This window comes from Urocitellus parryii, chromosome 1, assembly GCF_045843805.1.
Source record: "Urocitellus parryii isolate mUroPar1 chromosome 1, mUroPar1.hap1, whole genome shotgun sequence".
NCBI classification, from domain to species: domain Eukaryota; kingdom Metazoa; phylum Chordata; class Mammalia; order Rodentia; family Sciuridae; genus Urocitellus; species Urocitellus parryii.
The window spans coordinates 107,270,075-107,414,253 of NC_135531.1; the positions used below are offsets into that span (position 1 = coordinate 107,270,075).

Sequence of the window (144,179 nt, forward strand, 5' to 3'; positions counted from 1 at the left end):
GGAGAGCCCTGATGGGAGGAGAATTAGGGTCAGGTGTGTCCGTCAGAGGAGACACAGAGGAGGCAGTCCAGCACAGCACGTGAGCTCATAGAAGCAGTGTCACGTATAGGTCCCAGTGAGGAGCACACCTTGCAGGCCCAAGAGGAAGGAGGAAGCATCCAGGCACATGTGCTCAACCAGGGGTAGGGAGGAGGAGAGAGGGGAGAGAGAGACTCTGTGGGACTAAAGCCTTTATTGGGGTCCAGGATGTGACCCAAGTCGTTTCCCAAGGGTCGTTCTCATGGATGGGTGCAGAGCAAGCAGGCATGACTTCCATGTGGTCCCGCGGTGCCTGAGAGGAGGTACTGAAGCCATCTGTGCAATATGTGTGGGGCATGGGGAAGAGGGTGGGGTGAGGCAGGTCAAGAAGATGATGGTACCCCCCCCCCCCAGGGAGGGGGTCAGCAAGAGGCCATTGTGTAAGGCAAATATCTGGACCAACTACATTGAGGAACTGAGAAGAGGCAGAGAACTGGAAACTGTCAGGTGACTGAGCCTTGATTCTGGTATGGAAATGTTTAATGTATTTTCAAAAAAGATGTGGAGACAACATAAAATTATGAATCTACTATATGGCAGAAGGTCAAAGGCAGACCAGCTAATGAGAATTGCCTGTTTAGCTGCCTGGAGGCAAAGAGCAGTGCTGGGCAGCAGCTGGGCAGGCTGGAGTCCAGAGTTCAAAGCAGGACAGGTAGTGACCTACAGACCAGTATGGGGGACCCAGAAGCTGCTGAAGGATTTGGAACACATCCAGGCAAAACAGAAATGGCTTTAAGCAGGAGAGTGATACAATAAAATCTGTGGTTTAAAAACTGTAGCCTGGCTTTAGTGTGGAGATGGGTCAAGCTGGTGTAATATGGGAGGCAGACATATATTAGAAACCTTTTGCAATAATGCAAGGAGAAAAGTACAATTGAAACTGGCCAATCAACAAAGTCCTAGTCTGAATTAGAGGACTACAGAGAATGATGAGAGACTTAATTGAGGTCTTTGCTTCAGTTTGCTGAAACACTAGCAAAGAAACAGTGCAAAAGAGGCACAGTAGATACAACCCTGAACTTCTCAGGAATCACCTGCCATGTTCTGGAGAGGTGGAAGGAGGCCTCTGAGGAAAGGGCAGGAAGAACCCAGAAACATGATTCAAATCAACTCTCACCACCCCACATAATGTGGGAAGCCTCCTGTGCCCTGGCTGTGTACTCCTGGAGACTGTTTACTGCCATCACATTACACGTGGAGCAGGCTGACCTGGCCAGTCTTAATGCCAGAAACCTGATTTGACAATGCAGGGAAGTAGAAAGATTGAAGACGTTTAGGAGAAAAACATCCATAGGAGAGGGTAAAGGATTGCACCTGGGCAATGAGTGAGGGGACCGAGTCCACAGGGAGCCTGGTTGTTTAAGGATTGTCTTCTGACTCCTTGTAATTCTGGAGAGATGGAGGAGGAGAGCTTGCAGCCATGAACACTGACGCATCGACACCCCACAATGGCTTCTGAAGAGGGGGCCATTGTCCTCACCCTAAAGTCGAGGAGCAAGTCTCACAAGGGCCATGGCCCATCCACGGGGAGCTGCAGAGCCAGCATGGAGGCCACACCAACTCAGCTCTCTGTCACAGGTTGGGCTTTAGAGTAGTTTAATGCTTAATGTCTTGTCTTCTTGCAAGAGAAAATGGCCTCTAGTAGAGAGCACAAAGTAACACTGCTTACCAGTGGAGGCTGGCAACTCTTTCTACTCCACTCTTCAAATGTTCAGGAGCCAGCTGTTTATCAGATAGTCTAGTATGTCAAGTACATCCAATAGAACATGTCAGCTCTCTGCCAAGGAGCTGATTTTGTGCCATGATTTTAGAAATAGAGTCACTTTGATGTTTAAGAATAGTTAAGCCTGCTGGAGACTCAAGGATGACTTTTATCTACAAACTGATTTTCAGGATAGTGGGAACGTTGGTAAGCCAATGAATGTCCTCGTAGCTTTGTATCTAGTGTACTTTTCTGGAACCTAAAACTTAAAACAAAAACATGTTTCATGTGATTTATGTCAGATATAATAAGGTGGAAAACCCAAACAGGGCATTGCTTCCTTGCCTTGGGTTTTTTAACCATGACACCTAGGACATGGAGTGATCAATAAATCCAAAGTGTGTGTCTTTTAGGGGGCAAACAAATACAATCAAAAAAATGTCAAACGATAGTATATTAGGTATATAAAACCTGAAATTATAATATCACAGTCTAACTGATTGCTTGATTGGAAAATTATAGTTTGACACTGAAGTTGAGCATTGAGAACAGATCTCAGGCAAACACCTTATTTAACCTCATCTGCCCCTGGACTTCCACAATAACCACGAGTTCAGTGGTCAGCAGGAGAGCTTCAGGGCAGCTACCCCTCTCCAGCCAGTTATTGGGTAATGTCAGGAAATGCAGATGGGTGATTTAGTGATAAGAGTAACCCAACCCAGGTTTGTGTCATTTAACCATAAACCTCTACCCATCTAGTATTCGATGGCCCATCTTCTAAATAAACCATCCCTACGCCAACCTCACAGAAAGAAGGCTGTTTTGGGCTGAGACCTCAATTAATTGATTTCCTTCATCCTTCAGACAGAAGGAGCCATCGCATGGCCACAATGTGCTCTTGGCTTTTGTGGAGACTCAGCAATTTTTTTTTTTAATAAGAAAAGGCTAAACTTCCAGTCAGACTGGCTTTTTTAAAGTACAAAGAGATAATAGGTGGTCTTTCTCAGGCAGCTAGCAAACACACCTGGATAAGATTCAACTATCAGAGGCTTCTTGGTATTTCAAAATCCAAATTTTCAGTCCTGTTCCAAAGAAGTAAAGGGTGGATGCCAACACACAGACAGGACTGGGACCCCTGGCCATCTCCCGCTAAGCACCTCCCATTCTGCCTACCTTTTTGGCAAAGGCCACCTGGTGGAGTAGCAGCACACATGAACTGGAATGAATTGTACACATTCTGTTGGAAGGAGATAATGGTAACAAGATTGAGAAGAAAAATGACAATTAAAATCTTCCAGTGATTCCATTTGTCCTGAAGGAGAAAATGATAAGAGGGATCATCTGCTGTGCCTACCACTGGTATGGGGTCTCTTGTTGTGAAAACTTAGTGCTTTATTAATCATAAGCCAACTATTTCAGCTGGTACAAGAAGGATGGCTGGGAAAACTGTTGGTGTGAGATACAGAACTGTGTAGTTTGGGGATGACATAAGGGATTTTCAAATGCAGTGTTGACTTCCTGTGCTGCTGTAGAATGCCAGTGGAATTAGGAGCACCTTAAAGCACCAGGCTGCAATGCAGCCTCAGGCAAGGGAGAGAATCTCTGTCAGCTGTTTTCAGCCAATGCCTGGAGGGTTAGAGAATGGGCTGTGTTGTTGCTAAGAAAATATAAGATTGTTAAGTTAGATTTTGGGACTAGTTTTAGTTCAAAGAAGTCAAGTTTATGTGAACTCCTTCAGGTGTAAACTGGGTGGTTTAGGTGAGGCCACATTTTGATTAATCCAGGCACACTTTCTACTCCCTCTGATGATCTGTCTCCTCTTAAAAACTGTATAGACTGTGAATTTCAGTTTGAAAGATATTTGAGAGAGATTGACAGCGGGTGTGTGCATGCTTCATAGCTCTATTCAGCTAAGTTCTGTATTCTTAATTTACTTCTAAATCTTCCTTTGAGTTGGGTTCATGAGACATTGGGGGGAGTCTTCTAGCGGTAGAAAATATAGTCCACTTCTTTCCGTGTTGTGAGCTGCATCTTGACCTAACATTTTTATGTTCATGTTGTGCTTATTCTAATACCTTACTAGGGTTTGCTGAAGATGGCGACACCAAGGCCGAGTTGGCAAGAGATGGCGAGGTTCACTGGGGTTTACTGTTTATAAGACGGGCTCCTTTAGGGGGATATAAAGCAACTCCAAGTTCTTTGAGTTTAAAGCTCATAATAATCTGGTGAATGATTTTGTTCATAGTATTATGGGAATTGCAGGTTCTGCTCACCACTCAGTCTTAAAACTATTTGGTAAACATGTAAGTTGGTGGAAGAAAACAAGTTTATTTAAAGCAACACTAAGGAAGACAAATCTCCATATTGGGGGAGCTCAGGCATGAAGAGCTTTTATTCAAGGAAAGGGGATACAGTGCGACAGGCAGGAAACATACGTATATAGATTTAACCAGGCTGTGTTAGCCAAATTATATGTTACAATTCCAGTTTTTCAACCCCTGCTGGCCCCTGCCCAGACTTTAGGGCCAGTTCTTCAGTTTCCATTTTTGTTATGAGGGAAGCTCAGTTGCAGAAAACCAATTCATCAGGATTGGGACCTTTTCATTTTAAAGGAGTTTCTGTTATAATTATTTAAGTTTAGGCCGAAGCACAGTGGGTACCCATTTAGGGTCTTAGCTATTGTGTATTCAGACACATTAAATTTACTTTTCTGGCTGGGCACAGTGGCACACGCCTGTAATCCCAGCAGCTCAGGAGGTTGAGGCAGGAAGACCACAGGTTCAAAGCCAGCCTCAGCAACTTAATGAGGCACTAAGCTTTGCCACGCGACCAGCGCTGGCTTCATGAAAGAAGGTTCGGTTCATAAGAAATTGCAAGTGAATTTTAAATTAAAGAGACAGACTCTCATTATCTTTAATACCAGCTCTGAGACGGCTTCTCCTAGCTCCTGCCTCCAGCCACCTAATGCGGTGGCTAGGTTTACAGAAGAGACTAGCAAGAGAGGGAGAGCATGCCAGGGAGAGAGCTTTTATTGAGGAACAAAAAAATTCAAGGAAAAATCCCATCCAATGAAGATTAAGGGGGGCAGTATCCCAAGGTCAGGGGCAGCGACTGGGTCTTCAGGTGAGTGGCCAGACACGCCTCTGCACGGACAAGCCCTGGGACCTGGGAAAGGGTGGGGAAGGCTCTAACATAGCTGTGTCTAAGTGCCTCTCACCCAGCCAGGGAGGTGCCTCTCACCCAGCCAGGGAGGTAACTCAAATCACATGCGAGGATGGCAACTCAGAGTCTGTCTCTAAATCAAATACAAAAAAAGGCTAGGGTAGTGGCTCAATGGTTTAGTGCCCCTGAGTAAATGCCTGTTACTAAGTAAGTAAATAAATAAATAAATAAATTTACTTTTGTAGTCTTTTACTTTATCTGTAAGTTTTTTTTTTTTTTTTTACAGCTTAAACTTTTTTAAAAATTTATTTATTTATTGGTACTGGGGATTGAACTGAGGAGCATTTTACCACTGAGTTATTTCTCCAATCTTTTACTTTTTATTTTGAGATAGGGTCTCACTAAGTTGCTTAGGGCCTTGCTAAGTTGCCGAGACTGATCAGCACTTGGTACCCTCCTGCCTGATTTTCCCAAGTTGCTGAGATTACAGTCATGTGTCACCATGCCTGGATTTTGTTTGTTTGTTTATTTGTTGGCTTTCATTCTTAAAGAGACTTTTTATAATTTGGGTTAATAGTATGACCTTAGCAACTGGCATGACATTTACCAACCCTGATAGTAGTGTAACTTGGTTGAACTTTCATCATTGCTTAGTCTTTATCACTGCTGTTTATCACTGTTGCCAAAATTGCTGTTTCCTGTGAGGATGTGGTCAAACAAGGCATTGTGAACTACTAGGTCATGTGCTTAATGCCTGCTCCTTTTGATCTTTGTGATTGAGAGGACATTTCCACCGAAATATGGACACTTGCATGGGTACATTTACTAGACTTTAATAAAAGGCCAAGACCAAACCCACAGGATCATGAAGTTATAAAACCAATGGAGGTATTTTCAGAGCCTGCCTTTATGTATTAAACAACATTAACTATACAGAGAAAGTTAATGTTAATCTTTTCCTCCTGCTCTTCCTCCCTGCTCTGTTCTTAGTTGCTCTCATTATATCAAAGAAGACATTTGGCATTTGTTTTTTAGGGATAGGCTAGCTTCACTTAGCATAATCTGCTCTAATGCCATCCATTTCCCTGCAAATTCCATGATTTTGTCATTTTTTAGTGCAGAGTAATACTCCATTGTGTATAAATGCCACATTTTTTAATCCATTCATCTATTGAAGGGCATCTGGGTTGGTTCCACAGTCTAGCTATTGTGAATTGTGCTGCTATGAACATCGATGTGGCAGTATCCCTGTAGTACGCTCTTTTAAGGTCTTCAGGGAATAGTCCAAGAAGGGCAATAGCTGGGTCAAATAGTGGTTCCATTCCCAGCTTTCCCAGGAATCTCCATACTGCTTTCCAAATTGGCCACACCAATTTGCAGTCCCACCAGCAATGTACAAGAGTACCCCACATCCTTGCCAGCACTTGTTGTTTGACTTCATAATGGCTGCCAATCTTACTGGAGAAAGTTAAATATACTTTATAGGAATTGAGCTAGAACTTGACTCTAGTGGAAGTGGTAATTACATTAATTGAATCTAGAGATATCCCCCTTACAGAAAAAATGCTAAGTTTAAGTGCTATGTTAGTATTGGGGAAATTTTTAGTAACCTTATAAACAAAAAAAAAAAATTAACCTTGATAAGCCTGAAAGTTTGCAAAAATTGCCAAAATTGTTTTAATTAGGAGTCGCACTAAAATTTGCTTCTAGTTGAAGTTGTAATTTAGTGATTAATTTATCTTCAACCAGTGAATATTTCATACTTATATTAGAGGTTAAGAATAAAAACTTATATAGTATGTTAATAATGAGTATATTAGTATATAAATTTAGAGATTTGAGGAATCCAGTTTGGGGAGTTTGTGGAATTAATCACTTATGTAATGAAAAGTATGTTTCATGTGTATAAACATGGTATTCATGTTTAGGGGTGTATCATAAAATGGTCAACATAAATGAACTAACACCTTCTGGTTTATATTTGAATAAATAATATTCAGTTACAGTCAGCTACAAAGTTAATGACTGTGTCAAAGCTTCGATGGTTATGCTGGATCACAGCATCCCCAAATTTAAAAATCCCAAATGTATGACAGCGGTTACGGTGAATTTGAGCTAATTAGTCATCCATCCATCTAAGAGAAATGAGTGAGTGATCTTAGTTGTGATGGCCCTGAAGAAAGAACCAATGCCAGAAATAGTTTCGGTATAGAAAGCCCCAAATGTTATGGGCCTGGAGAGGAAAAGGGTGCTCTCTAAGAGGGTCATTGGTTTCATGGAGTATGACAGATTGAGAGACCCCCATTGGAGGTGATAAACATGTTGATAAGAATTGATTTGACTTAATTTGCAGGCATAATTAATAACATTGCCACATGTAATAATTAAAATGGACTATAATAATTATATAGAAAATGAGTATATGTGATTCAATAATGTGTTATGTACTTTTATATAAGCTTATGCATGGAGAGTATATCTTAATTTTCAATTAAGCATGCACAAAGTATGATTATACATATGTAGTAGCAGTACATTATTAGTGGGGTAAAGTATATAATGTTATAAAGCATGCTATACATAAAATTTAGAATTTATATTATAATTTATTAATACATAGTATTTTAAATGATTTATGTGCTTTATGTAGAAGAATGAAGAAATAGTTTTAGTAGAATTTCAGCTTTGGGTACTAATGGTGAGGCTGTAGGTTTGTTCCTTGATTGCCCTGGAGAGATTATGGCTCCATTTTTGGCTTACAAAACCAAAGTAAAAGACTCTTCCTCTTCATTTAAGGAACTTATTCTTGAATAGACTTGTGAATAGTATAAGAATGTTGCTATTAGTTGGGCACAGTGCTGCACACCTATGATCCCAGAGACTTGGGAGGCTGAGGCAGGAGAATTGCAAGTTCAAAGCCAGCCTAAGCAACTTAGTGAGACCCTGAGCAACTTAGCAAGAACTTATCTTAAAATAGAAACCTAAATATGGGACTGGAGACATGGCCATGATTAAGTGCCCCTGAGTTTCAATCCCAAGTTAAAAAAAAAAAGAATGAGGATAATAAGAAAATATAGATGTTATTTGTCTGATAATTGTAAAAGGATGTTCTATTGATTGACCTCTTATGCATTTAAGGGTTCATGTGGTAGTTCATTGGCTTAATGGATGGAATGTCATACTGATTGTCTGGATAGTTGGAGAATAATAACAATTGCTAAAATGAGGATTGACTACAAAGGATAATATACCTCTTAGTTTATTAGGGAATTAGAGACTGTTATGATTTGGATATGAGGTACCCCCTGAAAAGTTTATGTGGAAATTCAGGAATGTCAGAAGTACAATGATTAGATTTTTAAGAGCCATAACCTAATCAGTATATTAATCCATTTGGATCAATAATTTGAATGGATTAATGGGTTGTAAGTTAGGCAGGTAGGGTGTCTCTAGAGGAAATAGGTAATTAGGGGCTTGCCTTTGGGAATTGTCTTCTGTCTCTGGCTCTAGTTCTCTTCTTTACTTCCTGGCTGCCAGGAGCTGAGTAGCTTTCCTCTGCCACACCCTCTGCCACGCCCTTCCATCATAATGATCTACTTCACCTCAGGCCCAGAGCAATGGACTCAGCCAACCATGAACAGAATCTCTGAAACCATGAGCCAAAATAAACTTTTCCTCCTCTAAATTATTCTTGTCAGGTATTTTAGTCACAGTGACAAAAAGCTGACTAACACAGGAATGAATCATAAAATTGCATAAGCAAATAGGAAATATTATTCTGGTTTAATATGGTGAGGTGTGTTGAGGGGATTTGCAGGTGTATGTTATCTGGGTCTCCCAGAAGAGCAGGGGAAAATAAGACTCGTATTTCTACTATTAGGATTAGGAAAAGAAAGCCAAAAATATCTTTAATTGTACAGTAGGTGTAGAATAGAATTTTATCTGAGTCGGAAATTATTTCTGGTGGCTATTTTATCCTGTTTCATGTAGGAATAGAAGGTGAATTATCGCTAGACTTGAGATAATAAATGGAAAGAAGGATTGGAAAGCAAAGATCTTTGTTGAATGAAAGTCCTCTCAGATTCATTCTACCAGATTAGTATTAATGTAAGGAATAGCTGCAAGAAGATTAGTAATGACAGTTGCTCCTCAGAAAGATACTTGTTCTCATGGTAGTACATAACTTATAAATACTGTGGGTATAATTGCAAATTGTAGGATGATTCCAATATTTGAGGCTTCTAGAAAAGTATACGATCCATTATAGAGGCCTCTGCCTGTGTGTAAATATAAGCAGGCGAATAATATGAAGGCTCTGTTTGCATGAAGATATCCAGTACTTCCACTGTAATTTATGTTTCAACAGGTAAGAATGCAATTATTGTGTCTGATGCATAGTATGTAGCTAGGAATAACCCAGCAATGATTTGTAAAACTAGGCATGCTCCTAATAGCCCAAATCTCTCTGTACTGGATGGAATATTTGCTAGGTCTGGTAGGTCAATGATGAATGGTTAATAATTTTAATCATCGGATGGGTTTTTCAGATGTTGGTCACTAAAATTTCTGTAGTTGAAATACAATAGCGATTTTTCATGTGTTTAGTCATGGTTTAATTCCATGTAGAAATTTTATACTGTATTTTTATTAAGTATTATTTTTGCTCCAAGTTTGGTACGAATTTTTTTCAAAACCTTCACTTATGAATTGGGATTATTAGTAGTTGGATTGGTTATGAGATTGTATTCAATTTTGGTGGGTTGTTTTTAGTTTTGATGATGTTTATTTGATGATGTTTTTAGTTTTGATGATTTATTTAAGAGGAATAAATAGCTGTGGTGTTTGAATATACCATGGAAATAGTTACTGAAGAGTATCCTGAGACTTGGGGTCTAGTGCAGTAATTTGGGGTACATTAATTTTGGATTTTTCCAAGGAATTATTTATGATTATATGGATAATGAATTATGACGAAGTAGAAATTCTTGTTAATTCTAAGAATTTGGAGGATTGTTTTTGTGGGTGAAAAGGTAAATCATCTTTGTGAATTTTCCATAGATGTGGCTATGTTATACAGTTATGGAAGTTGATTAGTGGCTGTATGGATAGATTTTTGTTAGTAGTTTGTTATAATTAAAATCACTCATAGCTAGGAGGAGTGAGATTAAGACAGGGAAGAAATAAACTGGGCACAGTGGCACACTCCTGTGATTTCAGAGACTGAGGCAGGAGGATCGCAAGTTCAAAGCCAGCCTCAGCAACTTAGTTACACCCTGTCTCAAAATAAAAAATAAAAGAAGTGGCTGGTAATGTGACTCAGTGGTTTAGTACCCTTGGTATCAAAAAAAAAAAAAACACAAAGAAAAGAAAGAAAGAAAGAAAGAAAAAGAAATAGGTCAGTGGTGCTCACCTATAATCCTAGCTACCTGGAAGGTTGAGATAGGAGGATCTCAAGTTTGAGGCCAGCTTGGGCAATTTAGTGAGACCCTGTCTCAAAAGTATTACTACTACCACTGATGAAGTAAAGGGCTAAGGGAGTAAGTAGCTCAGTGTATGGTAGCACACCTATAGGTTGAATACCTTGTATGTCCCTCACTGCCTCCACCCAACACACACAAAGTAATGTAGTTTGACTAATCTCTTTAGGTCAGAAATAGTTGTCAAAACTGTTATTTGAAGATGGGGAATAATTTTCAAGGCTTTTTCTAATCAGATTAGATCTAAAAGAGGGTGGTGTATTTTGAGTTGCTGATAATTTTGTGAGTAGCAATAAGTGGTGAACATGGTTAGGAACAATTTTAAGAGCATTGAGAATTTACATTTATTTTTTATTTTTGGGGGGGGAGGGTACCAGGGATTGGACTCAGGGGCACTTGACCACCGAGCCACATCCCCAGCCCTATTTTGTATTTTATTTAGAGACAGGATTTCACTGAGTTGCTTAGCACCTCGCCATTGCTGAGGCTGGTTTTGAGCTTGTGATTCTCCTGCCTCAGCCACCAGCGCTGCTGGGATTATAGGTGTGCACCACCGTGCCCAGCTGAGACTTGAGAATTTAGAGGTGAGGAGTATAAACTTTAAAGTTAGGCATTGCTAGGTTGGTTCAATTGCTAAAGTGAAGCCTAAATTAGTTACAGCAAAGGCTGATATTTTTAGGTAAAATGGTACAGTTAATTGGGGCTTGTTTATAGGAATAAAATTATTAGAAATGAAAAATTCAGCAAAAGTGCTATCAATTACAAGATATTTGATTTAACTTACTGGGGCAGGAGCTCGTTCATGTTAACTAAATATAGAAATCAGGGTTGTCCTAAAAGTACAAGTAGAATGTTTGTGCCATAGACATATCTTAGGGAAATAGCAGTGAGGGTCATTAATAGGGATCAGGTGTTGCTTACAACATAGTTGAAGACTCAGTGATTAGATCTTTGGAATAAAAGCCTGTAAGGGTATACCTGTAAGTGCTAGGCTTTCAAAATTAATGAGGAAGTGAAAAATGGTATGTCTTTAAAGAGATCTATTTTTGGAATATCTTGTTTGTTGTTAAGGTTATGGATAATAGAACCTGAGCATACAAGTAGTATAGCTTTAAAAAATATTTGTGTGCAGTTATGGAGAAATGCTGTATGTGGTTGATTAATACCAATTATTAATCGTAGTTGACTTCAGGTAGAAAATGTGAGCTTTTTTATGTCATTCTGTTGAAGTGCAGGTGACTAGCATGGTAATAGTGCATATTTTATTAATGTTTGGATTGTTTTCTTATCTTTAATTAATGGGTAGAAGCAGGTTAAAAAAAATCCTGCTACTTCTGTAGTTCTGGAATGAAGTACAGCTGATAACCAGCATAGGCTCTTGCATTGCCAAGGGAAATAATAGGTGGAGGCAAAATTGGGCTGATTTACCAGTTGCTATAGTATTCATAGTCCAACTAGAAGAAGAAGATCAGGCTCATGGGTGAGTATATTTGTTGAAGTTCTAATGTATTTTTGAGTATATTTAAAATCTTGCTATGGACAGAATGAATCCAATATCTCCAATATAAAATACAAAATTGCTGAAAGAGCTGTTGTATTTGTATATATCTGTTTGGTCGTCTAATTTGGTGATGACCCAATTTGATTTCATGACTTGAATGAACAAACAAATTAAGAGTTGGAATTAGGCTAAAGATAAAAAGCATGAGACAAAGATTTTTATGTAAAGAGGGTAAGAATTATCTTTATAGTTATAATAGGTAATGTTAGAATAATAAATGACAGTATAATAGAATAAGTTTATTACTTCTATTTGGAGCTGCACTGATGTTTTGGTTCCTAAAGCCAACAAATTACTTCTATTCTTTAGGAAAGCCATATTATTTTACATGGAGACATGAGTTAACAGTTCTTGTATCTTTTCTCAGTAAATAAGGAGTTTTTTAGCTTCTATGGTTAGATTTACAATCTAATGTTATGTTTAAAGTATATTTATAGTATATGGCCCTAAAATAATTTTTGGATTAACTGATGGGGGGACACATAAAGATATTTTATTGTGAGGATGAAATATTGTTAATGTGATATGTAAAATTTCCATCTTGTGTTATAATTGTATATAGTGTGTATAATTCTGTAATAAACATGTTAAGTCCTGTTAGAATAATTTCGAGGTTAGAATGTAGATCAAGGATCAGGCTTCCAAAATTGTGGAGTTGCATATTAGTCCTAAAACATCCAAGCAAGCTGACAGCTGATTAGTTGAGCCTTTGTTTAGCAGACAAAACTCTAGCTTGGAGGGAACAAGATTCTGGGAATTCTTGAGTAGTCATGAGACCTCTGGACTATAGTAACAGCCAGAGTGAAGCTCAGGGACGGAATCCTTCCTACAACACACAGCTGTAGAAGACGATGATGAGGGCTGACCAGAGAGCCAACTCTGCATAGGCAGTGACTGACCATGAACTCACGTTAAGGTCAGGTCTCATCTTTCCTGCTGAGTGTTCTTATAATGACTCTCACTTGTTGTACTTCATAATTCTAGGTAAGCTGGGAGCAGTCTAGCTGAGTAGTTAAGAGCACAGGGCCTAGCTACACTCTCTGAATCTGGATACTAGAGCTTTGCACTATGATCTAGTTTCACAGAATCTACCTCATAGCTAAATTAAATGCCAAATATCTGGTACCCAGAGACATTTTATAATTATGTCATTGTAAGTTGTATTGAGGTGAAAATACTCAGCCATTCATAGGATTATGAAGAGCCATATTTGGGCTTGAACATCATGAATATTCTGGATTCAGACAAGAATCTGTAACTATATTTCCAAGGAGATAGACAACTGAAAGTTTCTCCTATATTCAGTTGAACATGGAGCAGATTATTTAGAGCAATCCCAGGAGTAACAAGTCACAGGTGTCTATTAAGTTTAATCTTCCCAGTCTCTTCCTTCTTTTCAGTAATTAAATCCTCATTTTTTAATATATATTTTTTAGTTGTAGGTGGACACAATACTTTATTATTTTTATGTGGTGCTGAGGATTGAACCCAGGGCCTAGCATATGTTAGGCAATCACTCTACTGCTGAGCCACAATCCCAGCCCCCAAATCCTCATTTTTATAGAGAATCCACTCTGTCAAGTGGGCACAAGATTCATGCCTAATCAATTACGTGACTGAATCAGAGGGATCATAATTCCTAAACTGAATCCGCTGGGGTCCTTCCCTAGTCTTATCCTGCCAAAGCTTATTGAGGCACATCAACTTTTTACTTCAGTTGTTGCTAAACTCCTGGGACTGAGTTTGGTTCAGAAACCATTAAGCAAGCGTGTGGTGACAGTTCATTTTGAGAATTAAGTCAAGCCTTGAGGGGCAAATTAGAGAAGGAAAGTAGACACAGAGCCCTAGTGATGTGGTGCTGGGTCCCTTCTCCTACTAGCTAAGTCCCTGGAGTCATTTGCCTCCCTGGACTTCATTGTTGTGTTAGCCTGCTTTGGGTTCTGTTCCTGCCATTAACTAAGACCTAACTAATAAAAAAATGAAAACAATGAGCATTAGAATTCACAGGTGCTGCTAAGAGAGATGGAAATAAGGTATACCACGGAAAAAAGGGCAAAAGCAACCCCAAAGAAGGGGTTATATTGAAAAAACAGCAAAGGTGATGACTTTCATTTAGCACAGAATTATGTGATAGAAAAAAAAAAAAAGTTTGCTTTTTGCAGTGCTGGGAGTTGAATCCAGTGTCTTGCACATGTAAAGCAGGCAATCTACCACCAAGACATACCACCAACAATAAAGTATGTTTGAACATGCTTTCCAGTTGATTCTGATATACACTAGTGTTTGAAAACCTTGTTCTAATCGATGTTTTAATACATAACACACCTGTGCTTCCTTACCATCACTTTAAAAAAAAAACACGATAAATTTATGTCAACAATGCTAACCTCACAGGTGCATAGAAAGTAAACAAGGGATTACCTTCACTGACAAAAAAAAAAAAACAGAAAAATAGACTATTTTTAAGATACAGGTTATAGTTCTGAGATTAGGACATGTAGCTAATAAAAGATACTGATTGGGCCAACAGTTTTTAAAAATTCAAGAGAAAACAGTGACTTCAATTCTTCAATTTGCTGTTCCCCAAAAGGAAATTTGCCTGAGACTTTTATTTAAAGACAAATGTTTTTTACAATCCACGAATCTCTTCTTGGAGCATACCTTTCCATCCCCTGCCACCAGCCTTCTCCCTCATTCCTAACATATTTTAGGAACTCAAAGCATTTTCATGGTTTAAGCAAAACTATCAGACTTAATCTGAAGCTTACTCTTTACTCAGAAAAACTCCTATGGATTGTTGCTTTCTAAGTTATGAGTACTTCTTTTAAAAATCCTTTACTTTTCATACACCTGTAAGTTTAGAAGTGTTGATGTAAATTTCACATGGTTTAATTGGAGCTTAATTTTAAAATTTAAGAACACAGGTAGTTAAAACTTACACTAGTTACATGCTATTATATGTACCTATGTAAATATGAATTGCCTGTGTAATTTAAGACTATCTTTTTTAGGTATTATTTGATATTAAAGATCTGAATATAAAGTTACTTTATAAATTGCTTTTCTTTAACTCTTCTAGGACAAAAATCTCAATTCTCCATCATTTCAGCAGTATTCTATAAAATTCTGATAAGTACTGAGTCAAGTTTTTATATCCAGTATCCATGGATCACTGACTCTATTTCTGGATTTAAAAATGTAAGTTTATTTTCACTTTGGCTCTGGGTAGAATATATTGGCAATTGTACTCATATATCAATTGTGTAAAAAACTATATGCTGACACAATATTTTTGGGGGGCTGGGGTTGTGGCTCAGAGGTAGAGAGCTTGCCTAGGATGCATGAAGCACTGGGTTCGATCATCAGCACCACATAAAATAAAAAAATAAATATATTATGTCCACCTATAACTAAAAAATAAATATTAAAAAAAGATTATCTTGAAGGAATGAATGGGTTATTGATCTGTAAGGAACACAGCTAGAGATAAGGCCACACATTCAGAGGCACTCACATTTTTCCTACAAGTTTCTAATCCTTTGTCTAACATAAAAATCAAGTTAGACATAAGGAGTGGGGAATAGGCTGAAGTTCTAAAGCTAGCATTTAATAGACTACCACACTTTTGAAATGGGTCTGTGACCACTGCTACCAAATCTATAGAAGGCAATCAGCTAGATATTTGAGTACTCTCCCCCGACCCCAATATTAAACTGGTTAACACAACAACATGTTTTATATATTTACAATCTGAACTAAACTAAATCAAACTTCCTACTGAGTGTATTCCAGGACTTGTACTATCTTTACCCAAAGAGCTAAATATTACTATCTATTTCTTTTGACTCTACAAATATACTGTTAGTACAAAAACAGGGGGGAAAATAATTTTTTCTTCATAGTGAATGAATAACAAAAGCCTGTTGGCTCCAAGATGTATTCCTGTTTTGAAAATTGTTGGATGATCTGAAATTAGTAAATGTAAAATTCACAGTGGCCTTTGAATTCTTTCAGGTTCCCATAAAAGGGAGTAAACTGGCCTGAATAGAAGCTTATTTATTAAGAACAAAGATCATACAGTGGACTTTACGTTTGGTTTCACATCTCTTAGGGCAGTCTGTAACCCATCTATATGTGCTGTTATTTGCACTACTTGAGCACCGACTTGCTGGGCAGATTGGGATAGATTACCCAATCATCTAACATAGATCAGGCAGCAGTGAAAGCATACTGGAAAAGCCCTGGAAATTAGGTCTGGGTTCTAGGCAAATATCCTTTGCTGATTTACCATGGCCTAGGGAAACTTCCTAAATTTCTCCAACCTGCTTTCTCCAGAGTAAAAGATGAATAACTATTCTGCATATGTAACATAATTATTGAAGGGTTCAAATGAAAAAGGGAAAATCAGCTTAGCAAAGAAATCTTAGGAAAAAAAGAATGAGATTAAATTCAAGGGCTCTGAATCCCTTTTAATCTTTTCGTTCCTCATTCATAAATGAGGGATTTGGCCCCAAAGCAGAATTAGAAAAGCTAAGTCATTTTTTTAAAAAAATCATAATATTACTGTACTGAAAACAATTCAGTCACAGTATCAATACTGATTATTCCACAGGTATAAGGAGAGAGAATGAACACAAAAAACTTTTCCAAGGCATGAATAATAAGGTAAAAATCATTTAAAAAAATTCAGATATTAATGAAATAAGATGAAATCAAAGCTGGCAGAGATTTATAAAACTGGTAAAAATACAAGAGTAGACTTTAAATAGTTTTAATGAATCCACTTCCTTTATTGCAGTAACCTCTTTACAAAGCAGCACTGCAATACTCAAGGTTAAAACATTAGAAAAGCATTTGTGTGACAGTTATAGTACAGTGTTATCAAAATATTACATTTTTAAACTTAGTAGATAATCATCCACCAGAGATCAAATCTTTAAATTATTTATTTCCATAGTCTTAAAAAACATGTAATGTCAGAAAGCAATATAAAAAGGATGTAAAAGGAAATCTAAAATACAAAGGAAACAATGTAACAAATAAATATTTGATTTTAATTAACTGTTAATAAATCAGCTTAACACCAACATTCTCTCTAAACCCATTGCATTCTTACCTATGGGAATAATTAATTCCAATGCCCCTGTGTAATTATCACCAATGATTAGACTAAAAAAAAATTTTGGCATTCAAATAATCAAAATCAGCATGAATAAAGTAAAACAGTGTCAACACTAGTGAGCATCTCAAGAATTGCAAAAAAATTTTTGAGCACTACAATAATTTTTGAAAGTTTTTGACCTGGTGTCTAGTGTTAAGTAAAAGTAATGATTTTTTTTTTTTAAGTGAAAAGCTTCTTACATTATTTCACAGACAATATTACCCTCCCCACATTATGCATATTTAGATATATTTTATGTACTTTATACACACATGTATGATGCATGACATTTGGTTCCTGTAGTACAGAGCACAATGTTGTTTTCCTGAATGGGAAAAACAAAAACAAAACAAAACAAAACAAAATAAGTGTACCTGTGCATATTTCAAATTAGCAGCACTCAGGCCATGCCCTATTATCCACTTAAAAAGTTCACACATGATATTATTTACTGAACAAAGTGACATTTCTACTGTTTCCCCCCAACACTGCAAAACCTGCAATAAATTAAACAATGCTGGGAGTTATAATGTAGGAAATAATTTTTAGAAAATTGATTACCTCCTTTTCTTAATATTCTGAATTTAAATTATCAGAGTTCCAATTTTTATTAATTCAGTTCATACTCATGCAGCAAAAATACTGCAGCACTGAAAATAATTTTATAGATTTCTAACAAGATTCACAAGAACCTGCATAAATTCCCCACCACTGAAACTCAACAATGAACCCACTGAAAAGTACTTTAGATGAAATGTTCACCATTTTCTAACTGGATGATAGTTGTGTGAAGTTACACTATGCCCTTCAAATGATCAGCTTTGTTCTCTATGAAACCTGTAATCTGTCAATTTGATTTTGAACATGTTTACTAAAACCAAAAAAGTTTAATACAATGAATCTTGATCACTTTAAAATGCAAAACACCAGCAATACAAATTTCATTACATATACACATATGTATCTGTGTATGCATATACATATACACACACACATACAGATATGTAGACATAAATCCCTTGAAATGTTTTTAGGAAATCCTTCCTTGAATAAAAAAACAAAAACAAAAATAAAAAACCTTCACATTAATAACTATTTATAAAGCTTTTAGTAACAGTACATATGCACTGTCAAATTGTACTAGTAGACTATGATGTCAAGAGACATTTCAAACGCACAAACTGGCAGTTTTTCTTAACACAAAAGTTTTAAAGTATTAAGAATGGATTAAATTTTAATGTTCAGAATAATCTGTTCAAACCTGAGTGTATTAAGACTAAGTGTACTTGACAATCAAATGAATTAAGCCTAAAAACATTTCACTAATAAACCAGTGGTCCATTTAACCATTTGGTGAAACATTATTTTAATGGATTTATAAAGGATGATACAGTATAGTAAAATTCCATAGTGTTTATTGAAATATTCTATTAAATGACATTGTTTTGTCTAAATTTCCTCCAGAAAAATCTGTAAGCATTTCTTAAAAGTCCCTCAAATTTGAGAGAAATTTTAAATTAGGACAGATCTCTCTTAAATACAAATGATCTTGAGGATTTTTATTTAAAGAATAACATGTGAATTTTCATCATGGTATATAGAAGTACTGGGTAAATCTTCAACCTTTTAAGGTTAAAAAAAAACACAAAACAGTCAATTGGGAATTAAAGAAGGTATTTTGAGCCTTTTCCCCTAGCTCTACATTTATATATATTCTCATAAATCTAACACTGAGGTTTACTTTTTGGTTATTGACCCCACTTTTTTCCCATTTTTCATTAGCCTGCCCTAATTCTCACATTTAATATCTAACAGATACTTTTACAAAAGTAATAGAAAACATACAGTACTCAACATTAATTGGTCAATGGAAGATGAAAAGCAGTGTCCATTTTGTTTTACTGTGAGACTAGAAATAAAATAATATCCAAAGGCAAAGTTTGACATTCTATAAATTTATAAAAGAGGATATATATGGATGAAATTTGGTTAATTTCAGAAGGCACCTCAAGGCTAAAGGCTTTTTGTAACTCCTTTCATCAATCAAAAAATAACACACTTTTATTGCTATTCAAGTAGCAAGGGAAAACTTTACTTTCATATGAACTTCAGTCCAACAAGAATCATCATTAAGATTGAGATACAGAATTGACTACAACTGAAGTCTCCATACACTTATCACTGGAGCAACTTTCCTGTGTGCTTTCAAATTAATGAAATAGTGAAAGAAAAGTCACAGTTTGCCATTGTGATGTTAATGTGTCATTGAAGATTTCAGTCACTTCACTAGGCACTGAAGTACCATTCTGGGAGCAGTCCATTGTGTAGAACACTTAAGAATAGAAGGTAAGGACACTCTGATGATTCCCACGAACTAGGAGGATTGGTGGGAGGTCCTTTGACAGAGCTTCTAACCATGCCATGTAGAGGGCGCTAGACACAGCACCTTTACGAGCAACTGGGAGACTCCTGGGATCAAAAAGAAAGAGGATGTTGAGTGATGCTTTTAAATTGAGGAGAAAATGTAACAAATGTTATAAATTAACAATACTACAGTAACTAGAGCTGGGTATGATGGTGCACACCTGTAATCTCAGTGACAATGAAGACTAGGCAAAAAGATGGCAAGTTCGAGGCCAGTCTTAGCAATTTAGGGAGTCCCTAAGCAACTTAGGAAGAACCTGTCTCAAAATAAAAACTAAAAAGGGCTGAGAGGTGTGGCTTAGGGATTAAGTCCCTCTGGATTCAATTCCCAGTACCAAATTGTAGAAATTACTACAATTACAGAATAATTCTGAGTACAGGGAAATTCTGTACAGGGAATATCAACTACAATGTTTTCATGTCACTATTCTCATGTTTTCAGGTTTCAACAAAAGATTTTAAAATATCTATTCATAAGGATAGGGAATAATGATTTGCAGAAACTACTACTATTACTACTACTGATACTACTACTACTACTACTACTACTACTACTATTACATATAAACTGACTCTGAATCTCAAATTTACCCCTTTTTTAAAATAAGGATAACATTATTTTAGGAGAAATAGATGTTTCTATCAGAATTTAGAAAATGGAAGTTACTTATAAATAAAATTTAAACATCATTAATGCTACATATTTTTAACACGAGTTTTAATTTCTATTTATAGACTATATAGTAATGACCAGTTGACTTGTTTTTCTCTAAATTTCTGTTTTAGCATCCTCCAGTATAGTATTTGATCATCATCATCAAAACCCAAACTTAATGGAATAATAAGTGTTACTTATTAATCAAACTAACATTCCTTTGGTACTACTTCATTTCATTTGGCATGATTTTTCCTTATGTCTACCCTCCCAGGTTCTAAGACTAAGAAAATTCGGGTTCATTGTGATATCTCACTAACCTATTGCAGCAGAGAAATCAAAGTAAGCATTAGCAGCTCTATTCAATGCAAAACAATGTGTCCATATGTAAAGTTTGTGTGTGAGATTTGTGGGTTTGGACAGGAACCACTATTCCAATTTAATCCTTAAAACAGTATGAAGTTATTTTCACAAGGAAGCTGTCTAGGTTCAAATTTTAGTGTGGGGCCATTCTATCCCAACATGTGTAATGGCTAGGCTATAGTGTTTTCAAAACTAAAGAATTTTGAAAGAAAAAATTCTAGTTCTTCATGGTGGCACACAGGTGTAATCCCAGTGACTCAGAGGCTGACACAGGGGGATCATAAATTTAAAGCCAGCCTCAGCAATGGTGAGGAGCTAAGTAACTCAGTGAGACCCTGTCTCTATATAAAATATAAAAACAGAGGTGGGGATATGGCTCAGTGGTTGAGTGCCCCCGAGTTCAATTCCTGGTATCCCCTGCCCCCCCCAAAAAAAAATCCAGACTAGCTTATTATGATAAAGAATTACTTAAGATTTACATAAACTGAAATAAGGTTTTTGTCTTTTCTCTGAATTTAAATGATTTCTCAATTAAAACAAAGAATATTTAAAAGTTTGTTTTTCCTTTGTATAACTAGTATGTCTTTACAGAGCACTAAAAGTGCTTTTAATAGAAATTAATCAAATACATTATCATAAAATGTACAGCTAAGGAAATCTTAATACAAATACTACTTACATGACAATAATGTTAGCTGTGCTTGAATGTTCCTTTAATAGTTCATTTAACCTGATCTGCCGGTATGTCTGAAATGAAACAGGACAATCTAGCATAGTTTATAAAGTAATAAGAAAACAAAAACAAACCAAAGTGAACCATGGAGTGATAAAAATATCTTTTCCCTGTTTAGAAACAAAATTGATGCCTCCCACTATTCACACATAAATCCACTTAGATTTAATTTACACAACTGGTTTATCTCATATCAAAATGTAGGCCTTTATATTTATGTTTTAAGCATTTTTTTAAATCACATGCAAAATTAATGAAGGAAAACAGAAGAGAAAGAATACCTTGGTCTTATAAAGCTCAAGCTCATTGTCTGTTATTCGCCATGGTTCATCTTCTTTCATTTTATCTGCAATATCTTGTTCTTTATCATCCTCATGAAGTCTGTATGGCTCAATCATTTCATCAAAAGCTACAATGCTTAAGAGAAAAGAATTTTAAATTACAGAAAAATCTTAAACAGTAAATTATAACTTGTGAAGTTGGTGTTTATTTTTATGCTTCCCTCCATACCCCAACTATATTGATAGATAATTTATTTAGAAAATAGTTTTTGTCTCTAAAACTACACTGACAATAATAAAACTGCAGCTAAAGCTAATCTTTTGTCCCTGTGCCCGTGCTGCAACCTAAAATTCTACCACAGTAGCTGAAATGATTGTTTTGACTTAGAAGACAAATTGTTTTACTACTCTGCTCAAAACACCAAGGCTTTCCCAAGTACCAATGAATACAAGTAGTGTTAGAAAACATAGTAGAACATTCTGAAGGGAGGAAAGGGTAGATAGTAAAAATTTAAGAATTTCTAGATCCAATGATACTTAGTACGGCAAAAGACAGTGAAAGACTATGAATGACATTTTAATAACTCATGAATATAAAAAATACTTTTCAGTATCAAATCTGGTGTATATTATTCTGTAAGAGGAAGCAATCTCTCCCTCATTAAAACCTATTTAAAATGAAATCTTTATACCAGCTTCATCATTTATTCAACATTTATCTAAGAATAATCTGGTGAAATAAACACAATCTTTATAACAACCTCTCTATATATCATTTCTAGGCAGAATATCCCAAGAATAGAAATTTTCTGTGCTAGAATTTTGAATCAACTATTATAAGCAAATCGTTAGATTCTCCTATTTAGCAAAAATACTAAACAGTGAAAACTAATAGGTATGAAGAGTGGGCACAAAATTGTTAAATGTGGGCAGGAAAAATGGAAATTTAAAGAACCACCTGGACTTTCTACGGCACTAACAATTTTCAGAAAGCATATAAAGCAGTAATTGAAATCCTCTCTGAAAACTGAAAATTCTAAGATGTTACTTCAACATCTACTCTTGGCATGCCAACTACCAGTTTGCTTTACATATAACTAACAGCAGGGAAAAATACTCAAATATATCAACTACATAAATAATTCAAGTTGAATTATTTGTGTAGTTGATACATAAAAAGACTGGATGTTTGTACAGATTAATTTATCCAATAACTTACTTTTCTTTCTTTGGTTTGGTATTGATATCACCTAGGACCATGATATCGGAGAAGTCTATTCGGAACTTGCTGAGCAAAGTAGCCATCCTAGAACAAAAATGAATAGCATTCAGATATGTTAAGGATGTATATGTACTTTTAGTCTACATAGGGCTGAATTTATATTTGAACAGTATGACTTATAGAAGTTTTTCCGGTGGGTTTTTTTTTTTTAAAAAAACAACAACGACAACAACACAACAACAAAAACTCATCTAGCTGGGTGCAATAGCACACACCTAATAATCCCAATGGCTTGGAAGGCTGAGGCAAGATGATCGCTAGTTTGAGAGCAGCCTCAGCAACTAAGCGAGATCTTGTCTCAAAAAATAAAAACAGCAGGGATGTGGCTCAGTGGTTAAGCACCCTTGGGTTCACTCTCTAGTATCACTCCCCAAATCTGAATTAATTCATATTATTCACCCCCCAAAAAAGATATCTAAATTGCCTGAGTAGAGCCTACTGTTGTTATTTTTTAAAAAACTTTCTCTTATTCTCTTTTTAGGACCTAAATATTAGGTGGACAGAGAAAAACATTAATAATGAAATCTGAATGGCAACTATTTTTTAAATGGTTAATTTTAGTTTAATTATATCAGTATATAGATTTAAGTAAAAAGTAGTGAACAGTTTAACAAGATCTTATGTCTAATAAAATAACAGTTTTAAAAATTAGGTTGAGATATTAGAAAACTGATGAGCTACAAGTTTAAGTAATAAATTCATTAACAGCATTTCTTGCATAATTCACCGTTTGAAATAAAGAAATACCTCACTGGATTTTGGTATTTCCTAAGTGCCTACTATTATACTATGTGCTAAATATTATAGGATCCACAAAACTCAAATTTAAGAAAATAAATATAAGCTGGAAAGTGATAAGCAGTATCAAGTGTACAGTGATTCAGGAAGAAAGCATAATAAGTTCCTACATTCTGAAGAACTGAACTGGGTTTTGAAGAATGGAGTAGTAAACAGAGAAAGGTAGTGGAAACAAGTGAAGAGCTATTTATAGTAGAGAAGTGACGGTAAGCAAAGCAGTAAAAGCTTAAAATCACAAATATGTCTGGCAAATGTGCAAGTGTACATCAAAGTACAGGGCCTATATGGAGGAATGGGAGGTAAGGACAAAAAAGAAACAATGGGCAGATCTCAAGGGCCTTGAATACCATGTTAAGATAATTATATATACTATGTTAGTTTATGGAAAAATTGTTAAAATATATTGGGTAGAGGAATCAGATGGTCAAAATTTTGCTTTCTACATAAACCTGGATGCTATGTGTGCTAAATATAGGAGAAAGGTTAACACAAAGGTACTAGAGTGCAGGAGAGAAGCAGTGAAACCAGAACCAGAACTATGGCAGTGCAGACAGAAGCAAATGAGTGATACTGGCAGTCTGCATTTATTGTCTAGAAGTCTACAAAATATATCCCATATAGGAATAAGTAAATTTTGTGTACTTGTAACCCTGATTAAAAGAAAAAATAAGCTATTTAACACCTTAATGTTGCAACTATTTAATAAAGACCTTCTAAAATGCTAATTTGTTTAAAAAATACCACATCTAAGTAAAATTAAGCGTTTATAACTTAAATATGAAGGTCAAATTAAAGAGAATGAAATTTTAAATACTAGATTTTTAGGGACTGGGGATGTGGCTCAAGGGGTAGCGTGCTGGCCTGGCATGCGTGCGGCCCGGCCCGGGTTCGATCTTCAGCACCACATACAAAAAACCAAAGATGTTGTGTCCGCCGAAAACTACTAGATTTTTAGCTTCAGTATAACAGCAATATTATGGATATGTTCTGGAATGTCTAATTTTTTATCCTATCAACTCTAACCTTATCAATTGTGGTAATGAGGTACTATTAGAATAATTTCTTTTAATTTAAAATAAACTTACGCTCTCCGGTCATGGTCTATTCTGTTTATTTTTCCACCAATGAATACTCTGATCTTACAGTCTTTCCACTTTTTCTTGGTTGTCAGAAGATAAGGTATCAATAAGGTCAAACCTGAATTATAAAAAATAACATCACTTACTAAATGCTAATTTCTCAAAAACTTGTTAATACAACTTATTTTCTAAAGGGATTTTTATTCTCTTTTGAGTTGTATTTACTACCACTCAATGTAAAACAAAATACTTCCTCTGTCCTTCTTTGATAATTCAATCAAAAAGCCATTAGGGAGGTCTCAGCAAGAAAGGAGGCCCAGCACTCATAGCTCTTTGAGTAAGGCAATCCAATGGGACAGTAGCTTGGCAGTCAGAAAAATGGTCACATTCAGAAGGACCGAGGAATGAATATATTCATTAACCCTAATGGGACCCAGGATTCATACAGAAATGAGAAATAAAGGATATGCTGGATTGGAGTTGGTTTTCAATCTCTACTTATACATACACAAATAAATTTTAAAAAAAACCTATATACTTCCAGCTCTTTCCACTGAGAGGGCCTGGGAGCAGTGACACCCTCACAGCCACAGGTATCTAATGCCCTTATTTTTTCTAAATACTATTTTCCACTCCAAGAAACCAGAGATCCTTGGAGGTCCCATCTGTGGCTAGTATAGGGAATGTACAAAACTATAAAATTGAACCTGGAACATCATCTTATATCAGAAAGTGACTCCATGAATGCTGGGGCAGAACAAATGGCACAGAAATTAGTCTAAGAGAGCTCCTGCTGGCTAAATATGAAAATAATAAATTTTATCCCGTTTAATAAAATAAGAAATCAATTAACCCACATTGATAGAAATTAAAAAAGCTCATCCTTCAAGTAAAATGCCAACTAATAAACAAGGAAGAAATATGTAATTGGAAAATCGTCATTTGGCAATCACAACAAAAATAACAAAAAAAAAATGAGAAAAATACGTGATAGCTAAAAATACTGGTAAAGGCGACACAGTCTCAGAGTAACCCTCTAATATCTGCCATTATAAAGCAGGGGGCAATTTTCCAGTGGATAAACCTGGTGGGAAACACTTTACTCAATGGTCAAAGTTCATTGCACCAGTGATGGGATAAATCAGTATCATATGAGATGTAGTCAGAAGAACAATGGAGCCAGAAGAACAGAGTATCAAATCTGTGATATTTCTGCCAACATATAACTTCATACTAATTTTGAGGAAATATCAAATAGCATTCTAAACTGAATGGCATTATACAAAATGGCCTAATATTAAAATAAATGTTAAGGTCATGAGGCTCAAGGAGGTACTGAGCACTTCTATAATGAAGAGACAAGACAACTAAGCCTGATTCTGAAATTAATCCTTTTGTTGTGTGAGAATGTTGGCAAAACTTGAGTGGGTGAAAAGTACATGCCATTTCTTGGTACTATCTTCTATCTTCAGTAAATTTTAAACGTTTAAAAAATATATTAATGATCTTACCTCCATCATCGAAAAGCCACCAGACATCAATAGTATTCTTTCCTTGTTTTTTCTGAAATTGTGTACTAGCTTCAAGCAGCTTTTGGTCAGCCACATTTAAAGGTGCAATAGGGCCTTTGGATTCTAAAGGATTAACGGTAAAAAAAAAAAAAGTGTAAGGAAAGTAAATAAAGTTTCTTTAGGTGAATTCCTATAATTTCCTTTTTTATAATCAAATAATGCAGATAGGGAATATATATGGTATTTATATCAGTTATTTATAATTTAAATATAATTAAAAATGGCTACGAATAAGTACTTTCTTTTAAAAATAACTCATCCAACTTTGCTTGTCTAATTTCTAATATTTTGAAGCATTCTGATGAATGTAAGAGAATCATAAGTATCAATCAAAATATACTTGAGTGATAGATTTTTTTTTGTGTGTGTTTTCTGGAAAACTATTTCAGGCTAACTGGACAAATCAAGTTTATACCTGTTCTGTGAAAATATTTCTTCTGTAATCAGGTAACTGAGTAATTTAAGGTCAAATTTTTTAAAAAAATAGAAATTATCTGTAACATAAATGACAGAGGGAGTTGAAGACATACCAATACAATCTTACAATTATCAGAATGAAACCTTAGTCTTAGGAAAATCCCTGATCTTTGATCTTTTGTCCTCTTTAATATATGAAGCCCAGTTCTAAGGAACATCATATCTTTCTCTGTACCACACAAAGGGGTAGGAATTCCTTGGAAGGGCACCCATCTGCAATAGGTTTATAGGACAAGAAACCAAAATAGTTCCCATTTTCTTTCCAGGAATTAAAAAAAAATAATAAATCAGTATTGGCTCAGTGAACAAGCAGATGACTATTATGAAACTCCTATACTAAATTTTTAAAAGCAGAAATCCAGAAGAGGAAATCTGATCACTTCTGAAAAATGTCTGTCACTCACTTTTCATGCTGCCATGATGTATGCAAACATGACAAATGATTCTGCATGATGAAATATGGCTACCAAACCACACTGCTCCATAACTCTCACCTCTATCTCCTCCTCATAAAATTCATGTATGTTGATATGACTGTATCTCCCAAACGCAGCACGACTGTGAGAAATATTGTAATTTTTAAAATGAAAAATATATTAGTATCAAAATTTAGGACCTGGTTGGGTACAACTGATGGTAAAGAATGCAAGCGATACCATTTCAGTGTCCCTACATACCATCTAAACCATGCAGTTTAAAGAAAAAAAATACTGACTTTTTAGGTTTCAGTATTTTAGAAATGCTGAAATTATTTAAATTCTTATAATGATAAAAACTTATCTGTAATATTTCACCTTGTCCCAAAAAGATTTAACTCTTTAGTTGGACCAATCATAACTTCTAATCTGTGTTTAATAGATATCTGTAACATCACCTCACTATGGAAATAAAAGATAATGTTAAAAAAAAAAACAGAAAATAATAAGGTTGGAGTTAAAGAGTTAACAGTATGAAAAAAAGGGATTAAAATAAAATGATGAAAAATGCCTGCCTTTTTTCAACAGTGGTTGAGTTGGAGTCTTGCCATCCTCTTCCTCATCTAGATTATGTTTAAAAAACACAAAATATTAAGTTAATTGCTTTTATATCAATAAAATATAAATAGAGCACATTTTAAACAAAACAGTATGAAGCAACAGTCCATGAAAAATGATCAAGACTGAAGATTAGTATTTTCTACACTAGTGTTCAGGTTTTTAATATGCCAACGTATCTTGGACCCTACAGGGCAAATGATTAACACTCACCCTGAAATTTTATTCCTGCAAGTTTATCCAAAAAACCTTCAGCAGAATTTTTAAGCTTTTACGTTTGCAATCAGTTGAGAAGGTATAAAACTATAGCTTGTAGAGTAGAAATAAGATATTACCAAATTGGTTTGCAGATAATACATTTTAAATATGTCACTGCACAACTGTGCAAATGACTAAAAAGCAATTTTAGAAATATCTGATATTTCGTATATGTAAAAGTTAATCACTATTTGAAATATTAAGAAATTTGAGCAGTGGCAGGGGTCTTTGCTTTATATAAATGCTAAGTTATATAAGAATGGCTTTCTTCAAATAAATGTACATATAAATGCATGTACATGTGCATGTATTCATCCATTTATATTTAAGTATTCACCAGATTTCCCCCACCCTGGGGTTAGTTTTGCTAACCCCACGTTTCTTCTAAATGTAAGCTTGTATTATTTGCTTGTTTAAGGCACATAAAATTTTGGACTTGGGCAGATAAGAGTATAGTGCACTGGGCTCTTGAGTTAGACTTCCAGGATTCCAGTATTACCTCTACTCCTTTCCTAGCTGTATGAGTTTGAGCTGATTACATAACTCTTTGCTTTCATCATTTGTAGAAAGAGTTAGCAGCACCTACCTCTTAAGTTGTTACATTGCAAGTACTGATGCAATGAGCTCAGGGTTTGATACAAAGTAAGCTTTAAAAGAGTATTCTTTTTGTCTCCTTGCACACTGTATGCCTCAATAATCAAAACAGACATCACCAAATGCTGTCACTACACAATAATTATACCAGAATGTTTCCAATTCTTAAGACTTTTTATACATAAACTTCTTAGTAGTTTGCTGATGCTGAGACTTCACCAAATAGAAAGCAAACACAAAATAAAGCTAATATTGTATTTTTATGCATGTTATAGAAAAAACCAACTATTATATTTAATTTTATGGTACTAAATATTACTGTTCTCATAAAGTATATATTTAATATATCTACCTTTAATAATTAAAAAAAACTAACTATGGACATTCTGTATTCACTTATAATAGCTCAGAAATGTCAAGTACATTATCGATATTTAAAAATGATTTAAACTAATTTAAAGGCATGTAGGTTTTAACAACAGAAAGATGGTTAGAGATGTTCTGACCCAGTTTCCTAGTCTACAAATATAATGTGAGTTACAGTCTTATAAAATCATTAAGAAATTAATGCATGAATAGCAGATTAAAATGTGGGAGCACAGAGTAGCTGCTTGATAAAATAAGGTTTTCCCCTTCCAACAACTCATACATTAATTCCTAATAAACTGTAGAGAAAGGATCTATTTTATGCAAGAGAAATTAACAACAACAACAAAAATAAAATTAGGAGGAAATTAAAGAATGTATACCATAAATTAAAATAAATGTAGGAGCAGAAGAATAGTTATCAGAATCAATTTATGGAGTTTTGAGGCAAAAAAGAAAACAATTATAATCAAGCCAGCAAAGAACTGAAAGGGAAAATAGGTTTTGACTGCACTTTCAACTGCTGTTCCTCTAAACAAACAAGGTACATAAGAAGGGATTAAAAAGCTACACTAATACTTCTAAGGTAACCTAGAAGAAATAAACTGCATAGACACATAGTTTGTTTCTAATGTTTCAAAATTTCACAAAAGGTGACCATTTTATAGATATAGAAATCAAAAGTATGCTGTGGTTAGATGGTTTACAGTGCATTTTTTTTTTCTTGTAGCATATTAGCTGGGAATAAACAGGACAGATGGAGATACTAGTCTGAAGAGAGGTAGGAGAATGAGGGTGGGAGAGTAAGATTTGGAAGTCATCCCTTGTCCCTTCTCATAAATGTGACATACAGATTTGTGAATGAAATTTTCTGAAAGTCTTCTGTTATTATAAAATTACCATGTTCCTTCAAAGTTCAGATTTAAACTATGCTTTAAATTAAAATGTTTTATTTAAAGCAAATATAAATAAAAACATACAAGACCATGTTCATTGGCATAGTTTTTGTTCTATGATCCTCTTTAATACTTTAAAACAGCTTGTCATTCTGTAGCCATTTTCAAAGTCATAAATTTTATCTAACTATAAATGAATGGTGACAAGTTTGAGAATAGGCTATTTTAAAATATATATAACAAAAATCATTTCCTCCCCACGTTGAAACATTAACATTAATAAATTTTCTTGTTCGATTGCAAATTACCTTTATGTGTAACAGATTTTTCACCAGATGTTTTGGAAGTATCTAAATCCGATTTTTTACTGTACTCCACATTTAGTACCACATCCTTGGTGCCAGGAGATTTCTCTTGGGATGACAATAATTCTTCTGTAAACATGAAAGCATTTAAAATAGTATCTAAAATCATATTTTAACAGTTCAAGAAGGCATCAGGGTTTAATAATTAAATGATATTTTACAGCAAGGTTAATTATGGAATAGAAAATTAATTATAAATGATTCCTTATGTAAATGTGATGTTTTATGTGAGAGTCTGTTTGATTATTTAGTTAAATATATTTTGAATATTCACTTAAATATAGAAGCCACAACCACATGGCTAAGATATCTGAATTAGGTACTAGACAACAAGTAATGAGTGAAATTCACTTAATAGTACAACCTACATGGAAAAAACAATGATATATAGTATATGAAACAAACCCTAGTTCCAATGTTACAAATATAAAAATGTAAAATGTAACCAACATTTATATGCAAGTAAGCAGAGAACACTGAAAAAATTATATCCAAACTATGAAGCTCAGACCACAGAATTTTTTCCTAACAAGCTCATGGTGAAAGTACCAATTCTTCACTTTTAAATCTTTTTTTTTTTTTTTAAATGACTTTATTTATTTACTTGTATGTGGTGCTGAGGATTGAACCTCACATGCTGGGTGAGCGCTCTACTGCTGAGCCGCAACCCCAGCCCCTTAAATAGTTTTTTTTTTCTTTTTTTGGCAAGGAGTTAGTGAATATTTAATTCCTATAATACATTTATCATTCAGACAAATATGAGATTGATAATCTGCCCATAATCATCATAACTTATTTTTATAAATGAAGAAAAGTAACAGAACTATGGAGTCCACTGACCAGCATTATGACAGGAACTTATAGGCCTTATCTATTCTTTAATCTTTATGACAGCCCTATGGGATAACTCTGCTCTAACAGACAAGGAAACAGAGTCCTGGAAGTCAATTATGGGAAAAGGCTGGAATTAAGAAATCTATTTGGTTCCAACACCTGTGCTCTTAATTCCTACACCAAATCATATTCCTATAAATTCTCAAAAAAATGTAAAAAGTATAAATCCATGAACAAATACTTTGAAAAAAAGTTTCTATAACATTCAAACCTCAGCAAATTATAGAACTATGCGAGCTAATTATTAGCCAAATTGTGATATTTCTCAGTGAAATGGAACAACACTACAGATAATTCTTCGAAGTTAACAGATGTAAATCAGGTATCCTCAAGTTCAATCATTGTTAGAATAAGAGAAAATTGAGGCAGTTATCTTTGCCAGGCCTTCCATAGAATAAGATATACTTTGTTACAAAGATAAAGACTTCAAAGTGTTTCTTTCAAAACTGTAGAATACTCTTAAAGGGAAAAAAGGGAGGAAGATTAAAATAAATAATACATCTCTAATTTCAATATATAACAGATGACAACATTTCATTATATGCCTCTTGACTATTTAAAGTTAACTAATTCTGATTTAGTTACTTAATTTACAAAGGGGATATACACGTTATCTTAAGCTTATAATATCTTTAAACTATGAAAAATTGAGGATATAGACATTTCCATAGTTTTAATAAAGTTGACAAAAGCAGCAATTACACCTTCGGTTTTAACCTTCACTTTAAAAATGCTATGAAAGTGACATTGTATTATATAGAGAGCATTTTAGACATGACCAAATTACTAGTAATGAGGGTCAGGGAAGAAGTGTGGTGAGAGCTGTAAATAAGGAACGTGAAGGGGAATCTTTGTAGTGACAGAATAGTTTGTATCCCAACTATGGTGGTAGTTGTACAAATAATGTGATAAATAAAACAGAATGACAGAGAATAGGATAGACAGCAGAATACATCAGACACTAGAATGGCAATATGTAAATCAATGGAAGTGTAAATGATGTGATACAGCAATCTGTATACCGGGTAAAAATGGGAGTTCATAACCCACTTGAATCAAACTGTGAAATATGATATATTAAGAACTGTGTAATGTTTTGAACTACCAACAATAAAAATTAAAAAAAAAACAGAATGACATACATACACATGCATCCAAGTGAATGTAAAACTGGTAAAACTGGAATAAAATCTGTAGACTGTTTCCTAGTTTGAGATAGTACTCTAGATATGCAAGATGTTACTAAAGGGGATGGAGTTAGATTAAGAATATAGAAGACATCTATGCACTACTTTCTATGCATCTTAAATATTTTTAAATGACAAGTTTCTTTTTATAAAATGGGTCTTTTCTGAAGACAAAAAATTGTGACAACATTTAATCTTTATTACTGTGACTATGATTACTTTTATAAGCATGAAAACAATGATTTAGTAATCATTTAAAAGTTTTCTCACACACTATTATTTTACTTATGTACTTTTATAATTTTGGTCCTAGACAATTATAGCTAATATCTGCTTCTCTTAACATTATTTGAATCAAATTTAATCTCTTCATTAATAATCACTAAATATCATCCAAGCTGACACAAAGAAAAAACACACTTTGGTGGATTCCAAATAGATATGATCTTAAAATGCCATATAACAGTCTATGACAAAATAGATGGTAATCATGAAAGTTAATGAAGAATGTAAGAATCATATACAATTTTCTAACAAAGTAATTTATATATTTTAAATAAAAACTTATTTCAAATGATGTTTACCTTGTCCTTGAAGATGAGATATATCCAAACCTTCTTTTAGGCGGATAACCACTACTCCGTACTGTATGTCAAAGGCATCACTATAAAATTTGGAGATCACAACAATTTACGTTCTCCATAAAATGAACATAATCACATATCTCTAAAATCAATTTCAGCCTTAAATATATGTTTTCTTTCATATGCTTAAAAAATTAGTTGGTAAGATATAAATGTTGCTTTCGAATCCTATACTTTCCCTTTCCCTTCTTCCACAGTACTATCATGTGCCACACAACTACATATACACCCACATATGTTAAGTAGTCTAAATGTGTAGTAAGCTATGCTATCTGGGTTTGTGTACATACATTCTATGGTGTCCACACAACAAAATCAGCTAACAATACATTCTTCAGAATGTATCCCTGTCGTTGTGACACATATACTGAAATTCTACCTAAAGTAGCTGTTAAAAGCAGTAATAGTATTTTTATCCTACAAAGTAAAATTATGGAATTTCAGTAATCTTCCTCTACTTATATTCAGGTTCATACCCTTAACGTCAAGAGAAATATATGAAGACAAAATATAGTCTACTGAGAATGACAGCAGATTGTAGAGTATGAAGAAATTTCTGAAAGAAGGGTATTTTAAAATAATTTCAAAAATTTTTACAAAATTGGTTTAAAAAGTAGTTCAAAGATTTTACACATACTAAAAACCTTGAAGGTGATTCTAAAAGCAGACAAAGTCTAGAAACTTGTTAAGACCATAAATCTTCTGTTCTGGCTCAAGTTTTCCCTTACATTTTCTGAAAAGATAAATTTCAAAACTTAAGTTTTTCTAAATGAGTGGTAATGGGATTAACTTTTATCTTTAATTGAGCCTTGAGAGAAAAAACCCAGCCCATAACTCATGGGATTTAAGATTTATGGCCTACATAATTTATTCTTTGTTTCCACTGTATTTTCCTCTGTCCCCCTAAATACAGAGTACAGAATTATGAAGTTAGAATGAGATTTTACTTTTTAAAAAAGTAATAAACCCCAAGTCAAACAGCAGTCACAGCACAACAAAATTAGCAGAGCTTTAATCTTAACTAAAAACACTTAACAATTAGTTGAGAAATTTTGTTCATCATAAAATCAGTATAGAGATTTAAAAAAAATAGAGCGAAATCTGGATATTTCCTTAAAGACTCTTTAAATGCAGCTATAAAAAGAAAACTATATTCTATGTGAGAGAGGCAAATAACCATGTTGTATCTATAGAAATAACAGGAGTTACAGTAAGGGAGATAATGCCAGTGAATTAAGGATAATCAGATCAAATTCATAGAAAAAACAGGACTTGACTTTGATCTGGAGTTACTTGGCTAAATACAAGGGTTTTTATTTATTTTTTTTAATTTAAGGACAACTGTTTGTATATAAAGACACACTTAACAAGAAGGAGAGGATAGCTCTAGGTCATCCGTAACTATGACATGAAAAAGACTATATTCTTCAACTCTGGCATATAGAGGGGATGCTTATCCTTAGGGTGAACAAGATAAATAGATTTGCTTAGCAAATCCTAGAGTACTAGAGAAAGGAAGGAAGTACTTTTCAAGATTTAAGAAGTAAATTTGGCAAAGTTTTTTGATGCAATGACTTAGTTCCATAATCATAGGTAGCAGATTCCATAAAAAGGTATATACACAAAAACTCATGAACCCCAAGTAAAAACAAAGACAAAGAAACAAAAGAATTTAAACAAACAAAAAAACCCTATCAGACAATTCATCAGAAGAAAGTTACAGTGATGGAAAATAAAACTAAGCTATATGATAAAGATCATTGAAAATATCACTGAAAAAGGAATAGTAAACTCAGAACTTAATGCTTCAAGGGGGTAGAAAAAGGAAACATGTAAATAGGTTTAATAAAAAAATGTTTTAAATAACATCATGGATGAACCAAATGACTAACTGCAAAATTAGTTTGAAAGGAGAACACAACTAAACCCATGAGGCTGAGATAATGCTAGAATTCCCTTCCTCAGCATAGGACATTATAATGACATAATTTAGAAGGTGATTGTACTGAGAACATTTGAGAACTCTGCTCAGTAAGAGCTGAAGGGATAAAAAGTGGGAAGCCAGAATGACACACACACTCACTCTTGAGTATGTGTGCTTCCATACCCACATGTACATACATGTTTATGTATACATGTGTGTTAAAAAGGCAAAGATAAAATTGAAATATTTCACTAATAGATCACCAATTTAAAACCCAGACCCTTTGTGTGATTCCTTTCACTCTTTTAGAAGACATTATTTTTTAAAAAGTATTCAAAATTTTCAAAATTAGTATTTTTCTGAACTAAATTACTGAAATAAAAAAATACTTACTGAAATAAGTTTATATACATATCCACATCCCTCATATCTGCTTGCAACCAATCTTTCTTAAATCCAAGAACAAGTGTGTTTGGTTTCATACGACCAAGACCAGCAGCCTAAAATATACAATAAATACAACTTCAAATATATACTACTCAACAAAACAGTTTTTTAAGAGATCAAAATCCTCCAAATTAACAGTCTCTAAATATTATATGGACTTATCAACAAAAACTCTTCAGCAGGCCATACATGGGTGCTGACTTATAAATTACATATAGTACATTGATCACATATTACACATATATATACTTCTCATAATTTCAAAATTTCTGTGTATATTTATTGGCAAATATTAAATACACTTAATTTTTTAAAATCCTAATAATATAGGTGTATTCTCAGTTACTTTTTAAAAGTCCAAAGGGCTACAGTTTTAAATTACAATATTAAAATTTGAATTCCATCAATCATGCAAGTTTCTGCTGAAATTTGACTAATTTCTTTCCTCAACTTTTCAATTAATCACATTTTTTTGCAATTTCATCAGGAATTGCAATACAATATGTTAAACAAATTTGCCCAAAAGCCCAACAAAATCTCTTGATTGTAAAGCATACTGGAAAACTGTGAGATTGTGATTAAAACGTTTTTAAAATATGCCATTTTAACCCTTTTGTTTTATTTCCTACCAGGGATTAAACCAAGGGGTGTTTAACCTCTGAGCCAAATCCCTAGCCCATTTTTTATTTTTAGGCAGAATATTGCCAAATTACTCAGGACCTCCATAAGTAACTGAGGCTGACTCTGAACTTTAAATTTGCCTGCCTCAGCCTCCCAAGCCGTTGAGATTAACCTACAGCATCTGGCTTAAAGCATTTTCAACAGGTATTAATTACATTCAAAATCCTTTACATCTAATACCACTAATTACTTCCAAAATGTCTTCATCACCCCAGTAGGAATTCTGTAACCATTAAGTAATAACTACCTATTCACTCTTCTCCCCAGCCCCTGGCAACATTTAATCTACTTTTATCCCTGTTAACTTGCCTATTCTAGATATTTTCTGAATTGAATCACAGAATTTGATCTTTTGTGCCTAGTTTTTTTTTAATTTAACAGAATGTCTTCCAGTTTAATCCATACTATATCAAAATATCATTCCTTTTTATAACTGAATGAATTTTATCTTATATATACATATTTTATTTATGCATTATCACATGATTGGTACTAGTTTCTAATTTTGGCTATTGTGATTAATGCTGCAAAAAACACTGGTATACAGATCTGACTCCTTTTTAAAATGTTTTTAGGTAAAGATCAAGATCATGGTAATTTTGGGTTTAGCTTTTTGAGAAACCATTCCTATGATGTATATATCATTTTATACTTACACCAACAATTCACAGATTCTCATTTTTCCACATTCTCAACAAAACATTTTCTAGTTTTTTTCAACTTTAACTACACTCACTGTGATTTTGATTTGCATTTTCCTAATAACTAAAGATGTTGAATATCATTTACTTACTGGCTATTTTTATATCTTTTGACAATTTTAAAATTCCATTCTTTTTTGTTACTGTTTTAGACATTCTTTATATATTCTGTATATTAAGCCTTTATCAGAATGTTTGTGAATGAATATTCTCCCATTCTACAGGCTGGTTTTGACATCAACTTTTGTTGTTGTTATTCATACATTTGGTGCTGAATTACAGAGTCCATTGCCAAATCCAAGGTCATGAAGATTTATCTCTGCTTTCTTCTAAAGTTTTATGGTTTTAACTCTCATATTTATGTTGCTGATCCATATAAGATATTTTTGTATATGATTCTAAAGGATATAATAATCAACATTTTGCATTCTTAAAACAATCCGATTATTTATCAAAGGCTAAGTATGTGACACTGTCCCAAGTACTTGGAATAATTAAAGATCAGAAGAAAAACCTCTAATCCTATAAAGCTTCCAAATATACAATCCATGTACAAATTTCTTCAAAGAGCTTTTTTCTTCCTTCTCAATGCTAAAAACAACATCTTTGCCTTGAAGAAACAGCTAAAAATTTTTAAAAACTAATAACTGGCAATCACTACAAAATAGCACATTTTAAATTTGAAGTGAGGTGGAGGGCAAATGGAATATAAAAGAAAACCAAAAATTACTTTTAGATTTTATAGGTCTTTAAAGAACTAAGTCACAAGATAACCATTAACTCATTAGTTGTTCTTTTTAGTTATGCATGACAGTAGTGTATTCTGACATATTTATATAAACATGGGATTTATCTTATTAATTCTAATTAAGATCTCACTCTTGTGGATGGATGTACAAGATGTTAAGACTTACTGTGGTGTATTCACAGGAAAGTTATGTTAGATTCATTCCATTGTCTTTCCTAACCCTTCTCCCTTCCCTTCATTCCCTTTTGTCTAATCCACGGAACTTATATTCCCCCTTGGTTGTAGGTTTATATTCAAATATCAGAGACCATTTGACTTTTGGGGGTGGGATGGGTATTGGCTTATTTCATTTACCATAAATAATAGTCTCTAGATCCATTTACTAGCAAATGTCATAAAGTCATTCTTCTTTTTGGCTAAGTAATATTCCATTGTGTATATACCACATTTTCTTTATCCATTCAACTTCTGCAGGGTACCTAGGTTGGTTCTATAGTTTAGCAACTGTGAACTGAGCTGCTATTGAGCATGCTGATTTTTAACTCTTTGGATATATAGCTAGGAGTGACAATGGGGTCAAATGGTGGTTCCATTCCAGGTTTTCTGAAAAATCTCCACATTGTTTTCCAGAAAGGTTGCACCAATTTGCAGTCCCACCAGTAATGCATAAGGTACTTTTCTCCCCACATCCCCATGAACATTTATTGTGACTCATATGACTGATAATTGCCATTCTGACTGGAGATGGAATCTCAGTGGTGTTTCAATTTGCGGTTCTCTAATTGCTACAGATGTTGACCATTTTTTCCCATATATTTGTTGACCACTGTATTTCTTCTTTTGAGAAGTGTTTGTTCAGTTCCTTTGCCCTTTTATTAATTGGACTGGTTTATTTATTTATTTATTAGTGTTAAGATTTTGAGTTCTTTATATATCCTGGAGATTAATGCTCTGAAGTGCGGGTGGCAACGTTTTTCTCCCATTCTGTAGGCGTTCTCTTCATGTTCTCGATTGAAAGTTTCCTTTTCTCTGGAGAAGTTTTTTAGTTTGATATCATCCCATTTATTGATTTATTTTAGGTCTTGAACTTTAGGAGTTTGTTGAGTAAGTCAATTTCTAAGCCAACATGGTAGAAAGTTGGGCCTACATTTTCTTCTGGTAGTCACAGGGTCTCATAGGTCTAAATCCTAGGTCTTTGATCCACTTTAAGTATTGTGTAGGATGAGAGATAGGAATTAAATTTCATTTTGCTATATTTGGATTTCCAATTCTCCCAGCACCATTTGTTGAAGGAGGCTCTTTTCTCTTTTTTTCTCTCTTTATGGCACCTTGGTCTAGCCTAAGTAGGGGGTTTGTCTCGGCATCTCCTATTCTGTTCCATTTGATGCCAATACCATGCTGTTTTTGTTACTCTGTAGTATAATTTAAGGTCTGGAATTATGATACCTCTTGTTTTACTTTTCTCACTAATGATTGCTTTGGCTATTCTAGGCCTCTTATTTTTCCCAATGAATTTCATGATTGCTTTTTCCACTTCTATGAAGAATGTCATTTGAATTTTAATAGGAATGGCATTAAATATGTATAGTGCTTTTGGTAATATGGCCCTTTGACAATAGTAATCTGCCTGTCCAAGAACATTAGAAATCCTTATCTTCAAAGGTCTTCTTCAATTTCTTTAGTGTTCTGTAGTTTTCACCTTTTTGTTAGATTGATTCCTAAATATTTTATTTTCTTTGAGGCTACTGTGAATAGGACAGCTTTCCTAATTTCTCTTTCAGTCATCACTGATGCATAGGAACACAAATGATTTATAGATGTTAATTTTATATCCTACTACTTTGCTGAATTCATTTGAGTTCTAGAAGTTTTCTGGGTCTTCTAAATACAGAACCATGCTGTCGGTAAATAGAGACAATATGAGTTCTTCTTTTCCTATTATATCCCTTTAATTTCTTTCATCTGTCTACTTGCTCTAGCTGGAGTTTCCAAGACTGTTGAATAGAAGTGGTGAAAGAGGAAATCCCTGGCTTGTTCCAGTTTTTAGGGGTAATGCTTTCAATTTTTTCCCATTTAGAATGATGTTGGCCTTTCAGCATTAACTTCTTGGTGGGACAAAATATTGCCAGGGTAAACTCCTCCTCCTCACAAATTTGCCATAATTCCATTATAATCAAAAGGTTTATTTGTGTTTTTTTTTTTTTTTTTTTTGGGGGGGGTTCCTGGGATTGAGCCCAGGGCCATGTACATGCTAGCCATACTCCAGTGTGTAGCTCATACTCCACCATTGAGTAACACACTGCTGGCCCCCTAAAGATCTTTTTTTTTTAAAGTGTTTAGTTGAAACCTATATTTGTAGTTCCTAAAATGCTGATCCATAGACCACTGTCTTCTTACACACATATACCAGTGAGAACAAAAGGTGGAGAGAGTCACTGCCATCCCTGTGAAGGGAACGGTGCCTTCTCCAACATTCCTTGAAAAAACACATTTGAGGGCTGGGGATGTGGCTTAAGCGCTCGCCTGGCATGCGTGCGGGCCCGGGTTCGATCCTCAGCACCACATACCAACAAAGATGTTGTGTCCGCCGAAAACTAAAAAATAAATATTAAAAAATTCTCTCTCTCTTAAAAAAAAAAAAAAAAGAAAAAACACATTTGACAATCCTCACACCTCAGCACAGGTGGCAATGTAATAAATACACTAGCTGGTTCTGTTTTCCCCACTACTAGTGAATGTCCACAAACTACCTGTTATAGGCTCTCTCTTTTTTGGACTTCTCCAATGCTTTGTCCATTGTTTTCTCATTTTCCCCCCGACACTTGGGACAGTACCACTTGCCCTTTGGTTTATGATTGAGTCCCACGCATGAGAAGTGGAACCATTCGATGGGGCACTCGTCATTGTCGCAACCTATCATTTCTCCATAGGAGACCTGATTGCACAGACAGTACGTGGGCTCATTTGGGTCGATGGGAAGGTCTGCAGGGGATGCTTCCCTCTCTGCTTTGGCCTTTTTTCTTCTTCGAGGTCTTTGCTTTCTTCTCCTTGGGTGTTCCTGAGGTGATGTCATCATGGTCATGATTATTAGATGCATTTTCTCGATTCTCATTGTTGCGCTGTCTGTTATTCGGCTTTTCTGCCTGCGTGATTGTCTCATTCTTTGACTTATCTTGGCCAGCTTTGCCACTGTTGCCAGTGGTGTCATTGATTTCCTGATGTGTTTCAAAGAGTTCCACATGTCTGGTCCGGTTCTCCACCAGCTCCACCATCTGACTCACAATCTGAAGCTTCTCATCGCCCAGTTCCTGGCTCCGAATCAGGGCTCTCTGGATGCAGTGTAACACTCGGCGTTTCTGGGCACCATCTGTCTCTCGTTTAAATTTCTAGTAATATTCGTCCAATTCCTTCAGGATTTCTTGGTATTTCGCGTCGATCTCCCGCATCAGCGAGACGTTCCTCTGCAGGTCGAAAGGCAGAGACTCAATAGAGTCCAGGTAATCCTCCACATAGTTCACCAGGTGGATCTGCTCCCCGTTAGCAGGACTCAACATGGTTCACCCCGGGAGGTCCCCCGGCGACTCAGCGCGGGTTTCCGCTTCCTCCAACCCCCCCCCCCCCCCCCCCGCCTCAAAACAGCACTGCAAAATGCAAAGCTCCCCCCCCCCCCCCCCCCCGCCGCTCCGGCCCGGCCCGGCCCAGCCAGCGGCTACATCTGCCGGGGCCGCGGGGAGCCCGGCGCCTGCGGGCGCGGGCCGCGGTGGCGGAGGCTCCGGGGCTCACGCCCCACCGGCCGCGCAGGCCCCCTCCCAAGCCCCCCTAAAGATCTTAACTTTATAAAATTAACAACAACAACAAAAAAAAATAACAACACAAAAAAAATTTAACAATAACATCCTGTTATATACTCTGTGCACTTCTGCTTCCAACTTCATTACTGAGATAACTTTCCCCAGAATGACTGAATGAAGAAATCTCTAAATTCTTAAATCTCTAAATCCCTAAATTCTTCGTAAATTCTAATCAAAGTACTTATTTTGTTAGAGGGTCATGTTTTCACAGTTTCCAACACAGTACATGATGTGCATTAGGGAAATAGTTTATTTCAGAAAACTTATCTACTCCAGAACATATTTCTCTAATGGTTGATAGAAAATCATTCTTCATGGATTCCATAATTGAAAATGACTTGGCAAAATGCAATCTTTTGAACCTTATTACAAACATTACTATCTTCAACTCACTAGCAATGTTTGTTTTCTGTGTGTCTCAGACTACAATTTGTAGTAAGAAATGCATTTGTTGTTATAATTTTCTTTGTATCATTAACAAGAATTTTTACTACAGCCAAAAGAACAACTGTTTTCCCAACTGTAGTTTTTCATTTTGTCTTTCACTACTAAGTAAAAACATTTTCCAATATCATAGTTGCCTATTTAAAATTTACTTGAGTTCTGATATGAGATTTGTATTACTTTAAAAATCACTGAAAAAAACACCAAGTTTTTGCTACATGATCTGGATAGTTAGTTTTGAAAAGTTCAGTCAAAAACGATGGCTTCAAGTTATAATTAGGTAATAACATCATGGCATCATTTATACCTAGATCCAGGCTATATGGATATAAATGTATACTTCAAATATTTTTATTGCCCATTTAGAATTTTTGATCCACTAATTTGAGAACATCTTTTTTCTTTAAAACATTGTTTATTTCAACATATGATAAAGAAATATCAGGAATACACAACACATACCACACAAGATAATTCTAGACCATTTTTCCTCCAGGAAAAAATAGTTTTGTCTACACTGAAATCCTACATGAGATTCATTTGCTTTAAAGGGCTATCATTATACAATCTGGAATTTTCTTTAAGAACAATGTCATTTTGCTATTTAAAATAAAGGTTTTAAATTGGGTTGATAATCAAGTGGCTGCTGTCTCGAAAAAAAGAAAATGAAAAACCCAAATATACAAATGAAAAAATTAACATTGTTATGTCTCACTGCCTAAGGGGTTTTTATACAAACTACTGATAAGATTCTTTCTGAAAGTGAATCTTACTTTGTTGTGTAGGATGTATGTTCAAATGCTTGTTGAATGGTATTCTTATGATGGTATGCAGGGACAGAGAAACTACAGATACAAAGTTTAGTAAAACAAATAACAGAACCCATCTAAAAGACACCTCGAGGACTGCAGAATACTGCCCAGAGTGGTGGTGATTCACACCTGTAATCCCAGGGGCTTGGGAGGCTGAGGCAGGAGGATTGCAAGTTCAAAGCCAGCCTCAGCAAAAGCAAGATGCTAATAAGCAACTCTGTGAGACCCTGTCTCTGAATAAAATACAAAATAGGGCTGGGGATGTGGCTCAGTGGTTGAGTGCCCCAAGTTCAATCCCCGGTACCTGGCCCCCACCCCCTCCAAAAACACCCTGTAGACTACTGTTAACACACTAGAGACAAATTAATGTACATAAATATTTTCTGACAAAGATTACAAGGCAGGAAATTATTATGTGGGCATTTGTCACTTCACCTACTAGGGCTCCAGAAGGTACAAGGGAAAAGTAAATACTTTCAGTGAAAATTTATATTACAATATCTATTAGTCCTCTAGGGGCAAACTGGCACCTACTAGTAAGGACATTTCATACTATTTCTCAGACAGCTTAGGGATCTTTGTAAAGGGCTTGAATTTGTCAGGTTTATAGGCAATCTGAAGATGATACTGTTCTATTTATCCTACTTTGCCCATATTGATAAAATTTTCAGGATGCATGGGAGTACGTTAGGTTGATGAGAATGGATTGTCTCTTGCCAAATTCACAATATTTTCATATATACCACAGAAAACCTCTAGGTGAGTGTTGCAAATTAGCACAATGTTCTGACAGGTGAGTAGTTCTCTAAGTATGATCTCTGAACTGGACAACCACCAGGGGTGGTATCAGGAAATTTATTAGAGATTTAAATTCTTGAGACTTAGTGCAAACCACTTGACTCACTTGACCACTGCTTTAAGGAAGAATTTTCCTTCATAAAATGTATTACATACATAGTAATCACAATTTTTTAAACTTTTTAAAATTTTATTTTAAAATTTGTCCAAATTAGTAATAAATTGTATAAAACTAAGCAAGATTTATCCACTGTAAACAACCTTATGACCAGGGGTAGCATTATACCTGAAATATTTAACTATATCATGTACAAAAAGGGATTAGTATATAAAATCATGTATTCACCACTCAGCTAAGAAAAAAAAATTAATAACACATGAAGTACTCATATGTATCTTCATGCCCACTTTTTAGTAGTGGAGATTGAACCCAGGATTGTTCTCCCATTGAGCTATATCCCCAGCTCTTTCTATTTATTTATATTTGATTTTGAGACAATGTCTTGCTAAATTGTCCAGACTGGCACCTCAACACTGAATCCTCCTGTCTCAGCTTCCCAAGTTGCTGTGACACAGGTATGTGCCACTACGACTGGCTTCATGCCTGCTTTGTATTTTTACTACATAATCTATTATTTAGGGACACATACATATAAAAATATAAGTTATATATTTAAAAATATATATCTTCATAATCTTCATATATTTAAGTTACTGTTTTTCCTTATTTTCTTTTTGAGGTTTATCTATGTTGATATGCATTTTCTATTCTCCATTGTATAGAATCCCACTGAGAGATACACTATAATTTTCAACTTTCTGATTGATGGCTGTTAAAATTATCTCCAATTCTTTTTCACTATTACAAATGATGTTGCTGAAGTTTCATATAGTCTTCACATGTGAAAAGAATATTCATTGCTGGGTTGCTATCCAAAAGTGGTGGTTAAAAAAAAAAAAAGTGGTTGTTCAATCTAAATTAGCAGAGCAGTACTAAGATTTCTAATTGCTTTATATAATTTCTAATCTTATGTATTGGAAAATATAATTTTTGGCCAATCTGATAGATATGGAATTAAATTGTATTGTGGTTTTAATTCTTTTCTTTTTCTGTCACTTATCTTTCCTATTCTATTCATATCTTTCACTTCTGCTCTTTCTTTAACTCATTTACTAGTTTTTTTTTTTTATATATATATATACTTTGGACCACTGGTGTGCTACTTACATGGTAGGATTATTATCTTTCCTTGGTTTGTAGCCTCCTTTATGATTTTTTTCACATATTCTCTAAAAAATTGACCTATTCTTCCCAGTTCACTTCTGTTTCATTAAAAAAAACATCCCTAGATCATAAAATTATTTATATATTAAATGTTTTAAAAATTTGTTTTATATTTAGGTCATTTTGTTTGTCTGGAAATTATTTTTGTGTGGTCTTTGTAAGGATTTATTTTTTAATTTTTTCCATGAGAATAATCAATTGTTCCAGCTCATCCTTTCAATTCCACCTCTGTCATTTGTTAAATTTCCTAGATGAGTAGCTCTATTTTTCTGTTTCATTCCATTCATCTAATTGTCTATTACTGCTTTAATATCATAATGTTTTAATTACTTAGCACTCCCTAAATGCTATTTTTTCCTGAAGATTTGTTTGACTAAAACGAGCTCAGAGGAGCCTCTGAGCCTCCCACCTCTACTTTAACAGAGAAGCTCCAAAATTAGAGTGAACAGGGGAAGCTTATGGTTGAGCATTTTTTTTTTTTAGTAAAAGAATGGGATCCCTGTGAAAATAAGTTAGAAAACACTATTTAAACCCATTTATTTCTCCTACAATCTTTCGGATGCAAGGGACTGATGTTCAGAGAAGTTTAAAAATTTGTTCAATCCAAAATCATCATAAGGAAAGGATTTTCCTAGCATTTAAACTTATGATGGGTTCCATTCCTCTATTTTGGCTATTCTACTATATACAAAACTAAAACAAAAATAAAAATTTAGTACTAACAAATAAACAGTGAGAAATATAAGGAACTGGGGTTTTTAAAAAATTAGATAAGGACTATATTAGTTACCATTTTTATTAAAAAAAAAACAGTAAAATGCAGGAGGAATAGATGGAAATATTTTATGTGAATAATAAGCTAAGATAACTTTCTAATAGGTTCTTGGCTGCCAGCCAAGAATTTCTATAGTCCTTTTAGTTCAGAATTATAAAATGTAGTCTGCCATAATTAAGATATTTAAAAAGAGTTACCAATTGTATGACTACGAAGAAAGAAATCCAGAATGAAAAAGTTCTAAGAAACTTATATAAAACCAGAATTGAGACACCTGAGAGGCCGACACATTTACCTGCATCAAATACTGTGCACCCTCTCTCAAGTCATCTGCATGCACTGGAGCATAAAAAGCCTTCATTTTGTTTTTAATAAGCCATCGTTGATATTTGGCTTGATCAATGGACATCTCTTTCATGGCTTGTCTTCGAGGGCCCTTTAAATTAAAAAAAAAAAATCTTAACAATATATTTAATTAAAAGGTAATCCATTTTACATTTATAAAAACCATCCTATTATACAAGGTTGAAACAAGGTCTCTAAATATTGGTGTGGGAGAAGTCTAATAAAAGTATTTTATTTTCATGTAACTAAATTCTTCCTAATACTTAAGATTACAAAAAAAGCATACTCAATGGCACAAGAGTATGCTAGCAGATGGCAGGAAGAGAAGAGGAAGGAACAGACTTTAAAATAAACATATCAATCCATCATCTGAGAAGCTAGAAAATTATTTAAAATGAGGAAGAGATTATACAAAACAAAATAATAGCTTTCCACTTTTCTATAGAAAGTTTCCTAGTTTATTGTTTGTTTGGCCTAAATGTTATTAATTCTCAATGACTGAAGAATATTACTGAAAATCACAGTGAATTATGTATTAATACATTTTTCTTCACACTTCTGTTAATGAAATAAAAGAATTTGTGACCTTAAAGTTCGATTTTGATCCTTGTAAGCAACCCTAAAAACATGTTATATACAAATACACAAAGCAAATAGTTTAATTGTATATACCTCAATGAAGATTAAGGAAAAATATTTTCTGTTAGAGAAATTGCTTCATTTGTAATGTTTTGTGCTCAAGTCCCTGGCTTGAACTGACAATTTCAGACAAACTGGAAAACTGCACATGTTCCAAGTGAGATCACTGTTTCAATGTATCCTTCTACCAATCCTCACTAGAGCTCATGGGCAGCTGTGCCACCCACCACCCCCCCTTGACTTTGCCACAAGTAAAAGAGCAACTCTGGCAGAAGCTGGGACATGGGGCATACAACACATATTTTCAGCACCAAAATAAGATTAACAACATAGCTTGGGAGAAAAGTGAATCTGACAAATATTCCAATTTCTTGTGCTGAACAAGTAAACCATCACCCAGTGATTGTTCTCAACATCCAAGATGCCAACAACAAAAAACTATTTTGGGCATGAACATTTACCACTATTTTAAATTATATTCTTACTTCTGGTTAGTATAACAGTGAAGATTCAAAATGTCAAAATCTTTCTAAAAATGTTATATTGATACTGTTTATAGGCAAAAATATTTTAAAGAAAACTACCTTAAAAAAAGTGACAATTTGTCAAGTTGCTTCCAACCCAGAAAGTGTTACAAATAACAAGTTACATAGAGTTAAAAATGCTTTAATCCAGAAAACAAAAATTGGTTCTTACCATATGAACATGGCCACAAATCATCAATCCAACATTTTTCGTGAAATCATGAACAAGGTGAAGTAAAGCTGGGCGTGAATTGGGAGAACCTGTCATAACAAGGCACTGTGGCCTAATTTAAGATTAAAAAGATAAAATTAGAGAAATTTGTGTTTTGGGGTATAAGAACATGATATTCAAGCTGTTTCTCTAAGAACAAAATATTACACTAGAACATTTGAACATTTATGTAATTGTCCTTAAGACACAGTCCATAGGAGTCTCTTAAAATGTAACTTTTATCTAGGCCTTTTTGGTACATGAAAAATGCAAAAACCAACACTTCTGAACAAACATTATGCCAAATGTTCTTCTAAAACAATAGGTAATATTATATATGAAGTTTCTGGTAGTACTATAGGAAGAAATTACATGGCTACTTAAAACTCTTCATGTTCTAAAGGTAATAAATATCCTAGTTTCTTCATAGAACTTGGAAAACTTAAGAGCATGGCCTTGCCTTCAAATATAAAACATGTTTCCTTCTTAGCTTGATCTCATCATAATTACTTCTATTTTATGCTATCAGCTCTCTCTAATCTAGCTTAATTTTAATGACTAGCCATGTAAAATCACCCATGGCAATTTGAAATAAAAGTTGTTAATTCTAATTAATGATGTTGTGAAGGCCAAAACTGAATTGAACTGCTTTTATAAACCTGAGATGGTGATATGACTTTCACATATTAACTATTAAATTTTCATTGACTAGAAGAGGGAATCAATCTCAGTTAACAACAACAAAAACAACAAAATTTTAGTTAACCATTTTATAAGTCAAAAGAAATTAAGCAAAAAATTCTCAAAATCCCTATGTTATATATTTTTTTAAAAGCACAAAACCACAAAGATAAAGAACAAAAGAAAAAACAGCATTGAAATATTGAAAGCTAAACACAAATGGAAGAACAGTGAGGATAGATGGGTAAACCCCACATAAGCATGAGAAAATGTGAAAATCCCTGATTTTATATCTAAATATGATCAAAATGCGTAGGAATTGTAGTACTAGATACCTCTAGAAGTGGCAGGGACAGTCAGTGTGATAAAGAAAAGTAAGGGGAACTGGTTTCAACTCTGTATAAGAAGCAACTAGAAAAACCCAAACATTTCCATCTGTATGATGGGCAATTGTCCTGTACCTCCTCAGTCCTAATTGGCATATTTGTTAGAACTTCTGGTCTGGAGACACCAGAAACAACCAAGAGCAGAAGCAGTCTGTTTGAAATAGAGGAGCTAGAATATTTATTTACTGAGCTGGGTGCAGTGGCCATGCTTTATGCATGGGAAGCTGAGGCAGGATAATCACAAATTCAAAGCCAGCCTCAGCAATTTAGTGAGGCCCTAAGCAACTTAGTGAGATGCTGTCACAAAATAAAAAATAAAAAAGGGCTAGAAATGTGGTTCAGTTGTTAAGCAACCCTGGGTTCAATATCTAGTACCAAAAAACCAAAACAAGCCACATTTACAAATTGAACCATGAGACACCCAAACCTCCTTCCCTATCTGGCCCTCAACAATTTTGGTGGTAAGAACTTTATGTACAAGCAAAAGATTAAAAGATTCATTTCTGGGAAAACTAATCAAATAAAAAAGAAAGCCTTTAAGATGACTTAAATTCCTCAAAGAACAAGCAAAGCCACCTTAATCTACATTAAAGACTTTAACTGACAAGACCCACTCACCGATAGCAATAGAGCCTCCTTGCCAAGAATTACAAATACTTTACTTTAGACAAGGCTTAATTTAAAAATCCAACTTAAAGAAACAGAAAACAGTAAGAAAAAAACTTCAAGGAAATAGTAATTACAAGGTGAAGAAAACAAAATCATTAGGCAAGTTTGGTGAAGGCTGAGATAGATAAATACAGTTTAACAAGAAAAAAATATTAGCTTCAGGAAAAACAGAAAACCTGTGCAGCCAAGAAAAAGGTATCATAATACACTACATGGTTCAGCTGTGTCTCGTGTTTAGAGCCCTTTCCCCCAAATATCTAAATGTGATCTAATCAAAATAATAACATAAAAATATACTGAAAGATGAGGTAAAGAGAAGCGAGCATGCATGTATTGGGCTCAGGTAGATTAAAAAAAAGACATTGATAAAGTCTAAAATTAAAAACATGGGATTTATGAAATAAATACTAAAACCCAAAATCTGCTTAAGTTGAAACTGGTTGTCAGTGATGTAAGAGAAACAGGGATACTAGGGGTGAAGCAAGCACTAATTCTGAAGACAAATCTTATATCCCATTTCTTCTTTTAGTGTTCATATCAATTCTAATAAAAATTAAGTAAAAATGTTCCCATTACTATAATTAGGCAAAGCAACAGGTATTTCTGATGGTAAATTAACTCTTGTTCATACCCTCAGTTATGAGATACAGCATTTTACATAAAAGAATAGTTTCTATTTTTCTGTCACAGTTGGCATCAACTATTCAAAATATGCTAACTAAACTTTTCTTCCCAGGTTCTCATTCCTGGTATTTTTCCATTGGTTTACTGACATACATGGAATAGATTTCTGTATTTATTATACAGAAGTCATTAAGAAGTGATTATTTATGACTGAAGAAAGTCACTTGTTCACAGCCAGACTTAATTTGAACTATTTAAATATTACTGTCTAGTGTTCTACTTTTGAAAACCACAAACTTAGTTTTAGCCAAGTATACATATTAACCTGTAATTTCTAAGAATCCATTATAATAAACAATATTTCTAAATTTAAAGAAGTATATATCAATGGTTCTTTAGTAACTGAATCTGTCATCAATTACAAGAAATGTATTAAAGGATAGTTTTTATATTGATGACTGATACATGATTATAAAGATAAAAGTCTTAAGAAAAATAAGAGTTCTCTTTATTGTAAAGAATTGATTCTTTATTACAACTGGTTTTCAGTTAGTCACGGATGAGAAAGTGAATAACAAATATATTTAGTGTTTCAGTGAAATTACAAAATAATGTCAAAAATCTTTATGAATTTTTATGTATAAAGTGATTTATAATATTAAAATGGCCACTGAGAGAAATATTTTTACTTTATGAAAACTATCACTTAGAAGTTTTCAAATAAGGAACTTCCAAAACTTTCATAACACTAAGGTAAATAACTTTTTTTTTATACAATTTGGTTTTAAATAATTAAGTTGCCCAAGTCCAAAAATGATTCTTTTGGAGAAATTTTATGGAATAACAGAACATCTTGCTGAATTAAGATCGGGCTGGGTAGCCAACACAAAATGTTTCCATGTTAACGTGTCACCTACCTAAAGTTTTTCACATGGTCTTCCACTCCAGAAAGACGAATTGAATGCTGAAGTGCATTCAGATAAGTCAGGGCCTGTGTGGATGATCCCCAGTTTACATCTATAGGAAGACAATATTCATGTAACATAACGCCAATGATTACGTCTCAACAACCAATTTGAGACTCACACTGAAACATACTTTCATATTTTAAAAGGGCAATTGCTAAAATAAATTACTATACTTGACTTTAATATAGCATGACACTACTACTATAAGCATCTTAACTAGAACTGCATTTAAAGTATAATTTAGAAAAGACAGATGATAGTACTGTAGATATATTGTATACACAACTCAAACAGCCTTTTAAGAATAAAGAAATCAATTTAGAGTCAGGGACAGTGATGCTCGCTCAATGGCTTGGGAGGGGAGGCTGAGGCAGGAGGATCGTGAGTTCAAAGCCAACCTCAGTAACAGCAAGGGGTAAGCAACTCAGTGAGACCCTGTCTCTAAATAAAATACAAAATAGGACTGGGGATGTGGCTCAGTAGTCAAATGCCTAGTACCAAACCAAACCAAACCAAAAAACAATTTAGAATAACTGTTTATATAGCTAAAGGTCTAAACTTTCCAAATTTTTCTTGCTAGATTTTTCGTCTATATTCTGGAGTAATTCCAATATATCCTAGACATCATCATCTTGTGCGTATATACATAACCATTACCAATATGGAAAACATGATCATTAAAGTATTTCCCCGTTAAAACATGTTTGTCCATTTTTCCTTGCCACATAGTAACCTACTGGGAAAGACAGCATGTCATCCAGTGTTTTGTGAATTCTGTCCTACTTCCTATAGCTGTAAGATCAATACAGGAAATACATGTGCTTAATAGGCCAGAAGCTACCCAAACCTGATTCTTTCAAAGAGTAATTTTAGCATATATAGAGTGCCACAGAATGTTAATGATATTAATTTATTATTTTTCTATAAATAGGATTAAATTTGTAAGAATAAAACTGCACAGAAATAGTCTAAGGTAATTATTCATTAAAACTCCATATGTATGTGCCTTCCTATATCCCAGATACTTTGGAGTCAGAGTTCAAGGACTACATGAGCAACTTAGACCCTGTCTCAAAAAACAAAAAGGGCTAGGGGGGTAGCTTGGTAGAGCAGCCTTGATTTCAATTCCTGGTTCAAACAAAAACCTATACTAAAACAAAAACAAAAATCTCAAAACAGAACAAAAATTCCATGTATTTTAAAAATTACAACAAAAAACTATGTGTACTTAGAAATAAAGTATTTTAGTTTTTACTTGAAATACTTTCCAAATAAACAAATACTAAATAGAAAAGGTTACTAACCTGGTTTTTTGTAGGTAACATAAATATATAGTCCAAGGACTATCACATACGTTAACAATGCAGCCCACCAGTTAATGACAAACATCACTATACAACAAAGAATTGCTCCAAGAAGTGATATCCACATATTGTAGTATTTGAATGCAGGACGCCATCCTAACGATAAATAGATAAATAAGTCATTTGAATTCCTCATCTACTTATATAAATGGCACATATGTATGTATACACAAAACGACTATAGCTGCCGCACTGAGAGCACTTTAAAGTGCCAGGAATTCAGGAGATATCTAATGAGAAATAGTATCTGTAGTATTTTATATATTCATTTTATTAGAAGGAAACTAATAGTATACCAAGCAAAGTAACATTTTGCTAATAATTTAATAATTCAATATTTAGAACTAATACTACAAATAGGCCAAGCTCTAAGTTAACACATTTTTATTAAGGAGACTTAGATCCTCAGAAGGAACAACATTTTTGTTCTATCAGTTCTACCCCTGATTTCATGTCACAGTTTATAAAAGTTCCATATACTTTTTCAGTTAATAAGGCCACCTTATGTTAGAATTCCACCAGACTCGAAAACATCTAGAGGGATGAGGATTAAGCTCAGTGGTAGAGTGCATGCTTGACATGTGTGAGGACTTAGGTTCAATCCCCAGTATTAAGAAAACCATTTTTTTTTTTTTTTTGGTAAAAGGTTAACTACATCATAACAATGTTCTTAGAACTGAAACAGAATCAACTAAACAGTACAAAAAGACTTGAAAAAATAGATAATTCACAATATATTTTAAATGCTTTAAAAATAATAAATAGAATATTATTAAGGGCTGGGGTTGTAGCCCAGTGGTAGAGTACTTATCTAGCATGTGTGAGGCACTGGGTTCAATCCTCAGCGCCATATTAAAATAAATAAATAAAGTAAAGGTATTGTGTCCAAATACAACCCCCCAAATTTTTTTTAAAAAGGAATATTACCAGTAAACTTCATGATAAAAGAGATCTTTGAAGCCTTAACTTGATTTAACTATAAATCACAACTGATTATTAATAAGCACATTCCACACATGCCAACTTTATAACTATGTTTAACTTTTGATTTCTCTGAAATCAAAGACATTAATATATTTATAAAACATTTTTCAAAAACATAATTATCACCTGGAGATTTGGCAAGTGATGCATGGAATACTGAAAAATTGATCAATGCATATGATGCAAGGAAGAAGTTAGAGATAATTGGAGCAATAACATTCAATTCAGCTGTAAAAGAAACAGAATAACAGACATTTTTTAAATTCTTTAATAACATGAAATATTTCAACATTTAGATAATAGCATAATGAACACCTCTATAGTCACTATCTAGATTTAACAGTATTTTTGCCATAAATGTAAAATAAACTTTACTTTCAGGAATTATATGTACACAGTTGAAACCCTCTTTATATCTCACTATTTCAAACTTGGCATATTCCTTCCAATCATATACATATGATAAAACCAATTCCACACATGCCAACTTTAAAACTATTTTTAAGTTTTGATTTCTCTGAAATCAAAGACAAATATATTTATAAACATTTTTCAAAAACGTAATTATCACTTGGAGATTTTGCAAGTAATGTGTGGAATAATAAAAAATTGATTAATACATTGATCAGACATTTATAATATAGTTTTACTTCACATATATAGTCTTGCATTATAAAGTACTTTTGGGGTATTTTTAAAAGAATTTTACATAAATTATAAGCTGTATCTATCATTCTTCAATCTGATCTTTTAGGAACCACATCCTCAGTCATATATTTTATTGCTTCTGGGAAAATCTAGGAGCTCCTTGTAGCCCCAGTGAGGACTTTTTACAGAAGGTAATAAATTCAGGAGTAATCTACTGAACAATAATATCTGTAGTACTTTATACATTATTTCATTTGATTAGAAAGAAATTAATAGTATGTACCAAGCAAAGTGATACTTTATTAATAATTTAATAATTCAATGTTAAGAGCTAATTCTACATACAAATGGGCCAAGCTCTATATTAACACATCATTTATATAACTAACCAATTAAAATGAATCCAAGTGCAATTAAAAATGTTAAGATGTAACCACGAAGAGGTTCATTATTTTTTCCATAACCTTTAGCAAACATCTGGAAAGCTGGGTAGATGTTGTCCTTACAAAGAGCCTGATTAAAAAGAAGCAAACATTAGAATATATCAAAATTATTTTCTTACAGTTTCAATAGGTTAATCAGGAAAGGAACCCAAGTTTCTAATCCCAATCCTCTTTCTCTACTTTCTCATGATGCTTTACCTACAAATTTTGAAAGAGATTAAGACATTTCAAATATTGGAATGGTAACTAGTTTAGACTACCTCTTAAGTTTTCTCTGTTTTACCCCCATTCCCATGTTGAAATTCTTCTATTTATGAATAAAGAATCAGACAAGCAGGTGTAAAAATAAAAATATAATAAAACAGAAGTTTTCCAACTTGATAAGGATGGCATAGGTTTAACAACTTTAAGAAAACCAAGACTAAATTCTAAAAAAATAAAAATCCTCATAAAACTTAAAATATCATTTTAATAAAATATCACTTTTCTTAAAATATCATTGAACTCTGTTTTAAGAAATATATTCTATATCTTTACTGTACCTACTGGTTATATTATAATATTAAGAACAAGGCTGTAAAATCAACAGTTAATTTTCATACATTCATAATAAAAAGTATTTATTTCCTATTCCATGTTTAATGTCCATCAAAGGAAAATAGTATTCATCATATTTATCATTATAACCTTAGCAGTTAACTATGTGTGGCACATATTAAGCATTCAAATATTTGTAAAATAAATAATTTACATTGGTGTTGTCAACTTGGACATGACATTTCTCTATTATGTTTTTTTCCCCAATATATTTGTAGTCTCAGGGATTGAACAGGCCTTGTATGTGGTAGGCAAGTGCTCTACCATTGAGCCACTCCCCAAAGCCCTTTCCTTATACCACTGATTTATGGTTTAGATTACACTCCTAATTCTTGGTAAAGATTGTGAAAATTTATGTTAGGTTTGTCAAAAAGCAAATCCATCATCATTTCTAAAAGAACAATTCAAAGACAACTATATCTTGATAGTGAATAAATGCAAAAAATGTATAAACATGTGCATCTTATACATTAAATGTACACCATGATATGTACACATGTATGTATCATATACTTCAGGTTGACAGATGCAAATAATTTAAAAATATTAACAATCCCAAACTAAAAATTTTATCTTAGCTCCCTCCTCAATAAAGTTTGCAATATGAAAATACTTACCTGAAATATTTTGGGAGCACTTACAAGAGATGCTAATGCTGAAGAAAGAGTGGCAGAAAAGATACCTGCAGAAATTAATGGTGCAAATCCTGACACCATGCTCATTACCTTAAATAAAAGAAAAAAAAAGAAAAATAAGTCTTAAAAATAATATGAAAAATGAAAATTATATTATAAACATGACTATAATACTTTAAGATATGTAAAAATATGTAGTCACAATTTTATTACTCTAGTAAATGAGACAATTCTGGGTATAATTTGATGATAGTAAACAGTAACAATGTGCAATAATAATCTGCATTACAAATTTCTGAATTGGATTTACCACTAATCCTAAAATGTTTTCCTAAATTTTGTAAAATTTCAAATACACATAATGACACAAAGAAGTTTATAATGAATCACCAATTATCCAGCACCAGGTTACAATCAATATTCAATAAAGTCAGTCTTTGAATTATTTACAAAAAAATCCCAGATATTTAGTGCATAAATGTTTCAGTGTTCATCTCTAACAGGTAAAAATTTTTGAAAATTGCAATGACAATGTCACTATCCTGGCTTAAAAAATTAATCTCTTAACAATACCATATCTGGTCAGCATTCACATTTCCTCGATCATCCCTTTTTTCTTGACCTTTTAAAAGTTTACTCAAATCAGGATCCAAAAAGGATTACATTTATTTGATTGATGTATCTCAGGTCTTTTTCAATCTACAGGTTCACACTCCATTTTCATTTTATTTATTTGTTTTTATGCCATATCTCCTCTAGAAAGCCTACACCCTGGAGTTTGCTGCCTACATTTCCATTAAGTTTAACCTGTATTTGTCATCTCTATATTTTCAGTAAACTGGTTGTTAGATGTAGACAGTTATACTGAGGTATAAGAACTTCCATCAGAAAGATAATTTCTTTTTGTGATGTTAAGATAGTATTGTGGTTATTATTTAAAAAAAATAATAAGTCCTTAAGAGTTAAACATGGAAATATTCCAGCTGAACAGATATAAAGTCTTCAGTTTGCTACCAAATAAACTGACTGGGATGTGGATTTAAAAATAAACAAAAACTAGGCATGCATTAATAACTTTTGGAGCTGGGCAATGTGTACATTAGGTTCATTATATTGCTCTCTGTGTTCAAATATTTCCTAGTGAATACCTTTTTAAATTTCTTAAACAATGACAAAAAGGATTAATCCTTTAGATCAAGAGAAGACAACCAGATAAATCCAAAATGAGGAATACAATGCAAAGCATCTTTGCCAGACTGTTCAAAATGTAATGTCATAAAGATTAAGACAGGCTAAGAACTACCATAGACTAAGTAACACAACCAAATGTTGGAAAAAAATAAATGATATTACTGGGACAAGTGAAATAAGAGTATATCATCAATGTTAAATTTCTTAAGTGGGAAAAATGTACTGTGCTTGCACAGAATGCCTTAATTTCAAGATTATTATGTTGTGATGTCTATAATTTATTCTCATAATTGAGAAGAAAAAATATACAGACAGATAAAACATTTAGCAAAATATAAACATCTAGTAAATATAACTGAAAGACTGCTGTTTAAGTATTCAAGGTAGATTCCAGCATTGTTAGCCTGATCCATTCATTATAAAAATTTCTCAGCAGTGAATGGTGATCATCACTTGGATACATTACTTCATTAGTGGAGATCTACCTCTTGTTTACATGGACTAAGAATATGACAACTGAGGCCAAGGACATTAAGGAAAGCAGGTAATCAAGTTAAAGTTGTTTATGACTACCACAAACTTGACTATAATACTTTAAGAGATGTAAATTTGGCTATGAGCGGTTTCTGATCATGAGGCATAACCCTGATTTCAGGTGTACATGAACCATCTTGTTTTACTTAAAATGTATTTCCCTATATCTTCTAATAGACTTAAATATGAAGAATTCTTAACATATCAAGACACAATTAGTACTGACTTCTCTGAGAAGCCTGGTGAGGAAAAATCTTGAAAAGATGATTTTCTGTTTTGTCCTCTAATAACAATTTAGCAGTTTCATATATGCCATCTATTTTGCGTAAATACTACTTATCATAATAATTATTAAAGCTAGATTAGATAGCATTGTCAACTCTACCTTCAGGAGAGCCCTAACTTCAACTATATATACAAGATTCCACACATCTGTAAAGATCTCAAAGCTAAATTAAGTGCAAATAGAGGACATAAATAATGGAAAAAAAGAACAGAGAATATGACACATACAATGCGGCTGGACTAAAGCAAAACTGATACTACCAATATATCATAATAACCTTCCAGCTTTCAATGTGAAAGAAATTACATTTTCCCAGCTTTAAATTGAGGTAAATAATGTTATGCTATACAGCCAGCTAGGTTTCTGGTTTTCCAGTTAAATATTTACCCAATCCCCTCTGCATTGCCCAAAATATGAGTAGCAAGTATAATGATGTTGAAAGTAAATAATGTTATTATCAGTGTTGCCCACAATATATAATAGAATCAAAATGAAAAACAAGATTTTTTTTTGTCTCTAATAGGAGAAAAAAGACTAAAAGAATTTAAGGTGGAATGTAAAAAGAAAATGAATGACATAAATTGGGTGTGTGTATTGATGCACGGCAAGTCAACTGAGGTACTGAACAAAGGAACAGAGTGCGGTAAGCCCTTGTGCATGCACATGTATACACACTCATACCATAACTGGAATTGACTAAACAAAAGGAAGTGGGACTTAGAAGATAAAGGGCTTTAACTGACAGAACAAAGAAGCTTACATACTGTTACTAGGCAATGGTAAATAAAAGTTTTAGGACGTTAAAAAATGAAAATAGAATAAGAAACATAAGACTACGTATAAGATTAATAATTGAAGACAAACATTCCAATTTACTCCCTGGAGTATAAAAAGGCAATTACATGTAAAACAGTACTATAAAGTCTGGCCTGTATATATACTATGATGGAGACTCCAATTAACATACTCCTTTGTTATATTCTTCCACCACCTTCATTCTCTAAAAGACAAGTGATCTATATTTTCACAGGATTTTTTTCCCTACCATTTTGTATCATTTTGCAAGGTACTTAAAAAAAAAAATTATGGCGCTGGGTTTGTGGTTCAGTGGTAGAGCACTCAAGTGAGGTACTGGGTTCAATCCTCAGTACATAAAAATAAGATAAAGATATTGTGTTCTCAAACAACTAAAAAAATATATATTTTTTAAAAAATTACTTAAATTAAAAAGCTTGGGCTGGGGATGTAGTTTAGTGGCAGAGCACTTGAGCATGGGCAGGTCCCTGAGTTCAATCTCCACCACAACAAAAATAAAATAACATATTAAAGAAATTAAAAAGCTTTACTTACATCAAACTCCTCATTTCTTGAATGAGTCCATACTAGATTTGATAAAGACAACACACTTTTGTATTTTAAGGCAACAATGCACAAATCTGACTGGCATTCTCACTGGGCAAAGACTAGCATTTGTGCCTTTCATACACAAGATCAATGTCAGAACTGGCTTGAATCATTAGTTGGACATGAATACTTTCTTTCATTCCTACAATTTTGCCTAGTCTTATGACTAGAAAACACAAACTATTACATAATTGGGTCCAATATTTATGACTACTGAAAGAGCAGTTAATTGCTTGAAACCATACAGTAAAATTTGCATATTCTACATAATACAGAGTTCTACATATATTCAGATTCTCAATTATTCTATTATTATATTTACATAATACTGGAAAAAAAAACTACAGGACTGGATGGTACTGTTGGAAGGATAGACACAAAACTCAGTGGAACAGAATATGGAGAATCCAGAAACACCCAAATACGACTATATGTGAGATGCTTCAGATGCTTGCTTTCTTATAAACTACATATAGACACACACTATGAATTATACTCTATTATAAAAGTGTTATCCTCAAGCTCTTTTTCCTCACGAAGAGCCTAGATTTTTCACCTTTTCATATTTTTCTCTATGCCCAGTTAGTAATTTGGAGTATATAAGGTAACAACGTCCCCGCCTTGTAATTTATAGCTATATTATGAATAGTCAGATTTAACAGCAGTCTGTCTGCATAATATAACTTCAATACTTACCTGAAAGTTGTTCATTAGTCCATAGGAACAAGAATTGATTTCACAAGATGAAAAGTCAAAGTTTAATTTGCACGCTGCAGAAGTACAGTTTGTCAGTTCTGTTACAATGGTGTCATTAATGTTTCCAGTGGCATCCCGAACAACACAGGAACCTGAAGTACCAGTGACAAGAGAATAATATAGCTAAAATCCATATGATTTTGGAATTACATCTACTCATAAAGAAATCAAAGTACTGACAAGATATATAGTATACACTGAATTTACAGTTAAGATAGCTTTACTTTGAACAAATTTGGAAAGTATCATGGTCTTCAGTGTACAAGTAATGAAACTGAACCTTTTAAAAATAGTATTTACACACAAATACTTAAAAATTGTATAAATTGAGTTGTGAAAATGGTACATTAGTAAAATTATCTCATGGCCTATTTGGTTAAGAAGTCTTTAAGTAAATATAAACAGACCAAATAGAAAAAAATATTTTCCTAAATTCCAAATATTTCACTTTTGAAGCACGATCAAAGGTGAGACCAATAATATCAATCTTCTGTGAGAGAAAAAATTTTGAATATTATTGAATGAAAATTTTATTTAAACCTTTGTCTCAAATATGACTGCCCTGAGCTGGGTGTAGTGGCACACACCTATAATCCCAATGGCATAGGAAACTGAGGCAGGAAGATGCAAGTTCAAAGCCAGCCTCAGCCATGTAGTGAGACCCTAAGCAACTTAATGAGACCCTAACTCAAAATAAAATATAAAAAGGGCTGGGGATGTAGCTCAGTGGGTAAGTACTCCTTGGTTCAATCAATCCCTGGTACAAGAAAACAACAACAACAAATCAAATATGATTAATCTTACAATAAGAAAATATATGTCATCTGAAGTTTGCTTTAAAATAACACATGAGACAGAGTGATAAAACAAGATTAACCATGTCCTAATAAGTTTTGCTAACTTTCTTAAAGTTGGTTGGTAGTTATACTGGACTTATTAGAGAATGCTGTCTACTTTTTTGTAAAATTGAGAACTTCCATAATAAAATATTTTAAAAGTTACCTTGATACACTTATTTGAATAACACATAATATATAGTTAATGGTAATCATCATTCCTTAGACTAGTATTTATACTTTCTGAAGCATTTTATCAAGTATCATCATACATGAGATAAAAATTATAGGCATTTAGTAAGGACTAAACAGAAAACTAAGTTTGAGATGGAGAATATTTTAATGACTAAAAAGACTACATACTTCTTTATCCTTCAATTTCTTCTTCTACCTTTTGAACAAATTTGCAAACATGTTTCCCTAATGGTCCCTCTGAAACCACCAGGGGATGGGGAGAGTACAGAGCCCTGTGATATGTGTCAGCCCTATGGCAGCTATGTTTTCATGTGCTTCATGTTCCAAAGTTCTAAATCTGCAATTTGGGGGGTGAAAAATGTTCTTGTGCCTTAAACCAGTTATACAGTCAGTGATACAGAAGCTGTCTTTACTGGTCCAGCTACTGAACATCAGGGAAAAGGAACAACCCTTGTTCCAAGGGCTAATATACACAGTATGAAATAAATACAAGTGCTAGCAGTTTTAGGGGGTCAGATAAAAATAGAAAATATTCATCTGTAACAATAAAATTATTTAAAAAGTTGAAACATAATCAATTAAATCATTCTTTAAAGCTAAAATTTATTAAGCCAGCTTACATATTATGTATATAAGCATGCTGGGAACTTAAAGGAAAACACAAAGCTTGCTAAATCTCTGTGTGTGTACACACATGTCTTTCTATATATGAATATATGAATTCATTTTTTTCAAAATTAATGAGATTTATTTATGGATTGTTAATGATAAATGAAATCTAAAAATCCTTAAATGCCAATTTAGCTTATCATGATGACTATTAGCATTTCTAACTTTTGTTTAGAGAAATTTCAAAGTTACACTGATGTAAATCAAAGTTTATAAATATACTTCTGTTATTATGTCACAATAAATCAGTAATATGTGGCAAAGCTGAAATATGATGAAACCTTCATATCATAAAATCAGTGAGTTTAGAGTTTGTGTTGTTTTTATTCCCCATGATGCTGGGGATCGAACCCAAGACCTTATCCAAGCGAAGCATGTACTATACCACTGAGCCACACCAAGCCTGAGTATAAATGTCACCACTAGTTTTCTTAGAACTGCTTTAAAATTATAATAGGCAACTCTGTCTATTTATGGAAATACTTTTGAACTAGAAGTTAGAAAATATTATGAGAATATTTATACTGTGTATTATGAAACTTAAGACACATAAAAATTGGAAGGCTATTTACCTACAGACACTGCAATTCCTATGTAAACCACCGTAGTAATTAAAATGGCTAAGAGTGTTCCTTTGGGAATGGCTGACTGAGGATCCTGGAAGACAATAATAATTTTTTTAAAAAATCTATCTTTTAAAATACATATACCACTTTTTAAAACCGTATGATATTATATTTTAAAGTACTTACTGCAAGGTCACCTGAAATGTTTGCTCCAGCTAGAATACCAGTGGCAGCAGGAAAGAAGATGGCAAATACAGAAAAGAAAGTCTCTTCATCTCGGAAATCTGGTCCAAAGTTTTCATTAAATATTTCAGCTATAGAGAACATTTATTTGGAAAATAAATGATAGCAGATTAGTCCATAATAATTTTATGGTCAAAAGTAATTGGAGCATATGATCCCCAACTTTTCTTCAAGAAATTGGCAAATTTATATATATTTCCTAATTCAAGTATTAGTATTCCTTTGTTCTTGTATGAGGGCATGTATAGTCAAAATGGTAATCTGACTTGGGTCATGTCCTACTTTTTTGTATCCTTTACCAATAATTTAAGAGCCTCTGATTTGTTGTCACTAGTCAAAATATAAAAATCAAAGTGTGAACAACCCCTCCTTCATAGAGGTCAAAGAAACACAAAAGTAGGTAAGGAAACAAACTTCATACTAATCTGGAATCAGTCCCACTGCCCCTTACTTCTAACTTATGTTACCATCTGTGTGGGTTTGGGTCCATAGCTTTATCTGTTTTATAGTGGTGACCCATGCCAGATAATTTTAGCTAATGTACCCTAAGTAAAGATTCTTTTCTTTTCAATAATAATGATAGTTTCAACTAGTCCTACCTTTTCTATTCTGAAAGGCATGCACTAACACTAAAATAACCATTTACTTGTCATTTTCATTATTTGAGTATCATGTGCCAGATTCTCTAAAGTTATTTAACACCTCAAAATGTTTATAGATATTATGAATAAGCTATATGCAGTGTGTGCATTCATGTCTTGAAGAGGAGGGACTACAAAATAAGAAACAGGTCATTATAGATGGCAATAAATATACTGATGGAAACGGGGGTGCTATGATAAAGAATAAAACAGAGAACCTAATTCAGTTTAAATACAGAAGTCTAAAGAACATAACCAAGAAGATAATATTTAAACTGACAGTTTACTGAAGAAGAATCAGCAATGTGATCAATCATCAGGGAGAAGAGTACAGCTGAAATGAGAATCAACAAGTATAAACCCTAAGGGTTTTAGATATTCTGAGGAACTACAAGGTAAAGTTCTTATAGTAAAGGGAAAGATGAAATGAGATTGAAAACATCAGTAGGGATCAGATTATGCAAAATTTTATAAAAAAGTTTAAATTTTACCTTAAATAAAATGGAAAATCAGGGTAAGGCTAGAAGCACCCAAATGGCATAAGGTAGATTATGTTGTATAGATGCTGTGTGTCAACAATGGACTGAAGGGGTCAACTTCGGAAGCACAGAGACCAATTAGGAGGTTGCTTCAGTGGTTCAATCTACAGGTAGAATACTGCCTAATTAGAGGAATCAGAAATTAAGGGAGGCAGGTAGAAAACAGGAAGCACTGAGTTGTTAAGTTTCTTTCACTTGCTGACATAGGAAAGTGTGAGAAGGAATAAGTAGAAAATATACTGAATAAATATTTCAACATTACATGTGTGAATTTTACAGGAGAGAATCAGGAATAAGTTATTTTGAGTCGTGAAAATGAGTATCAGCAAAGGAAAGAGAGTGGTTGGAAGGCAAGGACCATACCCTGTGCAACTCTGCATTTAAAGGATAGGAAGAACTGGGTTCAGTGGTGCTTGCCTGTAATCCCAGTGACTAGGGAGGCTAAGACCGGAAGATTGCAAATTTGAGACCGGCCTCAGTAGGAGACCCCATCTCAAAATAAAATATAAAAAGGGCTGCTGGGGATGTGGCTCAATGGGTAAGAGTCCCTGGGTTCACTCCCTGGTACAAACAAACAAAAGGACAGGAAGAAGAGGGGTAGTAATAGGAGGAGTAATAGATACACTGCCCAATGAGTTTTTGACACAAAATAAAACAAGAAAATGTTTTAAAAACTTTATAGGGACTAGGCTAAGCACAGTCTCAAAATACCGCTATACAAACCACTTATTTGTTACAAAAATTTAAAAAAAGATGACTTCACAACACAAAAATCTCCCAGATATCAACTTGACAGAGTAATCAAATACCACCAAAAATAGGAAAAACTGAAAACATGCACCCCTCCTGATGTGATGCACTGAGGAGAATGCATCATTCATCAGATGCTCTATGAATGAATAAATAACCTGAATCCACTGAAATAAGCCAGACAAACCCAAATGAAATACAAATGTCCTGCTCTTGAAAATGTCAACACTACAAAAGACAAAGGCAGGCTAAGGAGACTGAACAGTATGTGAAGAACCATTGGGGTGGGGGTGGTGGAGAAAGTAAAAGGCACGCCCTCTGAATGTAACACAGAAACACATGATCCTGGAGGAAAAATAAAATTCTATAAAGATCTTTAGAGACATTTGGGAAAAAATCTGTATTAGCCCATTATTAGTATTGTGCCAAAGTTAAATTTCCTGAATCACTCTTTTCCTTACTATATATAAGCAGAAGTATTTAGAGGTAAGAAGCTATGATTACTGCAACTTCTCTCAAAAGAAGGCAATCATAATAATAATTTGATATATAATATACATAGTAAATTTGTTACTACATATATATATATATATATGATAAATGTGGGAAAAAAGATAAAAAATAAAAGGTTCATCATTGAATCCAGGTAAAAAGTATAAAGAATTTATTTTACTATTTTTGCAAGTTTTCTACAGGCTTGTCTTTTTTTTAAAATAACAAGGAATAAGTGGGAGGTGAAGATCTGAGAAATTTATATATGAATGGTAACTAGAAAAGTGAAGTCGTAACAAGGGGAATGAAAGACACCATTTTCAAAGATGAGAATTATTAGAGCAAGCTTATTATGCAGAGGCAGACATTTTGATTAAGGGAAATAAGTATGTTATGAAGAGAAGTGCCTTGGATAAAGTAAAAGAAACAGGATCCAGAAAAAGAAGAGGCACTATTCCTTGGCAAAAGGAGGACAGAAAGGAAAAGGGCAAGAGGATAACATGAATATCTCCACATCACCATTAGGAGGTCATGTGAACTCAAGAGTTCATTAGCATAAATTGTACACTGCCAAAATTATCATAGTATAATGAAGAGGAAAGCCAAAGCAGTATCAACTACCAAAAGGAAAACTCACATGCCAAAGCATTTAGATTTATTAACCTTGAACTAATGTAAGCCCAGATGCGCTACTTAAACACAATATACACTGTTAATATGCCATATAACTATATAACACCTTTATAAGATGTCAGAGATCTGAAGAAAAGGAAAAAAATATGGCTTAGAAGGTATCTACAGATATTTTAAAATCAACTGGAGTCAAAAAAAAAAAAAGAAAATGTATTTATTGGGGATATTTTTAGAAGTAACCATACACTGTAATTTTTTTTCTCCAGTTTTCGGTGGACACAACATCTTTATTTTATTTTTATGTGGTGCTGAGGATCAAACCCAGCGAACCGCACATGCCAGGCAAGCGCGCTACCGCTTGAGCCACATCCCCAGCCCACACTGTAATTTTTAATACTTTTTTAGAAGAAAAAATGGCAAACAATTGTTCCCCCAAAATACATAATATTAAAAAATGAAGTGGAAAAAAAACTCATTACTATGAAAAAATCTAATATATTTATAAGAGCACAAAATACAGAAAAGAAGGCAATCAAAGAAGGCTACTAACTTATTTCTGGCTTGCCTCTTCTCTAACTTAGGAAACAAATTTAAAGCCCAGTTTGAATCAGTCATATACTAGCAATCAGAATAGAAATCACAAATAGTCACAAATATTGGGTGTCCCTTGTTGAGGTAAAAGCCTTAAAACAATGTGTATCAGAAAACAGCTCAGCTAACTGAGTCAGTGTTAGGTACAAGCCACACCAGTGCTATGTTCCAGTCAGTAACAAGATTAAGGAGCTTACAATAGAACATAAACCAATGAGGTCTCTAGGCTCCAATTTAGTTCAGCTGATTTTATTTATTTATTTATTTATTTTTGGTTCCAGTAAGGCTTTCTGAAGGAAGAAGTGCATTGATCTACATTCTGTATCTTTTTTACAGATCTGGGGAAAACAACTCAGGGAAACTAAACAAGATTTTTGCTTCTAGGGCTTAAAAATGTGGGTTTTAGCTGACTAGAGATAAGCCTCTCAGCAACTAATCTTTCCTACTATCTTAAAGAAGGGTCCAGAGTTGCTTAATTAGGTCAATAGAGGATGGGGAGGACACTGATATAATGTTAGGAAATAATGAAGTCCTAGACAAGTAAATGTTACCAGCAGTTAAAAATAAAAGAATATAAAATATAAAAACTAAGGAAAATTCTCACATAATTAATATAAATTGCAGAGTAACTTAAGTGGCACTTACACCAAGAAACTAAAATATTTTAGTTGCACTCACAATCTCACCTTTAAACTGCTGTGTTTATAAATAGAGTCATGTGCCAAATAATGAGATTTTAGTCAACAATGGAACACATATAGGACAGCAGTTCCATAAGATTATATTAAGGTGCATACAGTGTTAATACTGTATGCACCTTAATTTGTGTTATATTTTGATATCTGCACAAAAATGAATTCAATGAATTCAATTCACAACAACTAATTGAATACATGCAGTTCATCCACTGAATTGCATGTCAATGAATGTTTCTCACAGTGTTTCCATAGTTAAGGGATACATAAGTACACATCTAAAATAATAAAAAATGGGGTGGTGATATGGCTCAGTGGTAGAACACCTGGGTTTGATCCCCAGCACCACAGAAAAGGTCATGTTAGTTACAAACTGCCCCAAGAAGTAGAGATCAAAAGCACCTTTTCTCAGTATCACTGATTTCTGTAAATTCTATCACCTTTTGTTGCTAAGGCTGAAAAATAAAAGATAAAAATGAAGGTGACTTTTATTGCAAGTGTACAGACTGTATAAAGGTGACAAAAACTGAAATAAGAATGAGTGTGGATCACCAGAACTAACTCAAGTTACATTACAAAATACCTAAAATGTATTAAATTTAGTTAGCAGTATAATGCTGTAATATACATTCTTTAAAAGGTATTTATTCGGGCTGGGAATGTAACTCAGTGGTATAGTACTTGCCTCGAATGCATGAGGCCCGGGGTTCAATCCTCAGTACTACATAAAAAATATAAATAAATTTTAAAAAGATATTTAATCTTCTTTACTTACATTTATAACCAAAGAAACCTTTGGGCTTCTTGCTCTCCAATGAGATAAATGTTCCTATGACGAAGTCAGCAATGGCAAGAAGTAGAATCACCAAAAGAACAATCTGAGCCTGTAGTTTTAAACATTAAAAATAAAATCAAGTGTACTGTGTCAATACTTTTATTTTATTTAATTTCACTAGAATGTAACTTTTGTTCTATTTTGTCTGCTTCCCCAAAGAGTGCCAAGCACAAAGCAGGTACTAGATAAGCTTTGGTTAACAAACAAAGAACTGTTTTAGAATATTCAATATAATGGGGGTTAGCGGGTAGCAAAAGTAGGATCATGACATATATATCAAACCCTAAAGCACTAAAAATTATATATACTGTAAGCTTTTCACCCTATGTAATTCAGTTTCCTTCAGCTTTCAGTGACATTCTTGACATTAAGAACAAATTTAACACATATGCAAGTTTTATACCAGATCCAAATATGTTAAATATGTGACTTCTATATGAAAAGAAGAAAAAGTAGACAAAGCAGAGAATATGGAGGAGGAGAACTCAAGAGGCAATGAGATGGAAAGGAAAGAATTTTTCTCCAATTTTAACTCCCAATAAAAGGGAACAAATACTTATGAAAAAGTATGTTATCAGCTGGGCATGGTGGTGCACACCTATAATCCCGGGGCTCGGGGGGCTGAGGCAGGAGGAACTCAAGTTTACAGCTAGCCTCTGCACCTTAGCAAGGTCCTAAGCAACTTATCGAGACTCTATCTCAAAATAAAATATAAAAAGGGTTAGGATGGCTGAGTGATGTGATGTACACCTATAATCCCAGTGGCTCAAGGAGGCTGAGGTAGGAAGATAGTGAGTTCTAAACCAGTTCTAAACCATTGGAGAGGGGCTTAGCAACTCAGTGAGACCCTGTCTTTAAATAAAATATAAAATAGGGATAGGAATGTGGCTCAGTGGTGAGTGCCCCAGAGCTCAATCCCCAGTACCAAAAGAAAAAAAGGGCGTGGGGGCTAGGGATGTGGCTCAGTGATGAAGTGCGAATAGGTTCAATTCCCTGTACTTAAAAAAAAAAAAAAAAAAAAAAATCAGTGAGAAAAAAAACTATTTATAATGCTAATCACATCCCTTCAACAAAGTAAATGTGTTAAAAGAACAAATAAATGAGGGGTTGGGAGTATAGCTCAGTGATAGAGCATGTGGTTAGCATGAACAAGGCCCTAGATTTGATTTCCAGCACTAAGATATGTAAATAATTAAATAGACAAGATTTAATTTTATTCTAATATGACTTTAAAAGCTTAGAAAAAGATTCTTTCTTCTAATTTTCAGTTCAGTAAATATTATCACTTATAGAACAAATGTGTGAGTTTTACAGAACCTACAAAATTAAACATGAAAAAACTTGGACCATCTGAGTTTCTGAACAGTATTTTTGTAGATATTCACTATTCAGGAAACTAGAATGGTGCTGTAACCTACTGTAATGCTCAAAGATCCAATAATATTTCTGCATGCTTTGCTGATCAGTGTGTGAATTCAGCAATTTTTTCAAGAAACACTAGCACTAATTGATTTCTGAAGATTTCAATATCAAAGGGTAAGAATAGCTTCTCTAACTTCAGGTGGACACTTTAAGTCATTGCCCCAGGTTCATTGTTAAACTGAATCTCTTTGAATAAATTATAAAACCATTTATTAAACTATGACTACCTAATATTGACCTGAATATTTCCATGTAAATACTGAAATATAGGGGAGGAAGTGAGAAGTTCAAAACTTAGGACAAAATGAAATAAAATATAAAAAGGGCTAAGGATGTAGCTCAGTGGTTGAGTGCATCACGCTTTGCATACAGGAAGCACTGAATTCAATTTCCACCACCACAAACAAAAACAAACTCGTTGAAAGTATTGTGTTTAACTGAATCCTAGACTGGTTTTCTTCAAATATGCCCCACCTACATAAAGGAAATTAACAAACAAACAAAAACAAAAAAAAGACAACCTCTAAAAGTTTGCATATTAAACATATATAGATACTCCTAACATGACTTACTTTTGCTTCCCACTCCATTCCAGCTACTGAGATTCCTAAAAGAATCACTACTGTAATGGCTCCAATAATTCGGATATCATTGATTTCATCTATCATAAGTATAGAATGTTCCTAGAAAAGAGAATTATAAATACAATGAGCAACAATGCCTTACATGTAGATGTTGAATAAATGCTTATTAAATGAACTGATGGGAAATCTAAGGAAAGGAATGAATTAATATTGAGATGTCATTCAAGTATCTGATGATTTAACATCAAATGTATGATTAAATTAATACTTGAATATCTGATAGATTCAATAATCAAAAAAAAAACAAAAAAATGACTTTAGTCTGCTAATTAGATTTTTTTAAATGACAGAGCAGAGATATATTTCATATTAACCTGGCTAGAGAACTCATGTTTTTGATGGTCTTTTATGATGTGTGAGGAAGACATGAACAATCTCCTTCATGCAGTTGTCAAACCACATATTATTTCCATTCTACAAACAAAAATTACTAGAATTTAAGATTCATATTATAAAAGTTCCCCTGTAGATCAAAACTAAAAGCTATGATACCTCAATCAACCTAAGTAAGTAGCTATGTATAAATTACCACTGCTCAAATAAATTTATAAAAAGCTCAAAAACCGGGCTGGGGATGTGGCTCAAGGGGTAGCGCGCTCGCCTGGCATGCGTGCGACCCAGGTTCGATCCTCAGCACCACATACCAACAAAGATGTTGTGTCCGCCGAGAACTAAAAAAAATAAATAAATATTAAAAATTCTCTCTCTCTCTCTCCTCTCACTTTCTCTAAAATAATAATAAAAAAAAAAAGATCCCCTGGGTTCAATCCTTGGTACCAAAAAAAAAAAAAAAAAAAGGCTCAAAAACCTAAAATATCTATTTATTTTGATAACTTAGAATGACTGCATGATTGAAAAATTATAAAAGATTACAATTTTCCTATGCAGTTGCTTCTTTTAAAAAAAAGCCTTCTTATTAAAGCTTTTTAAAAAACTCCTTCATAAAAGCAACAAGGGAAAAATCTTCTTTGAATTCCAATTAGATGAGCTTAATAAAAAAATTAAGGAGAAAAATATCCCAGGATCCAAAGACATTTTTGCCAACCAAAGGCATAGTAAGTGTCAAAAAAACAGGAACAAATTCAACTTTTTTAAAGGACCCCATTTGATTTAATAAAATTATATCTAAACTTTTAGCTATATATTATTTTTTAATTTTAGTTTTATATCATTTGATATTTCCTATAGCATTTGGATAATCACACCTGATGATTACCTATAGAAGAAAAAAATGATGAGAGTGCAAATATATATCTATTGGATCTGTTTTTAAATTGAGATTCACTGGATCATAAGTACAACAGAACACCAAAGTTGTAGCTCAATATATTTTTTGGGCTGGGGATGCGGCTCAAGCGGTAGTGCGCTTGCCTGGCATGCGTGCGGCCCAGGTTCAATCCTCAGCACCACATACAAAAAAAGATGTTGTGTCTGCTGAAAACTAAAAAATAAATATTAAAATTCTCCCTCTCTCTCTCTCATATATATTTTTTTATATTAAATCAAGTATTTTAAGTATTTGTTTCAATTTTGGCTGGATCTAACTTTCCACAAAACAAAAACATTTTAAAACTCTAAATATTCTGATGAGTTCACAAGCTTAATCTTAAACTGAGCAGAAAATAAGAACAAATACTAAAATAAAAATTAAAACTAAAACTAAACTAAAAGAATATGGACTTCAGTGACTATATCACTTGCTTACTTTATACATCTTCCTTTTCTTCATTTTGTTGGCCTACATAGGCAGAGGTCAAAGCAACATAGCGTCAGTCTTTTTCAGAGTTTATGCTTCCTAATTTGCCATAATCTACTATAGAAGAATGCCTACAACCTAACATGAACAACTTTCAGTTAATATGAAGGAATCTTACTCATTCTCACTTCTTTAATGGCACATATCTCCATAACTTTTCAAACAAATTCTCTTCTGAATCCAAGAGCAGTACTATTAAATGTCTTCTGAATAGTTCTTTCTGGATAGTTAGATACCAGCTCTATTTGGTTCTTCAAATTAGCACATCCAGAATTAGGCTGTTCTATATTCTCTGTCTCACAGTGAATGGCATTACCTTCCAACTAAATCCAATAGTCATAAATCTGTGTATAAACTTGAAATCCTCATTTATCTTTCTTTAATTTCCCACATTACATTAATCATGAAGTCCTCATTCAACTTTATTAAAATATCTGAAGATCATCTCCATTTCTCCAACTCCACTGGTCATTATTGTAATAAAAGCCATCATCTCCACTTCCAGGATAGTTACAATAAACTTTGAAATGGTCTCCATCCCAACTTGTGATCCTTCAAATCCATTTTCCAGACTATGGTCAGATATTTCTCTAGGCCCCAATTCCAATATTAAAGCCCACTTTACTACAAACAAGACCTTTCTTGAATTGATGCTTTAAGACTTAAGTCTTGCCACTCTGTGTTTCAATCACAGTGAAATATTTAGTTTGTTTAACATAACATACTCTACACTTTCCAGGCCTTTGTTTCCTTTTCTTTCCTGTTCCCTCATGCCTGACTATACCTTTCCTATTTGCCTGCAAATGTTAACTCCCTTACTTGAAGAACCTTCCTCAACATTCCTTCTACGCCGATTCCCAAAGAGGATCATGTAAACACCACCTCTCTGCCCCTAATTTGGGCTGCTAATGCCACCTACCGTATTCCACAGCTGGCATTCTAACATAATTTTCTTCTTTGTCTATCTCTCGAACTAAATTTCTTGAAGGGCAAGTTTCTAAGTTATCACATCACAACTTTACTAACTCCTAACATGATGAGGGCACAGAGCACTCAATAAACATGTGGCAAATGGATGACCAAAAGAAAGGTGAATTACCTTGAGCAACTCCACCACAGTTTCTGCAAATCCAACCACATACATAGCAACTGCAACAGCATTGGCAAAAGCGAATATCAGGCCAATTGCACCACCGAACTCTGGCCCTAGACTTCTTGATATTAAATAATACGCTCCTCCTAAAGAAAAGAAAGAAAAAAAGAAAGTTAGGATTTAATACCGATCAAGCCTTTTAAATACATAAAGAATTCACAAAGCAGATGCCTTCAGTAAGCACAGCAATTAAATTAAGAAAAGGTGAGTATATGTTCAGGAACATTAAAAAAAAATTCTTCACAGTCCAATGCACGCCATTAAAAATTCCCCCAAATTAGGGGAATTCTCCCACAAATATAAGCTCATTCTATTTTAAGTCCCCACTTTCTCTTTCAAGCTTAGATTAAAATGGGCAGCCTCCTCCCCATATTCATAAATATCACGATCATTTCCCAATGATTTTCCAAGTAATATGTTAATTTTAAAATTCACAGTTGACCTGATTTCAATTGCTTAACTATTATGACAATTTGCAGGTGGTATGAATACCAAGGCAAAAATAAAACAATTCTCATGACAAACTGCAAAGAAAAGCATATAATGGCATCCCACAGAAGTAATTTGTACTCTAGTAAATCCTGCCTAAAAGGCAGAATAAACAAGATACTACATGACATTATCACAAAGCAAGTATTTTTCTAACTTAAAAAATAAGTATGAAGATGTGAAAAAAAAATAAGCAATACTACTGGGTGCAGTGGCACACGACTGTGATCCCAGTGGCCTGGGAAACTAAGGCAGCAGGATCACGAGTTTAAAGCCAGCCTAAGCAACAGCGAGGTGCTAAGCAACTCAGTGAGACCCTATCTCTAAATAAAATACAAAATAGGGCCGGGAATGTGGCTCAGTGGTTGAGTCCCCCCACCCAGAGTTCAATCCCCGGTACTAAATAAATAAATTTAAAGCAGTATTATTTGATTTGAAGTCAATCTAATGTATTCCTGAAATCTAATACTTATAAAATTCTAGTTTAAATCTGGTTTCTATGTCATAACCAAATTATTAGTGTTAATAATATTGAAGCTACATAATATATATATATATATATATTTCTGTATACTAAAGAAATGCTTAATTTTTAAGGCCATTTAGTGAAATGCTATTAAAACAGATGAATATTTGTTTCTATTATTCACCCAGTATAAAGATGATAAATAGAAACAACACAAAATTCTACCATTTGATAAAACACTAAACATGCAAATTTCATTTTGGAAATACCTGTAACACCAATTATTTATCACAGAAATCATAAAGAAAAAAAATGCAATCTTACAATTTAACATAAGTCTCATAATTTGGGATGAAAACGACTTAAAAAAATTTCTCAGAAATATTTCTGAACACTAAAAAGTCCAATAAATTTTTATGTAATAATAATTTTGTAAGTCAAATAAAGATCTTAATAAAATCTCTAAAGACATTAAATCACATAAAGTTAATTACAAGAAAAATCCCTGGCATATACTATGTCATAGCCTATAAACATGTATGCTTTCCAAATTAATATTTTTTCACTTACTCTTAATACCAACAATGAATTGACAACTATTATTTATCCTGATTTTATAAACAATAAAATTAAGTCACAAAGAAAGGTTAATTGCAATCACAACCATTTATATGTTTTCATAGTTGAAAAAGTAAACTTTAGAATAAGAACTATCACCAATAAGAATCCATTTGTTATGTGCTCTAGCATATTGATTATATAAAATGTCAATTTTGACATTCCAAATGATTTAAAAAATCTTCCACAAACCTAAACTTAAAACCCAGTTTGTTACGAGAGAGAGAGAGAGAGAGAGAGAGAGAGAGAGAGAGAAGAGAAGAGAAGAGAAGAGAGAGAGAGAAATATAGATATTTATATTCTATTGTCAGGAAATTAATAAGTGACAGTGGATAATAAAGAAAATAAAAGCATCTATTTATCTTTAATTTTTACTCCTGATGATAAGCAAAAGTTCTATGCCCTATTCCTCCCCATTTCCATTCTTGCTTCCTAGAGGTAATGTGACTTAAAACCTGCTTCCTGTGGCTGGGGATGTGGCCCAAGTGGTAGTGCGCTCGCCTGGCATGCGTGCGGCCTGGATTCAATCCTCAGCACCACATACAAACAAAGATGTTGTGTCCGCCGAAAACTAAAAAATAAATATTAAAAAATTCTCTCTCTCTCTTTAAAAAAAAAAAAGTCAGTCCTAATATGGGCTGAGAAAAAAACTAAAAAAAACTAAAAAAAAAAAAAAAAAAACTGCTTCCTTCCTTCTACTAGAATTACCCATTCTAGCAACATACTATTTTAATCTTCATTTTATCTATGAGAAATAAGGCTTAGAAAATTAAATAATTTGGTCAAGGTCGTGCAAATCTACAAATGTACTTAAACTCAGATCTTTCTATCTTTGGGTGTTTACCCAATACAAAATGTATAATAAAATCTTGAAACTCAGTCTGTAATGGAAAATGCTCAAGAGTACAGTAAAAAACAAAAACAAAAAAAAAACTATGCTCAATTAAAAGGCATCAAAACAAAAATTAACTACTTTCTTTCAAAAAATAATCTATTGTTCAAGCAAACACAGAAGTCAATATCAGGGAAAAATCCTCATGGAGGCTCATAATCCAGCCATAAACTACCCCAATTACTGAGTACAGGGAATGTATTCTTTTGCCAGGCACTATGGCGCACGTCTGCAATCTATGCAACACAGGAGACTGAGGCACGAGAATCTTGAGTTCAAGACCAGCTTCAGCAATTTAGCAAGGCCCTACGCATCTTAGTGAGCCCCTGTCTCCTAGTGAAATATAAAAAGGAACTAGTGATGTGGTTCAATGGTTAAGTACAGAAAGAAAGGAAAGGAAGAAAGAAAAAAAAAAAGTAAGATGCCAGAAATGACATGTAGTGATAAAACCATACTGGGTTCTCTTATTATTCCATGTGGATTTGCAGATTTGTAGTCTTTCTAAATCTCAAATCAACCATAAATACAATTACATTTTGAAACCAAGTTAAAATATTATTAATTATTTAAGAAAATGCCCATGTCAAAAATTATTCACTTGCCAGGCATGGTGGTGCATGCCTCTAATCCCAGAGGCTCAGGCAGCTGAGGCAGGAGGATCATGAGTTCAAAGCCAGCCTCAGCAACTTAGTGAGGCCCTGAGTAACTCAGTGAGACCCTGTCTCTAAATAAAACACCAAAACACCAAAAAGTACAGTGGATGTGGCTCAGTGATTAAGTGCCCCTGGGTTTAAAATCTGCTACCAAAAAAAAAAAGAAAGAAAAGAAATAGAAAAAGCAATCATGAAATTCATTTGGAAAAATAAGAAGGAGAATTGCCAAAGCAATCTTTAATAAGAGTGAAGCAGGAGGCATCACAATGCCAGATCTTAACTATACTACAGAGCTATAGTAACAAAAACAGCATGGTATTGGCCCCAAAATGGCATGTAGACCAATGGTTCAGAACAGAGAACACAGAGACAAACCCCATAAATAGTTATCTCATACTAGATAAAGGTGCCAAAAACATACATTGGAAAAAAGATAGCCTCTTCAACAATGGTGCTGGGAAAATTGGAAATCCATATGCAACAAAATGAAGCTAAACCCCTATCTTTCACTTTGCCCAAAACTCAAAGTGGATCCAGGACCTATGAATTAGACCAGAAACATTGCACCTAATAGAAGAAAAAGCAGGCCAAAATCTTCATCATGTTGGCTTAGGACCTAACTTCTTTAAAAAGATTCTTAAAGCACAAGAAATAAAATCAAGAAGCAATAAATGGGATGAATTCAAACTAAAAAGCTTCTTCTCAGCTAAAGAAAAAAACCAATAACCTGAAGAGAGAGCCAAAAGAATGGGAGAAAATTTTTGCCACACGCACATCAGATAGAGCACTAATCTCCAGGATATTATATATATATATATATATATAAAGAACTCAAAAAACTTAACACCAAAAAACCAAATAACCCAATCAATAAATGGGCTAAGGAAATGAGCAGACACTTCACAGAAGATACACAATTGATCAACAGATATATAAAATATATTCAACATCTCTTGCTATTAGAGAAATGCAAATCAAAACTACTCTAAGATTTAATCTCACTCCAGTCAAAATGGCAGCTATTAAGAATACAAACAACAATAAGTGTTGGGAAGGATGTGAAGGAAAAAGCACACTCATACATTGTTGGTGAAACTAGAGATTGGTGCAGCCAATCCGGAAAGCACTATGGAGATTCCTTGGATAACTTGGAATGGAACCACCATTTGATCCAGCTATCACACTCATTGATCTATACCCACAGGACTTAAAATCAGCATACTACAGTGAGTGATGCAGCCACCTCAATGTTTATAGAAGCTCAATTCAAAATAGCTAAACTGTGGAACCAACCTCGATACCCTTCAATAGATGAATGGATAAAGAAATGGTGGAATATATACACAATGGAAGATTATTCAGCCTTGAAGAATAGAATTATGGCATTTAAAAGTAAATGGACACAGTTTGAGAATATCATGCTAAGCAGAGTAAGCCAATCCCCAAAAACCAGCGACTGAATGTTTTCTCTGATAAGTGGATGCTGACCAATAATGGGGGCTTGGGGGGAAAGGGAAGAATGGAGGAACTTTGGATTGAGCAGAGGGGAGGTGGGGTATATGTGAGAGGGGAAGTTGGCAGAATGAGATGAACATTATTACCCTATGTACAGGTATGATCGCATGAATGGTTGTACTCCATTCGTGTAAAAAATAAAATTAAAAAATATATTTATATATATAAAATTATTCACTCACCAGATTTATATGTGAGTTACTTGTAACATACAAGTAGTGTTTTACTGAATCAAAAACATACTATATTTAAACCTAAGAAAATCTCATAAAACAACTGTTGCAGAACTGCCTTTTGCAGCCTTTTCAAACATTTCATTTACCTGAAAAGTCAGTTTCAAATAAATTAGTTACAAAGGAAAAGAAGTTTAAAAAAAAAAAAAAAGAATAGAACTATGGAGTTGAATTATAACAGAGCTTCTTGCTTGGGAACGCTAGAAATGAGTTAATATTCAGTGATAACCTGTTTTTACCAATATAGTAAGCACTCTTTGTGAAAATGTGGAAAGTATTTTTCCTCTCTTCCAATATTTGGAACAAAAATTCAGAGGTCTTCAGTTAATTTTAAAGAAAGGAAAACGATGTAGACATTTAAGAAGGATTCACAAGCAGAATCTGCATAACATTTCATTTTACTGGGAAAAAAGGGATGTACCTAATTCATTTATGCTCTCATTATCCATATATGTGATAACATTTATCAATGCAACACTGCATTAGACAAGTTACTATATGTCAAAACCATGGTATGATCCTAGCAGCTAGGTCTGAAAAAATAACAGTACTATTATTATCAGAACATAAGCTCCAAGAAAACTGGATCTTATTTGACTTACACTGTTATAAACCCAGTGTCTATCACAAAATACTCAGTAAAATTCACCTTAATCATGGACTAGGCAGGTTCATATTTATTGTGAATTTTTAGAACTACATGACTGAAATTTGATGTAACTTGGGTTTTTAATTGAAATGGCAATGACCTATTGTTAAATAAGTTAGTTAAGTGTACCAAAATAAAGTGGTTGAGAAATCTTTTCCTTCTATTACTAATTCTTTCATTCATTAATATAGTATAACTCAAAAACCAGAATTTATACATCTTATACTTGTTCAGATCCCTGAGGCTAGCCTCTAAGTGAGTCTATATGTACATTAGTTGAAGATGAGAGAGTGTTGGTTTGTGATATGAGTAAAGCCAACACCATCTAATTATAGAACTGTAACAGGATTCATGCAAATTTTGTAAAACACAAGCTTTCAAGAACATTGATGTGATTTACAGAACAAGAGAAAGCTCTAGACACCCAGCAAACTGAAATAATTTTAAACGTAAGAATGTATCTTTCAGGCAGGAATTATGCCAGAGATGAAGGCAAACTTCATTAGTTAACTGGCACTATTCTTCTTTTCCTGGAGGAGGCAGAAAACCTAAGGGGTGATTTTCTAACCTACTGCCAGTGGCTTTAAATAGTACTCCAAATCTCCTTTATAATCTAATCAGCATAAAACTAAGTATTTTTTATTTCCTAAATTTTTGCTTTTCCAGAAACCATGTTTCCTTATTAATTGAACATCATTATATTTGTTTGCAAGTTGGCAGTAAATTCATACTAGAGAAACAAAACTACAACTTTTCTAGATGTCTGTTTAAACTCTAAAATGTAGTTTAAGCTAAAGTTAAAATACACCAAAAACATAAAATCTCTCCTAGGGCAAAAAGTATACAACTCTAGGAAAAGTAAAGACTTCACATACTTCCACAAAGTTAGAAACATTCCTTTTACAACAAGTACAAAACATTCACTATTAATAAAATACAAATAGATGTTGTAATTCAGTTAAGAATCAAGGTTGGGTATGTGGGAGACTCCCTGCTGAAGCTAAAGTTAAGTTTCCATCTGGCAAGAACATCACAGAATCTCTTATCCCTCCCCCTCCTCTGAGAAGGGCGCCAAGCCAAAGAGCGCTAAATTCAAAAGTTTTCTCGACCAATCCCCACTGGACATAGTGTCCGCTTGCCTGTCCACTAGCCGTTCCTGAGTCACCCTGCCAATCAGCATCCGGGACATACACGCAAAACTTCTTAAGCCAAAGCTTGCAAGCTTAAGCTCTGCCCTCTTCCTCTTCTTTCTCTACTATCTTTCTCTTTTTCTCTGCTCTCTTCCTCTCTCCTCTCTGCCTCTCCTTTTCTTCCCCAATACATCTCTTGGTTGAATCTCCGTCCTGGGTGAGTCACTCACCTTTTCAATCAAGATAAGTAAAACAAATTGTTAAGCACTGCCTCAAAATAGTTTCTTTATATAAATTTTTTTTAAAAAAGTAAGTTATCAAGTTTAAAGGGGGATTCTTCAAATTTAAGAGTAATAGTGTTCTCCAATCTTGGAATAATATTTTAGGTATAACATTTCCTTTTCAATCAACTTAAAATTTACAGAAAAGCTCAGATGGGTCCCCAGATATCTATTCCTATAGCATTCCTCCATTTTTTTCTTGACACTTTGATTTTTCTGGATAGTTCCAGCTCTACCATCCTCCTCTCTTAGTAGCCCTTACAAAGTAGGCAGTCAAATCATAGCTGTAGAAGATCAATTCTAGGTACTCTTGATAATACCCTAAAGCACTGTTTATGGTTAATGGCCAAGAGAACTTAGAGTCTCTTCAGTTTTACACCTTAACACCTTCAATTTTTTGGTTCCTTGAAATTCTGTTGAACAAAAAGCATTCCTTTTTCCACAGATTCCCAGTCTAGACCTGTTATCATCTTCCTGTACTGTCATTTAACTCTCCTAAGTATTGTACTAAATGCTCTTGGAGTTATCCTGTAATTCAGATTCAATTTGTTAGAAAATAATACTTAACAGGTACTCTTAACAAGTAAAGAGTTTACAGAGTTAAAATATTCTAATTCTCTTCCATTCTTCACTTGTTATTGTAGAATAATTATCTAATGAACAAATTTCTTATCAATTTCTTGGTTGGTTTATATTTTGGTAAGAAATCTTTCATCCAGTAAAGTTTGATCCAACACTAGATTGTTTAACTTTCTCAAATTTCAGGTTGGTTCCCTACCATTTCCCAAAGATTAGACATGAGTTTTTTTGTAATGTTTTACTGTGAACTTATGGATTTTTATCATATATTGTGCTTTTATCCAAATCGATTATTATCATTATTATTGTTCAAATTATCCAAACTTCAGCCAGTGTTAGGCTCTTAAGTTGGTTCCTTAAGTTGGTTCCTGGGTACTTTTGCTATAACTAGTAGCTTCTGTTATCTTCCTTACTTTTGGAAATGAAAAATGACTATGCACTATGTTTCCTGTCCAGATCTGAAATTAGTCATGCTTCATTCTTTTCAGTGGAAATTCACGACATGGGTACTTGCTGCTACCGGGTTAGTCATTTATTACAGGTCATTTTAATGGAGAGAGCTAAAAATTATGTACTTTGAGGATAAAACGTATGATACTACATACATAGTATTTCCAATCATGCATATGGGGTATAGATCACCTTGGTTTTATATCTGTGTCTACTGTCTCCCATGTGGAGAATATTTTTTTTCATGATACAAAGATACTTTATTGGAGATCTACAAGTCCCTGAGTCAGAAACAGAGGGTCTTAAATTCACAAGAATCTTGAGGAAATACTACAGAGGAAGCAGCTCATTTCTATTTTGTAAAAATCAGTCAGGTGTCCAAAGTCACTAACACAAAGTGAAAAATAAATGCCTTCTAATGTGTCATAGTATTTGGTCCTTTCTTCAATCAACAACTTTCTCTTTTATCTTCTTTAGGAATATTTCAGCAAATGTGCTAAATTCTTATTTATCTAAGTATCTGGTAACAGAAGAATCCCAAATTTTATGATATAATGGTCTTTCTCCCTAAAGGTTCTTCCTCTTTAACTTATCATTTTGAGGAGACATTAGCAAAATTACAAAACATGTGAATTTGTTGGAACAGAGCTTCATAGGTTCCAAGTTTTCACACTTTTCCCTGGCATCTAAGACAAGAGAATATTGGATACAGTCCCCAAGGTAGACAGATTTGTGACTAGATAGATAATCATATATATATATTACACACACATATATATATATATATGAAGTACTACTATATGAAGTACTACTACTAAAGAAAAATGAAATGGCTTTTTGGGCATAATCCAGGAAAATCTATACTTTCCAAGATTCAGATTCAAATGTAAAATGGTCTAGGGTTCATGCTGCCTGTGGTTTCATGCCCCATTCTCATAGAGACTCACAATCTAGATGTTGAGGTTAGAGGGTAAGGAGAAATTCTTTGATGACTTGCTGATCCCCTGCAAATACCCAACACCGTACCCTTGTCTCCTGTTAATTATTCCCAATGTCGGATAGAAATGAAGCATTTCAGTGTTGTCTGATTAACTTTGTCAGACATATCCATATTTTATACTCTAATAAAGTTCAAAGACTAATACAAATATAAAATTTCAGTAAACAATGATGCTTACTCAGTATACTGATAATCATATTGATACAAGCTACCAGTTTCCCAGGGCTTATTGATTTGAATCCTTTGGTGTCTAAGAAGGATAAAGATATTGGTGAAAATTAAAAGCTCAGTGTGGCTCTCTGTCTCCCTCACAGAAAACCTGACACAACTAAAGCAGAAATTTTATTCACATAATGTCAAATAGGTACATTCAAAATAAATAAGTTAGATGGAATAGGTGAATGCTATTCTAGGTCGATTTGCTATGGTGACTTCACAAGTGCTAGTTGACATTCTTTGCTCTTTCTCCAGGATTCTCCTCACTCCAACTGGATGAAAAGTTTTGATTTGGAAAATTGAATTATTTTATTTTCTCAGGGGTCTCAAGGTCATGCTCTTGTTTTCTTAAGTGCTTTCTCTGGGGAAGGCAAAAATCTCATAAGGCGCATCCTGTGGACTCCATGAAAGAGGCCTCAGGGTGTTCAGAGAAGACAGCTAGACTTGAAGGTATAAATTCAGAGTCCCAGGTACAACTCTCATAAGCTGTTAGAACATGGGGAAATTACTCTACTTCAGTTTCCTTTAATGAGTGGGAAAATGAAGTTATACTTGTACAATGTAGATCAAATGCCAGGATACATGTGACTGATACAAGGGATAAAGCTTACGAGGAAGTAACAAGGTACAGCCCAGTTTAAAAAAAAAAAAAGACTAGTTAGAACCTCTATTCTTGCCACCAGACAGACTTAACATTTTAGATGTTTTAAAACATACATGGATTATATTAATATGAGTCAATATAAAACCTTACACTCAACATAATAGTTTGGAAGTGCTTGGTAGCAACTTCCTTGCCTATATACACTTGGTATATTCTATTAAGGCAAAAAATAATTAAAAACAAGATTTAAATATCAGTTTATTTAATAATTATAATATAATGAAGTGAAAAAAACTGAATTTACCTCCTCTTACAAATCCATTAGTAGCTATTGCTGATGTAGACAATCCTGTGATTGTTGTCACAATAGTGGCCATTGTTATTACTAGGACTGACAGACCTTTAGGGAGAAAGGAAAGAAATTGAGAATATATATATTCTTATTTAAACTTGCCATTATCTAGAACTGGTTGGTCTGAATACTTTGAATTTACAAGTTAAAATTAGCTACTTTTAATCCTATTTTTTTAAAAAAACCAAATCAGAATTGTGAAAAAAGTAAATTAATTTAAGAATCTTGATAATAAAAGAAAATATTGCTCAGAAGGACTCCCTTGCCTGAGTTTTATGAGATTGAGAGCTCAAAGGCACATGCTATTTTATTTATTATGTTCAAATCAATTAGTAAGGAAGTTCACTTACCTATTCCAGCTTGACCTACAATCCATGACAACCTAATAAAGAGCATCACACCCCAAATGTTCAACATACAACGTACCTGGGAGGAAAAAAGAGACCACATCACAGATGAAGAAAGTAATCAAACATATATAGTAATAAATACTAAACTGGCCCAAAGTAGAAGAACATACCCTGGAAACTACAGAAGTTGTATAGTTTTTAAATCTAACTCCTCCTTTTTAAAAGAGCTTAATGTGAAAGCTTACTGTTAAGCTAAATATAATGTAACATAAATACATGTGTATAAATAAATGTGCTCAATCACAGACATCAGAAGTAGGAGAAGCAACACAAAAAAGGTACAAAAAATATTGTAAGACTCCAGCACTTAAAAATAATTCACATGCCCTTTTTATCATGAGTTTAAATTTTGCTTGTTCTTTTACAACATCCTTATTTGAGTAGTTAGCAAATTAAACCATTACATATTTTTCAACATATCAATTGTTCATGTTTTTTAAAAATTTAAAGTTTAATAATCCTACCATACCTTAGGTGTTTCTTTCCTGTTTAAAATAAATTACTTCTGAAAGCTTCCCCAATTTATCAAGAAAAATTTGGTTAAATTAATAAATACCCTGTCTCCTCTATTGAATATCCAAAAGAAAGGAAGCACATTAATTGGTCTTCTATAGACTCAGATACAGTTAAAACAGAAAAAAGAATTCTCTTGAGAATTGATGACAATATTAGGTAGCTTTTATAATCAACAGAAATGCTGTACTCTCAAATTAAGTCTATTAATACATACTAAAACACCCTTGATCCAACCAAACTTCACGACTCCTTTACTTTCTGCAGTGTATGTGACCACAGCATCTCTGGTTGGTGTACTTTCTTCCCCATTTGCAAAGCCATCCTCAAAAGGTTCCTAGTCATAAAAAGAAATGTACATTATACTTATGAATTATTAACTCTGAGTGATACATGCATACCCATGTTTACAGCAGCATAATTTACAATAGCCAAATTATGGAACCCACCTAGGTGTCCATCAAAAGATGAATGGATAAAGAAATGTGGTACATGTGCATGAATTTTATTCAGCCATAAAGAAAAATGAAATTTAGCATTTGCCGCAAAATGGATGGAGCTAGAGACTATCATGTTAAGTGGAATAAGTCTAACTCAGAAGGCAAAGAGTTGTTCTATGCTTTCTCTCATATGCGGAAGCTGGAGAGGAAAAAGGAAAAAAATGAGGGGGAGGGGTATTCTAAAAATTAAAGGGAGATCAGGAGAGGAAAGGGGCCAAGGGGTGAGAGGTTGGGAGAAAAGAAGTAGTGCTAGGGAGTGATACTGGCCCGATTATATTGTTGTATTGTGTGCATGTACAAATACATAACAACAAATCCCATCATTAGGTACAACCATGATATACCAATAAAAAAAAAAGTGGGAGAAAAAAAGAATTATTAACTGTGAGATAAAGAAACTTCTTTTCTTCCTAAGTAAGCTGTTCTAGGCATTTTGTTATGGTACTAAAAAAAACTGATAAATACATAAAGATTTCTGATACTTCACCTGAGAAAAATGTAAAGCAATAAACTCAAAGAAAAATTTTAGTCTCACCATTATGGTAAACCAATTTTAATAATTCTAAATTTTACAGTACTTAGTGAATACTGTCTGCAAAGTACAAGCTTCCTAGGTCAATCAATTCAAACTTTGTATCTCAAGCCACAATTCATATTACCTAGTTGTCACCCTTCTTACATACAAAGTTCAACATCAACAATTTAAATTTCTTCATCACCTAGCATAGTCCATGACAGTAGGATTCTCAACATTCATTCATATCTTGTTGTTTTCCTTTGTTAATTGCTTTTAGTTTGAGACATGAACTGGTTGAAACAATACATTTTCCCAACCAATAGGTAAAGTTTCAGGTCTAATTCTGTAATTCCTAGTTTTTGTCCCCATACCTTTTCTCTTTCTCTCTAGGTAGTTCTCAGTACACGAAAGAAATATAACAACTTTCCAAAGCAAAATACAAAGGGATTAGAAAGATGGCTTGGAAAACAGAAGATGTTCCAGATCTAGAATCATGTTCCAGATATTATTCTCATGATTCGTACTCTATCCACATTCTCAACAGAAAGGAACAAAATACAACTATACTTTGGGCTTTCTTTAAATATAAAAGAGTCAATCAAATTTTTAAAACCAATCCCTGAATGAATTCTGAATATAATTATTTAAAAGAAATGAACTATAGCAAGTTCTGTATTACCATAGACCAAAATTACCTTAGACCAAAATCTTTATAAACTTCCCTTTGTCTTTAGGTTGCCTATTGCTATTCCTTGCCCTGCGTAGAATATCCTATGAACATGGTAACCACTAATCATTAAACTTTTAGAAGTATGTATATGTAGCCAGGTGGTGCATGCCTGTAAACCCAGCGGCTTGAGAGGCTGAGGAAGCAGGATCGCAAGGGAGTTCAAAGCCAGCCTCAGCAAAAGTGAGGCACTAAGCAACTCACTTAGAGACTGTCTCTAAATAAAATACAAAATAGGGCTGGGAATGTGGCTCAGTGGTCAAGTACCCCTGAGTTCAATCACCAGTGCGGGAGGGAGGGAGGGAGGGAGGGAGGAAGGAAGGAAGGAAGGAAGGAAGGAAGGAAGGAAGGAAGGAAGGGAAAAAAAAAGGAAAAAAGAAATATGTATATGTAAAAACAAAAAAAAAAAATATTGATCATAGGTTTGTATAGCTCAATCACAAGAACAACCCTACTTTGGCTTTACTTAGATTGTAAAATGTGTTCCAGACCATAAATAGTCAATAATGATCCCAAATAGTACAAATGATTCCTAATACAGTCAGGACGGAAAAAGTCTGCCTGTTAATCAATTAACTTTAGACAAAAGTTTCCTAGTTTTTACTCTAGGATGTAGAGTTCTCTTTAATTAGTTTATGAAAGAAGACTTTAAAATATTATATAACTTCCAAGTGTTACAAGTAAATATAATATCTATAATATGCGTAGAAAAAATACCTCTTTCCAACTCTATTAAAAGAAAATTAAAGATGTGTGTAACCTTATGGGCTGCTGTTTCCAAGGCTAAGTATCAATGTGGGTGTCTTTTTAGCAATGCAAAAGTATGCAGGCATCCTACAATTTCTGCTGTGGGTGTTTATCAGCATTCCACTTCAAAATTGAAGATCTAGCAATTCTGATAGTTTAACATACTATAAACAATTATGTTCAGAAACAGATTTTCCAGAGTATATGAAATAGTATATTAAAATGAAGATGCAACCACACAAAATGAAAAAAATCTAATCATCTTCTGTTAGCTCTATTAATCTCTAAAATATAATTCAAAAGTTAAAATCAATTAAGTATGCTATTTGTTGTTCAATTAGCAAACTTAAATATAATGAAAGTGAGGTCATAATTAATTTCCTGAAATACCAGGAAACCAAAATGAATACCAATATTAATCTTTTTGTTGTTGTTTCTCATGTATTTTGTTGGTGCTGGGGATAGAATCCAAGGCCTCATACATGCTGGGCAAGCCATTCTATCACAGAAGTGCATGATATATCTCCAGCTGTTTCTTTAAATACATTAGCTTCAGAAAAATAAAGAAATTATCCAATATATTCACTCCCACCCAAAAAAGAAACTATATAAAAATTTCATTATATAAGAAAAAAGTCAAATATACCAAATATTGTCGAATATTCACATATGAACTATAAATTAGGCTAATACAGAAGTACATAAATAAAAATCTTCAATTCACCTGCCATTTACATAGAAATGATGGGTTTATGTTTTAAACTGTTTTCTACACTAATACATATGATTTTATGGATAACTCCATTTACATGAAATAGACCATCTTGGGTATGGTGGTGCATGCCTGTAATACCAACAGCTTGGGAGGCTGAGGCAAGAAAATCTTAAGTTTGAAACCAGTCTCAACAAATCAGCGAGACTCTGTCTCCAAATAAAATATAAAAATGGGCTGGCAATGTGGCTCAGTGGTTAAGCGCCCCTGGACTCAATCCCTGGTACAAAAAAAAAAAAAAAAGAAGTGGACCAAATTAACTTAGCATTATTCAGGAAAGTAACTTCCAAAAAGTACCCAGGGATTTTGAGTCTACGAAGTTGGAACTGAGGGTGGGGATGACAACAGAACTGGAAAAGAGGGAGAGCAAGAAAATATGGAAGACCCAGGTAAAGTAGACCTTCAGTATTTAGAAAGATTTTTTTATAGAAGAAATAAAGATACTTGTAAATTATGTCATCCTGAAAGGAATATTTCAGGAGCAAGAAGACAATTAAAGACTCTATAAAGTAGTTGAAAAATTCATGAAAGGAACTTAAGAGAGGGGCCAGGGATAAACAGCCAGTGGGTAAAACTATGGAAACAAAATTGAGAGAAACTTACAGAGAGATGCAACATTTTTCAGTATTATGCAAAATATAAGAAGGAAGAGAATTCTGGTTTCCATGGTCATTATTTCTCTATAAAGGGGTAAAGAAAAGGAAGAGTTTTTATACTGCGGATGATATCATCTCTCCCTTGCATATTCAAAGCACAACCTCAACTTAATTATTCTTTCTCCTTTGATCATGGTCAACTTTTTATTGCTTCATGCCCCCAGCCAAAGTCACTAAATAGTACAGCACAATCTTACATTAAATGCAGGTCAACCTGGTTTTGCCCCACTACCATATCAGAAGTTTTTTTATTAAGACATCCAGTAACTTCTCTGCTGCCAAATCTAATATACATTTTTTTAAAAATTACTTTATTTTTATGTATAGAAATGAGAATCAAACCCAGTGCTAGACAAGCACTCCACCACTGAGCTACAAGCCCAGCCCCCCCATATACATTTTTTAGGCTCTGTCTTGCTGGATTCCTCTAGCTGTATTTTATACTACAGTCCAGTGTATCTTTTATGAAATATCACTCTTTCCCAGTTGCTTATGATTACATACTGAGTCTTTTTTCAATGTTTAGTCCTAAACCTGTATCCTTTTCTTATGCTATATTTTCTTCCTATGGTTACCTCACTAGACGCATACCTTAAATACCATCTATGTGTGACAAGTCACAATGATGGATCAAATTCATTTCCAGATCAGACTTCCCCTCTAAATTTCAACTCTGTGTAAATACTTATGATAGTACTTTGATGTTTCAACATTTACAAATTTTTTTAAACTGGATCTGGCAAGTGTTATATTTATTTATTTATTTGAAGATTAAGGCAAATTAGGAAGATGAAAATGTACGCTAACTTGATCAGCAAGGTAGTATAAGGATATGAAAATTCCCTTTCTGATATCCTCTAAGATTTGGACTCCATTTATATGCACCTTTTTAATAAATTTGGACATGTTTTTTGAAAAAAAAAAAAAGTCTTGCATGGTTTACCTGTCACCAGTCTGTTCTGGCATGCTTCTTGATAATATCAGAATCATCTGGGTTTAATGATAGCCAAAGTGCAGAGTCTTTGGTATCTGACACATGCCAATTCAATATTACTGCCACCAATGTCAGATACCAGTCTGTGCAACATGGCTATTCTATTTCATATTTTCTCAAAGCTGAGCAGTCATCAGGGTGAGCAATTTCATTTTGCCCCTCTAATCATCTTCAGTGTCTGCCTGTACTCCAGCACATACTTTCCACTTTTCATAACAAGTTGAAGCCTAAAGCTGATCCACTCTAGACACTTAGTCTTTTTTGCAGTCATCATCTTCCTGCCTTAAATTTGGGATGGCTTCCAACAAAGAAAAACCAACCATCCACTCTGCTTACTATTCTAATCCTTACCAAATGAGAAAAAGAAATAGCCAACGTACTATAATAGTGACTTTCTTCTAAGTGAAAAGAGTTTCTTTTTTGGATATAATTTTTAGATCCTGAAAGGTTTCAGTGCAAACTGTCAAACCAAAACATACTTGACCAAAAAGACAGGAAGACTTAAATCCTTTATAATGTTTTAGGATGTAAATATATTTTAGATTTATTCCGACATTCAGGTGTCCTTTTTTTCTCAATTTCCAATATCTAAAACTTAACTTTTTCAATTTACTGATTTATATTTTACATATTAAAGGTCATATTTTAATTCTGCTAGAGCTAAAACACTGCTCATGAAATACTTGGCTTATTAGCTTAAAAACAATTTTTTTTTTTTTTTTTTTTTTTTTTTTGGTACTGGGGATTGAATTCAGAGGTGCTTTACCACTGATCTACATCCCCAGTCCTTTTTGGTTTTTTATTTTAGAAACACGGTCTCACCAAGTTGCTTAGGTTCTTGCTAAATTGACAAGACTGACCTTGAATTTGCAATCCTGCCCAGCCTCCCAAGTTGCTGGGATTACAGGGTGCCACCATGCCCAGCTCAATGAAACAATTCTTAAAATATCAAGTTATTCATTCTTACCTAATACTAAAATTTTATTTGGTATTTTGGAGCAAATTCTTATGTAACCAGCTTTACTTCTAAAAACAATTACAAAATCAAGCTTTGAGGGAAAAAGTATTCTTTATTTTTTAAAAAAATTATAATAAAAAAAAAACCTTAACATGGCTTTAACTTTCTGTAACAGAATGTAGGACTGTCTTCAATGTGTATCCTTATTAGTGCAAAAATATGCATATCAATGCACTTCACATTTTTAAATATACATGATATTAATGTATTATAGTTCTTCCTTTTTCTTTGGTTTTCACATCAAGTGTACAATATAACATACAATGTGGCATAGCTATTCCTTATGTTGTCACTGGATAAGGATGGTAATACCCAGAAAAGTGACTGTGCCAGAATGATTTTGGATCTTGTGTTTTTTTCCACAGTAGGCTGATAAAAAGTATTTTTCACTGTGTGAAGAAAAATTGAGATTATTTAGACAATCAAACTTCCCAGTACAGTGAACATACCAAAAAAACACATTTCTGGCAATGTATTACCATCTACCACTTTTAATACAAACTTATTCTTCTTTTATAGTTAAACCAGTAAAGGCTTGGTAAAAGTGTCTTTGCTCAGTGATTTCAGGCATAATAGGCAAAACAACAGCCTACTAATGGTTTATTTCTTTTAATTTGGAAGGGGGGTATGTTTTGTTATTTTATTGGGATTTTAAAACACAAGTGAACAAAGTTGTACTAAAATTTCTCTTTAGGTTTTTCTAGGTTGACACAATGTTTTGTCCAGGGAGACTAAAGGATGCCCAAATATCATGTCTTTAAACAGGAAAATGTTCCAAAGCCCTTCAATCATATATAATACATAAAAAAGTCTAAAGTAACTTCTAACTCTGTTCTATTATTTGAAGATGCTGCATTTGCAAAAGCAGTTTCTGGGCATAGATAGAATCACTGTTCATTCATTAAGCAAAAGGTTTTTTTTTATTTTTTATTTTTTAGTTGTAGATGGACACCATACCTTTTTATTTTATTTTATTTACTTATTTTTATGTGGTGCTGAGGTTGAACCCAGAGCCTAGCACGTGCTAGCACTCTACTGCTGAGCCACAACCCTAGCCCATTAAGTAAATATTTATTAACTAATTTTATCAAGTACCATGTTAGACACATTTCAGCCCTCTTAAGAGTTGCTATTTTTTCAGTAGAGTCTAGACATAAAAGACAAATGTTCTACCATAAATCGGGACATTTTTCATTGTATAAAGCAGCCTCTATTGAATTTGATGTTCAATCCAGTCAAATGCTGCATGAAAACTACTTCAGCTTGGTGTGGTAGCATGTACCTACAGAACCAGCTGCTCAAGAATCTGAGGCAGGAAGATCACTAGATCCCAGGAGTTCAAGTACAGCCTGAGTAATAAATCAAGACCATCTCAAAGTAATGATGATAATAAAATAACAATAACACCCACTTTACTTTTCAAGTTACGATCCCACTCTGAGAAGCAGTTCCTCTTCTGTAAAATGGAAATAATCCCCGCTCACCAATATTATTCCCTTTGGGACCTTAAGGTTCTCTAAATAAAGATCAGTTAGTAATAAAACAGCCATCTAAAGCAGTTGAGACTGCTAGCTCTTGGCTATTAAGTTAACTGATACAACTAGATTATAAGACTTCAATTTAAGTGCCAATCCCAAATTTGGAATGAGACATTGACACACATATTCAAAATAATTAATGGGAAACTTTTACTCTATTGTGGCCTTACTTTTTAATTCCTGGACACTCTTTGGTAAGATCAAGATTTTTCTATCAGTAGATTCTATAAGAGCAAGGGCAGCATATTCCTGAGACTGCATATGCATTCAGTGCCTAGTCAATTCTGTACCTGTTCCACCTGTTCAGAAGCTCTGACCCATCACAGTATGGGATGACCAAGAACACGCCCTTAACTACTATTGCAACTGGGATCCTCTTACTTTAATACCCTCAAACAAGTATCTGAAATACACAGTGTAAAGGTTTTTTTTTCCCCCCCAACTTAAAATCACATATTGGTTTATTTCCTATCAGGCTTCATTCTATGCATATATTAAGATGTATTTATAAAAAATGTATACAAAAATACATAATTATTCAGCTCAATATCATACTGTATATACTATTATATGTATATTATTATACTACTTTTTTTAATTGAACATTTTCTTACCAATAAAAATTTTAAAGCTAAGGTTGTAAAGTGGTGGCAAATGAATAGGTGTGATTGGCTCAGGGTTCAATAGTTGTGAACCTGAGAAACAGGGGATCCTGTGATATAACCTGTGGTCAGTCTTCACATAGTATAAAGTTTTGACCATGTTTTATGAACCAGGTGCAAATCTGCTTTTATGTAAATGTCCATTCATTTAAGAGGAGCAAAATATGCTTTTAGCATCATTTCTGGAAAATGATTCTTAAATCATGCTGACTTACATGATTAATAAAGAAACCATATAAGGCATTCACTTATCAAAAAAAGCAAGAATACTGCCAGGCATGTGGCTCACACCTATAATCACAGCAGCTTGGTAGGCTGAGGCAGGAGGATCGTGAGTTCAAAGCCAGCCTCAGCAACTTAGCCAGACCCTGTCTCAAAATAAAAAAGAAAAATGAAAGAAAAGGCTAGGGATGTGGCTCAGTGGTTAAGCACCCCTGGGCTCAATCCTTGGTACCAAGAGTGAGGAAGGGAAAGCAAGGATACTTATTACAGATGAAGAAAGCCGAATATGAGTTTTTGTTTTACAATAAAACAGTTATGTGCACTGGTATGCACTGTCGCAAAATGTGTCAAATATATCATTTACCCTGCAAAATGAAGACTGAAGAATTATAAATTAAAAATTAAAAAGACTTTCTCATATTTTGATCTATGAAATAAAAATTCTTCCCCAAACACAACTGATGCACCTTTTTATATTGTAAACCAAACCTTAATAGCCTAATGGGCCAGAAAAGAAACATGAAGAGAGACAGAATGGAGGGAAGGGAGATACATCACTATAAAGCTTTTATTCATTTAATAAATTACTTCTTCAGATGATAGTGCTATGTACAGGGTAGTAGTTATGGCACAGAATATAGAAATTTTAAAGACAGAAAACTGTTTACCTGGATTCAGATTAACCAACTTCAAGTTATTCTGGCAGTCTATATTATTTAAATGTTAAAAATTTCTGGTAAATAAAAACCACCCAAAAAGTCACAAGTCCAACATTAAAGGAGATCACACATAGATAAAACCAAAACAATAATTGTTCCAGGAGCTGAGTTTTAAATTATATCCAAAATTATAATGTATGCTAAAGAAAATGAGATGAAAATATTTGAGTAGCATAACAAGCTGACTTCTTAAATATTGTTTTCATGTTTCTGAAATATTCCTTTAATATTTCCTATAAACAAACAAATATTTGGAATAATATAACAGGAATAGGAATAAAATTTTCCCTATTAAAGTTTCCAATTCTAGATAAGAATTTGTAGGGTGGAGAATAGCTCAGCTTCTCATATTTGTCTTAGGGTGAATCCTGGCATAGAATCCAACTGGGAAAAAAAAATTGTATTTACTGAGATATATACCAGCTTTTTGTGTGTGTTAAATAATACTGCAAAATACAAAGAAATAGCCTAAAAACAAGTTTCTTATAAAATATAGTTTTCATAACCTAGGTGATTACCTGTGATCTAAGAATTCTTAGCAGATGAGACTCTCATAATCTGGCTGGCTTACTTTAATGACAGCCACCATTTTCTGAATGCCTACTATGTGTCAGACACATCCCTAAGTGCTATGTGTCCTATTTCCCTGAACTGACATATCTTAAGAGACAGAAATGATATTATCCCCATTCACAAATGAGGGAACAGCCTTTTGAGAGGTTAACTTGCCCAAATCAAAAAGCTTATATTAACATGGCAGAGAAGATAATCTTTTAAATAGGAAAGAATTCCACATATTACAGGGAGTCATGGTAAATTACTTTAGGTATCTAATTTGGACATGGGAACCAAAGACAGGCAACTCGGAAAACTATCCTGCTCAAACTTCCCAATTCTCCAAATATTTTTGTTCTTCTACTTGCTTCATCTTTCTCTCATTCTTTTGTTCTATAGAAAGTCAGGGCTTCTAGTATGGTCCTCATAAAAAGGACAGCAGAAATCCTCCACTGGATGGCCCCACAGTAAGTTTTTTTGTTTGCTTTTAACTTTTTGTGCTTTTTAGAAATGTTCACCAGGATATGGTACACAGTGTAGTCTATGAAATTCTTTCCCAGACACTGGTAGCGGACAGCTGTACTATATCACCTATGGAGGAGAAATGTAGAAATCTACCTGAAAAGATATACAATGTTTAAATATGAAATGGAGTTATATGTGTTATTATCTTTGGAAGTTTATTTGGAAGCTATTGTAATAAAGATGGTAGTTAAAATATACAAATCATTCAATTTCTGTTACCTAGAATTGTCTTTTTCCAATGAAAAATCTTCATTAGCACCTCAAGTCAATGTTTCAAGTCATCAGGCTCCCCATTGCAATCTCTGAAACCTTGGGCCCAACCACACACTCATGCCTCTTTTAGGAAAACTTGAAAAATAAAATTATCCAGATAGGAATCTTTGGATTTGTTAGTGTTTTGTTATCGTAAATAATTAAGACTTGACAGGATTATATAAAAGAAAAAATACGAGTCTGCTTCTTCCAGATATAAAGTCCCTGTTTTTCCAACCATAGATCACTTTCCTATTTCTATTAATTTTTCTTGAAACTTATTATGCACCCTCAAACTCATCCTTTAATTTGGAAAATCAATGAGTTCTAATTACAGTGTTCAATTTGATATAGTTTTGCTTTTTTTCTGAAATACTGGTGTTTTTCTCCTGAAAAAACTTTTGGCTTGCTATCCCCTTTGTAATGCACTTTGAAGACTGCTGACTTCTCCTCATCCTTCAGTCTTGGTGTAAATGTGGCCTCCTCCTTCTTATATCACCCTACACAGTTTCTTATCAGTGTCCTTTTTTCACCTTCATGGCATATATAGTTCTTTTTCATGTAGTTTTTAAAAACTTATTGGTAATCTACATACTCACCTCCACTCATCTAATATATATTAAGTGGAAGGTCTAAAGCAGCACACACCTTTCCTTTCGCTTTTATCAAAAACATAGTAAATGGCTGGGTGCAGTGGCCCACACATGTAATCTAAGCAACTTGGGAGGCTGAGGCAAGAGGATCTTAAGTTCAAGGCCAGCCTCAGCAACTTAGCACTTAGTGAGACCCTGTGTAATAATAAAAATTAAAAATAAAAAGCAACTTAGCAAGTCCCTGTCTCAAAATAAAAAAGGTAGGAGATATGACCAGTGGACCCCTGGATCCAATCCCTAGTACCCACCCCACTCCTCGAAAATGCAACAGAGGTATAATAAATGTGGTAAATGGATATTCAGTTTTTATTGTCACTTCTGTTTCTTAAATATTGCCTGAAACAGTAGAGTGAAATGAGAAGTGGCAGTTCCCAAGTCAGATCTAGGTACAAATCCCAGCTCTGCTATTCACTAAGCTAGTGATATAACTCCTCTGGCCCTCAGTTTCTAAAACCATGAAATGGAAATATTACTTACCCCATATTGTTTGAAAAGACAAAATGAGAAAATATGATGATTATATAGAACACACAAAAACCTTAAGTATTGCTGGCATGAATATCAATTGATAAAAAATTGGGGTGATGGACATTTTTTTCAACTTAAAAAGATGCATACCCTTTAACCTAGCAATTCTACTCACAGGTTCATTCTAGAGATATCCAATACTTCTACAAAGCAGCATACTTGCATAAATATATTCATATCAGCATTATTTATAATTACCCCAAACTAGGAACAATCTAAAGACCTACAACTGCAGAATAAAGAAAGTATATAGTATATTCATACAATGAAAGATAAATGGCCACAAAAATGAATTGAAGTACAAATACAGTATAAATGAATATCATAAGCTATGAGTGAATAAAATATAACAGTTGCCTGACATGCTGACACAGTAGCCCAAGGTATTCTGGAGGCTGAGGCAGGAGGACTGCCTGAGCACATGAGTTCAATAACAACTGGGCAAAATAGCAAGAGGCTGTCTCAAAAAACAAATATTCCATTCATACAAAGTTTCAAAGGAAGACAAACTAAACTAATAGCCTCCAGGAATACACTCAAAAGTGTTTAAAAAAAAAAATCAAGGCCAAGACTCAAAGATGTGATCACCATTAAGTCACGGCAATGGCTACTTTGTGGGACAATTAGAAAGGGGTGCACAGAGGATTTCAGGGTACCAGCAAGTGTAATTCTTGGTCTGGATGTTTCCACTAGAAAAGTTATATATTTATTCTTTATGTTCTTTTTTATATTTCACAATAGAAAAGATTAAAGATTAAGAAAGAATACGTATTAAATACATAGTATATTACCTGCCATTAACTGAGTAAGAGCTTGATAAACTTTGGCTATCACTATAAACAACTAATGAATGAATGATGAATTAGTGCCACTTGACCATTTGAGTTTAAAACTGGATGTTAAACAAATTTATAAAAACAAACACTGCAAAACATCATTAATAAGTTCATACTATTACATAGCTTGTACAGTATAATGCAAAATTGGCAACTTTAAAATTTATCTCTGTATGAATAAAACAAAAGCACTGTTTTTCACATATAAATATGATGTCAACCTCTGCATGGCAGTGATAAAGGGTTTAACACTCGTGCCATCAACAGGTTATTATAGCACAACGTGCATGGCTTTGAAAAACCAGTGATCACACAGCTAGAAATATTTTACAATTTTTCTGGCACAAAAAATTTACTCAATAAATGACAAACTCCTTCCCGATTGACCTTAGTGGCAATGTCATCCACTTTACAAAGTCATCTACATTAATGCTAAATTTTAAGAATGTTTAAGAACAAGTGGTCAGACTTCTGGGACCAGCATTATTTTTTTTTAAATTTTATTTTTTTTATTTGTTGTTCACAACATTACAAAGCTCTTGACATATCATATTTCATACATTAGATTGAAGTGGGTTATGAAGTGGGACCAGCATTATTGAGGTAAATTAAATCACAGTTACTGATGGTGAGAAGGGTGGAAAGCTTTATTTCAGGGTACTGTTAATATACAAAAATGTATTACTATTTTTGGCTGGCAACTTATGGTTGATTTAAATAAACCCAAAATCATACATTAAAAAATGCCAAAGTTCATAAAAAAATCTATTTACATCCTAAAAGCAAACTTTTTGACTAAAATATTAATGCATACATATGCAAATGTGTATGACAAATTTGTATGACAAAGGTGGTTTTATTCTAACAATTGTTCGAACCAACTTTTTTTTTTTTTTAAATCAAGTACTAGCAAATTGTATCATCCCCCAACTACCAACATTTCCTATCCGTGCTGTCGGTGATTGGTGTATTCAGTGTAATGCTCCCCATACAGACTACTCTTTCAAAACAAAGTATTGTTTTACAGGAATCCAATCTGCTCTGGTTAACAATGCTCTATTAATATCCAGTGGCATTAATGCAAAGCTCAAAACTCAAGTACCAGAGATAAAAGTGGATGGTGTGACCATGTGACTTTACAATGAACCAAGTCAGAACTGCTGACTGCAGTCAAAGAATTCAGTCCTCTACCTAGCCCATCATGTTCTTTACTAACCATTCAAGAATGAATTACAAAAGGACATGTAAGAATAACATAAATTGTGCTTTGCTTGAAACCTCACACAACTTGCTAATGCCAATAAAGAAAAAGTTTGAAACATTTTCATTCAAATTACCAGAAAATTTATATGTTCTGGTTCCAATTAATAATATAGCTGTGTGATTTACATTTCAAATTGTTGGTATTTAAAAAAAAATAAGAACCAAAAGTGGGGAAAGAGAAATACATTACTAGCAACATCAGAAATAGAAGCATCATTTCTAGCATCAGTAATGGAAAAACAAGATGCATGGAAAAACTGTGTGATAACAAAAACTACATTTAGTATAAATCTAATACATAACTTGCACTTGGTATTTCATGCATTTCTGATAGAAATAGATAATATATCTCACCAAGTATATCATCTTTCCTCTTTTCAATAAGGGAACTGAGAGTCAGGATGGGAAATCCTTTTCCTACATGTCACAGAACTATTAAATGGGAATAGCCAAGTTTTAAATCCCTGGTTGACAGCTCAACTATATGTGCATGGACACTCAGGGCAAATGGAAAAACGCAAGACAACAGCCAAAGACAATGAGAAAATCTTGAAACAGAGGAAAAAGAACACACCATGTACAGTTGTCTAACTTCTTAACCAGAAATGAGGGAGGTTAGAAGACACCAGAACAATATGCTTAAAGGGCTGAAAAGAAGGTTGTGGCTCAGTGGTAGAGCGCTCACCTAGCACACATTAAGGCACTGGGTTCAAACCTCAGCACCACATAAAAATAAAATACTGTGTCGACCTATAACTAAAAAATAAATTTTTTTAAAAAAGAAAACCCTGTCAACTAATAAGTTTATATACAGCAGAACTACCCTTCAAAACTCAAGTAAAAGTCAGTTGCAGACTTGTAATCCCAGTGACTCAGAAGGCTGAGGTAGGACAAATACAAAGCCAGCCTAGGCAACTTATTGAGGCCCTAATTAACTTACCAAGACCTTGTCTCAAAATAAAAGATAAAAAGGGCTGATGATGTGGCTCAGAGTTAAAACGCCCCCAAGTTTAATAGTTCAATTCCCAGTTAAAAACAAAAACAAACTAACAAAAACTGAAGTAAAATAAAAACATGTTCAGATAAATAAAAATTAAAGAGAACTTGTTGGCAGCTCACCTCTATTACAAGAAGTACTTAAGGAAGCAGTATCAAATGGATACATAAATCTCTAGGAAATGAAAAACAATGGAAATATGTGTGTATGTATGCATGTATACATTCATGTATTCTTTTCTCTCTTTTTAAAAGCTATACAACTGCTTACAAAAAGTACAAAAAACATATTACTGGATTTACCATTTATACAACAATAAGGATTCTGAGGAAAGTTTTCTACTTATTAGCTAAAGATATTCACTACACTTAGTAGAACAAGCACTAAAAAGAAAAATGCAAAGAGATCACTAGAAAGTCAATAGAACTAAATGGAATACTAAAAAAATTTTTTTTAAAATATCAGCATAAAAGATGACAGGGAAAGGATTAGAGAAACAAAAAACAAATGAGATAGCCAACTTAATTATAAGTAAATCAAAACAAATGTAAATGGACTAAACAGTATACAGAGGAAAAGGCAAATTATGGTGTGGGGAGCCACTTTGAATGACTCGTGCCTTCCATCCTGAAGAGAGAGGCCTTGACCATCACTACATTTCATAGTGATCTGGGCATTGTCCCAGTTCAGGAAGTTGAGGGCGGTTCAGGAAGTTGAATCTTCAGATGTAGGCAATGCCCCCTGGGTTGAATTACATTGGCCTGTCCCTTGTAACCCTGCCCCTTGTGGTCTTTTTTGGATGGAACTTTCTAAGAACAAGGGTCTCCCTCCCCCCAATAAAAACCCACTTCTTGCTCTTTCTCGCCAGCCTCTTGTGACTTTCTCTTGCTCTCCTATTTGGGGAGCCTGAGGCCAAGCAAAAAGCCATCCTGAAGCTTGTTTAAAGGTAAAGTGTGTGTGTGTGTGCGTGTGTGTGTGTGTGTGTGTGTGTGTGTGTGTTTTATTTGGTGTCCATGGAAATTCATGAGCGATCTTAAGTTCAGCTGCCCGCCCGGGTCGGGGGCAGCATTATGGTACATGTACCTGAGAGTATTTTATAAATATTCACCTAAATAGAAGATTGCTTTAGGTGACATACAAAACTTTCATTCCCTATTTACTAATAAGTGCACATTTAGTGCTCGATGTAAAAAATGGGATATAAAATTACAGTTTAAAATTATGCACAAAGGAGCTGGGGATGTAGTTCAGTGGTACAGTGCTTGCATCCACAAGGCCCTAAATTCTAGCCCTCAATTCACAAAAACAAACACATAAAAATGCAAAAATGTTAAAGGTTTGATATTACTTTCTTTATCTTCCAAACTTGCTCTATTATTTTCTCTCCATAATAAAATAATAAATATTTTGTCATGGTTTGGATTCAGAATATCCCCCAAAGTCTCGTGTGTTATTAAAGGCTTGGTCCCCAATGCAGCACTGTTCAGAAGTGGAATTTGGGGGAAGGTACTAGATCATGAGAGCTCTAACTTCTCTAACCTCATCAATGGGTCATTCACTGACAAGATTCGGTGTTACCGGGAAGTGATGGAAAATGAAAGAGGTAGGACCTAGACTGCTGATGTCTGGGCTTGGCACAGAATCACGAGCCACCACACACCTTGTAGATTCAAACAGCAATTCTTTATTCTCAAACTCACAACGGCCTCCACACAGGTTCAGGGGAAATCTAAATCTGCCCGCACACTTCACCTACTCCAGGAGGCTTTTCCCAAATCCCATTTAAATCTCACGAGAACTCAACGGGAACAAGCAGCAGGAACACCCTAATCCCAGCAGCAATAATCTTCAACCTCCAACTTCCCTAAAACCCCTATTGTCTTAAACCGGGAACGCCTTAAACCCGGATACTTCCTAAAACCTGCAGGATACACCCTAATCCTGGATCCACCCTGGTAATTGAGCAGGGTCACCTTTCTCAAACACACATGCAAGGTCACAGCAAATTTCCAAGGCAAGTCCATTTAACATGGGGTACGCTGGCAAGGAAATAGATGCGTCATTCCTACTTGGCAATGGCCCTCAGCACTAGACAAAATGAGTGGGACCACTTTGGGGGGTATGCCTTTGGGGACTATATCTTATCCCTGGCTACTTCCCACCCACCACTTCCTGGCTGCCATGTGGTAATTAGCTTTTCTATACTATGCCCTCTGCCATGATGTCCTACCTCAACTCACAGGCAAAGCAATGGAGTCAGTGGACCATGGATTAAAACCTCTGAAACCATGAGCCAAAATAACTATTTCCTCTTTTAAGTTGTTTCCTCAAATGTTTTGTCATAAAGACAAATGGCAGGGCTGGGGATGTGGCTCAAGCGGTAGCATGCTCACCTGGCATGCGTGCGGCCCGGGTTCGATCCTCAGCACCACATACCAACAAAGATGTTGTGTCCGCCGAGAACTAAAAAATAAATAATAAAAATTCTCTCTCTCCTCTCTCACTCTCTTTTAAAAAAAAAAAAATAAAGACAAATGGCTAACACATTTTAAGTAAGTACATTTAAGCATACAATCTTTGTGATGTTTTTATTTTAAACTAAAATTCTGAGATTAAAACTATTGACTAAAGAAAATAAATTCACATTTTAATATCCAAAGAAAAATTCTTCCTCTGAAATAGAGAGTAGCTTATCATAAAACTTGATTTCTAAAATAGTAAAGCTTAAATATTTATGCCTGGAACCATTAAGTTCCATAAGACATATATCAACACCCAATAATTTCAAATGAATTCACCAGGAGTTAAACTCAACAATTATTGCTTGTAAGTCTGACTTCTATAAAAATTTTAATAGGCCACTTTAAAAAATAGACGTTTTCTTTAATACCTCACCTTCCCTAATATCCTGTGCCTGCCACTTACTTGCTGTGAGACTTCAGTTAAGTTGCTACTAACCTGAGTTTGTCTATTTGTAAATTACCTGGTATGCAAGGTTGTTCCTAGCCAAAAGAGAGCTTCTGAACATGGCAGATATTTAATAATTAGTAACTTAATTCAATTCAGGATATAATTATCTAAGAGTTGAAGCCAGATCTGACAGTTACTATTTGTCTATTACCTGTCTGCATTAAAGTATCTCAAATTTGAAAACCAGCACAAAGAACACAACTATGTACTACCATTGTAGGGACAAAACCCTAGGTTTTTACCATGTATTACAAAGATCTACAGTACTAATGTTCTCAATACTCTTCTATCAAGTGTCTTACCACTTCAGTCTTGATTTCCTTTATCACAAACATATTCCCATCTCAGGGTCTTAGCGTCTGCTGTTCCTGTGCGTAGAACGTTCTTCCTGATATTTGCATGATGTCGTGGTTTAGATAGTTGTCCCCCAAAAACTCATGTGTGAGACTATACAAGAACAGTAAGAGGTAAAATGATCAAGTCTTACCTAATCAGTACATTAAACCACTTAAATGGATTAACTGGGTGGTAACTGTAGGCAAGTAGGATGTGGCTGGAGATGGGTCACTGAGGGTATGCCTTTGGGGCTCATATTGTTGAGTGTGTTGAGCTGAGTGCTACTGTACTTCCCAATTGTTGTGTCCTGAGCTACCTCTATCTGCCACACCCTTCTGCCATAACATTCTACCTTTGCCTTAGGCTCAGAGAATGATGTTGGTCATCTATGAACTGAGATTTCTGAAACTGTGAGCCCCAAATAGACTTTTCCTCTTCTAAAATTGTTCTTATCAGGTCTTTTGGTCAAAGTGATGAAAAAGCTGATTTATAAACACATGGGATGATCCCTCACTCCCTTCTAATATGTGCCCCCATATCAGAGAGGTTTTCCTCAACTACTCCGAAATACCACGACTGCAGTCATTTCTATCTAGCCATCTTTTTTTTTATCCTGATTTAATTTTTTCACAGTACTACATCTGATCTATTTGTTTATTGTCTCCTACAACTAGAATGAAAGCCCCATGACTTTGTTTTGTTCACTGCTATATTCCCCCACTTTTAATGATGCTGTTGTTGATGCTCTGTAAGGATTTGATGAATAAGAGAATTCACATTTATCTCACTTCAGCATGGAGCCAACTTAATAAGTACTATGGACTTCCCAAACACATATATGAAACATAATTAAGAATCACTGAAAGCAAAGACACTAAATGTGTAAGAACCAAAAAATTCAATTTTGTTGCTTTAAGTTCCAGTCTCATAGGACTGAGAGTATTAACACAAATACATATCAAGAAGACATCAATTTTGATCAGATACAAATATATTTTGCCATATTTTATATCCCCAAATTTATTTTTCCTTCTACCCAGGTAGTCATTTGGTATGTATTTAGTGAATGTATCCAGTTTGTGTAAGCCAGACTTCAGTGGCCACTGGCATGGATTTAGCAGCCCGTAACAAAATTGTGAAACAGGACAAATCTGACTTTTCCCCATATAAGGGTTCCAGCTTTACCAAATTCTGGAAATTACTCCTAGATACTTCCCCATGTGACATATCCTTATTCCTCCAGGGTGACCTTCAAGGAATCAAGCAATTCCTGAAGTAATTAGTAGGTGTGGAATTTTTTCTCCAGAATCAATACCATCCACCCAAAGAAGCAGCTTAGTGTTAGAGGTGATATCACAATTGTTACTCAAAGTCTTTTATTAAGTGCTGATAAGAATTGCCCACCCTCATCCATTCAGTGAACAAATCTTTTTGGAAATAAATGAGGCATAAACTCAGATCCTAGTTAAGGAGTTAGTTGCAGTATCAATTACATCATCACAGGTATTCCTTGTTTCTATTCATTATGCAATCATTGAACTCTCGGGGTGTCAGTGTGGAGGGGTGATGGTGATCATATCTCCAACTCAACATCCCTGCTAGGCTTAGAACAAGTCTGGGTAATAGGCAGAAGATAAGAAAAGAAGAATCTGAAGACACAGGCTTCTGGCATTAGAGTCAAAAAACTCAAGAGTGAAGTCCAGCTCTACTTCTTTTAATGAATAGCTATTAAGCAATATCTTCAGTGTCCACGAGACCATTTTATCATAAGCAAAATGTGTAAAAACCTATTTTTTAGTAATTAAATGAAAAACTAACAAGTGCAGAGAAGCATTAAAAATAATATAGCTACCTTCTTTACCTTTCCTTTATTAAGGAGAAAGGCAAAAATAGGCCACATACAATGAATTCACACAACACTGGCAAAAGATTCCCAAGTCTAGGCCTAAGGACAAATGCAAAAGTAGTGCAACCCTTAAAGAAAAGAAAGCTTTAATAATGCTCTAGGGTAGGGGTATAGTTCATTGGTAGAGCCTTTTAAATCTAGTAAGAGCTAGTATAAATATTCACCACTCCATTTTTCCATCTTTGATAATCATGATTCCTATCATACATGTTAAAGTTGCCCTGCCCATCAAATACTTCACTGGTATTCCCCCCTTTTTATTTCTTCCTATAGCAGCAGAAATCATTACTTTGGTTTTACTTTTTGCAGTTTTGAAGAATTTCTGCCTTTTTAAAAACTCTTTTCTCTCTGGGTATGGTAGTGCATTCCTGTAATCCCAGCAGCTAGGGAGGTGAGGCAGGAGGATGGCAAGTTCGAGGCTAGCCTCAGCAATTTAGCAAAACCCTAGCAACTTTGTAAGACGTTGTCTCAAAATAAAATTTTTTAAAAAAAGGGACAAGGATGTGGCTCAGTGGTTAAGTGCCCCTACGTTCAATTTCTAGGCAGCTATCTGTCACTGGTCTGGCAGCTCAATCTCTAACATACCTTTAGGTGTTCTAAATGTCCAGTCCCTCTTCTCTTACCTACCCATTCCCCCTAATACTTTTGTCCATGACTTTATATCTGTACACATGTATACACATACACTCTCTAAGGATTTGATGAATAAGAATATATATGGAAAGAAAAGAGAGAGGCAGATGTATATATGTATGTATATAATTTTTTTTGCCTTTCTCCTCCCAATGACTCTTTAATAAGATGTCTTAGAGGCTATTCAAACAATTCTTTCTGTCCATCTCCCCAAATCTATTCTTCCTCTCATCTCTCCCACCTCAGGCAACAATGCCACTACCTATTTAGTTATTCAAGTTCAAAAAAATCTGAGAATCATCTTCTCTCTGTTCTGCATCCAAGCCAGCCATATCCAATCTGTTCTGTCACCAACCCTTATTATTTTTTCAATTAGACCACTGTGACAGTTCGAGTCTCCCTGCTTTCATTTTTTACCCTTGCCAATCCACTCTACTCCCAGCAGCCAGCAAAATGGATCCTGTTGCTCCCTCATACATAATCCTTCATAGCTTCCCATTACATTTATAATTAGATATACCAGCCTCTCATTAGGCCTTTGAACATATCACAATTTTACATCTATCTTTTTATTTGCTCTTTTTTTGTCATCAGGTTCATTCAGGTTCAAGCATCAATGTCACACTTACACCTTCCCAAAACCCAATTAAAATTAGCTCCTATTACATCTTCACTAGCAAAGTTTACTTTTATTTCATGTAGCTCAGTGGTATTTCATTTATAACATAGTATTTCATTTATAACTATGTAATTTGTTCAACTATTTGGTTAATGTCTGTCTAGGCAGAAGCAGTATCTATTTTGCTAATCACTGCATCATCCTTCATCCCATGGTATCACAGTCATGTAGCCAACATCTAACACATCCCTTTCCCAAAATAATATTTGATAAAAGAGAGACCTCATGAGTCTTGTTTCTAGAATGGCTGCTTAACACAGCAAGCTACACCAAGGATATTTGTTCCTCTACAGTTGAACATTTGGGCAAAATACTTTTTTTAAAAGGTCAGTGTTGAGTAATGAAAGAAATTCAAGTGAAAGACAATATAATTCTTTTTCCTAACAAGTTTTTGGAGCATTTACCTTTGACTTCTTTCATAGTTCCTAGCACAGAGTTAGACATGATAGATACTAAAGCACTTAGTGACCAAAGTAGAGTATTAACAATCAATCAAAAGCTAGAATTAAATGTTACAGAAATTCTAAATATTATAGTTCACTAAGGAATGGAAACATTATAGATGGTTTTACAGAGATAGAAGTCAATCTAGACAGAGTAGAAACAACTTTTAGAGATCTAGCCAACCCAATTTATCACCGCTCCCTTGCCTGCCCCCCTTCAACAGTGGTGTATAGGCATATTTGTACTACCTAATATCACATTTCTTTAACCCATCTGCTAAAATTCTAAGCAATTTATCTTCAATATGTGTTTAAGTTAACCCTACCAACTTCTTCCAGAGTCCAGAAAGAATCTTCATTGGGGATTGAGGATGTAGCTCAGTGGTAGAATGCTTGCCTAGCATATGCAAAAGAAGGTTTAAAAAAAAAAAACTAAAAGTTAGCCCAGGATGGTTTATGCTGTTAATTCCAGGGGATCTGGAGGCTGAGGTAGGAGGATGGCAAGTTTAAAGCCAGTCTCAGCAATTTAATGAAGCCCTAAGCAACTTGGCAAGATCCTGTCTCAAAACAAAAAAACAAAAAGAGCTGGTACCAAAAAAGAAAAGAAAGAAAACTAAAGAATTGATCATACTACCTGTTGCATAAAGCAAACCCTAATTTTAACATTTTATATAATATATTCATCCCAATGACTTGGAAGGCTAATCAGGAAGACTGCAAAGTTCAAGGCCAGTCCCAACTTACTCTGTCTCAAAAAAAAAAAAAAAAAAAAAAAAAAAAATCTATGTGTGTGTGTATATGTGTGCGATATAAATATACATATTCATCTAAAAATGAAGTAATTAAGATAATATAATATTGATATATCAGAGTTTAAATTTTGCCCTTTTTGAAGGGCCAATATGAGTGGAACAAAAACTGCACTAGCCATTATTTTCAGGTGCTGAGCATGGCCCTCTATTTTTATTGCACTTTTTCCCTAGTTGAGGAATCCAAGGCTAAGGGGTTGGATAAATTTTTAAACTATCATACAGCTAACAGCACAAGTCTTCTCTTTTTTAGATGAACAAAAATGCCAAAAACAAAAATGCAAATAGAACTTCAAAATAAAACTAAAGTCTTGAAGAACCTAAAGTGCTTTGTTAGTGGCAGAGTTTTAAATTAAAAAAAAAAAACTTCCAATTTAAAGTTTTCCTAGAATTTATGGGTTAAATACAGATTGGCTTGACTGCTAAACTACTTGGACTTGATTAAATAAATCTGAAACATATTTGTATTATATTTTCAATAGCAAAAATGCTCTAAGAAAAGGAATATTACCAACCCCATAACTATTGTTATTAACACAGATTTGAAGTGCTGAAAAAAGATTTGAAAAAATAAACTCCAGAAGTTTAAACACTTAAAGAAGTGTTTTAGTTTAAACACTTAAAAAGTGTTTTGCTTTTGATGACAAAATACCACAATGAAACAACAGAAATAGTATTATCTAAACCTAAATGATGTCAGGCTTTTAAATAATCAATAAGCTGTCAGAGATGGGACCTATGCAATTACATCAAATTGTGAATATTACTTTTACATTAGGACCAGTCCAGTCTTGTATGAAATGAATATATGCAATCAAATAATCATGTCAAAAAGAAATCACACACTTAACACACTAAATAGATTTAAACTTTTCCACACAATGATCATTTTCAATCTATGTGGTACCAACTCTGCCCACATCAAATTCCATCAATGTAGTCGTTATAGACTTGCATGGGCAGACAAAAAGTAATCCCCACCCATAAAAAATGTTAAATATTAACAGAGTGTCAAAAGCATCAATGTTATTTCAAAATAATGGTTTTGAACCCTGAAGAAACATGTCTAATGGGCTCTTAAAAATATAATTACTGAAGTCACTCACAAGTGTAAGGGGACAGTTTTCTCTTTACCAAAGTATGATCACTTGTGCAAACACTCCAGATGGTCTTTCTGAGCATTCTTCAGAGAAAAATCAATTCTCCTGTCCCAGCCATCACACCATCACACCACCACCCCCCGCGTCTTTTTCTTTAATGACTTGCCTGTTTTTCAAAGTTTTCTGATATAGAGCACTCTTCCAAAAGGTTTTCAAAAAAAATTAATTTGTGCCATTATTAGGAATGTCATATCCCAAGATTCAAGATTCCTATAATCCTCTGAACTTTCAAGATTGCAAAATTTTGAGCTTTAATAATTCATAGACCACAAACACACCCTATTAAGATTTTCCTTCAAACACCACCAGCTCATAGGCTCTCTAATGGGTGTACATAAGCCATTCGCTACAATCTAAAAAGACACAGATGGTAGGTGCTCTCCGCCCTCTCCCCAGAGAGGTCCTCACCTAAACCTCCTGCACCACTCCCTTCGCAGGGCCCACAAACACAACTATAAACTCAGTGAGGTGGTAATTGTCAAGCATGGGTGAGAAAGACAGTGTACACGACGTAACTGGACGGGGAAGGTTGTTAAACTAAACGCAGCCCTCTCCAGTATCACGTAACCAGCCTAACCCGCTGCAAACTTTTAAGAGATTAAGTTACATTCCACTGCAATTCCACCCCTGACAGCTGAATCCATCCAGAGATGCCAGCGAGCCAGGCTGTCCATTCCCGCCACCTCACCCGGGAGAGTCGGTGGCCACATCCTGCGGTCAGCACGCACCAGAGGATGGGAGGCGGGGAGAGCTCACCTTTTCCAGCTCGTCGTGGAGTTCTGCCAGGCTGGGCCTGAGCAGCTTCTCGCCCAGCTGCGCGGCTGTGTGCCGGTAGTGATCAATCCTGGGCACCGCGTCCATGGTGTTGTGGCCAAAGGTGCGCAGGTAGTAGGTGTTGGTGTGGGTATCATAGTAGTAGTGCTGGTGATGACCACTGCCGCCGCCCGAGTGCAGGCTGCTGCCCTCGCTCAGCACTGTATCCCCGCCGTTCTGGAAGCTCACGTTGGGCCCATCGCCTCCGACCCCCGCCGCATCCAGGCTGTCGTCCGCAGACGAGGAGGCAGCCGGGTCCACGAAGTTCACACGGAAGCGGCCCTTGGCTTCCTCGCTAGCCTTGGCGGACCCGCTCTCACCGCTGGTTTTCCCGTCCGCTGGGGTCTCCTTGCTCCCTGCCTCTGCCCCTGTTCCAGCCGCTGCGGCTGCTGCGGCTGCGGCCGCCGCCGCCGCCGCCGCCGCGGCCCGCCCAGCGTTCTCAGAAACCAGGTCCACCTGGAAGCGGCTCTGGCTCGGGGTGGGCCCCAAGGGTCTCCCCAGCCCGTCCCCGGCCGCCGCAGCGCCCTCACCGAGAACTCTACCGCCGCCCCGGCTGGCAGCCGCAGCATCCTCCGGCACCGAGGGCACTGCCGTGCCGGGCAAGTCCACCTCGGCCGCGGCCAGCGGCGTCTCCACGACCCCGGCCAGCCTTGGGGCGCCGGGGGAGGGCGCCGTGGGCCCCGGCTCCATCGCCGCCCGACCCTCGGCGGACCTGAAGAATCTGGTGAACGTTGCGGGCTGCTGCGTGTCTCCGCGATCCCGGCCGGCAGTGGCTGTGGCTGCAAGGTAAGGAGAGGAAGCTGCTCTCCCTGCCACTCGCCCGGGCGGGCACGTCAGCCGCCAGCACCCGAGCCAGGCGCGAGTGCTGTGGGCGCGGGGCGGTCCGCTGTTTAAAGGCTCGGCGGGGCCGCAGCGGCGGCTCCGGCTGCAGCACGCGGGAGGCGGGGCCCGCGGCTCCTCCGCCCCTCAGCCCGCCCACCCGCGGTCCCGCAGTGGCGCGCGGCGGACGCTCCTTTGGTACCGCGGCCCTCCCAGGTTCCCGCACGACCCCACGCGAGAGCCGCCCGCGCGAGGGTGGCTTTCGGCCCCTAGGCGTCAGGCCTCCGGCAGCGCCATCTGCGCGACCAGGGAGCAGGCGTGGCTACACGCCGCCTCACCGCAGTGGCCGGGAATATATCCGCGCCGCTACCTCCTCTTCCGTCGCCCTCCTCCCACCTCTCCACCCTCCCCCGCCGCGCTCTGCGAGGAAGAGGAGCGGGGGCCCCCAGGCCGCCTCCCGGTCTCCCCGCCCCAAGGCGGCGCGTCAGCGGGCCGACTGCCCGCGCCGGGGCCCACGGACAGCGTGTGGGCGCTGGCACGCCGGTCACGGATGCTACCAAGGCAGCTGCCACCACAGCGACGGCTTTAGGGGTTCTTCTCGCTTTTTCTTTTTTTCTTCTTCTTTCCTTTTTTTTTTTTTTTTTTTTTTTTTTTTTAATTCTGAGCTCGCAGTGCTTGGGCTAGGCTGGCGAGATCTCGCGAGAAGCTGCAGGGCGACTGAGCCGCTTCCCCTCAGGCGCGTGGTACCCGAGGCCCGGTCGCCACTGCCGGCCGCCGCGGTGATGCTGGGGGCTCTCCTGTGGGGCCCGCAGGCTGGTGCGTGTTCTGCAATGCCTTCTCGGGGTTCTGGCCGGCCGCCACGCCCCGCTCTCGTGGCCTGAATTTGAGGAGAGGCAGCTTCCCTCCTTGAGGCCCCTTAGTCTAACACTCAGGCAGCCAGGCAGTTAGATTTGCATAACTAGAATCAGTTCCAGTCGTGATGCAGCGGGTGTGTCCACATTTCCGACGACTACACTTTTATTTTAAAGACTGGTATCTGAAGGTGAGAAAGGAGCTTAGTTGTGTATTGTTTAAAGGCGATATTTAGATGATAGGCGCTTAGCTCTCAGTACCTTGACTACAGTAATATTCCTGTAAAGCACGTTTCTACATGGTTTGGGTTGTAAAGAATCAACTCAAGTTTTAACAAACATTATGGTACACTTCTGCTCTGGAATCCTTTTTTTTTTTTTCTTACGTTAAAAAATAGAGAAACTATTAGTACTAATAGTTACTAATAGTAACTATTTTCCAACTTCTCTTAACATTGGAATCCATATTTAACCAATAGTTATACCCACGCCCCAAGTACAAACAATAAGTGGCAAAATTGTTTTCCTCTGATCGCTTGTCTTTTTATTTATGTTTTTATTGTACTTCCATATTTTTAAATTTTAGTTATGGGGATAAATACCCATCTTGTTGAGCCCTTGAAGCTTGAACCTTTTTTAGTTTCAGAGTTTGTAAAACTGAAAAATACTGCTAATAAAAGCAACCAGGTAATTTTCAAAACATGGTCATGCCATGATCTTATTTGACCTTGATAACTTATCAAATCATTTTATTATCTGTATTTTAAAGAGGGAAATAGAAAAAAAAAAAAAGCTCTTAGATTGTGGAGCCAGTGTTTCTAAAGCCCATCTTGAACTTTAGCAGGAACCCAGAAGAGGCCAAAGATCAGGGGGGCAATTTAGCTGTGCAGTTTTGTACTAGGGTACTTGTTGCCCTAGTAGTTGGTCTGTATAGTAGCATTCAGCTCCAAAGCTGATTTGTGGCTGTTGGAATTCAGCATTAATTAAATTGAACAAAAGTTGAGCACCTACTAAGAGCTGCTCTGTGTTTGAGGGATTTGGAGTTAAGCAAGACAAGCAGTCCCTTCTCATGGAGCTCATTCCAGTGAGGGAGAACTAATAGATAAACTAACCTATATCAGAGGAATGAGTGCAAAGGAAATGGGATATTTGTGAGATAGACAATGGTAAAATTTTACATAGAATGGCTTCATTGAGAAGGATTCATTTGAGTTAAGGATGTGAATGATAATGTTTGGGAAAGATTGTTCCAAGCAGAGGTAAAGTCCCAAATGTGGGAGCATGTCTGAAATGTTCATGAAATTGCATGTAGGCCAGCTTGACTGGAACTGCTTTAAAAAATGGGAAGAATCAAAGGCGGTTATGTCAGAGTTTGAGAATGTGGGACATGAGATGTGTAGGACCTCATTGGCTATTGGATATACTTTGGCTTTTCTCTGAGTGCAACAATGTGTTTGTCAACTCAGGCTTCCCTGACAAAAGACCAGAGACTGGGTGGCTTAAACAATAGAAATTTGTTTTCTCACAATTCTTGAGGTTGGAAGGTCCAGCATTGGGATGCCACTATGATTGGCTTCAGGCTAGTTTCCTGGTTTGAGATTAAGGCTCCTGCCACAGTGCTTAGCTAGTAACCATTTCCATTTTTACTAACTGGCTTTCAGCACAAATTAAATCAATTGTATTTCCCTTTAGAAATTAAGTGATCATCCTTATCGTGAAAAAAGTTACTTTAGAGAAACTTGTCTTACCTGTCCCAGTTACATTCTTTAATTAAAAATCACAGATTTTAAGTCAGTCATGATATCAGTCATTAATCAAAACCTTACTATGCTTTTTTCTCTACACAATATGTAAACTCAACATTTGTAAATTATGTCTTTTAAAAAAGACAGCCTGAGTTTGTTTTTAATTCAAATTTGTCATGTATTGCTTACCCAAATTATAAGTTCATGAAAATGCATTTAAAATAAACATAGTTTCTTTCCTCATTTCCATTTCCACCTACACATGCATTTGTCACAGAGTTAGTCAAGGAAATCTCTTTCAACTTAAGTTCTGTATTTAGAAAGTTGTTTTCCTACTGTACTGATTTATTTTTGTACTTCTAACTACAGGCTGTGAACATTTAGAAACTTTAGAGTTCACAATTTATCAAATATTAATATATAAAGTAAATACTTTTACATAGTAGCTGTTGGTTACAAACTTAAACTCAACCACCAGATTATTTAGATTTAAATCTCAGCTTCACTATTTACTAGTTACATGACTGTGGTCTAGTGTGATTTCTGTGCCTCAGTTCTCATATCTGTAAAATGGAGGACAATAACAGTAGGGGCCTTGTAAAGTTATAGGATTACATGATTATTATCCTCAAAATTTAGTGCCTGACACGTGGTAAGGCCTACTGTTCATAACATTAAATGAATATTCAAAACTTTAAATATTTAACTCACAAAAGAAATAGTGCTAAGACAAATCTTTTGAGTAGCTCAGCAGTAGAGTGCCCCTCGGTTCATACCAAAAAAGGAATAGTTACTCTATTTTTGACACTTTTTTTTAAGAAAAGAAATTTTTTTCCCTGGTAATACTTTGATGGTTACATGTTTTTACATGCATAGCATTGGATATATAATTATCACTCAAATACTTACTTAAGAATGTGAAATTCTTCCTAATGGCTAACCTAAATCATTGCTAAAACAATTAAAATTTTCTTGCTTCTTATTCTTCAGAGATTATGGTAACCCATAAAATGTAAGGTAATTTTTAGTTTTCTCAATTATTTCTCTTGCATGTCATTATGGAGCCCAATTTCTAAGTACATAATTATTTTTATTACTTTGTTTTGAGCCCTTTCCAAGTAATTTAATCTTCCTTTAAATGTGGGCCAAAACTATTAGGTTCAATATTCCAGTTTAAAAAAAAAACAAACAAACTAATGATTAAACAGGTAAAGACAAGTTTTCACAACTCAACCAGTTGTTTTTATTTAACACTGGGCTAACGGACCGGGGATATAGTTAAGTGGTAGAGCTGTTTTCCTGGCACATATGAGGCCCTAGATTCAATTCCAAATACCACATACCAAAACAAAACAAAACAAAAAAACCCTTAAATAAAACTTAAATATATCCCTGAGTATTAGCTCTTCTGATACTCAAAGTTTTTTTGTATTAACAGGTTTTAATTAAAAGTCCACCTCTTATAACCAGTGTCTGAAAACAAAATTCTAAAATCTCTATAAAATTTTTTATATTTATATTTATAAGAAGTTAATCAGATATTTATTATTTATAATAATTTTTAATTATAAAAGTAATATATGTTTAATGTAGAAATCAAGAAAAAAGCAAAGAGAAAAAAATAATGCTGTCGCCTCAAAATAACATCTACCTTTTGGTCTTGGTATTATAAAATTATTGTATGTTTTGTAATTTTTAAAACATCAATAACATGAATATCTTCATATGTAATGTTAAATATCTTTTATATGCATGACTGTAATGGCTTCATAATATTGCTTCATGATTTAGAATTATCATAATTTACTGACTATATCACCTATTTTAAAATTTTTCTTTCCTTTACAAATAAAATCAAGAAATGCGTTGAATATCTTTGTGGATATACAGATTTTTGTTTATTTATTTATCTTTTTATTTATTGAGAGTGTTACTATGTTGCCCAATTGGTTTCAAACTCCTTGGCTCAAGTAATCCTTCTCTCTCAGCCTCCCCAGTGCTGGAGTGGACATATACCACCATGCCTCATTCTTATGTCTTTCTTCTTAACTGATTTTTCCTTAGAATGAATTGCTACAGGTGCAATTGCAGGGTATGTATGTTTTGAAACTTGGCATATGTTACAAACTGGATTTTCAGTAAAGTTTTATCAGTTTGACCTTCTATTGGCCTTGTATTTAAAGTGCCTGTCTTCTACCCTCCTACAGATTTGAGTAAGATCTTTCTTACTGTTTCATCAATTTTGGGGGGGGTTGGGGGGGTTACCAGTGATTGAACTCAGGGGCCCTAAACCACTGAGCCACATCCCCAGCCCTATTTTGTATTTTATTTAGGGACAGGGTCTCACTGAATTGCTTAGCACATCACCATTGTTGAGACTGGCTTTGAACTCAGGGTCCTCCTATTTCAGTCTCCCTAGCAGCTGGAAATACAGGCGTGCACCACCATGCCTGACTGTTTTTTTTTTTTTTTTTTTTTTTTTTGGTCCTAGAGATTGAATCCAGTGAAACTGGAGTTTCTCTGCTTCTCCTGGCAGGTGGGGTCTGCACAAGCTGCTGGCTTTTGAAGCCAAGAAGTGTGTTTTAGCTCTTAACACTCAGGCCATGCCCTCCAGTGTTGCAGCAAACCCTAGAAACTCACCATCAATTCCTTCTTTCTCTGTTCTTTAGTGAATTCAAAAGATGAAATCCAAAGACCTGGATGAGTGAGTATAAGAGTAGGATTTATTATATATTCAAAGAGAACTCCCACAAGGTGAGAGAGGACCCAAGAGGGGTTTTAGCTGAGTCTGCTAGTCTAGGGGTTTATATACACATGGGTAAATGTTATTGGTCCAAATTTATGCTAATCAGGGTTTGAAAAAAGTAGCAATGCTGTTGATCCACAAGTTTGCTTACTTAGTGTTTGTAAACGTATATACACTATTAGCCCTAAATCCCATTCAAGTTTGCCTTCCATTTTCTCCTAGCTTCTTGGGAAAGTAGGTGAATCCTGCACGCTGGATTGAATGTCTGGAGCTGCAGCAGTGCAGCTGGGCCAAGCCCCTATGGCTGCATAACAGGTTGATGTGTCTTGGCTCAACTGCAGTGCTAGTCCAACATGCCTCAAGCCCACTGTGCCTCAGGCCTGCACAGGTTGTTGCTCTGCTGCTCCACTAATTCACTCTGATGCCACTTCTTCACAGGGTCCATTGGACTGGTGACGTAGGTTCTCGACCAGGGAGCCATGTTACCAGGCGTGTTTTACCACTGAGCTACATACATTGCAGTCCTTTTAATTTTTTTTTTTTTTTTTTTTTTTTTGAGATATAGTGTCACTAAGTTGAGGAGAATGACTTCAAACTTGAGATCCTCCTGCTTCAACTTCCCTAGTCACTGAGATTATAAATATGTGTTACCACAACTGGCTGGTCCTTTTCAATTTTATTATCCAAAGATAGTTTCATTTTCAGATCTTTGCTAATGAAGACATACCTTTAAAAGTTTATTAGCCAAGCTTAGTGGTGCACACTGTAGTCACAGCCATTCAAAAGGCTATCATGGGAAGATTGCTTGAGCCCAGGAGTTTGAAGCCAACCTGGGAAACAGAACTTGTCTCAAAAGTTTATTATTCATTTATATATCTTTATTTCTGAATTGTCTGATGATGTTTATAGTAGACCTTTGCTGTATCATGGAAAGCTCACTTGTATCCTGTCTTGTTTTGGTAAGAATGTGCAATTTTCTTTTTTTAGTTATTGTTTTTTCAATAGGATGAAGAATTACCTCTCTGTAACTTGCCTGTTCCAGCCAGATTGTGAGCATGAAAAAATGAACCAATCTGGCTCTTTTAAACATTTTGAATTTCAGGTGTTAGAAGCAAAGTCAGAAATCAAGTCTGTTTGTTGGGACTGTTAGCTCCTTTTATCTTGCTGCTTCTATCACAAAGGAACTGCCTGCCAGGTTGATGGTAAATACAAAGGGCCTCCACTCAATTTGGGACAACTCTAAAGGGCCATTCCAGCATAAGCACCTTATGAGAATGGATGAGGCTTTATTTGTATCCTGTGCGTCTGCTTCTCCCCCTACCCAGTCCTACTCTTCCTACTTTCCTTAGAGATATATCTCCTGGGAACACTTGCTAGCAAAGTTTCTGTTCATCATTGCCTTCCTCAGTCTATTTCCAAGGTACTGTCTATTTATTTTTAGTAACAATATTCAGAAAAGACTACACAGTTGTCTTGATACCAGGACCCTCTAAAACTACTTCTCTTATCCTTTCTGCATAAGGTTCTTCTTCCTTTTAGCTTTTCCATATTCTCCTAGTAATTCACTGTTTTACTTAAACATTTGGGTTCTTTGGCTTGTAATCAAAGATCAGTGTTAACACAAAATTCTTTACCATTTTTCTGGTATTTTCTTTTTAACCATTTTTAGGAATATCTTATGTATTACAAACATAAACCTTACACTGAAATGGTTTTCTCCAGTTTGTTAGTTGCATTGTAAGTTTGTTCATCATAATATTGACATGCAATTATTTAGAAAATAAACTAGGTATTTTTCTTTATGATTCTTACTTTTCATAGCAATGCTTAGAGAGGCTTTTGTTATCACAAGATCATATAAGTAAATATCTATGTATTTTATGCTTTTATTTTTATCACCTAATTTTTATGAAAAAATTAAAAATTTTGGAAGCCTTCATTTGTTGTTGTTTTCAAATCAGTGGGAAGAGGGAACTAGAGAGTAGAAAACAAGCAGCTTATGTCTCTCTCTTTCCCTCCCTCTCTTTTTCTTTCTCACACACTCACACACTAACAGATGTGCAATGACATTTTAATCATATATGCCAAAAGTAAGACACTTGGGTATGCATACCAGATTGGGAAATATAATGTTTTGATTGTTGTTACTTCTGTTATTTTGGTGTTAAAGATTGAACCCAGTGCTTTGGACAGAAAATACAGCTTTCTACCTCACAATCCTGTGGCCAGCCATAACCCATAGAGTTCAGGAAGCCCCCATGGTCATATGAGAACTGCCAGTGGGTAGAAACCTCTATTTTAAAGGATTATAAAATATTTAAAAATGATAATTATGTTGCACATGGAATTAAAAATGTACCTACATAAGTTAAGGGAAAATTAATACATAGGTAACATTTTATAAGAATTTTCTCCTTACAAAATTAGGTGTGTGTGTGTGTGTGTGTGGTGTGTGTGTGTGTGTGTGTGTGTGTGTGTGTGTGTGTGGTGTGTGTGTGTGTGTGTGTTTGTTTACACAATAATAATTCTAAAATTATATTCTACTCCACCAACACTACCATATTTTTTAAGGAGATGATTTTAATCCTCTTGATAGTCTTATACTTTTAAAAATCTCTTGTTCTTTCTGTATAGGCTACATAAATAGGAGTAATGATGATAGGATATATAATATGATTGCTTAAGAGCATTTATAATTTATTAAATAAATTTATCATGAAATGTAATATCCTTGAAAAAGAATGACCCTTATCTAATTTAGGAATGAATCTTGAAGATCTCATAATGAAATAAGAATTAGAAATTCTATATTCTTACCTAAATATAAAACCTGTTCCTGGGACTGGTACTTGATCTTAATCCATGATCATTTGGACAGAGTTCCATATTTAGTCTCCCTATACCTTATTTTTGCATTATAAATGCCTAAATCTTAGAATTCATTCTGCAAGCCTATTAATGACTCTTTGGATGATTCCCTTGGAATTATAGAATATTTTCTTTGTGAACCATTCATAATGACTTTTTAATTTTTATTTTTGTTGTTATATACATATATACACTATATATTTACATAAATATGTATTTATACTAGGCACATGCTCTACCACTGGGTTATTGTCCCCCTGCCCTATCTAGTATTATTTCTTATGATATGTAACATGTATACAGAGACATGTTTAGAACAGATATGTACATTTTGGTGGAAATTATAAAGCAAACACCTATATAAGTCACCATCTAGGTCTTGAAACTCGTGAGGACTCCCAAAAGTCCCTACTTTTTCTCTACTCATGGGAAGTTTATGATGGTTGTGCCTTGATTTTACTGTTCATCCCAAAACACAGTAAATAAATGGATTCATATTGTATGTTTCTTCTTTTCAGCATATGTTTATGCCAATAACTCCGGCATTTGTGTTGTAGTGTATTTTCATGATATAGCCTTGTATTTCTATACCATAATTACTGTTAATCAATACTTTTATGATTTCCAGGATACACTTTGTGTTTATTTTTATTTTATATTTTTGTAGGGATGGGTTCAAACCCAGGGCCTTTTACTTTACCACTGAGGTCTCATCTCCTGTGAGCTTTTGTATTTGTTGTGAACACTGATGTGTGAACATTTTTATACAAGTGTCAGGGTAAATATGTTTCGATAGGATATGTATTTAGGAAGGAAGGCATTACTAGTTTTTAAGGCATGTATACCCCTTCAATAGACAGTGACACATTGTTTTCTTAAGTGATTGTACCAAGCATAATGTTATCTTTAAGGTTCTTTACCATGACTTCAAGTATTTGCTAAAAGTTTCTTGAAAGTAAAACACAAAGGAGTTATACTATGGTATTGGATTTTATTTTAAAATTAATTTAAAACTTGCATCAGGAAATAAAGGATGAAAACCCATTCTTTTTTAATTATTGTTTTGAAATCATTGTTTCTTCTCCGTGGTGAATGATATGAATTATGTACCCTACCTACTATTGAATGATTGAACTTATAAGCAATTATTCATGTGGTTTCATTTCTCCAAAATATCATTTGACTTTACCACAGAACTTTTTAAAGATATATGTTGTGGGGTAGAAGGTGTAGCTTGGTGGTAGAGGCTCTGGGTTCAAGTCTTAGCATCTCCCAAATATAGCCTGACCCTGTTTTAAAAACGGCTAGGGATATAGCTCCATGGTAGAATGCCCCTGGGCTCAATCCCCAGAACCACAAATTTATTTTATTATTTAATTGTTAATAATATTGAGTCAATTTGGTATTTAATAATTTAAATAAAGTTTATAGGTATTTAAATCACCTTTTATTGTTATTACCAATGATTGATCATTAAGTATTTTGAACTTGCACCTTGTAATTTTTGAGGTAGATTCCAAGCTATAAAATTATATTTCCAAAATATGCAAGCATAAAGCTTGATAGTATTACAGAATTACCCTCCAAAAAGTTGTTTCAGTTAACATTCCTATCAAATGCTATTTTCCAACACTGTGTATTATCAGGATATTTTGTGTTTACCGTTCTCATAGTTTAAAAATAAGATTGTTTACATTTATTTAATCATGAATAAAGGTAGGTATGATTCCATTTGTTTTTCTTTTTTTTTCAGAAAACTGCCTATTAATATTATTGGACCTATTTTTCTATTGTGTATAATTTTCTTTTAATGATTTATAAAATTTACAAATTAAAGAACCTACCTTTTCTATTAAACGTTGCAAATATTTTTCCATTTTGTGGTTAATTTTTACACTTGGTTTATAACTTTTTGTACATAAGTTTTAATATTTGTTATCTTCAAATTGTACGTAATTTTAAATTTGCTTAGAAGATTATTTTGTGAGTTGCCATTTATCTTGTAAATTTATAATGACATATCATTTTAGTTCACAAATTGAGTTCAGCATTTTTTTTTGCTTTTTCCCAAAGAAGTCTGAGAACATTCCTAGAAGAAACCATTAAAACCACTAAAGACCCATGAATATGTGAGTTTGAGTTGTCAAAACAAAAATATATTTAACATTTAAATGATTTCTATTTCCTTCTTCCTTCAGTTATCCTAAAAGTCAATGGTGTGAAAAATTTATTAGTAAAAGATATTGTCTTTTCAAACATAAATGTTATCTAAGAAGAGAGAGAATATATTCTCTTCAAACTTCTGTCCTCATTTTACATGAAACACTAATTAAAGGTTAGCAGAATTTCTTAAAAATTTTTCCATAGCTAAATATTGCCCTACAATAAATTAAATTATCTATTTTTTCTACATAGTATATTTGCCTCAGAAAACTTATATATATTTATAGAATAGTTAAAATATGATTTTATCAAAACACTAAAAAAATTCTGTTTTCACCACTATAACCAAAAGACCTGACAAGAACAATTAGAGGAGGGAAAAGTTTATTTGGAGGCTCAGTTTCAGAGGTCTCAATCCATAGATGGCCAACTCTATTCCCTGGGGCATGAGTTGAGGCAGAGCTTGGCAGATGGGCTTTGTGGAAGAAAGCACTAGGAAGCAACACTTCCCTCACCAGTTGACAAAATATATACCCCAAAGTCATGCCCCCAGGAACCCACCTCCTGCAGCCAAGCTACCTGCCCATGGTTACCACCAAATTAATCCCTATCAGAGAATTAATGAACTGATTAGTCTCATTTTACCTCTAAGCTTTCTTGTGTTTTCTCACACATCAGCTTTTGGGAAATACCTAATATCTAAACCATACCAGTGTCTAAATGAATTAGTATTAAAATATATAAAAATATAGGGAGGGGGGAGCATCTAGATAGGGCAGAGGGGTGGGAGGGGAAGGGAGGGGGCAAGGGGTTAACAATGATGGTGGAATGTGATAGACATCATTTTTTTTTTTTAAGAGAGAGTGAGAGAGGAGAGAGAGAGAGAGAGAGAGAGAGAGAGAGAGAGAATTTTTAATATTTATTTTTTAGTTCTCGGCAGACACAACATCTTTTGTTGGTATGTGGTGCTGAGGATCGAACCCGGGCCGCACACATGCCAGGCGAGCGCGCTACCGCTTGAGCCACATCCCCAGCCCTGATAGACATCATTATCCAAAGTACATGTATGAAGACATGAATTGTGTGATCATACTTTATATACAAACAAGAGATATGAAAAATTGTGCTCTATATGTCTCATAAGAATTGTAATGCATTCTGCTGTCATGGATTTAAAAAATAAAATCAATTAAAAATAATAAAATCTAATTGATAAGGCAAAAAAAAAAAAAAGAAAATAGTGTGTGTAAACCCAGGCTCATACTTGATTCTCAGCTAAAATGACAGAGTTTAACCCAAACTAAAAAGCCTAAGTTTGGAGAGCAATTAATCATGCAAGACTTTTCAGTTTATATTCTTCCTATATGTTGTAAAGCTATTTACAAATTATTTACAAGTTATTGAGTAAAATTAACTAGTGTAACAACAAACTTAATCTGTAGCTTTTGGGGGGTGAGGGTGTAACCAGGGATTGAACCCAGGGGAGCTTAGTCACTGAGCCACATCCCCAGTCCTTTATTAAAATTTTTATCTTGAGAAAGGGTCTCACTAAGTTGTTTAGGGCCTTGTTAAATGGCTGAGGTTGGCATTGAATTTGGGATCCTCCTGCCACAATCTCTAAATCGCTGAGATTACAAGTATGCTTCACTATGCCTAGTTTATCTGCAGTTTTTTTTCAGTTACAACTCAAAGCTACATACTTTGTTAGAGACACAAGAATCCGTATTGTGTAATCATGCTTTCTCCAGTTTTTCAACTCTGGCCTGATTGATAGTAGGTAGCATCGGACCAGGTAGACTGGATCTCATATGTTATTGTTCTAGAATTAAGTTTTCATATTATACTGAATTCTAAGGGAATTCTGCTAACTGACCTATCTCTGATGTCTAAAGATGAAACAGATTTTCTAAAAGATTCCTAATTTTATGAAGCTCATTGTTTTCAGCAAAAATAGCTTGTTAAATATTAAATATTTAGCTGTTTTGTTCCCTTAAAATTTTTTGTGTTATAAAAGATTTTTAAAACTATCTTCATTTTTAGAAATACTGTTCAGATAATAAGGCTGTGAGAAAACTGCTTACCCTGTTCTAGAAATAAATAGCAATAAAATATATTAGATCAGTACATTAAAAAATATTCTTAGAGTAGGCCTTTTTTTTTTTTTTTTGGTTTTTTCTTATTTTTTGTTTTGTTGTTGTTGTTGTTGTTATTTTTTGTTTTTCAGTACTGGGGATTCAACCCAGGGCTCTTTACCACTGAGCCAGGTATCCAGCCCTTTTTATTTTTATTTTGACCCAGGGTCTTGCTAAGTCACTGAGGCTGGCTTTGAATTGAGATCCTCCTGTCTCAGCCTCCCAAATTCTTGGGATTACAGGCATGCACCACTCCACCCAGCTTGCATTTCTTTAAAATATGCATTTCTCATTACATTCTAAAATAACTTGAAAACAGCCATTTGGACTATAGTATTAAAGTCAAGTGGAGCTTGGTATAGTGTTGTGCCTCCATTGAAGAAAATGTAGAAGAATGAGATAATAGCTCCCTGTGGTACAAAGAGCAGGTGTGTTTATTGCCCATTTAAAAAGATTCAGGCTCTCTGAGCTCAGGATTCTTCTCTTATGAATATTACTATGCATGCTATTGTCACCTGGCTCTCTACATGTTGCCTTGTGGGAAATGGGATATAAGGAACTGGTACAAATGGCTGCTATAGCTGTGACAAAGCCTTTGATTCTGCTCTTGGAATCTTCCTTCTTCTACCAGCATCCATGTAACTGGTGGCTAACTTGTTAGCTTGCAAGTAGAGTTAAAATCTCAGAACCTTCTCTGTTTATTTTTTGTACTAGGGATTGAATACAAGGCACTTAACCACTGAGCCACATCCTCAGCCCCACTCCCCCCTTTTTAAATTTTTTTTTATTATTATTATTTTGAGACAAGGTCTTATTAAGTTGCTTAAGGTCTTACTTTAAGTTGCTAAGGCTGGTTTTGAATTTCTATCCACCTGCCTCAACCTCCTGAGCCACTGCGATTACAGGTGTGTGTCACTGCACCCAACACCTTCTCTTTTTTTGACTAGATGACATAGAACAAAAGCCATCAAAGGCCAGACAGATAACACATAGTTTTTCACATATACTTCATAAGCTTCTTTGTTTCAACCCCCTAAAAATGTAAAAAAAAACATTCATAGCTTATAGGTTATACACAACCAATCTTTAAGCTAGATTTGATCCCTAGGTCATAGGTTGCTGGCATTTAATGTAGGTCATGCAATTAAATGACTATTCTTTTCCAACAAGTTCTCCAGAATTTCTCTCCAAGCCATGACAGCTTGCTTTTTCAAAAAGCTTTTCTCATGACTTTAGTAAAATGAAGCTTGTACTGTTTCATAGCTGCATGGAAATATAATATGACTGAAAAAAATAGATGATAAAAAAGAAACAGTATTTCCTATATTGTCTTTTAGGAAATGTTTATCCTCACTATTACTCTTGGAAATCAGTTGATCTGAGGCAAATAGCTCTAATTCATTTGACACAGTAATAGGCAGCTTTTGTCTATGTATTCCTCCTTCATTTAGCAAACTGCTTACAGTAAAAACTTACATTGAGGTTTGGGGGAGGGACTAAAAAAATCTATAAGGTATTCCTCATACTTTATCCATAAGATTTGTCTTAAGGTTTGTGTGAACAGAATTTATCAAAGAATAAACACTGGGTCTAAATTGGTCATCTAGTATTGATGTATTAGATTTGTTTAATCAATGTTCCTTAAAATACCTTAAAAACTGCTTAAAAAAAAAAATGTCAGGTGTGGGCTGGGGATGTGGCTCAAGCGGTAGCTCGCTTACCTGGCATGTGTGCGGCAGGGTTCCATCCTCAGCACCACATACAAACAAAGATGTTGTGTCCGCCGAAAACTAAAAAATATTAAAAAAAAAAAAATTCCCTCTCTCTCTCTCTCACTCTCTCTTTAAAAAAAAAAAAAAAATGTCAGGTGTGCTGGCACATTCCTGTAATCCCAGTGGCTCTGGAGGCTGAGGGAGGAGGACCACAAGTTCAAAGCCAGCAGCAAAATTTAGCAGACTGAGCAACTTGGCCAGACCCTATCTCAAAAAATAAAAAGGGCTGGGGATATAGCTCAGTGGTAAAGCTCCCCTGGGTTCAATATCTCGGTACCAAAACAATCAGCATTAAGGCATCTCACAGTTAAGAAGAATTATAGGCCAGGATTTGGAGGAGAATGGAGGAAATGGAGACTGGTCCATGGTTTTCAGCCTGGAATAAACAGGAACAGAGAGGGTCCAGGTTCCATCAATTAGTGATCACCAAGAACTATTTGTCCAAAATTATAAGTTGGGAACTTAAGGGTTACATTTTAGAAGCAATGGAAAAACCTGGCGCAATGGTGTATGCCTGTAGTCCTAGCCGCTTGGGAGCCTGAGGCAGGAGGATCTTTCAAAGTCCTGTCTCAGCTATTTAGGGAGACCCTGTCTCTAAAACAGACATAAAAAACGGCTGGGGATGTGACTCAGTGGTTAAGCATCTCTTGAGTTCCATCCCTGGTGCAAAGAACTGGAAGGACACACATTTTTAGGGACTGCCACCCAGCTTTAAATCATCTTAACCTCCTACTGTTTTGAAGTTATCCTAAGTTGTAGTACTGCCAGAAACTAGTATTAATTAATCTTAAATCCCCTCTTGTGGAAGATAATAGCTTCCCATGCCTCAAATTATTTCTACAAGCAATTTTACATGAGAAGGCAAGACAATGTGGTAATGTGTGTGTGTGTGTGTATACACACACACACACACACACACACACACACACACACACACATATATGTATATAAATATAATAAAAACAATGGAAAGAGTATAGACATGAGATCTTTACATATTGGAGTTATCCAACATATAATATGTATATTAGATTATACTTTCAATTTTGCAGGGGTATAATAATGAGTGTTTTTCTTTTCTTTTCTTTTTTAATTGATATCAGAGATTGAACCCAGGGGTGCTTAGCCACAGAGCCATATCCTCAGCCCTATTTATTTATTTATGCTGTTGAAGATAGACACAATACCTTTATTTAATTTATTTATTTTTATGTGGTGCTGAGGATTGAACTCAGTGCCTCACACATGCTAGGCAAGTGCTCTACCACTGAGCTACAATGCCAGCCCCCTTTTATTTTTTATTTTGAGACAGGGTCTCCCTAAGTTGCTTAGGTCCTTGCTAAACGTTGGCGTTGAGCCTGTGATCATCCTGCCTCAACTCCTGAGCCACTGGGATTACAAGTATGTGCCACTGCACCTGGCAAAATTGATATTTTTAAATTAAAATTTAAGGGAAAAAAACATGGAAATTTTGCAATTGAAAATAAAATAGCTGAAGTTAATTAGGGCTGGGAATGTAGCTCAGTGATAGAGCACTTACCCAACATGAACAATCCTGTATTCAATCTTGATACCACACACACACACACACAAAAAAAAAAAACAATTTGACAGATACAGAAAAAATTAGTTAAGTGAAATAGAGGTCAAGGTACACAGAACAAAGCATGGAAAACTAAATTCACTGAAGAGAAAATCAAAGAAAGGATCTAGAATAAATTTTAGATAGAAGAATGGAAAAAAGTAAGAGAAAGAGACTTAAAATCTATAGATCTAAAATCCTTAGAGTCCCAGAAGAAAAGGAGAGGAATAGTGGGGTAAAACAATGTTTAAAGAAATAATGATGGAGAACTTTTCTAAATTAATGAAGATAATGTTCCAGTTTGAAAGGATGTGTAAATTCTAGGCAAGCTAAATAATCATAGGCCTATATCAATGCAAGATATTTATATATCATCGCTGAAAACCAAAACCAAAAATTTTAGAGTATTCAGGGGAAAAAAAGTTATACTTAAAAATATAACAGTTGTCCAAGAGCTGACTTTTTATTGTAGTAAAATATACATAATACACAAATTAATATTTTAACTACTTTTATGTATATAGTTCCATGGCATTAGCTACATTCACAGGGTTGTACAATTATTATTACTACTTTTTCCAAAACATTTTATCATTCCATTTAGCAATAATGCCCCGTTTCTTCTTACCCCCTGTTCCTAGTATCCTCTATTCTACTTTCTGTCTATGAATTTACCTACTTTGGATGTTTCATATGAGTGAAATCATACAATATTTGTCCTTTTGTGACTGGCTTATTTCAATTAATATGCCAGTCTGTATTAATATGCTGTAGCATGTATCAGAACATCATTCCTTTTGTGTCAGAATAACATTTCATTTTATGTATATACCATATTTGGTTTATCTGTTCACTTTTTTTTTTTCTTTTTGCTCTTGGCGTTGAACCCAGGGCCACATGCAAGGTAGGCAAGTGCTCCACTACTAAGTCTCTGTTCACTTTTGGATGGGCACTTTGGTACTTTCCATTTTTTGAACATCATGGGTAATGCTATTATGAACATTGATGTGTAAATATTTGTTTGAATTCTTTTTTCATGTCTTTTTCGTATATGCCTAGAAGTGAATTCTGATTTATAGGTAATTCTAGGTTTATCCTTCTGAAGACCTGCCAAACTGCTTTCCAAAAGCTGACTTCTTAAAAAAAAAAAAAAAAAAAAAGGAATACTATCTTCCAAAAGCTGAAGAAAAATAACTACAAAAGGAGAACTATAGGGCTAATGGGAGTTAGAGAAATTGCTTAATATGCATGATGTCTTGGGTTTCAGCCCCAGCACCATAAAAAGAAAAACGAAAAAGAAAGAGTAGAATTACATACCCAATTAGAATGCCCTTTTAAAATAATATTTTCAGACAAACAAAAATTGATATTTCATCACTGTCCAAGCTGAGCTAAAGGAAACACTAAAGGAAGTTTTTTAGAGAGTCTTGGATATAAGGTCAAAGACACAGGAAGGAAAGAAAAACAATGAAGCAAATGTGAGGGACAAATATAGTATTGACATTATAAAACAATAATAATAATGTTTTGGGATTAAATAAAGTGAGGACTAAAATACCTGAAAAGAATAGCATATAATTCAGGAAGATGGTAAAAGTTTTCTAAGAACTTTGACTTCTCTGGGAAGAAAGTAATGCTACTAAATAATTAGACTTTGTAAATAAAAGTCTGTGGTGTTATCTTTAGGAAAACATTTTAAAAAATAGTAAGCTTGACAATAATTCATAGGGCAAAAAGCAATAAAAATTCTAACTGAAAAGGAAGAAAATGTAAGATAAATAGAAAGGACTTAGTTAATGGTAGATTTAAACACAAATATATCATTACATTAAATATGAAACAACTAAATCCTTCATTAAACATCAACATACTATTTACAAGGATAATATTTATCCATTTATTTTTTGAATGTTTAAGATTGAACCCATGGCCATGAATTCATGCATGCTAAGCCTGTACTGTCTGAGCTTCACCTTCATCCTACAGGCATGATATTAAAAATGTGAAGATGTAAAAAGAGAGAAAAATATATAAGCACTAACCAAAGAGATGGGAGTTATATTAATTAATAACAGATAAGACAAACTTTAAGGTGAAAAGCATTTGTAGAAATAAAACATATGGGGGCTGGGGATGTGGCTCAAGCAGTAGCGTGCTCGCCTGGCATGCGTGCCGCCTGGGTTCCATCCTCAGCACCACATACAAACAAAGATGTTGTGTCCGCCGAAAACTAAAAAAAAAAAAATAAATAAATATTAAAATTCTCTCTCTCTCTCTCCCCCCTCTCTCTTAAAAAAAAAGAGAATATTTTTTAAAAAAAGAAATAAAACATATGATTCCTAATGATAAAAGTGTTAATCTGCCATAAAGATGTGTTTACATGTGTCTTACACATGTGTCTTATAGGGGTGAAGGGATATATTTCCCTTCTTCCTTCTGAAGGGTCACTAAAATACACTGACAAAACTTAAATAGGAAGAAAGGCATACAAGTATGTTGATGTTCAAAAGGGGAGAAATTATGTAACATGATTATCCATTAGTCCAGCATCCTTCAGTAATTTATATAATCTTTTTTCTATAGGAGAGGAGAAAATAGGGGGTGTAAACAGTTTTGAGGGATTGTGAATGATGGCTGAGAGAAATAAGACAGGGTTCAGCTTGTGTAAAGATTCTCTTTGGAATTTGAACCCAAGGGACAGATGTTATCTTGTAAGAAAAGTCAGCCCAGGTGTGGTTACATTCTTCAGTCTTTTTTCTGACATAGATAAAGGGATTTCAGTTGGGGGTGGAGGGCAGTTTTGTTCCCTTCTGCAGTTTAGTCTTAATGTAGATAAAGGAATTACAGAGCAATCTTTTCCCTTTACATAAAAATGCTCAGAATATAAAATAACCCCTCCATACTTGGGAGGATATCATTCTGAGTTCCAACAGTATCTAATTATATATCATCAAAATATATAAAGCATAAATTGGTATAATACAGGAAAAACTGAGCAAATTTAAAATCATAGTAGAGGGCTGGGGATGTGGCTCAAGCGGTAGCGCGCTCGCCTAGCATGCGTGCGGCCCGGGTTCGATCCTCAGCACCACATACAAACGAAGACGTTGTGTCCGCCGAGAACTAAGAAAAAATAAATAAATGTTAAAATTCTCAAAAAAAAAAATAAATAAAATAAAATCATAGTAGAATATTTCATCTCCCCTCTCTCAGTAACAGAAAAAGCATATTTAAAACTGTGTGCGTGTGTGTGTGTGTGTGTGTGTGTGTGTATGTGTGTTTAGCAAGGGTTTAGAAGATTTGAACAAGATTAGCAAACTTGACCTAATAGATATATATAGATCACTACACCCACTGACTGAAAAATTTTTAGGGCCAGATGACATATAACATACATTTAAAGATAAAAATAGGCTTACATAGCTTTTTCGGAGAAGGAAAAAAGAAGAAACATTACTTAATTTGTTTTCTGAGACCAGCATAATCTTAGTATTTAAAACTGATAAGAAGTGGCTGGGTGTGGTGTCCCATCCTGTAATCCTAGCAGTCATCAAGGCTGAGGCCAGAGGATCACAAGTTCAAAGCCAGCCTCTGCAACTTAGTGAGGTCCTAAGCAATTTAGCAAGATCTGGTCTCAAATAAAAAACGGCTGGGAATGTGGCACGGTGGTAAAGCATCCCTATGTTCAGTCCCTGATAAAAAATAAAATAAATAAAAATTGATAAGAAGAAGGAACTAAAATTAATAAAATTAATTAATACATGGGTAACGTATAAATTTTATTTATTTTAATAAATAAGATTGTACATATTTGTAGTGTAAAATAATATATGTATATTAATGTAAAGGATTATATATGATGACAAAATTGGTTTTATTTCATGATTTAAAGATTGAGTTAGTATTATAAGAAACCCAATCAAGCATGGCATACACATGTAATCCTAGCACCTCAGGAGCCTGAGACAGGAGGATCTCAAGTTTGAGGACTTCCTTAGCAATTTAGGGAGACTTTGTCTCAAAATTAAAAAAAAAAAAAAAAAAAAGAAAAAGAAAAAGAAAAAGAAAAGAACTGGGAATGTAGTTTACTGGTAAAGCTCCCTTGGGTTCCATCCCTAGTACAGAAAGAAAAAAAGAGAAGAAAAGAGGAGAAGAGAAGAGAAAAGAAGGAAAAAAGGTTAAGAATGTAACTCAGTGGTAGACCAACTTGCCTAGCATGCATGACATCTTGGATTCAATCCCTGTGCCATGTACAAAAAAATGAACAAATAACCCACAATCACTTACCACTTTAACAAGATAAGGAAAACAAAATTGAATAATAATCTCAATAGATCCTAAAAAAGGTATTTGATGAAGTTTTTTTTAATTCTTTTTTAGATGTTGATGGACCTTTATTTTATTCATTTATTCATATGCAGTGCTGAGAATTGAACCCAGTAGCTCACCCATGCTAGGCAAGTGCTCTACCACTGAGTCACAATCCCAGCCCTATGGGTTGATGATGTTTAACATCCATTTCTGATTATAATGCCATAAACTACAAGTAGAAGAAATATCTTTCCCACATTAAAACATACGTAAAACCCTGTAGCAAACATAATTAAACACTATACATAAAGTTTTGAATGCTTTCCTTTTAAGTAAGGAAAGGAGATGAGAATATCACATCTTCTTATTGTATGATACTTCACTGAATTTTCACATGGAAAAGAAAGTAAATGATACTTGTCTTACATTGTACATAAACATCTCAGTTGGATATTAGATTTCAGTGTGAGTCATAACAGCTTCCAGAAGACAATAAAGGAAAATAATTTTATAAACTCATCTTAAAGAATGACTTCTTAAATAGGACTGAAAAAAATTAATAGTAAACACATAGATTGGTAAAATTGACTACATTAAAATTAAGACCTTCTGTCCACTGTATGCAATGGTACATGCCTATAATGCAGCTGCTTGGGAGGCTGAGGCAGGAGAATCTTGAGTTCAAAGCCAGCCTCAGCAACTTAGTGAGGCCCCAAACAACTTAGTGAGACCCTGTCTCTGAACAAAAAATATTTTAACAAGTGCTTGGGTTGTGGTTCAGTGGTTAAGCACCCCTGGGTTTCCCCAGTACAAAAAAAAATGTTGAGAATATTATATTTTATGATCTGCAATTCTATTGCTAGATCAGTACTGGAGAAGTGATTGCAAATGTATACCAAGAGAAATGCATAAGCATGTCCATATCAGTATATGCATAATAGTCAAAAACTAGAGACAATTCCCATGTCTATCAACAGTTACATTTATATAATAAAATATTAAATGGAAAAGAAAATGAATTGAACTACAGGTATCTGCAAGAACATGGATAGATATCACAAACACATTATGAGAAGCCAAACATTACACACATGCTAAGTGATTTTCATCCTCTAAAATTCAAAAACAGGCAAAATTTTCTAGTGGTTAGGCATGCCTTTTAAAGTGGTAAAACCTTAAGGAAATATAAGAAATTGATTACTTAAAATGTCAGGACCGTAGTTACCTTCAGTGAACACAGAGAGATTAATAATCAGAAGACAACAGAAGCAGACCTTTGGGTTGCTAATAAATTGTATGTCATGGTTAGAACAGTGCTTATACTTGTGTACTTTTCTGTGTGTTATACTTAACAGTCACACACACACACACACACAAGGTTTACACTCTGATTTGAAGATTGGGGTGGGAGAAGCAAGCTTTCCAGATTTAAAAAATTGGTTCTAGTATTTAAAAAGTTTTAAATGCACATTAAACTAGTCAGGACATTTTGGCTGCAAGTAACTGAAGTCCAGGGGGCTGGGGATGTGGCTCAAGCGGTAGCGCGCTCGCCTGGCATGCGTGCGGCCCGGGTTCGATCCTCAGCACCACATACCAACAAAGATGTTGTGTCCGCCGAGAACTAAAAAATAAATATTAAAAATTCTTTCTCTCTATCTCTCTCTCTCACTCTCTCTTTAAAAAAAAAAAAAAAAGTAACTGAAGTCCAACTCAAACTGGCATGAAATAGTTTCTATAAAACATCTAATAGAAACTCCAGTGATCCAGGGGCTCAATACCACTTGTCTATTCTTAGCAAATATATAATAAGTAAACGCTTATTAAATGAAAATCAAAGCTCTTTTCTTCAACTCTAGCTAGATACTGTTTCTCCTTATATGTTAGCTACCTTTCTTCTAGTGAACAATTCCTTATTGCAGACATAACAAAACTATAAATCATTCTTGACATTGTCCTTCAGCTTACAGTTATAGAAGAGGCTTTCCTTCGTGTTTATTGGCAGGAACTTCTCAGGGAGGGCTCCATCAGGCTCTGCTTGAATTACATGTCTATGCCTGAACTGATCTTTGTGAGGGTTTGTAGTACAAGATGAATTACTTTGAACTTGATCTAGTATATATACCTGGAACTGGCGAGGGATAGACAGAGGCAGGGTGGCTGAGGCTTCACCAGAAGAGAATGATTCTCCAACGAGATAGATCCTGGCAAACAAACAGGATCAGCTGCATCATGAAATTATTTTCATTTCAACTGTTGTTCTATAGTTGTGCATTTCAATTTAGGCCTTTCAAAAATACTGATGCAAATACCCATGTATATAATTTATAGTAGACAAATTATGGAACCAGCCTAAGTGTTTAAAGTGGATGAATGTATAAAGGAAACATGGTGTATATACACAATGAAGTTTAATTTCTTCATAAAGAAAAATGAAAATATTTCATTTGCAGGGAAATTAATGGAACTTGAGAGCATGTTAAGTGAAATAAACTAAAAAAGTCGTATGTTAAAAAACAAATAAAAAAGCCATATGTTTTATCTCATATGAGGAAGCAAGGGAGGAAAAAGGAAGAGAGAGGTTGCGGGTGGGGGTCTCATGAAAATCAAAGGAAGACCAGTAGAAGAAAGGGACCAAGGGGGTGCTGGGGATGTGGCTCAAGCGGTAGTGCGCTCGCCTGGCATGCGTGCGGCCCGAGTTTGATCCTCAGCAACACATACAAACAAAGATGTTGTGTCTGCCGAAAACTAAAAAAAATAATAAATAAATATTAAAAAAATTCTCTCTCTCTCACTCTCTCTTTAAAAAAAGGGGGGGGGAACCAAGGGGGTTGGAGGAGAGGAAAAGGGGAAATAATGACAAATGATATTGACCAAGTTGCATTGTTATATCATGTGCAATTAAGAAAATGTAACAACAAATCCCAATATTATGTACAATTATAATGCACCAATAAAAACTGGAAAACATTTAACTCACTTATAACTCACTTATTCTTTTCTTTTAAAAAATTCTATTCATATAAATATTTTTTAAATTTTTTATTCTAATTTTTTATATATGACAGCAGAATGCATTATTATTCATATTACACATATAGAGTACAATTTTTCATATCTCTGATTGTATACAAAGTATATTCATACCATTCCTGTCTTCATACATGTACTTAAAGTAATGATATCCAACTCATTCCACCATTGTTTTTACACTGCTTGCTCCCTCCCTTACCCTGCCTCCCCTTTGTCCTTTCTAGAGTTCATCTAATCTTCCCATGTTCCCCCTTCCAATCCCACTATGAAGCAGCCTCCTTATATCAGAAAAAAACATTTGGCATTTGTTTTTTTGGGGATTGGCTAATTTCACTTAGCATTATATTCTTCAGCTCCATCCATTTACCTGCAAATACCATGATTTTATTCCCTTTTTTTGCCGAGTAATATTCCATTGTATATATGTACCACATTTTCTTTATCCATTCATCTACTGGTGGGCATCTAGGTTGGTTCCACAGTTTAGCTATTGTGAATTGTGCTGCAATAAACATTGATGTGGCTGTGTCCCTGTAGTATGCTGTTTTTAGGTGCTTTGGGTATAGACCAAGGTGTGGGATAGCTGGGTCAAATGGTGGTTCCATTCCAAGTTTTCCAAGAAATCTCCATATGCTTTCCATATTGGCTGCACCAATTTGCAGTCCCACCAGCAATGTATGAGTGAGTCTTTTCCCCACATCCTTGGTAACACTTATTGTTGTTTGTATTCTTAATAGCTGCTATTCTGATTGGAGAGAGATGAAATCTTAGAGAAGTTTTGATTTGCATTTCTCTAATAGCTAGAGATGTTAAACATTGTTTTCATATGTTTGTTGATTGATTGTATATCCTCTTCTGAGAAGTGTCTGTTCAGTTCCTTGGCCATTTATTGATGGGGTTATTTGTTTTTTTTGCGGGTTAGCTTTTTGAGTTCTTTATATAGCCTAGAGATTAATGCTCTATCTGGTGTGCGAGTGGTAAAATTTGCTCCCAAGCTGTAGGCTCTCTGATTGTTTCTTTTTCTTTCTTTCTTTTCTTTTTCTTTTTTTTTTTTTTTTTTAGAGAGAGAGAGAGAGAAAGAGAGAATTTCAATATTTATTTTTTGGTTTTTGGCAGACACAACATCTTTGTTTGTATGTGGTGCTGAGGATCGAACCCAGGCCGAACACATGCCAGGCAAGCACGCTACCGCTTGAGCCATATCCCCAGCCCCTGATTGTTTCTTTTGCCGAGAAGAAGCTTTTAGTTTGAATCCATCCCATTTATTGATTCTTGATCTTAATTCTTGCTCTACAGGAGTCTTATTAAGGAAGTTGGGTCCTAATCCTATATGATGGAGATTTGGGCTTACTTTTTCTTCTATTAGACGCAGCGTCTCTGGTTTAATTCCTGGGTCCTTGATCCACTTTGAGCTGAGTTTTGTGCATGGTGAGAGACAGAGGTTTAATTTCATTTTGTTGCATATGGATTTTCAGTTTTCCCAGCACTATTTGTTGAAGAGGCTGTCTTTTCTCCAATGTATGTTTTTGGCACCTTTGTCTAATATAAGATAACTGTAATTTGGTAGATTAGTCTCTGTGTCCTCTATTCTGTACCATTGTTCTACCAGTCTATTTTGGTGCCAATACCATGCTATTTTAGTTACTATTGCTCTGAGTATAGTTTAAGATCTGGTATAGTGATGCCACCTGCTTCACTCCTGCTAAGGACTGCTTTAGCTATTCTGGGTGTCTTATTTTTCCAGATGAATTTCATGACTGGTTTTTCTATTTCTATGAGGAATGGCATTGGGATTTTGACTGGAATTGCATTAAATCTGTATAGTGCTTTTGGTGGTATGGTCATTTTAACAATATTAATTCTGCCTATCCAAGAACAGGAGAGATCTTTCCATCTTCTAAGGTCTTCTTTGATTTCTTTCTTTAGTATATTATAGTTTTCATTGTAGAGGTCTTTCACCTCTTTTATTAGGTTGATTCTCAGTATTTTATTTTATTGATGTTATTATAAATGGAGTAGTTTTCCTCATTTCCCTTTCAGAGGATTTGTCACTGTTATACAGAAATGCCTTTGATTTATGGGTGTTGATTTTGTATCCTGCTACTTTGTTGAATTCATTTACTAGTTCTAGAAGTTTTCTCGTGGAATTTTTTGGGTCTTCTAGGTATGGAATCATATTGTCAGCAAATAGTACTAATTTGAGTTCTTCTTTTCCTATCTGTTTTTTTTTTTTAAAGAGAGAGTGAGAGAGGAGAGAGAGAGAAAGAGAGAGAGAGAGAGAGAATTTTTAATATTTATTTTTTAGTTCTCGGCGGACACAACATCTTTGTTGGTATGTGGTGCTGAGGATCGAACCCGGGTCTCACGCATGCCAGGCGAGCGCGCTACCGCTTGAGCCACATCTCCAGCCCCTCTTTTCCTATCTGTATCCTTTTAATTTCTTTTGTCTAATTGCTCCAGCCAGTTTTTGAAGAACTATGTTAAATAGAAGTGGTGAACGAGGGCATCACTATCTTGTTCCAGTTTTTTTTTTTTTTTTTTTAATTTTTCTTCATTTAGAATCATTGTTGGCCTGGGGCTTAGCATAGATAGTCTTTATGATGTTGAGATATATTCCTGTTATCCCTATTTTTTCTAGTTTTTTGAACATGAAGGGGTGCAGTATTTTGTCAAATGCTTTTTCTGCATCTATTGAGATGATCATATGGTTCTTATCTTTAAGTCTATCGGTGTGATGAATTACATTTATTGATTTCATTTGTTGAATCAACCTTGAATCCCTGGGGTGAACCCCACTTGATCGTTGTGCACAATCTTTTTGATGTTTTTGTATTCTATTTGTCAGAAATTTATTGAGAATGTTCATTTATACCAGTTACAAAAGATGAGCATAGATACTTTGGATGAACACAATAGTAACTTCTCTCTTTTAATGTTAGTATGATTATGCTTTTGGAAACATGGCATGATGAAAGGTAACAATTAGGATTTAATGTACCTGGAACTAAATTCTGTCTGCTATTATCAACTGTGTCCTTGGATAGGTTAACTTCTGAGTGATTCAGTTTCCTCAGCTGTAAAATAAGAATATGACCTATATTGAAATATTGTTATGAGGATTAGGAATGACGACTACCATCCTTCTGCCATTTTGCTTCAGAATTTTATAAAATTATGCAAGTAAAAAATTTTAAAATTAAAAAATAACAAATTTCACTTTTCCTTACATACATTTTTCCACCTTGTCAATGATAACCACTAATATCAGTTTGGTGCATACTCTGATACAAAACCTCTGCAGCAACCAGCCTAGTAAAACAAATCACAAGCTCTGAAGCAATGGATCCACAAGTGCCAGAGCTCAGTCAGTGAGTGTCAGTCAGCTTCCAACTCAGGACCAACCAGAGAAAGCCAAGTATGGTCCTGAAACCAATTACATGAGATGCCCCACTTCTGGTCAGTCCACCTCTGTCCGGGACTAGAAGGACATTCTCCTTCAAAGATTAGCCTGACAGCCCCCTGGGAGACATCCTGCCCGGAAGGCATCCTGCAGCTACCCATCTCCCTGGAACATCCTGCGGTTATCAGGATCATCAGACATCTTGCAGCTGGCAGTTTTACCACCCACATCCAGCAATTGCTGAGACCTTCCCCATCCCTAGCATATGAATACCCACCCACATCCAGCAATTGCGGAGACCTTCCCCATCCCCAGCATATGAATACCCACCCAGCAATTGCTGATTAGAGAGCTTCCCCATCCCCAGCATATAAATACCCCTGTGTGAACAATAAAAGTTTGCAGCTTGATCAGAACTTTTGTCTTGCTGTCACCTTTCGTGTCTCTTGTCCCTTCATTCCTCCCCATCTCGGTTCGCTGCCCACGTTGTTGTGTCCTGCCAGACAGGACACACCTCTAGCTTCCTGTGCCAAGAATTTTCAATCACAGCATACCTGAAGCTTGGCTCTTTTTCAAGATAAAGCTTCTTCACACCACTCCACTGCCTGCCTTTGAGTGTCTGTCAAACACAAGTAATGGTGTCTCATTCCCTTGTTATGGAAAGCCATGAATAACTAGCCTCTGATTATTCTCATTTGGATGGTCTTTGTTTATTTCCATGATTTTCTTCCAGCATTTTGATTATACATAGACAGATAGACATTCATATATACCCTTGAGAAATATGTACCATTTTGTGACTTTTTCACTTTTTTTTTTTTTTTTTTTTTTTTAGGTCTGGAAATTGAACTCAGAATCTTCTGAATGCTAGATAAGCACTCTCAATGAGCTATACTGCCAGTCCCCTTTTGTGGATTTTTAAAAACAAAACTAGGTATATGTACTGTTCTGTATCTTGTTGTTTTCTTTTTTTCCCCTTAAAAGTGTCCTGGAAATATATCCTTGTTGGTTTATTGTATTTGTTTCCACTGGAGGATTGTGGTAATATTTTTCCTGGCTTCTTTGACACAGTCAGCTCTGTGATGCTACTATCTATTCTAGTGCTTTACAAGATACTTGCTTTCCTATGTCTACCATGGGGCTCTTCTCTCTTCCTTTGTAACTGAGTCTCACTTCCCTTTTACTCCCATTCCCAGAACTTTTCTCCTATAACCCTCATTTTCTGAGTTGAAGTTGAATCTTCACCACCCTGGCTAGTTCCCTTCCTTCAGGGCTGCTAATAATGCCTCTGCTAGAGCTGTTTTTGGGGCTTGTAAAGGTGGAGCATGCCTGAGAGAGTTCAGAGGCTTAGTCTCCTGTTGATCTATGTCCTGTGTATTGTCTGTTCAGCTTCCTCATTACTAATGTGTAACAAAGTGCAAGTCTTACTCATGCTGGATTCTTTCACCTTGACTCAATTTTTCAATTGTATGTAAGGAATTTCTTTTTCCAATGAATTGAACATGCCAATCTTAGAAACCAGTTTGTGAAGGAAATACAATAAAGACAAATGCTTCATTTATCTTTGCTTTTACCAAATAATTTGGGTGAAACTTGCAGTCACCCACTTAATGTCCCTCTTAGTAAATATCAAAACAACTAGAATTATGACTCCTGACAGTAGGGCTTTTTTTTTTTTTTTGTACATTTGTTTGCTTTTTGTGGTGCTGGGAATTGAACCCAGGGCCTCATGCATGCTAAGCACACATTCTACCACTGAGCTATATACCTCCAACCTCAGAAGACTTACCTTTAAGATGTGACAGTTTGCAGGAGCTATTAGAGCCTCTATACCTAATAAAAACAATTTAATGAAGTGATACTAGCATACTTTGGGGGGAAGTATAGATCCCTGAGTTTGAATCATAGCTCCTCTGCTTTGGTAAATTTGGGCAAGATTTCTAACTTCTATGAGTCTAACTTTTATGATGAAGATGAGATTACTCATTAAGGGTTTGTTCAGAAGGAAATATTTTACCTTCTTAGGTTCATTTTTTGGGGGCCTACGATTGAAACTGACAAAAGACAGACTGGCAAGAGAAAAGGCAGTCTTTATTCACATAGGAACACAGAGAAAAATGTGATTCTCTAGAATAGCTGAAGTTGGGAGTTTCTATGCCTAACTTAATAGGGAAGAAGGAGAGAAAATTTTCTGTAGGAGGAAACTTTTCTAGTTCCTAGGCGAACAAATAAGAAAAATGTTCCTTTATTCAGCTACAAGTTGTCTTCTCTACTTTCTTGCCAGCAATATTCCTAGAAAGGAATACACACACACACAAACACACACACACACACCCACCAGAGATTGACCCCAGGCTTGCTTAACCACTGAGCCACTCTCCTGCCCCTTTTTAATTAATTAATTTATTTATTTGAGACAAGATCTTGGTAAGTTGCTTAGGGCCTTGCTAAATTGCCTAGGGCCTTAACAAATTGCTGAGGCTGGCTTTGAACTTATGAAGCTACTGCCTCAGCCTCTCCCCAGTTGCTGGGATTAGGAAGCTGTGCCACCAGGACCAGCTCAGAAGGGATATTTTTAGCAATCTCATTCCCAGTAGTTTCTGCTGTTAGTCGGATCAGAAAGAAAGCTCTGAATAGGCTTTTTCTGTATCTGTTGACTCTCAAGTGTCTTTAGTTTATTTTTTGGTACTGGGAATTTAATCCAGGGACACTTTATATTGAGTTACATCCCCAGCCCTTTTTAGTGAGACAGGGTCTCACTAAAGGCTAAGTTGCTGGCCTACAACTTGAATTAACAGTGGTCAACTTTACTGCTCTGCAAGATTACTTTTCTTCCCCACCCTAGGCAGAGTTATTTGTCCTTAAGCACACAATCACCGAAGGAACCAGAAGATCTCAGAAATGACTGTCTCCCAAATTAACAAATGAATTACAGCTCCAGATGGAGAACACACGGAATGCAGCTTTTGAATAACCTCTTAAAACCCACCCAGTTCCCCTTGATAGGTGAACCACAGGCTCTGGGACAGGAGTTCCTATATTTCTCCTTTGCTAGCAAAGCAATGAAATATCTTTTTCCCTTTTTCTCAAAAACATGTCCCTATTATTGAATTGGCATTGGAGACAAAGACCAAGTTTTTAATAACACTTGAAATCCTCCTGTCTCAGCCTCTTGGGTCCCTGGGATTTCGGGTGAGCACCACTACGCCTGGCTTCAGCCTTCAAGTGTCTTTAGTTTAAAATAATGTTGGCCAAGAGGGTCCAGGTCCACACAGGTGTCTGTGACAGTAATTAAAGTAATCTGGCAAAGTTCTTAGCACAGCACTCCATAAATAAGTACTTTTATGATTGAGATTTGAAAATTAGTCTTTCTACCTTGGCCCAATAGCAAATGGAAAATTAAAGTGATTTTTATTTCTCTCTCTCTTTTTTTTTTTTTTTTTTTTTTTGACTGTACTAGGGATTGACCCCAGGGGTGTTCTACTAGTAAGCTACATTCCCAGTCCTTTAAAATTTTATTTATTTATTTATTTTTAAATTTTGAGACAGAATCTTCCTAAATTGCTGAGACTGGCCTCAAACTTCTGCCTCAGCCTCTCAAATCCCTGGGATCACAGGAATGCACCACTGTGCCCAGTGTGGTAATTTTATAAATATAGTAAACATAGTCAGCCAGTCTCCTTAATTCCTGGATCAGCATTTCCTACATAGCTATTCAATTGCTGATTTATCACTTTTTGCTCATATTCAATTAAACACAACCTAACTTTTACAAATTAATTTCATCCTGACTTACACTTCATTACAGTTGTCCTAAATAATTTGAGCCACTCAAGAAAATTGAAGGAAAGTGAAAATATTGTTTTATGACCCAAAGGTACAAGGATGGGCAGGGGGGGAGGGCTCTTTCCTATAGATTTATTAGCATCTCCCTTTATTACTACAAATAAAAGAAGAACAAAATTCAATGTAAAATAGTTTAATTATTCATATCTGGCATATCCATAGCTACTGAAAGACAAATTTCTCTGAAGAAAAGTAATGTGAAATTCCCAAATAGAAAAATAATGGATTTTGTTCTCATTCTTTTTTTTTTCACTGGTTAGTTTTGCTAATTACTTGGGCCTTTTGGCAGGAATTTTAAAATGAAATTTTATCAGTATAGTCACCTTTTGCCTTGTGTGAAAAAATGAGTCATTGACATGATAAATCACTTTTTTCTTTGCCTCACTCCTTTGATTGCCATCGTTAAATAAAAATTATAGGAGCCCATTGCTTCAGACTAAGCTCCTACACCAGGACCCCACACACCTGACTAAAAATCAAAGTGGAGGTCATTCATAGCAAAGTATCTGATCTTAATTAAGGATTAGAGAGAGAGAACCCACAAGTCAGTTGGTATGATAATAAAGTTCCCTTTTTCTTAATGATGGTAAAAAATAAAAACAAAGCCCTTAAACCCTGATATTAACTACTGAATTATTTTCCTGTCTCCCAGTCCTCAACTTACCAGAAAAGTGACTTTGAAATTATCAGTATGAGTTTTTGTTTTTTGTTTCTGCTTTCTTCTGCTTTACCCAGCTTTTTAAATCAATCTCCTTTACTTGGTTCATTTGAGTAGTCATTCTGTTTTATGTAGTGAAGTGTCATCAGATCCTAAAATAAAAGATCAAGCCAATTAAGATCATTAAACCAAAGTTTTGGAATTTTTTTCCTTTGACAAAGTGAAACAAAGAAGTATAGAAATTCAAAACTCTTGCCACCACACATGCTTCAAATGATACCACATTGGCAATTTTCGGTAGCCAGGATAAGTATGAACTTTTTGCTTGTACCACCAAATTCCATTTCTAATTAAACACCAAAGTTTATCCTCTTGTGGCGAATATAGAGAAATTCGTGTGTAAACATGTGTTACTGTTGACTGAATTTTCTAACAAGGGTTCACTTGATGCTTTGACTATAAGCCCTTGTCACTTTGAAACTTACATGTTCTTTTTCTCTTTTGGCCAACCTTCTTCTCCCTGACCTTCTCTTCCCTGATCTTCATTTCCCTGACCTTCCCCTTCCAGATCTCTACTCCTCCCTAATCTCATTTTCTCTGAATCAACCTTTTTAAAAATCCCTTGTTCCTGCTGATGGGCAGAATCACAGCCTTTGGGACTGGAGTCCCCTGTGTTTCTCCTTTGCTAGCAAAGTAATAAACCATCTTTTTCCTTTTTCTCAAAACCGTGTCCTTGTTATTGAATTGGTATCAGGAACAAGGACGAAACTTTCGGCAACAAATTCAGGGGTGTTTTATGATTGAGCACTTTTTATTTTTTATTTTGAGACAAGGTCTCTAAATTGTCCATGCTGTCCTGAAACTCAACAATATTTCTGTCTCAGCATTTGTATTTGGGATTATAGGTGTGTACCACTTTGCCTGGTTTGGTCAGTTTTTATAAGTTTTTTTTTTTTTTTTTTTTTTTTAAAGAGATAGGAGAGAGAGAGGAGAGAGAGAGAGAGAGAGAGAGAGAGAGAGAGAGAGAGAGAGAGAGAAGATACCATGAAGAGTGAAAAAAGAGGAAAGTCTACCGGAATTAAGATTCTTTAATTTATTTTTTAACCTCCAATTTGTTTGGTTGTCAATGGACCTTTAATTTTGCTTATTTATAGGCAATGCTAGAATCAAACCCAGTGCCTCACACATGTTAGGCAACTGCTCTACCACTGAGCTATATAACCTCAGCCCTCCATGAAACATTTTTTTGAGGGAATTCTACAAAGAAGCAATGGAGACATCCACTAAAGGTTAACAGTGTTTCTTCAAATGATGTGATAACAGGGGCTTTTTTGTTTTACAAATTTTCTATTTGTTTTGCAGAGAATATTTTTAATTTGTTGAAGAGGGAGAAAAGCTATTTTTTAAAAATAGTAAACAATTTCTTATAGTGCCTTTTCACATAGAGTGCTTAATGAATATTTGTTAAATGAATGAATATATTCTTCTTCCTTTTTTTCTAGTATCTTTAAAAATATTAAGGACATTTGTTTCACATCAAAATAACTTTCCAACTTTTCCTTTAGGGGAGATATTCTGTTAACTTTATTTTCAACATTTGAAAACTCCTGATGAGAAAGGAAAGAACTTGATAAATTCTATGAATGTTATATTGTACTCAAAGGATAAAGAAAATTAATTTGTCCCCTTCTCATTTTTAGAACATTCTAAAAATCATATTTGTGGTAAGCAAATAAGCATTATTTGAATGTTATCATCTAACTTGTACTTAATAGCAATTTCAAGACTTTCAACCTCTGGTAATGGAATAGATTACAGAAGAAAATGCAAAAAATGTTTATTTAAGCTATAGAATGTAAACCTAAATAAATGTGATTAGTATAAACCTTAGGTTCCTGGAACAATTTAATCTTGATATAGGGATAGAAGATTTTAAAATATGTCTGTAAATTTAGCTTAGTTGGCTGGACTGGAAAGGCTAATGAAGTTGGTGTTCCAATCTTACATAGCCAACTTGCTTTAGCCAGTGATCGTGTTGCTGAACTGGTCAGGTTTTTTGCTCTTAAAAGGAAAACAGATAATAGGAACTCAGCATCATCGGAAGAAAACAACTCAAGATACCATATTTAATATGAGTTTAAGGGGAATGTTTTTTTCTTTTTAAGTATTTATTTTTTTAGGTGTAGATGGACACAACACAATGCCTTTATTTTTATGTGGTGCTGAGGATAGAACCTGGGCCCTGACTGTGCTAGGCGAGTGCTCTACAGCTGAGCCACAATCCCAGTTCCAACGGGAAATGTTTTGATGTCAGTATTAGGAGCAGAGTTGTGGTAATTGCTTGTAGAATTGCAGAGAAGTAAATATGTGGCACAAATTCCATAAATCAATCAATTTATTGGGAAAATAGAACTGAATTTAAGCTTTTAGCATCATGAGAAAATTGAATGTGAATAAATGAATGTTTTTTTTAGCAAGTATTTTAATTATACTGAATTGAGACATTTAGAGACTACCAAAGAGACAAAACACTGCAAATTAAATAATAAGGTATAGCATATGCCTTTTATAAGACTTTCAAGTCCTTTTTGTATTATATCTTGCTCTGATAACAACTACAGTAAGTTGGGACCAGCACCTTGTACAGTCACTTTCTGCAGACCTTTTCTAGCAGAACTGCACAAACTCATGCATGTTCAATCAGGAAGCACAGGGAGTTATTTTCAGTAAATCATCTATAATCAATGGGGGACAGGAGCTCATAAATAAATATTTTCTCCCAGATATATTTTCTTTCATAAGGCTCATTTTAAGATCTTGGTAGGCATCAGTTACTTATAGTGGTAGCCATAAGCCATCTTTAAATTCATTCTCTTGCCCTTTCTTTCCCAGTCCCTTGGGCTCTCCATCATACTTCTTGAGAATCACTGATCAAATAAACTACCAATATACAATCCTATGTCTTAGCTTTTCTTTTAAGAGACATGATGTTAGAGAAAGGCAGGGAAAGATCAATGTGATAACAAAGCCATAGTCAAAGAACCAAATTGCAAAGAGAAATTAAGAATGTGAGAGATACTCTAAAACTAAACTTATAAAATTTAATAATTAAACAATGCAGAAATACAATAGTCATATTGGAGAGCCAGATGAGTTCTGTTCTAGATAAGGCCATAATTTCATGGTAAGTTTGGCATTTAGGAAAAAAATACAGGAATCAAGTGAGAGTTGAAATATGACAGTGAATGAGTCTAGGGCATGAATAAGGGCAGGTGAGTGGGGAGAACATGTAATTCAATTCCACCATCAAGTCAAGACTAGACTAAAGAGGCTCAAGACAGAAATAGATATTAGATATAATAGAGACAGAAACAGTGTATAGATGGGTCAATATACAAATTAATGTAAAGGAACATTAATTACTAACAAGCAATGCACTTGCTATGAGCAAACAGAAGGAGAAAAATTTTAAACTTGTAGATTCCAAGTATGTAAATTTTTTTCCAGACCTAAAAAACTGGGAGAAACCTAGTGGAAAGAAGATTCATGGGGCTGGGGATGTGGCTCAAGCGGTAGCACGCTCGCCTGGCATGCGTGCGGCCCGGGTTCGATCCTCAGCACCACATACCAACAAAGATGTTGTGTCCACCAAAAAAATAAATAAATAAATATTTAAAAAAAAAAAAAGAAGATTAATATAAAAAATTTCAAGTTTGTCCTATTTTTAAATAAAATTTATTGAAATTAATCACTGACTACATAGAAATCTGATAATGTCTTACTTTTACAGTTTTATTCATTTTAAATACTTGAGACCATTCTTAAAAAAAAAAAAAAAAAAGGAACACATATTAGTACTTTCTTCTCTAAGATGTTGGTCCACAGAATGGCATTATTGAAAAGTACTTCTCTTCCAGAAAATATTGGAAGAATTTTACTTGAATAAATATTGCATAACTCAGTGCCTACTTTTACATACCCATATTTGTGGTAAGCTAATCCTAGTTTCCAAAAAAAGGTTTTTGTACTGTTGAAAAGCATTTCTGAAACACTGCCAACTCCATCTTGTGATTGAAGTTGTGTGGTATAAAATAGGTTGTTAGAAGGGGTGAGATGCCAAACAGGTATTTAGAGAAAGAGTTTAATTTTTAATTTTTGTATTGAATAAGTCATTGTTTAGATAATCTGTTTTTGCAAAAATATTTTCAAAACCCAATCTGATCATTTTCTACTTTTCCATTGAATATTTTCTTTTTGGTACTTTTTAACCATTTGCTTTAAATATAAATCACAGTCTCATAGTGTGCTTAGATTTTAGCAAACATCATCCCTTCAGGGTATGTTTGTTATCTGTTTGATTTGCACTTTGGATTAAACTATTACTATATGAGTGATATTTGAGACAGTGACTAGTTGCTGACAGAGAATGAGTGAACCCTTACAAACCACATCTTGTTTATCTAATTACTTGTTATAAGCCTGTTTATCTACTTAATATAACTGTGACAATCAAATTATAATTCATTGCAGGAGGTTTTTTTCTTGTTTCACATTCTCATGACCATCATACTATCTGGTTTCACTTGATGTTAAGTTATTGCTGAGCTCTCTCTTTTTTAACTTTTACTCTTTCAATTTTCTTACTCAACTATGGACCAATCAATATTCCAACTATTATTTTAATGTTCATTTTGGTGTGAAAATTTGGTTTTTAATAAT

At 34.8% G+C, this 144,179-nt stretch overlaps 1 protein-coding gene and 2 pseudogenes across 2 annotated transcripts; all 3 read right to left on the minus strand.

The window, feature by feature from the left end:
• Positions 1 to 16,764: 16,764 nt before the first annotated feature.
• Slc12a2 (solute carrier family 12 member 2) lies at positions 16,765 to 108,316 on the minus strand. 2 transcript variants are annotated; one of them, XM_077801157.1, is made up of 27 exons: positions 107,481 to 108,316; positions 83,325 to 83,444; positions 82,535 to 82,610; positions 82,137 to 82,232; positions 72,004 to 72,143; positions 69,077 to 69,187; positions 67,023 to 67,131; positions 61,850 to 61,977; positions 61,670 to 61,754; positions 59,338 to 59,489; positions 55,209 to 55,316; positions 53,941 to 54,064; positions 53,030 to 53,131; positions 51,860 to 52,015; positions 50,505 to 50,604; positions 47,189 to 47,300; positions 45,804 to 45,944; positions 35,360 to 35,466; positions 32,983 to 33,062; positions 30,261 to 30,386; positions 27,796 to 27,843; positions 26,268 to 26,390; positions 24,763 to 24,874; positions 22,817 to 22,903; positions 21,598 to 21,733; positions 21,263 to 21,330; positions 16,765 to 19,610 (listed from the first exon to the last, which is right to left on the minus strand). In XM_077801157.1, exons 1-27 carry the CDS (start codon positions 108,225 to 108,227, stop codon positions 19,475 to 19,477), a joined length of 3,630 nt encoding a protein of 1,209 aa, XP_077657283.1. In that variant the 5' UTR covers positions 108,228 to 108,316; the 3' UTR covers positions 16,765 to 19,474. The 2 variants fall into 2 exon arrangements, with proteins under 2 accessions (XP_077657283.1, XP_077657285.1); XM_077801159.1 differs by lacking the exon at positions 27,796 to 27,843.
• Positions 40,195 to 41,122, minus strand: LOC144255991 (inhibitor of growth protein 1 pseudogene; annotated as a pseudogene).
• LOC144255992 (large ribosomal subunit protein eL30 pseudogene) lies at positions 87,966 to 88,294 on the minus strand (annotated as a pseudogene).
• Positions 108,317 to 144,179: the final 35,863 nt, after the last annotated feature.

What these genes read in the sequence shown, in the direction of transcription:
- Slc12a2 (XM_077801157.1), bottom strand. Translation starts at nt 108,227, where the DNA reads ATGGAGCCGGGGCCCACGGCGCCCTCCCCCGGCGCCCCAAGGCTGGCC. An exon ending in TGTAGGTCAAGCTGGAATAG is followed by an intron (nt 82,233 to 82,534) that starts GTAAGTGAACTT and finishes TTCTCCCTAAAG; the next exon opens with GTCTGTCAGTCCTAGTAATA. An exon ending in GTGGCTTTTCGATGATGGAG is followed by an intron (nt 24,875 to 26,267) that starts GTAAGATCATTA and finishes TTTATAATTCAG; the next exon opens with GTTTGACCTTATTGATACCT.